Source organism: Strix aluco, chromosome 9 (assembly GCF_031877795.1).
Source record: "Strix aluco isolate bStrAlu1 chromosome 9, bStrAlu1.hap1, whole genome shotgun sequence".
Lineage (NCBI taxonomy): Eukaryota > Metazoa > Chordata > Aves > Strigiformes > Strigidae > Strix > Strix aluco.
The window spans coordinates 31,019,954-31,161,898 of record NC_133939.1 but is presented as its reverse complement, the minus strand read 5'-3'; the positions used below and the strand labels follow the sequence as shown (position 1 = coordinate 31,161,898).

The 141,945-nt window shown below is 48.7% G+C and overlaps 1 protein-coding gene across 17 annotated transcripts; it reads left to right on the top strand.

Annotated features, from left to right (window-relative positions):
* The first annotated feature begins 22,994 nt into the window (after positions 1-22,994).
* MBNL1 (muscleblind like splicing regulator 1) lies at positions 22,995-126,883 on the top strand. 17 transcript variants are annotated; one of them, XM_074834423.1, is made up of 11 exons: positions 22,995-23,208; positions 49,210-50,180; positions 96,965-97,135; positions 102,878-103,078; positions 109,828-110,085; positions 111,052-111,105; positions 111,970-112,123; positions 117,566-117,601; positions 118,300-118,394; positions 121,693-121,767; positions 123,520-126,883. In XM_074834423.1, exons 2-10 carry the CDS (start codon positions 50,007-50,009, stop codon positions 121,747-121,749), a joined length of 1,200 nt encoding a protein of 399 aa, XP_074690524.1. In that variant the 5' UTR covers positions 22,995-23,208; positions 49,210-50,006; the 3' UTR covers positions 121,750-121,767; positions 123,520-126,883. The 17 variants fall into 17 exon arrangements, with proteins under 17 accessions (XP_074690524.1, XP_074690537.1, XP_074690532.1 ...); XM_074834420.1 differs by lacking the exon at positions 22,995-23,208 and adding an exon at positions 30,332-30,497; XM_074834424.1 differs by lacking the exon at positions 22,995-23,208 and adding an exon at positions 30,592-30,714.
* Positions 126,884-141,945: the final 15,062 nt, after the last annotated feature.

Genomic DNA, 141,945 nt, shown 5'->3' with positions numbered 1-141,945 from the left:
ATAAAGCCCTACGAAACATCATCTTCAAGCCATTTGGGAAAAAGATGTGCTGCAGTGTTTGTGCTGCAGACAGTGTCTGGTTTTGGCAGCTGCCTGGACGAGCGTCCTGCTCTGTCGGAAATAAATCCTGCGGAGATCTGGAGCTGCCTGCCCAGCCCGGAGCACACAGCAGTGCCCCAGGCAGCGGGGCTGGGGGGATGGCAGGCACCTTTCTGGGTTTTCTAATTGAAATTCTGTGTACTCAAGGCAAGACTTCAGTGGGTGTAACTTAAATAATGCAGATACATGGCTCTTTGAGCGGGCAGCATCGCTCAGGCCTGCGGCGCTGGCATGGCAAAGCTGTGGGCACAGCTGGGAGGGACGCGCGGGGACGTCCCAGGGTGACCCTGCTCCGGGCGCTGGACTGCCAGCGTGGTGCTTCTCGCTGCTCGGTTTGCTTCACTGAGAGAAGAGTCATGTGACATTTTAGATGGCTTGATTTCTATAAAATCACTTTGAATTCCAGTTTTGTTTGTTTTTTAGGGTGAGCGTTGTGACCCCTGAATGCCTGTCCCAGCCCTTGTCCTTGCCTTTGACTAGGACCGGTTGTGCATCTTCCATCTTCCTCTTCATTTTGTGCACGGAGCTGGAGTTTGGTGGGCACATGCTCTCTTCCTTGTTTTGATTTTTATTATTTCCTAGAGTGATTTCAGTAGCATTCTCAAAGAAGCCAGAAGCGAATTTTCCAGTTACCATCAAAGGTTAATACAGCCTTTGTTTTCTCCTGGCTGCAATACCTTTGGGCATAGTATTTGGTACAGCTTGGCAAGGGAAGAAATAACATCAGAATTGACCTTGGTACCAGAATAAATAGAGAGGAATTAAAGTTTAGTTATAATTATCCTGTTCTCATTAACAGTGCCTCTGCTTGCTGTAAAACATATGAGGTTCCAAGGAGTTTTGTGACTTTTGTTGTGTTTATGAAAGTAGCTTTTCAAGACCTGTCCTGTGTGCAAAGAAGAATACGCTTGCATACTTCTTAAAACGGTTTTCAGACTGTGCTATATAACACTCAGTATTGCTTTACACAAGACAAAGATCAAAATAAACAGACTTAAATGCTTCCTCTTAGCTACTTTATTCCTATGTTGAAATATATCAGAGAAATCAGAGTTTTTATGAAAGCTGCTGCATATCATTACAATGATTCAACCTGTTGTATAATGTACTAGTATAATTGAACATCATTTTCTCAGACAGTATTTCTTAGCATGAAGTACTTCAGTCTGATTCCTTGTGCTGAACTTAAATCTTAAAGAAGGTTTCCGCTTTATGCGTTTAACAGGCAACCTGTAAATCTGTTTTAATGGACTTGTTGTCTAGATGTGTACTTTTTATTTATCTTTGTGTCTTTCTGTAATTTGATCTTTCATATTTTTTTTCTTCATGTCCATTTCTCAAACGTAAGGCACAAGTAATGATGCCCCATGATTCGGGACTCTCCTTCTGCAGAGTACTGTGCGCTGTTGCTCTGCTACAGGGGTACCATCTGCCACGGCCGAGGACAACCAGCCTGGCACAGCGAAAAGACAACTTGGCTGAAAATGTGGTTTTCAGAAGCCTGACTTCACGCACAGGCAAGAAATGTTCCGTGTTTGTGACTTCCCCCTATTCTTCATCCATATTCATTACTTGGCTTCAGCCAGCTGAAGGCAATTAATTAAGCAGCAGTGTGTTACAAATATTTTGGAATTTGGAGTGTGACATCTGGTGACCCGTGAAAGGAGCATCTCTCCACAGCTGGCTCTTCACTCCTGACATGCTACTTTGTCAGGACATGAGACAATGCAGTAATGGGAAGGTTTGGAGCGTTTTTCTTCAGTGGGATTTTTCAATACCCTTATGATCAGAAGTTAATGAAATGACATATTTTATTTTATAGGGAGAAAGTTGAAAAGGTGTCATAAAAATCAGAAAAATATAAATTTATTTAAGTAAAGTAACAGAAAATGTGTACATTCTGCAAATCCTGAATTTTTTACTGTCAAGAAACTGCCTGCTGTTAACGTGAATAATGTCCCACACGGTCAGTAGTGGAGGAAGCACAAGGCAGGGCAGGTCGTCGGTGTAGGCACAAGGACCACAGCGGGGATCTTGTCGTGTTCAGTGCCTGCCTCACCCCTCGGGGCAACTCAGACTTAACCTCAGACAAGAAAATGAGACGTGATTAATAACGAAATACGTTTACTGTGTCTTCGCATTGGAGCTGTGACAGCACCGTAGCCAAGGCTGCGCCCCAGGAGAGGCGTTCCCCACCGAGATCCTCCACTTAGCACCGAGACGGGTGACCCCAGAGCGACTTTGGGTCCGTTTGCAAAGAGCAAAGTTCTCTGCAGCGGGAGAGGTGGGAAGTGTCCTCTGGCAGTGAGAGGCAAACACCAGGCTGTGGTCTGAATCCTCAGTTTGTTCTTACTCATATGTTTAAATTGTGACAGCTCAGTAATATTAAACATGAAATATTGAGTTATGTGTCAAATAGTAAAAAAAAGGATAAATGTATTGGGGTATAATAGAAAAGCAATTAATTATACTTTAAAGAGTTTAAATAAGGTAAATTTCCATTAACATCATAACTGCAGATTCAATTACAGAAAGTGTATCTTCAGGAATAAAAAACTCTAGCCAAGTAGTTTCTACACTCATGCTACAAGTATTTTGAGGTTTTTGTTTTGTTTGTAAAACAAATAGCAAAAAACCCCAGATACTTGCAAATTTATCTCACTGAGCAACATACACTGCCAGAGCTCCTGCAATTCAGCCTGCAATCATTAATAGTTAGTGGGAAGCTAAATGTTTAAAAATGTTGCTGAGAAAATTATCAAATAGTAACTGATGAGCTGAACAATAACAAAGCAGCTTGACTAGCATTTTTATCTCTAGTAGGAATATCGGGAAATAAGTCAGTGCTTATTAAATTGCTCTGCTCATAATGGAAGAATAAAAAATCTGTACATCCCTTCATTACCTAGTGCTCTCCTGAATTCTCGTTATGAGGCTGCTTTCCACAGCCGATGTCCGTGTTTCCTGCAGGCTGGCAGAAGATGCTGCCGGTGCCACCACTGTCCAAGAGACAACGGCTGGGTGAAACCATAACCACCAAACTCCCAGCAACCCGCCCCAGCCCTTGCCTGCTATGACACGGCTTTATTGCTTCCCCTCGGGATCCCCCGCATTGCCTTCAGCGTGCTCACCACGACTCGCCCCCCAGCTTCTTGTGCGTGGCGCTGGAGTTGCTGCAGAAACACAGGAGCCAGGAGATTAAACGAAGAGATTAAATCTTTCTGCCACCGATGGGTGTTGAATACAAGATGTAAAGTTCAGCAGTTTCATGTGCTTAGGAGCGAAGGGTTTGCTTTTCTGTAACCCTGCTATGAGTTTTGTTGTTTCTTGCAGGATTGGATAAAATCCCAACATAAATAATATTTAAAACTACTTACATATGAGCAAGACATTAGCATCCAAAGCCTGTAATTTTTTAATGTAGTTGTCAGAGTGGGAGAGTGAAAATGTGGAAACATAAATCTCAGCATATACCTTTGCTCTTTACACGCTGCCTGTTGGTATTCTGCCATACAATGACAGGACCATTTGGCTGCAGTTTGGTATTTATTGTTCATACCACTCAAATTTTCATCTTTCAGGTAGTTCTGACTTCATGTGGTCATTAATACTAAATGTCTAACGAGGACTGACCAGTTCAATGCTCCCCTGTGTTGACATGCAGCCATAGCTCATCTGCTTTGAGTTTTCTAAGGTATATTTTTTCATTGTACCTTTTCTTTTCTTCTACTGAGCGATCATTCCGAACTGGGAATCCCTCCTGCTCAGCTGATGGCGTGCAAGTGATGGAGAAGCCAGGTGCCAGCACCGTCCCCCTGCCACTCCAGCACCACAACTCCCGCCAAGGGCTGGCTGTGCTCTCGTGCAACCAATTTTCAAATAATGTAGATGGCACCATTTCGTGCCACGGGTGCACCCACAGCTCAAAAGCTGGACGTTACTTTTCAAAATGTTGCCTTTCACCCTGCTCTTTACATGCCCCGGCCATATCCAGGCCCCCGCGGCATCGCGCCCACCTGCCCCCACCCTCCACTCAGCTCCTGAAGCTGGCTGTGGCATCGCCGCCTCCTCAAGGGACTTTCTGTGGCACTTAGAGTTCTCTAAAGCAAAAGCAAGATATTCACCTTCAAAAAGATGAACTTTACGTTATTACTAAGGCTCCAAGTTTTGATTCTGATGAGGAAATTTTCTGTCTTGTCCCCTAGTAGCCCCTGGCAACACGTAATTGTTTCAGTCTGGTTTCCCCAGTTGTGTCCTCTGCTGACTTAGCGCAGATGGTGGTTTTTTCAGCCCAGCACAGAGAAAGGGGTGCATAACATTTCCCATTGACTGACTCGTGTTGGAATTGTGCTTCACGCATTCTTTCTGCCAGTGGTTAGTGGCAGGACACTAGTACTTAACTTTCTTTCACTTTATGCTGTGCCTGCCCCAAGAGAATTCTTCTCAACGACTGGTGTACGGGTCCTGCTGTCCCTCACCTCATGGGTGGTGCCACCCCATCCCTCTGCCCTGCGACCCCAGCTGCCAACAGAGTAGCCTGGCACTTGCATATCCCTGGGTCTAGACCTGGCCTAAGTGCAAGGACTGTCCTATGAGACCCTGCTGGGATAGGAGTAGCATACTGACAGGCTAGTAGTAGATTCATTAGAAGCTTTTTTTTCCTGAAAGGTCAAAATCTTTCAATTCTGAGAGGACAACTTTGCAGCCCTGCTCTGCTCTCCCCCTTCACACCCTGCTGACGGCTCAGTTACTTCTCCGGGTGACTGCCAGCGTCGCTGCAGCTTCTGGGGCAGGGCCAGACCAAGGCACAAGTACGCTTCGGAGTCATACGCAAGATGAGAATTTATTTTCAGCTTGGAAAAGAGTTTTTGAGCCTGGCAAGAAAGCTGATCAATCCAGTGGTCAGATCATTTTCCGGCATATATCAGCTTTGGATGCACCTCTCCAGGGCAGGAGGAGAGTCTGGCAAATCATCGGTAACGTCACTCCCTCTGCAGTGGAGAACCCCAACACTTCTGAAATGGGAAATCACCGTTGGACCAAAAAGCTCTGCTTTTAATGTGATCTAATAATGTGAGGTTGCTGTGAGAATGAGGAAGTCGGAAAGGATACTTTTAATTTCATTAAGTCAGAGTTTCCACCTTTGTGTCATTTCTGACCTTGGAAAGAGACTGGTAAATCCACCCCAAATCCATAATGGCCACTGCCAGAGGAAGCAGTTCAGCAACAGCTCATGGATTAGGGACAGTAAGATCTGTGCTGGCACGTGGGTCTGGAGTGTGAGCGTGCTGTGGTGCCGAGAGCCCTGGACTGCAGTGCCGTCCACCCGGGGAGCAGGTCAGGGCTGGAGAGATCTGCAGCGATCCCTGCAGAGGTTCGGGATTTTATAACCATTTACGCCATCGTGTGTTCAGTTCATTCTGGAGTGAGGCTACTGGGCTGCAGACAACTAGAAGACACCTGGGAGTAAAAGGACACGGCTGGAGAGGGTTGGAGTGCTCTGCCAAGTGCAACTGTGGATGAGATGCAGAGGGACCAGCTGCAGCAAGACACCTGGGCTGCGTGTCTGCAGGCAACACAGCCCCCAGGGCAGAGCTTCTATGCCAGGAAACGCTGGGGCACAGACCCTGCCCTTTGCAGCTCAAATGAGCTTTTGGCAGAACCCAAAGGCAGCAGCCTTTGTCATCTTGAAGTTGTTTCCACTGTTGGCCATCTCAGTTCTCAATCAATAGCCTGTTCCCCCAAATTACTGATACTCAGTTGATCCCAGATATGGCATCTACCAGGTACGATTCTTTCGTTAAAGTGATCTTTAAAAGCAGCTGTTGAATTTGGCCTTCCTTTTTTTCTTTCATTAGCAGCATCTGAAGCTACCCAGTGCTCCAGCCCTGTGCTCCACAGTACAGCTAGTGAATAGCCAAAGTAAAGTTGTAGCCCCGTCCCTGCCAGTGTTGCGTGGAGCCTTACAGGTCATGTGGGTCTGTGTATCCCCCAGAGGCCTTTTCACTAGAAAAAAATATAAAAAATTGACCTAATATTCATTTACCTAAAATCTGATTTTTATGACACGCATCTATGCTTACTACTTAAATATGAAGAGTACAACTTTAAATATTGAGTTAGAAAATCCAGCTTATGTTTACAGAATAAGCTAATCATTAACCCAAGGCTCTAACAAGATTGCCCTATGCCCTGCTGTGCCTGGGGTTGCACCAGCTGAGCCTGAGTGGGCACCGCTCAGGGTTTATCTCAGGGGGATGGCAGGCTGGGCAGAGGCTGTGCTCCCAAGCAAGGTTTCCAGAAAAACAGACTGTGGAATTTTTTGGGTTGTGTCAAAGTGAAGTGAATGACCTGTTTTCTGTCTGTTTGCTGCCTGTCTGCTGGAGTTTGTGTTTGACACCATGTTTTGGTTAATGGTAGGTACCTCAGCCTGTTTGTAGTTCTCGAGCAATGCATGATTACCAAAAAAATCCCCAAATCTTTTTTTTTTTTTTTGACACGGCCAGACTCAGATCCTATGCGAGAGGAAAACAGAAGTAACACTTCTGTTGCTTTCCGTTTAATTTGGGCACAAAAGGATGGGTCTGGGTGTGGATGGACAAGGGCTATTGGCAGGGAAAGTTGTCGTGACGAAGCAATGTGGTCTCTTGAGACGTTGTGAACCCAATGCCAACCCAAAAATACTTTATCTGTGTTGGTTAGTTCCTCAGACTGGGATAATATGTGCTATAAAAATGGTGGTTTGGAGGGTGTTTCATAGCAGATGATGTGTTTGAAAATAGGTCTCTACTAGACCCGGGAGAATTAGCAGCATCCTCTAAAGAAGTCAAGGACTATAGTTTACTGGAGAGACAGGGCGTTACCGAAGGGGGAGGCAGTAGTGATCTGTGAGCTAGAACACCTTGGAATTCGAATTTGCAATCAGCAGTGACTGAGAAATTTCCTACAGACACCAGATTTTGGTTCAACTTTTGCTGCAGCTGAGCCCTGGCATCTCTGGGACGAGGGATGTAAGTGCCGACACCACACTGCAGCGCTTCCCCTCGAACCCGGAGCAGCCCGTGGGTAACATCTGCAGGTTTGGCTGGAGCCACCGTATCCCATTTTCTGCGGTGAGCTGTAAAGTGTAAGGCTCTACTGTAACGACCGGACCCGCAGAAGCCAAACCAAAGCTCCGCCGGCTGCGCTGCCCCAGCCATAGTCAAAGAGCACGAAGACCTCTTCCTAAATATTAAGGTTTGTAGTAGTTTTAATAAAGATTTGGGGATTGACAAGCCATATATATGGTCAGGACAATGTTCTATCAATCATTTGGTCAAATGCTGGAAGAAAAATGTCACTCAAGCAACATGTTCTTTTATTTAGAGTACTGCCTAAATAAGGTCACTTCTTTCATTTAGAATATTTAAGAGTATCATTCATCTTAACATATTCCCAACAAATATTAATTAAAAAAATATTAAATTATTCAATGATGAGAGAAATGTCTGTTTTCAAGAACTCTCATCATTAAAGTAATTTTCAAAATACAAAACCATACCAGGCCTGAAATCTGGGGATGTAGGAATTCCTCTCCTTTTCGAGCCACTCCTAAAGCCTTGCACCGTGTCGGGGGTCAGTAGCCGGCAGCAGGGTCTCTCCCACCATGGCTGGAGTCATGCTGCTTCGCGTTGCAGCTGGGGTGGGAAGTCCTGTTGAATTCATTGTGTTTTCTACCTTGACTCCACGCGTCAAAGCAGGAAGCCATGAAGAGGGCAGAGACGGGCTGAAGCCAAGCAGGGCTGTCATGCAATGTGTACCTTATCTGCCACAGCTTTACATTTTATTTTTCATGAAAACTGCTGTAATATTGAGTTTATAGAAACACCTGGAGCCGAGGGGTTCTGAGACTCTGTTGTCAGATCTGGTGTCACCCGTGGTCCTTTGCCGGTTTTGCAGCCCGAGGGAGAAGTGCGGGCACACCCTGGCAGGGAGGTTCCACCGCTCACGGTGTGTGCGGAGCGAGGGATGCTCCCGTGCTGACGGTGGGCAGGATGCCAGCACAGCTTCTCTTCCTGGGTGTTGTGCGGCTCCAGGGGCTGCACGAGTGAAATGGTGTGTTCAGGATCCATCCATCCCACTTCTGGCACATCCTTGGCCCCTCGAGGTCCCCAGGAGTGAGGATGAGCCCCAGCACGACTAAAATCCCGACATGCAGGATCCATGGGGCAGACAGAGTCAGGGGGATGGTGTGGCTGCAGACCTTGACTCACATTATTTCCCGCTACTAAATACTTCAAAAATCTGAAAATCCCAAGGACTGATGGTGGTGGTGATGTGTACCTCTGAGGCCCTGTTTCTTGATTTTACTACTCCTACGTTAACAAAATGACAGGATTTCCCCTGATTTCTGTCAGCTCTTCATCTTGGTCATTTAGGGATGGACGAGTGTGCTATTGCATTTCCCCTAGGTACGCAAAATAATCCTTGGGGTTTCTCAACTGGATGTAGATTTGTCTCATTTGTATAGAAAACATTTTTCTCTTTTTACAGTTATGGTCTCATCATATCCTAATGTCCTCTCACTCAGCAAGCCTTTCCATTTTCCTACTGCGACACTGAAGAATGATACTTAAAAAAACCCAACCAAACAAAAAAAACAGCCAAGTGGCTAATGACTAAAATAGACAAACCACCATTAAGTAACTGTCACTTAAAGAAATAAGGGAGGGGAACAATGTCTGAAGCCATAAAGCTGTCCCCTTCCCTTGGTTATCTGAATAACAGATGATGTGACATGACTGTGTTGGGTGGAGGGGGCGGGCGGCTCACCCGGCGTCCCTGGATCCCACGATAGGGGAGCGATGCAGGCACATGGAGCAAGGGAAACGGGATGAGCTGTGGCATTTGCACAGCCCTGAGATGACTCCAACTTCGGCACGGCAGCACTCGCTGTCTGGCTGATGAGAACCAGACCGGAGGAGCCTGCGGGCCAAGGGTGAGCGGGGAGGAAGGGTGAGCCCAGGCTGACCCGCTCAGGTCCCTGCTGTGACTCCCCAGCCTTGTGCAGCCTCGAAGCCCCCGGGCACCCCGAGCCCTGCCAGGTTGCCCAAAGCCCCGTCAAACCTGGCCTTGAACCCTTCCAGGGAGGGGGCAGCCACAGCTTCTCTGGGCAACCTGTGCCAGGGCCTCACCACCCTCACAGGGAAGGTTTTCTTCCTTAATGTACATGAAAGGCTGTGTGTTATTTTACTATACATGAAAGGCTGTGTATTATTTTGGAGCCATTCTGCAACTCACAGTGCTAAAGTGAGCCAGCAATATTAATAGGTCTCAGCATTTCAGTGGTAAATCCAGCCAATACCACTCTGGCGAGCTAATGTTAATCAGCTGATGTTGCTGTAACGAACATCAGAAAGAAGTAATAGTTGTCCTTTAGACTGTGATCCTTTAAAAACATCTCCATTTCTGAAATTGCTGTATTCTGTGTAAAGGGAGAGTTGCCGTGTGCTTCCACTTGTGCAACCTGGCAGTTTTGCAACAAAATACCTTGAAAATGAGATTGCTTTGGATCGCACATATATCAAACCCTCTTGTGAAGCAAAGGAAATACCTTGATAAAATGCCAAAATGCCAGAGCTCTCAGACAGATCAGAGTTTACTGCTTCTGTTAGCACAGCAGCATACATACTTTTTATCAAATATTAAAAGCAAATAATAAGTAGTTGGCTACAGTCTTTCCATGAAGAATTTCTTCATTTCTAAATGTGGCTCATAAACTATTTGATGCTTCTACTCCAAGCGCAGTTCAAAATGTCATTTTCTTGCTGAAGCATGCACCAGCATCTTCCTTGTTTCACAAAATAAGAACAAAGGTTAGTAGACCCATTCCTCAGGTGTGATCCTTTATTTGCTCCAGCTGATTGCTATTCTGCTGCATTGCATTGTTTGCTGCAGGTATGAAATGAAGAGCAAGGCCAGGGGCTCTGCTGTGGATCCAAAGAGGTAAGAGACAGGGAGGTTTGGTTTGGTTTGGTTTGGTTTGGTTTGTTCTTCTTCTGAATTTGTGCCTTGTTGCCTGCTGTGGGTTTTCAGAAGGATGCATGTCCAGGATTTGAATTCCTGCAGGGTTTCTGCTTAATTCGGTCTCCTTTGTTTCAAACTAACAAGCTGGAGTAATTTGAAGTGCAATACTTCAGGCAAATAAGAAGTTGAAGCTGCTGCATTGTTGTGATATTTTGGCATAAATAGTATTTTTCCTGTGGAACAAAAGGTGAAAGAGCTCTGGCAGGGGGGCAGAAAAGTGCCTGTGCCCAGGCTCAGCATGGGTCCCTGAGCACAGGGCAGTCAGCAGAGCACTGGGGTGACCCCCAAATTACCCCCTGATTTCCCAGGCTCATGAGGAAGGCAGGTGGCTGAATGTGCCAGGGAGCATGGCAAACCTCATCTAGCATGTCTGTTCCACAGCGTGCTTAGGGAAGAGATTGTTACCGGTACTACTTCCCAAATCCTCTTTTATTTTATTTTTCACTAAAGTGGCTACATGATGCTTTCTGCTGTTATGATAATGCTGTTGTGTGCTCCTGGTATATGAACTGGGCACTTGAGCTCTTTGGAGAGAGGGAAATAAGGTCTAAGGGAAGGTTTCCACAATAAAATATCAAGTTTTTATCATTGGGTGAAAGGCCACTTGTGCAAATCCTTGTGGGTCTTCAGCTGTGAAACAGCATACAAGTCTAACGCTTTGCATTTAGTTAAAAATGAAGAGTGCTGGGATTTGGCCTGTGAAGGCCAATTTACAATACTGAAGGGACAAGTTTGGCCCAGAGAAATGCCGGTTGGTTATGGGTAAGTGAAGAGATATTTGTGATATTTGCTGGGCTCTTTCCTTTTTTATTAGACATATAAGAGTGGTTTAGTGGCTGTCAAAAGCGTTGTTTATGCTAAGGCTTGGGAAGCTATGTCTTGTCTGGCAATACAGGGTCATAAAATGTAAAGAGATTAATGGACATCTATATTTTAAAAAAATCTACAATTAGCTATTTTCTTTCTTTTTGAAGGTATTTCTTTCTTAGATGAAGGCATCAGAGTTGCCTCTATTTGGTTTCTAATACCAAGTATTTCTAATTCCAGTAAACATTTAAAACTGTTATGTCTTTGATATTAGTTTGAAAACAGTGTTATTTATGATGATCTAATTTACTTTTTGGGGACTGTTATAGATTGTTTTGTTAAGAACTAAGATTTAAAAATTGATAGAATTCAAGTGTTGGTAAGGAGGGTAAACGAAAATGTCTGTTCATGGAGTTTGCCAAAGCCTGTAGCAAGTGGTGGAAATCCTCTAACTTAACGCTGGCGTGACGCTTTACTTGGAAGGGTTCTCCTCGCCTGCAGGGTGTCCTCTATATTGTAGCCACGTTCCCCGTTCTGAGGGACTTCAGCACAGCTTTGGCTAGCTGTGGACGAGTCGAGAGCTTGCACCCTCCCAGGGCGTGTCGAAGGGAACAGCCGGACGTTCGGGGAAGCCGTGGTATCCGCCACCGTAAAGCAAAACACAGGCGGTGCAGACACAGGGAGCGGGTGGTGCCTCTCGTAGATCTTGTAGCTGGGTAGCTAAAATTTGAAATAGTACATCTAGAGATGAGATAAAAGTGTCTAAAATTTGAAATATTGTTTAGAGATGAGATAAAGGTGTCTGAAGCGATGGTTATACAAGGCGCTCGGGTGGGATGCTGGTGTGCTGAGGCTGGCAGGAGACGTGGGTCTGGCCATGCCCTCCTCACCCGTGAGGCTTGCACCCTGTTTGCACAGCTGGATGGGGGGGGGGGGGGGGGGCAAGGTGGCTGCTTGGCCTTCCTTAGAGGCTGCTAATTAACTGACTGCTTTAGATGGGCTGCTTTGTGGCTTCGCGGCGATTAACTGAATTCTTTAGATGGTCTGTGCTGTGGTTTCATAAAATCTGGAGGCTGCAGAGGAGGAGGTTGGTGAAATCAGAGTGGGGCACCCACAGCGTGGCCAGGCTGTGACCAGCACGGTGGCTTCTCTGTGTGCTGCAGCCGTGGAGACGCTGCGAGTCACTGCCTGCACGGGGCTGGCGTACCAGGTGTGGATAAACACATCTATGTGGGATTAGGAGGATAAGAAAAGCTCTTGTACATGTAGCACACTCATGACCCTCTGCTTTACTCTTGTATTTACTTGGAAATCCAGCCTGGCATGAACAGAACACCTCCCAAAATAAGTCACCGGCACTGAAGAAGAAGAAGGGGAGAATCCATGTGAAACTTCTGGCTGGGTGACACGAATCTCAATTTGTTAAGGATTAGTGACTTTTGAAAACATTAGCAGTGGTTTTGGTCACTTTCAGAAGCCTTACTGCAGGGGGGTGTATACACCACCTGGGAGGAGAAAAATAATTCCCTTCTGTATTAAATTCAGTTCTAGTCTCCCTGCTGGAGTGAGGCGAAAAAATAAGAGAAGCAAGAGAGAATGAGCCTCCTGATGGAAGTTATAACCAGTGAGGGTTTATGGTGAAGTTACCTTCATAAACTGAGGGACCATTTGATAATCTGCCTTATAAAGTGGTATCAAAGAGACAGTTCTGCGTGGATTTATAGAAAGGGTGAAGGATTATTGAAGGAGATCAGTAATAAATATTTCTCCACTAGGATGTCAAAGGGGTGAGGTTAAGTCAAACCACCTTTAATATCATTAGGGGTGTGGAAGGGAAAGCTAATTACACGATCAGATGACACAGCTCGGTGGGGATCCCACAAACCCCAGACAAGTTAGTGAGTCGGGCAGGGGAGAAGCGACAGGGAGAGACGGGGCAGCGAGCTGCCAGGCTGCTCCGAAACACCCCAGCTGTGCCCACCGGAGACCTGGTGTGAGCGATGGAGGGGTGAGAGGCATCAATGTGTAGAACAGTGTGGGGATTTCTGGCTGGAGACACCTGCAACCCATGTACTGGCGGTGAAAGCCTTCCTCCGGAAAGCTGCTGCGCAGCGCTGGGATGTGCCGTCGGCACCACAGTACCGGCAAACCTCAGAGCTTACGGGGAGCCTCACCCAGAAGATAAGTGAGAGAGAGAAATGAGGAAGGTTTCCAGGAATTAATATTTAATTTGGCGGAGTTGGTGTGGACAGGAATGTGATATTGCTCTGAAAGAACAGGGAGGTTGTGAAAAGCAGGGAAGGAGAGGAGTTGTGCTGGCTGTTGGCCAGGCAGTGGGATGCTAACAGGTAGAACTGAAAAAGAAAATTAAATAAAGCACTGGGCCTGAAAACCTGCAGAAAAGGTCCGTGGTGGTATGTTGCACTGCAAAAGGATTGCCCGGGGAGAGGAGGGTGACCCCATTGGCTGGAACTTGCTGACATGAGACTGCACAAAGCTCCAGAAAACATGTTGGGAAGTGACAGCACACGCTTCCTTTTAGCAAATGGAGATAAACCTTTTTCATTCCTAAAAACCTATGACTCTGCTATATTAGGCATCTGCATTTGTCTCATGTGAACGAGGCTTAAATCATGGCATTGTCAAGAAGTCTGCCATTTGAGAGGTTGGCACTGGCAGAATTGTTGCAATAACAAACCCGTATTCCTCAGGAAATAATAAATACTTCAGTCTGCTGATCCACTTCTTAAAGTCCTTGGGACTTAGGAGAAATGAAATTAGTCATGAATCTCAGGGGGAAAATGGCATTTTGAAGGGCTGTAGCGTACTCAGACTGAAGATCTTCATTATTCCAATGGTGAAGAATGAGATTTTGAAAGTAATGCCAAACAGCAAAGCTGTTAGTGACAATTAACTGTGTCACAGGTCTTATACCAGTATTTGATACTGAAGAAAAGGTATTTTGGTAAACAGAAGGGCAGGGTGGGGTCTGAACTGGTAACCTCATCAGTCCTGTAAGTTAGCATTAATGGAGCACTGTATACTGCTCCTGATAGGAAACAAGAATGTTTCTGGTTCCAGATTCACAAATCAAGTTAATTAGAAGGTGAAATAAAGATATTATCCTGTATTAAGAAAGAAATGCATGGGAGCACGGCTGGCTTGCCTGTTTTAAATGCCATGCTTTAAATGCCATGCTTATGCTGGCATGTGTCCAAGGAGCAAAGTAGTCTTGAGTATAAACAGACTGTAAGAATCAGCTGTTTGGAGGATTCGTCAGCTTGCTCTCCAGAGCGCTCGCTGGCTCACTTTAAAACTAGCTATTATTTTATGCCTGGATACATTTAGTTTAAAAAAAAAAAAAATACAGCAGAAAGGCCTTTCATAGCTATCAACATTGTTTGGGATTTAACTTCTGAAAGGAAAAAATGTAAAACACAGAAGCCAGAGAAGTATCAGTCATTTTACCTGCTGTACTGAGCATTTATATACTGCCCGTCTTCCATATTCAGGAGTTACATTCCTTGAGCCAACCTCCTCCTCCTCCTTATGGTTGAACGGGATGATCTTTTTAGGTCTTTCCCAACCTAAATGGTTCAAGGATTCTCTATCAGAAACTGAGGAGCTCCGGCTGCTGCCCATCGACACCGGAGCTGATGCACCCACAGCCCCCGCAGGTCTGCGCCCCACTTACACCGTTCCTCATGGGAAGCAGGAGAGTTGCCTAAACAACACAGAAGGTACAAGAGGCTCTTTCTCAGCCTGTTTATTATTACAAATTACACTGGTTTTTAATATAAAAATAGTAGGATCCTGCTACTTGTTCTCATACGAGGGAAGAGACCTTTGTTTCCAGTCTGGATCTGTTCGACATGAGATACAGCAGGAAAGCAAAGCTGTTCTCTCCAAACACTGGGATGAAAACGAAGAGAGAGGATACTTTATCTCTGAACTAGGGAGGGAAGAGATTGTCCATATGTTTCCCACATTTCCTCCAATTCAGATAACCCTTTACAGATTAATCAAAGTGTCCTCATTCTTTTCAAACAAAACACAACGCTCCTGCCCCTGAAAAGTTTTAAAAATCAATATTTTTCAAAATGAAGCCAAAGATCTGACCAAACTTCAGGAAAATAATGAAAAGGACAGTGTCAGGTGTCTGGTCAGACAAACGTCAGCTTTAATAAGTAAGTATTAAAGTTGCTTATATATTCGGAACAGAAAACCATTCAATAAAAGCAAACAGCACTGTAGGGTCAGTTCTGTTCTGATGGAAATGGCCTGGATTTTTCCCTTTTCACTGGAGAAAAAAGTAGAATTCAGGAAGTTGCAAATGGATTCTTTTTTCTCTGTTTTACATGTTACTAGATCATCATTTGAACAGGTAGCTTCAGCTTAATATATTAGCTTCCTTTTTTTTTCCCCCCATTGTCATTCATCATCATTCTTATCTCACAGATGAAAAAAAACATTTAATTGCACGGCTTTTGTATGTGGTGTCAGGGATGATCCTCTCCTTCCCTTGCCATTGCATGCTGCCAGCGCATGTGCTTTCCAGGTGGCTTCAGTTGCTCCTTCTCTGAGAAGATAAAGCCTTTTATCCTCTAGTTAGCCCTCAGTGGGGGCCAGCAATTTTCTCCCATATTTAAGGCCAGCCTCTTCTCTCCCCTGCCCGCAGCGCCGGCAGCCTGGGTCCCCGCTGACAGTTCCAGGTGGCCCCACCGTTGGCTGTGCCGTGAGCAGTTCTGCCCCTCGGTTTGGGGCCCGGGTGCCGGAGGGGGGTTGGCTGCAGGGAGAGGGGAGCTGGGGAGTGTTGGGGCTCCCTGGGAACGTGAGGCCGAGGCTCCCGGGAGCCGCTGGTGCCAGCTCCAGGCTTGAACCGAGCCCGTCCTGTGGGACCACAGAGCAGGGCAGCCCCCCAGTCCCGGGATGCGTGCCCGCCCCCAGGGGCTTTCTGCCCTTTGCTCCCAGCTTGGTAAAAAATTCTAGTGGAGAAATTGAACCCAACAGTCCCTAAAGGGTGCTGGCTTTAAAGACTCCCAGGTGGGGATGAGCAACCTCGACTCCTGCCATCACTAAACTTTGGAGAAAGCACGCCACACAGATTATTGCTCGCATTTCCAGCAGCGTCCAGGTTGTCCCATGTCTTTTGGAAGTGAAATATTTAACGGTCTCCTTAATTTTTAGTGATTGCTGTATGAAAATCATATTAGAAATCTCATTTTTACAGTACAAAGTATTTTAATCATGATCTGATTTTCTTTTTCTAGAAATAGACTAATTTGGGTGTTTTGTGGTTCCCAGGTGCACTCCCAAGTTTGTTCCCTTTGGCAAAAGGTTTATTAAGGCTTCACCATCTCATCAAAAGCACAGACACAAGCGTTGAAAAATGCACAGGGTCTCTGGGGCAGTGGAAACATTAATTTATAAAAGGTTTTAGCATGTCATAGCCCTTTGCTGTGAAATGAGAAAGGAAGAAATGCAAATCAGCCTGCTGCAGCTAACAGACAGGAACGTGCCCAAAACCGGAGTGAAGCTGTTTTCAAAGGGCATCAGCACAAACACAGCTCGTGTCGTGGGGTCGGGATCATGTAGTGAGTAAACATTTTTGTACTGTGCAATCCTGATATTTTTAACTATGGATGATACCAGTGATGGAAATGCCTCTTGGTGAGATGTATGCTAGTGGGGTCGTATTTCAGAATATTGGTAAGAGAGAGAACTTTGTATATTTTGTTTCTGCTCAGCCCCATGTCCGCCACCGTTGAAGCAGAAGTCCAGTGGATGCCCCGTTTGTTTATCAAAGAGCAAACTAGTTTGGAAAGATGTTGACCAGTTTTATAAATTCCCTCATATGAGAGCACTGATATTTTTAGGGGGTTATATATAGCACAATGGTCTGTGTGCCTTTCTGGCTCCTTTTAGTCAAGAAATTTGTAGAGCTTTCACTGAAGTTGGGAGGTTTATAGATGAGGTTTGTGACAGCAGTGGCTGGTGTGGCTTTGTGAGACCCCAGGAACAAAGTGGGGTACTGTCAGGCTGTAGGTGCCTGCGTGGGTTTGCTGCACAAAGTGGCTTTTCCCTGTCAGCATTTCTAATGATTTTTCCATGGGGTTTACAAAGATTTTTATTTTTTTTTCCTGTGTCAGTGGGGCTTCTGCACTGAGCTACCTGTGACTCTTAGGAACTGGCTGCGTCCCTGCTGACTTCAGCACACAATATCGCTGGAGAATTATTTCATTTTGGCTCTTGTTACTTCTTGGCTACACTGTTCTCTTTCAGGTCCCATTCTGTTGAATATTGGATGCCCTAATCGGGAAATACCGTATATGCGAGTGATAGGCAAGTGTATGTGCCAGTTCCATCCTTCATAACACATGAATGCTGTGAAGTACATAAATGGTATTTCTTACATTTCTGCTTCTTGTTCAAACTCTTAAGAGTGTGAACCTTAATGAGAGTTACTTGCCTCAAAAAAGCTGAAATTCTCTGTAAAAAAAAATTACTGATTTTAAACATGGAGCCTTTCAGCATTATGGAGGATATTTGGGTTCAGAACAGCAGTTTGCTTTATGAATTTTTCATCTGTTCTGCAGCCAGTATACTTTGTGTAATTATGAAATTGTGTTATTGACTCAATGAAGTAGAGTTGTTTACAACCCGTGACCAATTGTACACCCTGTTTTTTCCAGCAGTTACCCTGACAGCTGTTGAACTGGACGTTTGTTTGAGTCTTTGCTTTGGCAGTGGGTGATGACGCTGGGATGGGCTCGCCGGGGGCTGGAGAGCAGCATGGAGCTGCCCGGCACCTGCTGCCCAGCGCCAGGAGGCTCAGCAGAGCCAGAGGTTTTTCTTTCAGGCTTTGACCCAAGACCCGCTGGTCTCCCAGCCTCTCCGTATTCAAAATATAAATCTTCAGGTCATGTTTGCCCACCTTTCCAGCACCCGGATTCTCTTTATGAAGTGGCATCCCAAATAATTAAAAATACAATAATGATCTATAACAACAAAAAAATGCCAGAAACACAGCCACACCCCCACCCCCAAAACCATGCCACGTGTTCAGCCCTGTAATGGCAGGGTCAGTTTATGGCCGTCGGGGGTGCCCCCTCACCCCAAAAGGATTGTTGGGGGGGGGAAGGGGCTGAAGCTCACCCGGGGAGCGATACCCCCCCCCCCCCCCCCCCCCCCATCCCTCCCCCAGTCCCACACAGCCCTCAGCACCGCCTGCTCCTCTCGTGAGGCTTCCAAGTAGCTGCCAGGCCACGCAAGGGGCTCTTCAGATCTTTGTCACATGAATTACTAACTGCACGTCTTGACACATTTACATTTTCAAGCGAAAAGCCCAAGCCAGGTCAAACCCCCAGCGTCCCAGGCATGGTGACAGCGGTGGCCTTGCTGCTGCCGTGTGGCATGAGCCCTGGGTGCAGACATCTGCCCTTGGGACGGCACACGTGGCCCTGCACAGCCCCAGACACATTCTCAGCCCTCTTGGAAGATCCTGCCTCCACGGGGTTAGCAACTGCTAATGACATTTGCAGAGAAAGAAAGTATTTTGCTCAGCTCTTCTGCTTTTACGTCCTGCTTTGCTCTCTTGGCATCGCGCTCCCGTGTTTGCGATACAGGCATCTCCACAGCAACAAGTCACAGGCAGGGCTATGACTTCAGCTGGGGAACATGCAGAAGGCGTCGATGAGCTGTCGAGCAGCAAAGATGTTGTTCCAGCACGGATGTAAGAAGCAGACAGTGACACTGTGGCTGCTCTCTGGCTATCGTCCCTCCGCTGAGCTCCCGACAGAGGTAATTTAGGCTTAAGAGAGAGAAAGCCTTTCTGAAGGAACTCGTTATTTTAATATCTGCCACATAAGGCCTAAGAAAGGCTTCAGGCTTTGGACAACTCTTTTCCTTTTTTATTATTATTATTCCTAAAAAGCTAGACAGAAAGAGTTGTCATCTGACCTACCAGCACAAATCTCCCTAAGCAGTCTGGTGTTGATGACACTTGAGCTCGATGCAAAAGAAACACAGCAAAGCAAATGACAGTCTGAACAAAAACGTGCCAACAAGTTCATCTTTAATCAGTAATTAATGAACAGTTTTGCTCATTTATCAGAGCGTGGAGACTTCCCCAGCCGCATATCTGACTCTGCAGGGAAAGCGTACTGGCCCTGCTCTAAATATCTTATAAGCCCATGTATTAATATCACATTAAAGTGAATTACCTGGAGAGCCAGGAAGGGGTGATGTTTGCTAATGTGCTGTGCCCAGCAGTGCAAGAACTGTACAACAAATGAGAAAATCTCTCTGTCATTTTAGCCGTGGTTCTTCAGAGCAGAACGGGCCCCCTCTCTGGGGACGCCTCCACACTGACGGAGACCTTGAGGGTATGTTGGACTTCTGCACAGGTGGCTGACACCCATGGAAAATATTATCTGTTGTATCTCTGTGGCTGAAATTTCTGGGTACCTTTTACCCTCATCAGAGGTTTAACTCTGACCAGGCTGCTGAACCTCTGAAGAGCCCAGAGAAGTGACCAATGTGCCCATGCTTTGTCTGGGAAAAGCCTTCTGGATAGGAAAAGCGGAGCTCCCTCATGCATGGTGTCCATGTCCTTGCAAAAATGCACCAAATTCTACAACAGGAATAGGTATGTCTTAGCAGTCTGTTCCAAAATCTTAGTAAAATCAAATCAGCTTATTTACGTTCTGCAATTTATGTGTATTTTTGTTATTTATTAGCAATTGAAATCAAGACTTGAGATCTGTGTCTTTGCAAAGTCCTGGATCTGGCTTTACGGTTGAATTTGAGAAAGATTGCTGGTTACCAAATGCAGAGAAGTACTTTTTGCTGGAGAAGGTAATTCCATTTTTACTGCTCTATTTACTGTGTTAATTACATCAGTTGATTAATGATGCAAACCCCGGAAGGGAAAGATTTTACTCTTGGAATTGACAAAAATAACTTACCCTGTACCTCACGGGACATGCAGCAACACAGAATATGCTCTTATGCTACATGGTCCTGGTAGATTTTAGGGTGACTGTGCCACTTTTGTAGAGAGAAGAATACCAAGATTTTAAGTGGGATAGATCTTTGATTAAAAAGCCTTACATTGCTGAAAAAATGCATAAAATCATTCAGGCACACCAGGCTGTTTTCAACTCTCTCGGTTGCTTACCTGTGTATAGTGGCTTGGGAACAGTTACGGAGCAATAATATTTATGGGACTTTTATCTCGTGGGAAGCACTTTGCTGAATATACGTCCTGAGATGGCACACGCCACCTTCTCATGCTGGCCTCAAACAGCCCCTGGTCCCGCATCGCATGCCGCTCGGAAGCGTGGAGTAAGAAACCTTGCCCTGCAATAACACACGGTGCAGAACGTTGCTGGGTGACGAGCAGCACCCTGAGGGGCAGGGGAGGCTGGGGTGCTCCAAGTCGCATCTTCCTGCGGTTAGAGGAGCACAGTGGGGCAGAATACAGAAGCTGTTTATCTCCCCAGGCTCCCATGTGCAGGGCAGACGGCGTTTTCCTCCCCCCGCCTCCTCAGCAGCACCTTCTCTTGCCCTGCCTCCTTCTGCTCCAGCAGTTGTGTTCAGCAGTTTGCATCTTTTACACCAGTAATTTTCAGAAATAAAATATAACCTACAGAGTGTGAATTTCCTTAATCTTTTTCACTGTGAAATCTAAGAACACATGTGAAGCTTGTGGGCTTGGACTTCATCCCCCCAGACAAGCGGTAGCTATATAAATACATCATTTAAAAATTCACAGTTTAGTGGACATCTGTGGTATGAATTCCCTTAAATAGTTCATGCATTTTAATGTACTATATATTTAAGTGTTAATTGCTCTTGAAGATTAAATGTGTTGCCCACTGCAGCTGCTGTGGATCAAGGACTTGCATGTGGATGATTCGGGTAGCAGTATCTGATCTCGCTCAATCCTCAGCTTAAACAACCCGATTTTAACAGCGTCCATGAAAGGGGTTTTGCCAACCTAGTTAAACCACTTCTGAACAGCACGAAAGCCCGTTTTTCCGGGTGGGTGTCCCTGCCCCACACTGACCGGCTGGAAAGAGAGTCTGGCAGTGGCTTGAGGGGATGCCACCCCTGTGAGAAACACAACAGAACCACAGCCACCCTGCAAAATACCTCCCTGTGAATAGTTAAAAAACGTTTCCCAGGGTTGTCCAGGTGAAGGTGTGTTTTGTTAATAGCTGTTGTTTGGGCTTTTAATATTGACAAAGCCTGGTTTGTAAATCCTCTCCTAATTTCCAGGTATAAAGGGGAAACGTGGTGTTATAAAAGGTGCATCAAGCTTGGAGCATCCTGCTTCCTGAAAAACAGCTTTTGGTGCTTCATCCTGCAGGAATTAGTAGTTAAGCCCCTCTGCCTGCAAAAGACACATAAGCACAGTACAGTAAATATATCGTGCTAAGCACTCTACCTATTTCTGTTACTTCCCAGCAACAGATCCCTGAGAGCTGCCATCTGCAGTGCTCGATTCTTTGAAAGAGTCAAGCCAGCATAAGAGCTTAAAATCCTTCAGACAAGGGCAATGCTGGGGGCTGCTGCCGAGGGATGTGAGTGCTCCCTGCCTCTCCCTTCGGCAAGGAGCTTTCACGGGGCAGAGCTCTGGCAGAGGTTACAAAGGGAGCCTGGTGCGACGTTTCCTTTCGCAGCGTGCAGGTCTGTGCCGCTGCTACTGGGAGAGTCGTTGCCCAGCACCAGTCCTGCCCGTCCTCACCAGCTTTTGCCTTCCTGCCCCACCTCAGGCTGCAGTGATGCTGGTATAACGCCCAGACCTGGAGAAAATCTGTTTCGTTAAAGGGCAGCAATCGCAGCGACCTCAGCGAGGGAGCTGTGTGGGTGAGGCCACCTTGTCCCCGGTGCTGCAGCTGAGCCATGGGGCTGTGCCAGCGCTGCCAGCACCCCGGCTCTTGGTCAGCTGGGACACTGAGTAACTTGAAAGCTGTTAATTCAGCCTGGAGGATGAGGTGGTGAAGCTTCGTGCCTTGAGACAGGCCTCCTGACGGTGCAGCGGCAGCGGAGGGGGACACTGGTAGAGGAGTGGCAAGAAATCACAAGAAATCCTGCCTGTAATTGCTGCGAGTGCTGCCCGCGGCACCCCTTGGCAGTGATCACTGCTTTCACCTGGAGGTCGCACCTCCAGCGCACCCTGGAAGCACGGGCAGCCGAGGGATGCCTCTCCCCAGAGCCAGGCCGCTTAGCAAGCTCCGCTCTTGTGCACCGTGCCCGGCAAGCGCGCAGCCCTCCCACACCACGCGCGGGAAGAGGCTTAAGCGAGCAGAGATGAAGGCAGAGAGCGTTTCCGCTGCTGCGGGGCCCGCGCTGCCGCCCACACCCTGCTTCTGCCACCGGCAGCCGGCTGCCGAGGTGCTGCCACGGCCCGTGAGCTGCTCTGTGGTTTTACCAAGGCTGGCAGTGCCTGGGGAAGCTGGGGAGGATAGCAGTTCCCTCCCTGGGTTGAGCAAGGGATGTTTCGAGCAAGCTCTAGCTCTGCAGGCCTTCAGGCGGAAGGGCTGTTGCTCGCCCAGGAAGACCGGAGATGGCGGCGGCCGCAGCAGAAGTAACAAAAATGAGCCTAAATGTCTCTGATCGGTGAGGCCAGCCGTGCTGTGGGCGCTGCCGGCGACAGTGCCGGCCTGGCCGCCGTTATCTGCAGCTCGCAGCAGGAAGGGAGCCCCGGGGGCACCGCCCCAACCATCGCCCCGATTCCAGGGATGGTGGGTGATGGCCTGAGCCCGGCTCCCCCACCAGATGCCCACGGGCGGATTAGCGGGTCGCAGCAGCGACGTCTTCAACCGGTGCATTTCAAAACGTGCGTTTGAGAGGCGAGCTTCCCCCTCAGCGAGCCACGCTGCAACTCGAGATGTGGCTGCGATGCAAAAGCACTTCCCCTTGCGTCTCTTTTTTTATTAGCTGAAAGTAAATTTTGCTTCTTTAAGAAAATATATATGCAAACCACAGCCTGTCGCCATGGTTACTGCTGTATGCTACTGCAAATAGCTTAATTTCACATCCTTAGACCTATAGGGTTTGGAAAGCATAATTCTTCTGGCCTTTCACCATTTCCCCCCTCGCTAGGCCACCATCCCGCTGTTGCAAAAAAAGCATGTTGTAATTCAGCCCCGCGCACTGCTGGAGGAGGCGGTGGCTGCGCTGCCAGAGCACTGCAGCACGCTCCGATGCACCCGCGCAGGAGGCCCCCAGGTAAGAATTACGCTTTTTACCCCACTTTGTGGCCCGTGCTGGCCGTGCAAATTTGCAGCAGAGTAGCGTAGAGTTGTTTGGTGGGTTACGGTAAGTTGTTCAGGAAGCTAAACTGTTTTATTATGTCAGTGTTTCATTGTTCCTACTTTGGCGTATAGGTCTTGCTATCTTGAGATAAGTTAGGGAAGATTTAAATAATACATTAAAGAAATGAGCACTAAATGTGAAGTTTTGTTATGCAAAGTGTAAGTCACAAAACTCAGCAATTCTGAACGCAGCAGTCAGATTTCAAAGCAGAGCCTCCATGGCGCGCTTGTGGTGTGAAGCTTCTCCGGGACCCTGAGCGAGCCCCGACCCCCTCCCAGGCACACGTGGCACAAACCCGGCATGGGATTCAGCCCCCCTGGCACTAGTGGGTGCTTTTTTCTTTTTTCTTCTGTTTTTACTATCATTTTGTCAGTTAATCTCCCATGGTACTTTCTCCGCTGGAAAAGTTGAGAGAAAGATTTTCTCGTGCTTACGAGAGCCCCATGAGTCGGTTTAGCAGTTTGTGCTGTTGGTGGAGTGGGGACGGGGCCGCCGCCGGCACCGTGGCACCAGCGCCGTAGCTGTGCTGCAATTTGGGTGTGTTCCTCAACGGGGACCAAGTGTGGGGGTCCTCTCTGGCCCTGGGTGAGGCGGGTGGGTGCCTGTCCCCAGAGCATCGCTCCCTGGCCCCACTCCGGCTTCCCTGGGAGCCGTTGGTAAAGCCCACGGGAAATTAAAATGACATTAATCCCCTGAGAGTGAGCCCTCGGCTTCCTGCTGTGAAATACATGGCTGCCGGCGAACGACCCGCCGGTTTTCGGTGATTAAATACGATGTTGGATCTCCGGCAGGGTCTGCCCAGCCTGAGCAGCCACGCTGCTCCCTGCAGAGGTTTGAGTGGATCCCGGCACTGTCGGCTGGGCTCCAGCCCAAAATGGAGGGCAATAAAGATCAAACCTTTACAGATAAATACAATAAAAACAAATCTTTACAGAAAGTGCAAAAAATGTAGCATATGTAATGATTATTTCCAGTGAAATTAGCAGTGTGGATTTTGCTTGGGGACTAGTAAAGATTTTAAGTATTTTATTGCTTTTAAACAAAAATACTATCACTTAATAGTTGCAGGAGGCTTTAAAATAAAAGGGCAATCCAGTGGAAGGACCAAGTCTGAAATGTGTACTTTCTCTTTACTGAAATGCACGTGCAGATAATATAATTAAAACAGAAAGAAAATATCTTTTAGCACCGTAGTGCGACAGCGATGGCCTCCATGTCGCTGCAAGGCGGGAGCGGAAGTCCGTTACACCTCCTGTGCTAGGAGAGGTGTAATGATCGCTTGCTTTGTCGGCGAGACTGACTTTTCATGTCAGACCTTCCTGGGGAACTTCAGTTTCATGAGCGCTGAACAAATAAGAGCCTAAGGAAGCGAATAGCTTCTCCAGGGTTGTACGCGTGTTGCGCCTGTGTTTGCAGTAACTGTGTATCTGCCTTCAGTAAGACATACCTCAAGCTGGAGGGGTTTGCGCTGTGGTTTTTACTCGCCTGTTCAGCAGGCCGGGGTATGGCAGCGCCCGACACCCCTTGACGGGGGGAGATGGGCAGTGGGTCGGGAACAGACTGCTGAGGAGACCACGGCTCGCTAAGCTACTTCCCTTTACGTGCTGGGTTACTAAGGGGAGAAGCTTTGCTTTCGGGCACACAGCTGAACAAAGCGTTTCATGCCTGTGCCAGCCCCAGGGTACTGCGGGCACTGGTGTGGTGCCAGCGGGGAACATGCTGGGCGTTGGCCCCAGCTGCCCTCACCCAGCACCAGCTACACAGCTGGCTGGAGTCTGGGGACGTTTTCAGCTCATTCTGAATCCAGTTAGGTTCTTAGCTGACTTTTTTTGGTTGTTCTTCTTCAGCAAAAGAAGAACCACCTCACTCGAGCAGGAGTTGGGGTCTGAAGTAGAGTGCTGGTGCAAGCCAAGCTGGAGGCTCTGGTGCTCGGGGCTGTGTGGGTATCAGTTTGCACCCCCCCGCTGCATGCACCTGCCCCTCAATAGGCACCAGGACTCTATAGGGCCCCTGCGGCCACATGGGGAGGCAGCAGGCAGCCAGGGTGGCTGCTTTGATGGAGTTAACGATTGAAAGACGGTTGCCGAGTTGGTTCGTGCATCACAGGTTACCTTCTCCTGCCCATACTGAATGGCTTAAGAAACCCATCTCTGAGGGAGGGCTAGAAATGATTTATAAGGCTTCCATGATACAGGCTTCTTAATCCTGCAGACTTCAGTCATCTTGAAGAGTACTCACCACATTTGTAATGACAAAGAGAAAATTTAAATATATTTTCACCTATGTCCCTAATGCCATGCCTGTTACAGCATGACCTATCGCTCAGAGTTTTCCTTTCAAACTTTTCCCTCCAGATCATTTTGAAGTAGGAACTGAGGTGGAAAGCGCTTTTATTCTGCCTGAGGTGTAGCTGTGAAGAGGATGCCAGCAGCCACCCTGACATCAGGCACTCAGGACATGTCTGTGTGCCACTGCTGTGCTTGTGGGGCTCCTGCCAGCTGGGGCTGGGCCATTGCTGGCCCTGCAGCCTTCCTCGCTGGGTTTCGGAGGGAAGGGCAGGCAACCCTTGCACAATTTTCAGAGGTCAGGCTCTTGCTTCACTTAAGCCAGGGCTCAGCCAAGAGAGTTCCTCTTTTTTGCTCCAATTGTAATAACACACAGCAACTCTAAAACATAAAATGTCTCTCCAGATACTTTCTCTGTACACAACTTGTTTCTCTTTTCCCTCATCTCCTAATTTAAGTCTTTTTGTTTGAATGGCATATGAAGCTAAGTGTACAATGACTTATTTCTTTATCTTGCTCTGCTGGAAGGTAATTAGTCCATTGCCTTGTTTGGTCTCCCAGATGGTGATTGTTCTCATTATCCGATGATAATCTGGGAGACCCTGGATCTGAGATTTCCTTATCATTTCCTCTTTACTGTGCCCTGCCTGGACATCTTATTACTGCAGAGCTTGTGCTTGGCATCCGTGCTCTGGGGTTTATCCCCTGTAACCTCCATAAACCTACGTGAAATAGAACACATTCCCTTTTAGGATGTAGTGAGACATGACATCGCAGGTGAACAGGGCACAAACGCAGCAATAAGGCAAACTGGAACTGTACCTGGTCAAAGAAGGGAAGAGTTTGAGCAGGGCTCCTGGCAGGAGCTGGCACCAGAAGAAAAGCCCGGCAGGGATGGCAGGGGAGGCTGGCAGGGCTGGCAGAAGAGGCAGGGCTGGCAGGGGAGGCTGACAGGGCTGCCAGAGGAGGCAGGGGAGGCTGGCAGGGCTGGCAGAAGAGGCAGGGCTGGTAGGGGAGGCAGGAGAGGCTGGCAGGGCTGCTGCCAGCACAGGCAGCAAGCACCAAGCCCAGCAGGCAGGTCACTGTGTGCTGTCATGTGAAAATGGACTTGCCGGGAAAACGAAACTAAATAAACCTAATTACCAGTGCCACCAAATAACGGCTGTGGAGCAAGGCCTCTAAACCAGGGGTGGGCGGCTGGGGAGGGAGCCGCCACTCTAGCGGTGCAGCCGCGGGCATCTCGGCACTCGCGTACCCGCTCTGCGGCCGCTGCCGAGGCAGGACGAGGAGGCACAGTTCAGATACCAGGTTTTTTTTAAAGCTAGCTCTGTGTGTAAAAAAGATCATCTGTGCAGACACTGGCCTACTGAAGCTATTTAGGAGAAATCTGGGCAGTGAGGAGTTTGTACAGAAAACATTGTGACCGGAACAACTGCCTTGAAAATGCCCAGCGTCCTGATGTAGAGAGGAAACGGCCTCACGTATTTCTTTGTGATAGAACAGAAACAGGAAGAGCAACAAATGATCCATTACAATGCTCGTTCCCAGAGACTATCAAGGCGTGTGCAACCAATGCTGAAGTTATCTGAGCAGTGCATCTGTACCGCTGCTGCTTTATATAATGACAGGCAAAGCCATGTAAGTCAGGCAAATAAAAATACGATGGGATACCAATCGTCATGAATTTTATACTGATCTGAATTAAGCTTCTTGGAAACAGAAGTGTAAATTCATGGCATATTTTCCTGAAAGAAAAATGGATGTTTCTTTATGTTCTTTCAGTCTCTAGTTTCTATAAAAAAGCCAAAAAAGATAAGCAGAAAATATCAGAAAGCTTCCTTGGGCACTTGGCACTCGGGTGCTCCCTGAGGCTGCTCAGTCTGGGCAGCTCCCGAGGGGGGATGCTCAAGGCCTCCCACCTCTCCCTGTGGGTTCAGAAGCACTGCAGGGTCTGTTGCAGGGTGTGATTAGACACAGAAATAAAAGTTAATTATATTCATGCCAGGCTATATAATAGAACAAAACGCCTTAAGAAGGAAACAGCTGGAGTTCAGATCTCTTGAGCAAGTAATATTATTTGTCTCCCAAAGTAAAGTGAGGAATTATTCATTAAAGCTGAAAAGCAGTTATCACCTCATTTCACAAAACATAACTCTGCTTAGTTCAGCCCCAAGTACAGATTAGGGAAAAAGGCAAATTTAAAGGCAAGTTTCTTCTAGTCTCCAAGCCTAATAAATTTCAAAGCAAACAGCGAAGTGGCTTGGCTTATTCTGTTACAGACTGAAGGATGTGGCAGATGTAATGCTGAGCGATCGTTTGAAATTTCAGAAGTCAACAGAAGCTCAGTATCTATAAATGAATAAAAGTAGCATTCAACTGCAGTGGAGATGCCATTTTAGCACTGATTTTTTTTTCATTTGTAAAGTAAAAATAAACGTATTCCGGAACAACTAGGTATGGGTAACAAGTGATGCTCAGAGTTATAAACACAATTACAAGATCTGGGGGGAAAAGAGAGGCACGAGAGGGAGAAGATGGAAGGAGAAAGTTGTAGCAGGCCTATAACCCACAGTGTGTTTGGTAGAAAAAATAAAGTTGGAACAAGGTGTCTGTGTTGGTAGAGATGTTTAACACAAGCAAGTTACACTCCTGATACTGGAGATAATCACTCATTTATTCGATGGCTCTCAATTTTCCCAACCAAAGCGAGGAGGAAGCTCAATGGAGGCGGAGCTGCGAGTGTTTGACATGTTCATTTTATAACGCTCTCCAACCTGAGGAGCGATTAAAGCCTCTGTGGCGGCTCCCTGTGCTATCCGTCATTCCTGTGGAGAGGCGGGACCGCGGCGCTGGCGGCCGGCAGCCATGGCTAGCTGTGCCAGTCATCCGGCAACCTGGTGCCGAGATACCTGCGAGCTGGGGGCCGGGCATCAGCCTGGGCTTCGGCGCCTGCAGGAGCTGCTGGGGCAGAGCCTGCGCCGAGGGGGGAAAAAGGGATTTCCTTGTCTTGAGTAACTGGCCTGCCGTTACACTTGGTAACGGGGACCAGGGCGGAACAGAAACTGTTGGTGCCCTCGCCATAAGGTGACAGTTCTTTGAATTGTTCCCTATGGAAGAAAACAGAAAATAAAACTAAAAGTTTAAGGGAAAAGAGAATAATTGATTTTTTTTGAAAACGTATGTGTATATGCATTGAAATATACATTGAAATATACTCAGCCTTATCGATAAACTGTTGCTTCATATGACATAATACTTGGAAAAAATACTGAGCAAAATGTCTCCTGGAATCGGTGCAAATATTTGTAGGGTTTGGGTGTGAGCTTGGCTAAGACACAACTGCTGCTTTGATACTGAAAGATGAAGCCAGAGAACCCTGCCACTGATTTTTTTAAATTGTAAAATATAGAGAACTGAAAAACATAGTTTTCAAATGCACAGGACTCTTTCACAGCAAATGGCAGAAAAGAAAAGAAAAAAGAATTAACAATGTAAGAGGTATATTGTGAGCCTCAGGGATGGTACAGACTGCACACTATAAAAAAGAAGTATAGATCAAAAAGAGTAAACCTCGGCAGGGTCAGAGGAAGAAAGAGCTAGAAGAGGGACCACAAAAGGTCACTTAATCCATTCCTTTGCCCCAGGCAGGATGGAGTGTACCTAAATCACTCCTCGAGACGAGTATCTAACCTTGATTTAGTACCCTTGTCAGTCCTTTTTTTTCCTTTAAGTCCAGCCTGAATCTCTCTCCCTGCAGTTTAAGCCCATCTTCTTGTCCTCACCACCATAAATACAGAGACAAGATTGTTCCCTGCTCTTTACAGTGTCCTTAAATCTTGGAAGATCGTTGCTGTGCTTCCTCCAGTCTTGGCATTGGCAGGGGCTTTCCAGTTCTTTCCATCCTTTCGTCCCCCACACCGTTCCTGGAGCTCCCATCCTGCTTCCTGCGTCCTGGCGGGACTGGACCCCACGTGTCCCCCAGCAACCCCCGGCCTATTTAGGTGTATTTAGGCGTATTTAGGCGTATGTCCTTCTCCTTTTCTGTCCCGTAGGTTAGTGCCGTGTTGTCAAGATCCCTTCGCGTGGCCCCAAGATGCAAGCGTCCCGCATGGGAACACGTTGACGTGGTGCCTGACCCATCCGTGCCATTGCAGCTCTTTTTTCCGCACGGCTCCCGTCGGTGTCACCGCCGCGGCTGGACCGACGCCTCGGGGATGGGCACTGTCTCTTTGGCTTGGGGCCATGCCCGGCCACCGCAGTGGTGGGTGGGTGCCGGCCATGCACCCTGGTGCAGGTGCCCCGTGGCGCCCCACGCCGGACAGCGCAGCTCCCCGGGGACCCCGCGGGCCTCCAGGCTGGCCTCGTTGGGACCACACGGGTTAAAACCACCCGTTTGTGAGACGCTCGAGTCGCTCGAGTCACCACATAAAGAGCGAGTGGGAAATGGGAAGAAAGTGCGGTCTTTGTGCCCGCTCTGGAAAGAAGATCAGAACTATTGCCTCGTTAGAGGAAAAGCATTTTTTTGGGGGGGAGGGTCTGGAAAATCACATTATGATGGATAACACAGTTTGAGGACGCCCGCGCTGAGGGCCTCGTGGCGCAGGCCTCAGCAGAGCTGTTTCGCCAGAGACATTTTCCACTCGCTTCCCTCCCCCCCACCCCGCGCTTGGCTTTTTTTTTTTTTTTTTTTCCTTTTTTTTTTTTTTCCTCCTTTCCTCCGAAACCGGAGGCGGCGGCGGCGGGGCCGGGCACGTGTGCTGGGGCTCGGGCACCGTGACTCATGAGGCGCCGGGCCGCGCCGCCGCGGGGAGGATGAGGGAGGCGAGTCCCCGGGGGAGGGCAGCCCGCGACGCCTCCGCTCGTCACCTTTCCCTCGGTTTTGTGTCGCCCGGATCGCGGAGGCTGCGCCTGGCTTAGGTAAGCGGGGCCTGGGGCCTGGGCCCGGGGCTGCCCGTGGGGCCGCGCTTCCGGGCGGGGCGGGAGGCGGCGGCGGAAGCCGGGGCCGGCGCGGGGAGCCCGGGCCGCTGCCGCCGCCTCCCGCCCGCCGCGCTGTCAGCATGAGCCGCTGACCGGGCCGGGCCGCCACCGCCGTGCCCGGGCAGGGCCGCCCGCCCGCCCCGCGGGCCGGCCAGAGGTGAGTCCCGGGGGGGCGGCTGCAGGTGCCCGGGGGCCGCTACCCGGCCCCGCGGCCTCCCCCGGCCCGGCCCGGCCCGGCCCCGCGGCCTTCCCCGGGCGGCGGCCTAAGGGGGAACGGGGCCGGGGGGGGGGCCCGGCCCGGGGCCGCGGGGCTGAGGCCGCTCCTGGGCCGGGCGGGGCTCGGGCCGCTGTGCCGGGGCTTCCCGCCCCGGGGGCCGGGAGATGGGGGTGCGCCGAAAAAAAAAAAAAAAGAAAAAAGCGCAGTGGTTGAGGTGAGATTTTTTTTATTTTTTTTTTATTTTTTTTTTTTTAAATTTTTGTTTGGAGAAGACGGTAACTTCAGAGGGACTCGCCAGCCGGGTGCGCGCCCATCGCGGTGTCGAGCAGAAATCCTGCCGTGATGCGCACTCGCCGTGCTGCCCGGCCCCGCGGGAGTTTCTACATTAACTGGGTGGAAATGGAGCTTTCCCTGTTTGTTTGTTTTTTTTTTTAGAGGAAGTTCTTCGATTCAGAACTTTGTTTTGCACCTTGTTACTGCAAGCAAGTCAGTTTGTTAAGATCTTAGTATAGCGGAAGAGAAAAATGCAGGGATGTCATCTGCATAAAATGGTTATTTTAGAAAAATGCATGATTCGTTTAGAAAGAAATTCTCTATTTTGCTCATTTTGTTTGGGGGGGGGAATACATGCTGCAAAACATGGCACTAGCAGAAAGACACAGGTGATGAAGTAGAGATGGTGAAAGTGTGAGAGCAGGTTTAATGAAGGGATGTAATGGGCAGGAGAGAGGGATGTGAGTAATGAATAACAAAACTGAATAAATAACTGGACTCTGTCTTCTGTAACTACGGAGAAAAGGTTCTGATGGAATGACAACGAGTTCCAAAGTGACAGCAAGGAAATAATTTGCATCGTGACTAATTAGCTGATGGTACTTGCTGCTGCAGGGGGAGTTGGAGGGCGAGAGCCTGAGGTCGGGCACTGGGAGGCTGCGGTGGATCGCTGGCTGCCGCCGGGCTGTCTGCTCCCGCGTGGTGCCGACCCTGACGTGAAACAATATTATGACAACTTAAAGTAGATAAAAAAGAAATTAAAGGCTTGGCGTCCTCGGTTTCACTGAAACGGGTGACTAAACTGCTGTATGTGGAAGGCTGAGACATACTAGTGCCGAAAGCTGGGTGTCAGGGGTCTGTGTGCTCGCGGGGCGGTGCGGGCTGAGCTGGGAGCTGCCCGCGGGGTGTTTTGGGGAGCGGGGCACCCCGACAGCCCGTCTTTGGGGACGGGGACGCTGGGTGCACGCCGAGCTGAGCTCTGCGGTCGCAGCATGTGCTTTTGCAATTTAGATTTTGTGAGGCCTGCATCACCGCTGTCCTCAGCTCGTGTCGGATCGGGTGTAGACTAGAACACTGTAAAATGGAATTGGACTTTCCTGGATTTAAAGGCTGGGCTTCCGAGCTACAAAACCTCTTTAGGCGTAGTTAAAACAAAAGATGTTTAAATAGAAAAGCGATGGCGATGACCGACCGTTCTAAGTTTTATAACTAGTTAGCCTCCAGACTTGAGAAAATTTTGAAAACTTACTACTCTGTATGTTGTACGTATGATTTAACGGAAATTGTGGAGTCTGCCTAGTTTACATGACACCTAAAAGTACAGGATTGTGCAGTTATTTACTCGGGCTACTGAGCAAAGATACACGGGCAACAGATTCCTTAATCTGATACATGAGAAAGTGACAGGGCATATTTGTTGTCGCATTTCCTTAAAGCCGTCATTGGATTAAATTTAGTTTGAATGGCAGGAAAGGGTCTGAGTCCAAGGATGCTTTGTTGTATTACAAGGCAGTTGAATCAACAGGCAAAATTGGGGCATTATGTGAGCAATTTGTAATTCACTTGAGTGAGGAAGCGGTGTCAAAGCTGCCCTGTGAGAACTCCCCTCAGCTGCGGTGGAGGGTATGGTTTCCATACATCCCCTGCGCAGCGCCGGCGTTCCCTGCGGTGGGAACAGCCCGCCTTTGTCGTTTCTTTTCATTTACTCACAAAATCCTCCTTTATGCTCGTCGTCTCAGAAGTGGTGTGAAGCACAGCTGTGCCACGTGCCGGCTAGGCACGAGCTTCGTGTTTTTCTGGGCTGAAAGCCGTACTGCAAACACGGGAAAGCGCCTGTTCAGCGGATCCGACGCCTGCCTGCGGCTCGGACCCTCCTGGGCAGACGCCTGCCCCTTGTTCTTCACCCCGTGGCAGATGACGTAGAGTTTTAGATTAGTGGATTAACAAGGCAATGAATGGTATCCGTCTTCAGGAGTATCAACAAAACAGTTTAATTAGTGGAAGCAGAGGATTTTAGTTTAAAATTTCTCTGGGATGTTATTATCTAATTGTGGAAGTAATCATAATTCAGAATAGCCTTTTTTCTGGAGGCGGTCCGGGCCAAGAAGCTGTTCTTTCACTGACCCACTGCGGTCAGTGTACAGTGCTGCGAGGGCCTTCAGCCCAGTTCCTCCCGGTGAGATTTAGGAGATGGCAAAAGCATAATCCTAAGCGAGATACTGGCATGGGGGATGAGTAGGGTGCTGTGCAGGTTCCTGGGGTGCCTCGGCATCGCAGCAGCCGCAGCATGGGCGCCTCGGAAAGGCTGCGGCTCCGCGCTGGGCACACAGCCCTCCGCTGCAGCTGGTGGTGGCACGTAAAAATTTCAGGGGTTTTTGCTGATTTTACTTTAGACTGGTTCTTGGTTCATTCTGATTTTACTTTAGACTAGCTCTTGGCTCATTCTGCTTTGGGAAGTTCAACAGTATAATCAGAAATAAGTAAGTGTGAACCAAGCTGCTTCAGGCCTTACATGTAGACGTTCATTTCCAGTTTTGGAGACTTGTAGGGGCCTGGGCTGCATCAGAAGGAAGCTAATGCAGACAGGACTGTGCAAGGACAAGATAAAGTCAGCAAACAAAGGGATAGTTATGGTCAGCAAAAGAAGGAATGACTATGGTCAGCAAAAGCACACAAGTCTGAATAAAATAAGATACAACATAGAGAAGTTTGTAAGTTTCAGGTTGTATGTAGGCAAATACAACTAACCAATGCAAGTGCTTGTAGAGGCGCCTGAACAGCGCGTGTGGATAGTATGCAGCCTGTCGGAGTACAGATGTGCGCGTGTACGGGACTTGGTGTGCTATAGAGAAAGGTCAGTTTTGTTTTGCATTAGTCCACCTTTGAATTCTACTACTTTGTTGCTTCACTAAGTCTCAGATGCTGCTCATCATTTTCTAGTATTACCAAGTAATAATTACTGAGTTTATCTATATTCCGCTTCCTATAGCGAGGCCAAGCATTGAGTGAAGTAACATTTTTAGACACCTCCATGACAAACACCACACACTGACAAGCATTTGAAAGTAGCAGGTGCTACTGTTGCTTTCTTTTAAAACCTGTTTAGCATGGAGGTTTCTGGTGCTTGTCCAGTTTGCATGTCTCAGGAGCACTGAAAATGCTACTTTCCAAAATTCCATAAGCAGGGAAGATACTACTGGGAAGGATCTGTAATGTCATTCACTGCAGTCTGTCCTCCAAGGGATTTTTAGAGGTGAATGTACTGTTCTGTGGCCTTTGTGCAGTGTCCGAGCTGCATCGCTTTGCATCCCTGCGTCGGGGCCAAACCTGACTTCCCTGAATTTAGAGCCCATGTACAGTGGAAACTGGAAAATAAACGTGAAGTCCTGGAGATGGTGATGCATCGCACCAAACATCAAACAGTCAAAAGGATCTTAATTTTGGTTGCCCAGGGGAGACAGACCATTAAAGCTGTGTGGTTTTTACTGTGCTGTCCAGGATGGGTTAAGTGGCCACAGTAAACGTCCTTATACGTGTGGTGTGGATGATCCCGTGGCCAGTTCAGATTAAAACATACACTTTCCTCTCTGGTTTTATTTCCTTTAAGTACTTGTTTTATTCTGCTGCTTCAGATTTAATGTGGAGGTGGTAATGACAGAGGAATGCCTGTAATTAGAAGGATGAGCCTTAGCACCTCTTGATGTCCAGAATAGAGGATGATTGCTACTTAGGAACCGCGTGTATAAACTGTGAGCATCATTTTTCCAACAGCGCTAACACCGAGGAAGTCACACGTGTTGGATTATAAAAGATGCCTTGCAGTAACTGTTCATTACTTTCAAAGGCTTAATATGTGTTTTCCTTTGCCTCATGCACATCTTAAACGCAAATGCTATGAAGAGGCGATTTTGCTGTTAACAAAGATCAGCTCATTAAGATAAAACTGCAAAAAAAAGTTCTCTTCCCTTTTGTTGTCATATTTTTATGATGTTTGTCCATGCAGAGGATTACTTCTATATCTGAATATTTATCAAAAAAATCCCTGCAACTACTCCTGTCCAGAAGGAGTTTTACTGTGGTTGTGGTTTATATATTTTTATGACGGTTTTCCAGTATGAACAAGGAAGGGCACTAATGTCAGCAATTGGGCGTTGCCTGAAATAATCCGGTTTTGTACTGTCGTTCGTTTGTAAGCGGTGGCAGAATAACCCTGCACCCAAACGTGCGGGTGCTGCCAGAGAGCTTGGAGATGTGTCGGAGCGCGAGCAAAGCTCGGGTGGGTAGATCCGGGACTTTGGTGAATGTGCTTTGCAACCTGGCAGCTGTGAGGCGCGGAGCCTGGCTGGGTTTGATTGAAGGCTTCCTGAGGGACTCCTGCCTTCAGATCTGCGCGGGCAGAGCCTCCAGGCTTTCCCTTGCCTGCACGCGTGGTGGTCTCTGCTATTGGTGTTCCTTAGGGATTAGAGCAGTTGCCTATGATGATTATTTTTTATTTTATTTTATTAACAATTCTATATTGTAAACTTAGTTTCCCAAGTAATGCAGCAAAGTAAACAACATTTCCTTCCTACTACCCCCTAATTATTTACTGAAAGGATAAACACGTGCATGTTTTTTTATTGCTATCCTTGGTGACATTTGGAGTCTGTTCTGCCGTGAATATGTGCAGTTGTAATTCCCGTTAGCGTCAATGAGAGTTCACAGCAAGGAAGGAGAAGGGACCATTTAAACTGTGTCACAGTTGTGATGGAACTTGAATACGTCCCAAGGTAACAAAATACACATTTAACATAGAGTCGAGAGGTGGAGGTTTTGCATATGGCATTTTATAATGAAGCGTGGCTCCTGGTGAGGGCAGTCACACAAGCAGTCGGTGTCATCCCTTCCCATTCCACCTTCAGCAGTTTGTGCAGGGCGAATGTCTCGGTCCTTGCTTTGCTTGGAGACTGAAGCCAGTGACAAATGTTGTTCACCGCTGTTATGTGCATTGAGAACCAGCAGTAAATTTTCCTGCTCTGAGGCTGATCTGAAATTTCTTCCGTAGCCTCAGTGGAAGCAACAGGAGAGCAACAGCAGCAGCGCTGAGCTGGGGCGGGTCGATGCACACGAGGCTGTTTGAGGGTTCTGGGAGGGTTTGATGCCGGCTGACCTCGGGATGAAATCCAGCAATGTTTCAGGAGAATTGCTTTTCTTCTGGGATCCATTATTTTTTTTAAATGTCTACTTGCTGTCAGCTACTACCCTGTGAAATAGTCCCTGTTTCAAATTATGTGCATATGCTGCGTTGTTATAAAAGAATATTTTTATTCAAAATATTTTAGATAGCTGGGAAAACTCTGTTTTCATGTACTGTAAAGAAAAGAAGTCAGAGTTTGCAATCGATAAAATCCGTCCTCACTAAAGTCTAACTTACGTTCTCACTAAATGCAGCTTGAATTTTCAATGGGTTAATTGCTATTTGGTATTAATTAGAAATAGCAGCAGAGGTTTGTAAGGTAAAAAGATTGCACAGGAAAACCGAGGAAGCCAGGACTGACTAAACCACAATTGGCTGTGAGTTTTGTGCAGCCAGATTATCATTTCCATAAGCCAAGCATCTAATCAGCGTTAACCCAGCGCAGGGGTGCGGGCAGTGCTCCCCAGCCCATGTGCCAGCTCAGCCCCCCACGTCTGTCTGTCCTTCTGCAGCCCTGCTACCACCAGGAGCTGCTGGCAAGACGTCTCGGGGAGAAACAACGTCCAGTCCTCATTTGAGTGCTGTCAGAAAGTGTGCAACTGTCTGTGTTGCTCTTAGGACCTTATGCTTTTGGCAAATATGCCAAATATTTGTTTTCAGAGAAAAATATTTTGGGACATAAATATGCAGGCTGTATGTTGGTGGCTGAATTGGAATGAATTTCCGTACAATAAAAAGAAATAAGTACTAGCCAGGTTAAAATATGTCTAGTCATTTGACATTTTGAAAAGTGAGCTTTCACATAGCCCTCCATTGCTAGCCCAGCTGTATTTGGCTCATTTTATCCCTTCTTTCCTTGAATTTACAGGTGGCAGTTTAAACTTCTGCATACAGTCCAGGTTTTCCTCTTGGAAGCGTACCTTACTGTCTGCCCCTGGGGGAGGCTGTTGTTGTAAAAGGGATTTTTTTTCACTTACGTACTTGTTGGTAATGTTACATTCAGGGTTGGTTCTTACAAAAGTGCGTCAGTCTTCCTTGCAGTGCCACAGAAAAAAATTAACAGAGCGCGCACTGAATTTCCCCCTTATCTCGCTATACCACATTTTATGTATCTTGTAGTGAGATGTTTTGTTTCTACGGTTTCAGACTCCGTGTTTCAGAAGATTAATAGACTTAGCAGCCCTGTTTGCTAAGCTTAGTGATGATAACAATGTAATAAGTCATGAGACGGTCGCAGATCATCTGGCATGGCAAAACATGCCTTGGGCTTGAACTCGGAGCAGGTATTATTTGGGAGAGAAAAGCAAAATGTTGAAAGCGTTACAAATAACGTCTCCTGGCTTGGGTGGCTGTAGGTTGAGGTTGGCCTGGAGAGCCTGCCCGGGGAGCTGAGCTGCTGGGACCCGCCGGTCCCCGTTATCTGTACCCGCCGGCAGAGATGGCCGGTGTTCGCAGGGCCCAGGCGCCGTGTTCCGTGCAGCCAGCACCACGCACCCAGTTGTTGCCCAGCTGTGGCGGGGTGCTGGCGGCACCGGCCGGAGCAGCAGGGAGCAGCACGGGACCGGACCCCGGGCACATTCCTGCCGCGCTGCTGGCTGCGAGTCCGACTGTGAGTGGTGAGTAAGGGCTCGGGAACCCGGAGCATGTGTGGGCGCTGGGCCCAATCCTGCTTCCAGAGAAGTTAATGGGAATTTTTCCTTCTAAAAAAGGGAGAGCAGGGCCCTCCACGCTCCTCTCGGCAGCCCCTTGCTCCCTGCGTTGTGGTGACGTTCTCGCGGTGCAGGGACACCTACGCAGCGTTCGAGGAGATAAGCTTTTCTGTTAAACCTAAGTAAATTGCTGTAGGAGAAAGTGAAGTTTGCTGCGTTAATTGGGTCTAGATGTACTGGAGGTCTCGAGCCTTTAAACTCTGTGCTCCCCGGGGGCACTGTGGAGGAGCGTGCGGGCTCCGGGAGCTCGCTGAACCAGGCAGATGTGTCAGGTTTTCCGAGCAGGTTGCCAAGCTGGAGGCAGCAGTAATTAGGCCTGGATTCACCGTAGAAAAGACGCGTCTCTGTGCATGCAGGTGCTGGGAGCTGGTGCTCCCACATCTGCCGAGTTTGCTGGCAGAGGCATGGGCGGGATGGCAACTGCTCCTCGGGGGCTGACTGTGCCAAACTGCCGTCCTTCCTCCTCCTCCTCCTCGCCGATGCCGGGGGTCAGGGCTCGCCGACCCAGCTAACACCGGCTATTTCAGTGTGGCTTGTGCCATCTGGTTTCCATGGGAGAAGGGTCCTGTCAGCTGCACGTACCGATAAACACAGCATGATTTATGTGTGAGAAATAAACACTGGTGTTTTTTTCTGTGATTCTCTGAAGCTTGGAGGGAAAAAAAAAAATCCAAACAAAAAATGTTTCTTCTAGTGTTTGGAAGACTTTATTAGAGCCTGGGCAGCATTCTTGGCCCTGTATGATCGCTCTTGGTTTTCAGTGAAATCCTTTCCATATGTAATTTTACACAGGAATCCTTCAGTGCTCGATACGTAGGCAAAACTTAAACTGACTTTGAGACTTCTTTCACAAGCAGTGAAAAATCAAAGGTAGGGAGTCTGTGATACTGATAATGTAATTATGTGCTTTTCAGCTTTTTGATGTGTAACAGTTAAAAATGTTCTTCTGGGAGCGCAGGCACTTGCTGCTATGACTTAGCTTCACAGACTGCTTAGAAGAAAGTCCCTGGGAAAATATCTTGCTTGCTGCTTATCAGCATTTTATTGAGCTCCTGTATTTATGTGCAAATATATTCCACAAATAAATCTTTAATGATGAGATTTTTTGTGAAAAGTAGATGCAGCTCCGTTCAATTCTTCTAATTAAATACAGCTAATGGTGGCAACTAAAATACAAGAATTTGAACTTCTTTCACTCATTTTTCTGCTTGACTGACAAAATTATTGCTTTGGGTTTGTTTGGTTAGTTTTCTGCAACTTCTAAGCATTCTGTCTTTAATCACCGTTTTTATAAAAAATGCTTTTTCTTTAATCTTTTCAAAAGCTATTTTCCAAATATTCCATGGTTTTTTGTGTAAGACTAGAATTTTAAACTTCCATATTCAGTATTTTTAATTGGCTTTTAGATGCAGGAGTGAGAATACAAGGAAAACTGTAATCTTCCAAGCTTTTCCCACAATTCCTTCTTTGTGTTGTTCAGTTTGGGTAGCTTGCACAGGTGCATTAATGAAAAAGAGGACTTATCGAGAAACAGGGGGGCCTCTGCCGCAGCTCTTCTCTAGAAAGAAAATAGACAAGGAGCTGCAGAATTAGCGCTCGGTGCGTGAGCGGCACCATTAAATGGACCTGTTTTGTGTTGGGTTTTCATATAGCGCCATTCTTCAAGTTGTTATTTTGGATTGTTTAAAAAATAAGAATGTTCAAAGTAACTCTGATTACAGGAGTGTAACCTGAGTGCTTGAGAGACTTTTAAAAAACTCTCAAATTTTTGGTCCACACCTGTGGTCCTTTGACACGTTAACATTTTTATTCAGTTGTAGCAGGCGTTTTGGAGAAAGTGATCCATTTTTACGTTGCATGAATATATAGAGGCCATTTCTTCTGCAGGAAGAATTAATGGGAGTTTGAAGGTTATGTGTTCTGTGATTTGGCATTGGTTGAGCCTAGAAAAGGTTGCTTGCAGAGTGAGCAGAAAGGACACGGTTCACTTCTTGCTGGGGAAGGAGACTGCACTGGAGACCGGGGCGGGCTGGGGGTGCGAGTTGCAGGTGTGTTTTGGTGGAACAAGAGCGATCTGGCACCTATTGCAACGTGAGACCACGAGGAATACAAGGATGCGAGAGGGTAACGAAGGGTCCACCTTCATTCTGCCTCAGAGATGTTCCTTGATTGTTCTGTGGAAGGTGGGAGCTCAGAAATAGTTCAGATAGGTCAGCCGTACAACAGCTGTAAATAAAAACTTCGCAAGGTAGTGGGTTATGACCCGATCCATAACCAAGAAACAAAAATTATTAAAGGTCTGACTGGGCAAGCTGGAAACCCCCTGTAGTTACCATTTGTGGTGATGCAGAAGGTGCCACCACTCTCACTGCACCTTCCACACCAGGCTGCTGCTTGCTTTTTTTCTAAAAGTACAAGTTTATCAAGCTCAGATGATAACAGCCTGTGGGTGATCTTGTGTGCCTTTGTGTGCTATACCATGGGTGTCCCTGACGCCGTTCTCGCTTGGTGGCCCCGGGAGCGCCCCAGAGCTCTGTTGCAGCGCGTTGCAGCTCCCTCCCGTATGAGCACGGACCTTCTGGAAGGGCCTTCTGGGCGCTGGAGTAACCAGAAACCTCTTTTTCATCCTCCCGGAAATTCATCTTTATTACCCACAGCAAAAGGCTAAAAACGAGAGAGAAGTTGTATGCGAGCATGTACTGAAGCAGCATTACGCCAGCTGGGTCATTCAGACATCGGGGAATCCGTGAACAAAACAAGCGTTAGCGAAATTCATCACCAAACCAGGCTCCTGAGGGAGGAGGGGAGGAAGGCTGGCCTTAAACCCGGGGCGCAGCGCAGCGCACCGGGAGGGCGTCCCCCTCAGCTGCTGCGCTGGGAACAGCCTTGCTCAGAAGCCCCTTTGGAATTCACCTCCGTCAGCCGTGGCGTTGCTTCTGGCTGAGGCTTTGTGCAGAAGAAACTGTTCCAGTCGGGCCATTAGTGGGCTGTTTTTCATGATTATTGTTAGCTACATAAATATCATGATTCAAGATGAACAAGCATAACAATAAATTATAGCAAATACTGTTTAAAAAATGGCCTCAAAGACATTTTTCATTTCTTTCCTAAAATAAAGCACCATCATTCAGTTTTTGTTATTTTTAATACCAGTGACTAATTTGGAGCTTTTCCTTGGTACCTGAAGACACGTGTATTTATTTAGCTTGGGTGAGATTGTTCACGGTGCAGAATTAATGGCATCAATAAGTGTTTCAGTGCTGCTGAGCCCTGTATGTGTAGTGATCTCTGTTAAGGCATCTCCTAAACTTGATTAGTTTTGCTGTATACTGAAGAATCATTTTGCTCTGTATTAGTGCATAGTGATGATCTCGGATACCTCGGATGGTGGCAGAGCATAGAGAGTTAGAAAACGCCGTTCTCTAGGATTTAGGTTCTTAAATAACGAAAATAAATTATTTCAGATTCATTGTATTTTCTGATAAGTTTCAGAAGTTTTTACTATGCTGGAAGGATATGACTGATAAATATAAATTAAATGTAAGGCCAGCATGTATTAAACCATAGAAAATGCTCTATTTTGGATTTGAGATTCTTTGCGAAACAGAAAGGTTTGAACTGGAACGCAGCCGGCTTTATCTCCTGTCTTGCAACAGATGCTGGAGCAGTTTTCCAGCACTGTCTTTGCCTCGTGATTCATGTTAACGTGAGCAGGAGTCGGGCAGTCACATCCTTGCCCTGAGCTGGCGATGCCTCGCGGCTCTGGGGGTCCCCGGTGTGGAGTCGGGGGTGATTTTGGAGGCGGGGTCCCCCAGGCCTTTCTCAGAGGTGCTGTGCTGGGGTGCTGCTCTGCCGTGCTGCGGTGCCAGGGCGATGGCTCGGCACTGCCCATGGCTCTCCTTCAGTCCCTGATGCATCAGTGACCCCATTTTTGCCCATTCCTGCATAATTTTCTCATCCTTGGCGAGAAGCGTGTGATTGTCACGGCATTGCCACAGCCCACCATTACCAAGCTGAAGTGACCAGGCTGTCGAAACCTGAGCTCTAACTTGCTGTTGAAAGCGGAACTCTGTATAACCTGTTCCTCATTATCTGTATTCACGTCCCTTTTTGTTTGCCCTCAAGTCAGATGCAAGATGAAGCAATCCACATAATTATAACTTCTGATTCGCCTCGCTAGGAGCACGCCCGCCGAGGTGGCAGGCGGCTGGTGGGAAGGTGCCCCACACTGAATTTTGCTGAAGACACCATGGTCCTCCCCAGCAGGCCCTGCTGCGGCGGTCCCCTTCCCCGTGTGCAGGGGTGTGGCGGCTGCATCCAGGCTCCTCCTTCATAATTATTCACATAACAAAAGCAATCATCGTGTGAATGGGCAAGGGCTTTGAAATCTAGAGTTTGGTGACAGGGCAAAGGTGGGAGGGGGTGCCCGGCCTGGGGCAGGTTAGCAAAGTGAAGCGGAGGAGCTCGTTGGCTGGAGCAAATAGTATTCCTAATAAATTAATAATAATGTTAGTACTGACCATATATATGCTGTACTCCATCAGATGCTCACCAGAGTGGTCTCTCAAGACTCATTTTACTCACTGCTGGAATCCATTTCTGGGGAGGGAAAAAGCCGCCCTTTGCAACCAGGGCCATGTGGCAGCTGCTTTAGGAAGGGAAGTGAAAAACGGTATAGCTGATTGTAAAAAGTGGGAACCTTTCTAGAGGTAACATGTAGATTTAATTTAGAGCCTTCGCAGTAATAAGGGGCCAGTATTTTTCCCTTGCTGTACAGTGGATGGGTGTTAAGGCACTTGGCCTGCAAGAGGCTAGCCTGGGTGTCTGCTGTATCTCTCACCAGTGAGGGCTCCTCTGGGTCACTTCTCCTCCCTGAAACCATTGGCATCAGCTGAATTTGGTGTCAGAGGGAAGCGGTTGCTTCCCTTGCTGAGTCATGGGTGTGGCTTTTTTTCTGTTGTAGTTGTTACCATGGATGATGCTAATAATCATGATTTATAAACATGAAACATTTTGTATATATACACACATGTAGAAATCACCTGTCAATAGGGGAGTGGTTTTCAGTGATGCGTAGCTGTCCTTTCTGCCACTGTTGCAAGTACCTCCCAGTTTTGAATCTCAGCTGTGGGACTCATCCCGAGTTTGCCACGTGGCTCCATTCTCGAGGAAAACACCCCAAACCTGCTGCGCGTGGGGCGGTTTTTGTTAACTGCATAATTGACATAATTTTGCTGCATAATCGACAGGCACCTCCGGCCTGCTCCTGCTGAAACAAGCAGGAAAAGTGACAAGAATTATAAAGTCACACCAAGGAGAGAGTAGGAACCCTTTACGGGTGAGCTGTGCCTTTCTGGGGGCAGGGGACAGTGTGGTGCAGGCGATTCGGAGTGAGCGGCTGTGCGCGCCCACCCGGTGCTGCCCCGGGGGGGACCCTGGTTTGTGGGAGACCCATCCCGGTGCGATGCCGTTGGTGCAGGTCATCTCGCTCCTCTCCTGCATCACTTGGCTTACATACGTTTGCAGTTAATGAAACAAAACATCTTTAATGTGCGAGAGTCTGATTAAGGAAGAGCTCTGTACGTTCTGGAAGAGTGCATAGTTATTGTGTTACAGCCTCTCAAATGTCTTTGTATAGGAACGCAATGTTTAAAATTAATTAGAACAAACACATAAGACTGATTTTAATAAAAGTGTTTGGTTATTTCAATTCAGTTTGTTTTTTTTTTTTAAAAAGTACTTCTCAGAGTTTTAAGTTAAATCACCAGATTACTGTTATTTTTAAAGATAAACAACTTCTTTTTAGACTTGCGTGGGAAATGTCACTTCTTTTATGGTTGAAATTCCCCTACACCAGGATAATACAGAACTTCCTATTTCTAAAATGTATTATGTAAATGTTATGGTAGAGGAGTTATAGTATGGATATGTTTTTAATACCAGGAACAGTATTTGCAACTTCAGTGGTGTGGAGGGATGTGTGACTGCTTTGTGATACATAAATCAACAGCAAAATGGATTAAATGCAGGGTAGTCCTTCCTGCCATTTTGTGTCTCTGGCTGAAAGAGCAGAATAATAGCTGGTATAGACATTTCCCAGTCTAGAGACAACCACTGACCTTTCCCTGGTTTAGTTTATAAATACACATCCATCTAATGCTGTCAGATAATGTGAATTCTGCATGTCTCTGAAGTCCCAAATTTTGTGAGGGAAATTGATATATACCATAGGTTATTAAAAAAACCCCAAACTTAACAGGCGTATTTCTTGACTTTAAAGGGGTTTTTTTATGAAGTAACCACTATTTTTGTAATTAACCATCTACTCTTTAAAGGAAAGAGGGTGTATGGAATTTGCAGTATAACTTTCTCACTTGAAAACAGCATTACTCTAATTAATCTAAAGTAAGAAAGGATTGAGCTATGGAATTTGTACGTCAGTGCCATTACACTGTTGTTGGGAGTTGGTTCACAGTTCGATTAGGGACGTAAATCTTGGAGAACTGATTTCGAGAAATCCCTTATTTCTGCACACTGCAGTAATGTGTGCGCAACTGGAGGCACTTTATGACATGTTGCCTCTTTTTTTCATCATTTATCCAGTTTTCATGAACCGAGTACACTTGATGCATGAAATTCAGATGTAACGTCGCGGTTAGGTGTTTCTGCTAAAACAGTTTCAGAAACTGTGAAATACACTCAAGATAAAAACAGGTCTGATGAGGATCTGCCTAAGAATCCCACTGAAGTCAGTGGGAGGTTGCAGTGCCTTCCCAAGCAACTCTGTCAGAGCTAAAACAGTACAGAAATAACCTTTAAAACACTACTACTAGTACTACGACTACTAAAACTATGTATATTATGCAAAATATCTGGGTCATAAAAGTAGTGTTGGCAGGTTTTTTTGTAAACCCGGTGTGGGACTTGCTTAGTAGTTCAGTGCTAATATGTGTTGGTGACTTTACCAAGCTCTGCTTAAGTCACAGGTTGCTGGGCAGTGGGGGGGCTGTGAAATCCGTCTCAAAGGGTACAGTATCCCGGCATTCCCACTTCAGAGCTGGATGTTCTCTGCTGCTGCCTTTGCACTCTACTTTGTCCTGATAGATGCAAAAGTACAAAATTGAGAGGGGTCTTTTTGCTTTTGCATGCTGTCATGCAGCTGTAGTGGGTACAGCTCCTGTAGGGCTGGAGTAGGAGACCAATTCAGTTTGTTTGGCAGTAGTTTACTAAAGAATATTTTTCTTTAACCAGTCCTTCACTGTTATGTGGCCAAGATGTTAATTAGCTCATTGTTTCCGCTTAATTTTGCGACAGTGCTATAATTATATCCCTCAATTGTGCCATGAAGTAATTACTGTATTTTTTCCAAATTTTATGTTGAGATATGTTATTGGTAAACTTTGAATTTGGCAGAGGTGTTTTGAAAATACTGTAAGGCAGTCAGTAATTTTTGTATTTCTTTATTTAAAAGACAGCCATTTGGCAATTTCAAGCTTTGAGACTGTACTGTCAATGTAAATAGAATATTGATTTTATTCTATTTCCTATCTCATTAGAGTCATTGTCATGAGGATGGATTCATGTTGTGTAATTATCTGTTCTTGCTGACAGTTCTCATGTCATTGAGATTGGCGTTTCAGCTTCCACTTTCTCTGAGCATAAAAATAGCATTGTTCACTGCCATGTTCTTCTTCAGTGTTGTGCTTTTTGCCTGTCCAGCTTTATACATCTTTCTTTTGAGAGATGCCTGTGAATTGAGATAGAGAAAACAGGAATGTCCCGCAAACCCAGTTACAGGACGAGTGAAAACAGTGGCTCCTCGGGAACAGTTCCCAGGGCCGTGGGATGCTCCTGTCGGATACCCTGGTTTTGGTTTTGTGTCAGACTGCAATGAGAAGAGGGGGGGAAAAACCTGTCATTAACGTGGCCGTACAACATTTATAGCAGTAACGGGAAGTAATAAAAATTGAACATATATAATCAGAACTTGGAAACCATAATCACATGGTCCTTTCTGTGTTAGTTTCAGTCTCCTGGGCATTTCCAGATAACCTTCCCATTGATTTGTCAAGCTGTTTCTTAATCGTTTTCATTGACCCAGCTCAGCAGACAACTAAGCCATCTCTCTTGCCCTCTTAAGGAATGACTTCTCAGTGTTATTTCTTTTGCCTTTTCTGAGAATCGCTTTTTAATTTGCTTGCAATATTTTTAGCTTTGTTTTCCTTGTATTCCCAGTAATCAGTGAAGGCAAGGTTGTGCTTTGTCCAAACCAATGTTGCAGCAGTCCCAAGACAAGTAGCAAATACTTTCAAAAGGTGAACTTCAAAACCAAGCTGTGGGTTAAGAACAGCCTTTAGTACTGAATGGCCTGCTAGGTGGAGTCTGGAAACTGTCAGCCCCCAAACAAATTTTAATTGAATTTAAAAGAAAAACAAACATCAACTCAACCCCTTTCCTGTCCTCTCACTGGATTTGCTGCAGTCTTTCCTAGCTGATCAGAGACAGCCCAGAGAGAGACTCACATGTATCTGCTGGGGGTTTTAGTATCTGAGGCTTATTGGGGACTCATTGACTTGGAATATCACAAGAGAATTTCAAAGTGAGGGGAAAATAGTTTATGCAGATAAAAAAATTATAATTCTATGCTCACATCTTTATTTAGTGGGGATATTGAAGATATACCTCTGGTCTGAAGTCAGTCTTTTTGCTAGAAGGCTATTTTTAAATCTGACGTTTCTGCCTGTGTTTTCAGGTAGATAACAAATTCTGACAAAACAATTCTTCGTCAAGTAACTGTAGAGACAAAATATACATCTAACATTTCTTCATATTCAGAAGATTTACCTCTGAGGCATCACAGCTCCTCAGAGTAATGCTTTTCTTTTTGTAGCTGGCAGCCCGAAGGATGACGAGTGAAACTCAGCCTCGTTTACTGCCATTACAGATGTGTCTCTGACCTCAACAGGAGCAGGATTTTGCTGCAAGTGGCTAGTCTGACTCCAAACAGAAAACTTATTACAAAGCTAGGCATAAAACATAGTTTCATGATTTTTACCAGGAAGATTATTTCTTTCACAGCATGTGAGCGCAAAAGATAGTTTTAATCTGTTTGCATTTTGTATGTTGTCTTCGTGCTATCTATCTTTCCTTGTTAGGGGTGACTACTCATGTAATGAGAGTGAAATCAGATATCTTGTTTTGAAAATGTGGCCTTTAACTTGCTTTGGCTTTAGCATGTAAAATATATCAATTGCTGCTCTAACTCTTCTTGGTGTTCGGAAAAATCAATGCTTGGTATGGATCGTACACCAAACTGACAAACGGGAGAAAATCCCCACTTAGAGCTGTTTCACAGCTTCGTTGTAGGGCTCTTACGCCTGCATCGACATCACCCTCTCCTCAGGGTCTCGCAGGGCATAAACGTTCATAACAAAGTAACACTCAGAAGCTGTCATTTTGTGCTGTGCCAGAGCGATGGTGGGAGGAGGTGGGTATCTCTGTTGCCAGTGTCTGTGGAGGACAAGGATGAGTTGCAGTATACCTTGGCTGGAGGCTGGGTGATGGGTTTTAGGCTTCCGAAAGCTGCTTCCAGGGGCAGCCCCACCCAAGCTGTCCCGCAGGGGCAGCGGGGGGGCCTGCTGGCGGCGTGAGGTCCCGGCGTATTGTTCTGCATTTCCCAGGCTCTCGGTGCAAACCCATCGCGGCTGGGTAGCGTGGCACGGGTGGGAGAACCAGATTTGTCTGTCTGAGCACTTGTTACAGAACAAGTTTTCAAGACCCGAGTCTCTGCTGCATCCCCAGCGACTGCTGGGACGGGGTGACTCTGGAGTTTTAGGCAGTTGAAGCAAACAAGTATCTGTGTTTACCAAGAAGACACCTAGCTGTTAACTCGGGCTTGCAAGTAATTAGGCACAGTTGTTTGTCTCCTGCTAGCAGGGATTAAAAATGCGGGCATGATTAGAAGCGTCCTGGCAAGGAAACCGCGGTGCCCGTTATAATCTTATTAGCTGTATGAGGTGTGCTTTACTCCTCCTGTAGTTCGTTTTTCTAACCGCTTAGTCCCTGGAAAAAGACTTTCAGATTTTCCTCGTCTGTTGGGTCACATCCGCGCTGACTGGCATCACTGCCCAAGATGTTTGTGAGGACGGTGTCAGTGATGCTGCTTTTGGGGGTGATGGGGAATAAGGGGATGATGGAGCAGTGTCTTTAGGAAGGGCGAGATGGAGACAACCTTGCCCCTGAAGGCGGGCGGGGGGCCGTGGCGCTGGCAGGGGAGGCCCCACCGAGGGTGCTGGCGGCGGGCAGTGCCGTGAGGCCGCTCTGCTCCCCGCTGTGGCCTGGGACCGGGGTTGCCGTTATTCCCGAGCTCTGTTTACACGTGACACCAGACTCCTGGGGCAGAGTCTCGGACAAACACCCCTTATTCCCCCGGGCCGTCTGAGGGGGAAGGGTTTACCCCCTCGCCCCTAGATGTTCAATGCCTGGGTGGTGGGTTGTTTGGTTTGTTTCGGCTTTTTTTTTAAGAGGGTGATGTTTATCACGAAGCTTGTAGTTCACTTGCAGCGCGTTCCCAGGAGGCAGCGGAGCGCTGGGTCTCTGCTGGCGGAGGTGGGCGCGGGGCCGCGGTCCTTGTCGCCGGTTTATGTCCGAGTGCGCGGTCGTTGCCGGGGGGGTGTCGGCCGCGGCGCCGGGCCTGTGGGGAGGCGGCGTTTCGGGTCTGTCCTTGGCCGAGTACCGGCGGCGGGGCGGGAGGGCCCGGCCGGGGCCGGGCGGGGGGGTGTCGGCCCCCCCCGGCACCTGAGGCCGCGGCCCTGCCGGGAGCCCCCACCTGGGGGCGGGGGGGGGGAACCCGTCGGGGCGGGGCGGCACGCAGGCGGGAGGAAGCGGGCGGGCGGGTCAGCGGACGGTACCATTCGCCGCCCCCCCCCCCCCCCCCCCACGCGCTGCATGTCGGGTAGCGCCCGGGCCCACACGCTCCGTCCTCCGGCGGCCGGGCGAGCCCCGGCGGGCGCGCTCGGGGCAGCGCGGCCAAGCGTCTGACAGGCGCGACCTTTCATAAGACGGCCCCCGCCATTGGCTCCCTGCCCGGAGTATCGCTGCAACGCTCTCCGCCATTGGCTCGCTCCCGATCATGCCTGGCTCCGCACGGGGAAGCGGCCCCTCTCCCCGCAGCCCGGCGGCGGCTGGCGTGAGTTGCCCGGCGCGGGGCGGCGGCGGCTCCGCGGGACACCCCGAAATGCCGCCCGGTGAATTGTAACGTGTCTCTTCTCTCTACAGGTTGGTACTAAGAAGTGCCTTTCCTGACGTCTCTGCTGCTTGGGACCGCTTCTAGAGCAGCCGCTGCTTTTTGCCTTGCTTGCTGCCAGCTAGACTGCGACGACAGCGCATCCGCCCGCCACCTCTAGCCAGACACCCCCACTGCCACCCAAAACCGAGGGAAAGGCGCGATCGGGCCTTGCCATTGGCTGCTTTACTGCAAAAATAATAATAAAAAAAAAAAAGTTTGCTGAGAAGGTCAGAGATCTTCTGCCTGAAAATCAAGGAGAGGAGGAAAAAAAAAAAATTCCGATCTCAATCGTTGCTCTAAACTGCTGCATCTGTCTATGCCAAACTAATCGATACCGATTGCACCACAAAACCCCGTTGCAAATCCAGCTGCGTGGAGATTACCTTGCAGACAACTTTACCAAGAGCAGCTTGGAAATCCCGTTGTCAGAGGGTCTGCCACGTTTTCACGCTTGCAGTGTGGGCTCCGGTTGGCACTCAGGATGGGGTACTGAGCGCACGAGGCTACTCCCGGGCCCCACTTTTTAACGTCCACCTTGCTGGTAATCCTAGCGTTTCTCTAAGTACGAAACCTCTGTTGATTAACAGTGTCACGCTGTGAACTCCTGGTGGCACGTCTCTTCCTTGAGATTGTGGCCACCCAATTTTACATGTACTTTTAAAACAGGGAGCAGGGGAAACAAAAAAAGAGTATTCTGGAGGTGGTGCTTTCATCATTTCCAGTTTATCAGTTCAGCTATTCGTTTGTCCGTTTTATTGGAAATCTTAACTACCTGTAAAATCTAAAGATGGCTGTTAGTGTCACGCCGATTCGGGACACAAAATGGCTAACGCTGGAAGTGTGTAGGGAGTTCCAAAGGGGGACTTGCTCACGACCAGACACGGAATGTAAATTTGCACACCCATCGAAAAGCTGCCAAGTTGAAAACGGACGTGTAATCGCCTGCTTTGATTCATTGAAAGTGAGTAAATATTACATTATTTTCAAGGATATACAGTTAATGAAAGAAGCAGTTATAGCCAGAGAAAAACCCTGCAGCCCGAAAGGGAGCCTTTGCTGGCTGCCAGCAGTGGGATGTTTTGCTGCTTTTATTTTATTGATGCTTGTTGATTTGTTTTGCTGTTTTCCTCAGGGGAAGGGAAGGGGGAATGAAGGGAAAATACACCTGGCAGGGCTCAAATCCTCGGGTATGGCTACAGTGACTGGTTCTTTGCCTCCAAGTTGTTCTCTGCCTGTAGCTGGAATAAAGGGCACTTCACGTAGAAACAGCAAAGTCACTGTAAGGATTCTTTGTTTTTAATAGCACAAACCACGTAAGCAATATGAGGATTTGTTTCCATCTCGTAACTTACCAGTGGGTTGTTGGTGTCTCTGGACAGCTGATGGTGAATCTTAGAAGAGTGTTTTCCTCCCTAGGTTATTTGGGTGTCTATGAGCACCCTGCTTGTATTTCTGTGTTTGGGACTGCTGTGGTTGGCCTGTGTTTTTCACAAATGCACTTGCTTAAAGGAAGCACGACACTTAGCAGAAGGCAAGGTGCCTCTAGATGTGCAGGCAGGGCTGTAGCAGAGAGGGTGCAGCCTCACCGTGGTTTTTAGGAGATGTATCCGAGTTAGGTGCTGTAAATGTGTGGCTGCTATTTTGCTGTAGCTGTAGTTTCAGTAATAGGTGTTAAATGTGTGAATCCCAGCCCATTCCCTTCATTTTTTATGAGTTAAATAAGCTTAACGGTTAAAATACTCATCCCACAAATGGTACAGAATTAATTCAGTAGAGTCATAAAAAAATCAAAAGTTGGAAAACAGAAAATATGCCTGTCAGATTTTCTACAGTATAATTTTCTCTTCTTGGGACCAAATCCCGGGAAGCGGAGCAGAGCCCGAGTGCGTGGAGTTGGCTCGCGGCAGGGATGTGCTCTGGGGAGGGAGTTGTAGCTGTAACCAGCTACTGCAGGTTGCTTGTGCAGCCAGGCCCCCATCGCAGCGGGAGCTGGGCAAGAAGAGGGTTTATAGCAGTTTTGCATAAATCCTGCAACGTTCCTGAGTTTAAAAATGTGTCTTGTCTTAGATCAGGGTAGGGGGTGAACCTTTAAAATGTTCTTGGAGCTGAAATACCCAGCCCCACCACCCCCAGCCATGTTCTCACTTATGGATATTGGGATGTTTTTGTTTCTGTGTTGTTCAAATTTATTTTAAAATTACAATAATTATAACGCGCGTGGGGGGGAAGAAAAACTCATTTTAAAATGTGGAAATAAAATGTTTCTGTGCCTTAAAAAAGTGTTGGAGTTAGGAGCAGTGCTGGGGGGCTGCCAGCACGGATGGGGGAGTCCCAGCCCCGAGGCATCACCCTCAGCAGAGGAGCGGCCCGGCGCCTCTGCCCACCGTGGCCACTGTGGCCACCGCCCTGGGTGGCGGCGAGCCCGCCTGGTGCTTCCTCTTTGCGGCGAGGCGTGGCGTCACCGTCTGCGAGGACGGCCGTGCTGCTCCCGCCGTGGTGTACCTGCCAGAAAGACAGGCCTGGGCTCAAGACTCCAATCTCCCTCCGCGGGAGAGTGTGAGAGGGAAGGTACAGCAGTGCCTGTGGTGGCCCAGCGCTCGCCAGAGCCAGGATCCAACCGGAAAGGTTGAAAAAAGGCACTGGAGTTAACTGGACGTGAATCTCCTTCATTAGGGGAGGCATCACCTGAGTGCTCTGTGCATCAGTGTCCTCCACTCACATTTCTGACCTCCACGGTCATTGGAAGCGCCTTGAAATCTTGGCGCTGGACAAGGCGGCCAGTGGCGCTGGAGCCGGAGCAGCAGCGTGGGCTTGTGTCTGGATGAGAGACGGAGCAGGGACTGACCGTGCTCCCCCAGCCCCGGCGGCACGGCTGGCTCTTCTGTTGCCATCAGCAGGGCCCTTCCATTTCCTTTTTTAATGAAGGGGATAATTACCACCTTCGTAGAGAGCAGTGAGGTCCGTGGACAATAACATCACAGCATTGCTTCAGAACCCTCTGTGGAAAAGAGTCTTCTGCTGCCCACGTCAAGTCAGCGCAGTAGCCGAGTTGTAAGCTGGGAAGGAATTGCTATTTAAAAACGCGCTGCTTCCCAGCTGTGTTTACTCGTGTTCATGCTAAAAGGTTTACTTGTGGCCGAGGTGCTGTGTGCTGGAGAGGGTCCCGGGGGGCCCGACTTAGCCCGGATAGCCGCTCGCTGCAGAGCATGGTGCCGCAGCGGGCCCAGCACGTGTGTGTGTGTGTCAGCAGGCTCTGGAGCTTTTTCTGTCTATTTTTTATTTATTTATTTTTAAGCTAAGGAGCTTGTATGATGCATGAGAATACCTTTGGTAAACAGAAAATGAAATAGATCCCTTCAGTGAATTCCCTGTCAAATCCAGAAAGCAGAAAAGCAGTTGCTCAGTTTTCGTTTTGGTTCAGCTCTGGCAATTTTTGTGTGTGCTGAGCTAAACAAGCACTGGTTATTTTGTTATGTTTTCTGCAATATCACATACTTTAGATGTAATACAAAAACTATTTAGGGGTGTGTTATACCAGATTTGTCTAGACCCTCAGTTAATCATTTACCAAAGAAAAAAAAAAAGATTTTTGATTAGGCCATTCAAAAGTAATTTTTAATATTTCAGTAATTCAGTGTGGATGTAATGCCCCTGCTCTTTACTAAAATAGCAGTACACCTAAAAATTGACCTTAATGTTAAAATACTTGATTTCTTATAAATGTATGTAATATTAGCGTTAACTAAACAGCTGTTCTTGCACTGTCTCTTGGACATAAGACAGATACTTAGTCACTGAATTTTTCTTTAGAAACTACAAATGCCTCTTGCACCCGTAGCGCTCCCAAGAATTAGTGTGGCTTAGAAAAAATGCTTGATATTAGCTGACATCAGTCAGGTGTGTGTCAACGCTGCAGAGAGCCGCGGCCCCGCCAGCAATACTGCCTGATGAGCTGGAGATGGCTGGTGTGCTCTGCTATATTTAGAACATAAACAGGCAAAGCAAATACTTTCAGAGGGGACCTGGTGAAATGGCAGTACCCTTCATCTCTGCCCGGCCAGACTTTGGCCTCCGTCCCAGGTGTCCTCCGCGGGTGTTGTGCAGGGAGAGCATGGACGGAGCATGCAGCCGGCTGCAAGCAAGTGCGACTCATCGGGTCTGCTCGTAGGAGGTAAAAATAGATTTCAGAAGTGGAACTTTCAGCTTGGGTAAAATAATCTTTTTTTTTTTTTTTTAAATTTCCCTGCCTGTGAGATGAAAGCAAGAACTTTATATGTAGGTCTAGAGCAAAAAGCAAGGGGCATCTGCTCCCAAGAGTGTCCCCTCGATGCTGCACTGGCACCCGCGGGCACGGTGTCGGCCAGGGCTGCTGGCGGAGCCGTGGCACGGCAGCCTTGATCCCCGGGCGCGTGTCGTCTGCTGGGAAACGCATCCTGTGTGCGCACCTTGCGGCTTCTTCCTGAATTCTGAATTGGTAACAAGCAGCGGCTCTTGCATGTTAATGAGGAGCGTGGGGGAGAAAAAGGAGGACACACACTTGTCTGTGACCTCGGCAGGGTAGTGCAAGGAAGAGGTCAGGGCCATGTCAATCAGAGCAAGATTTTATCATCCTGCTGTTGAATACCCTGCTTCATAATTAGTCCTCATGAAATCTGCAAGGCTGTCCTTAGGGTAGTGCATTAATCAAGATAAACGCGGATGGGATAATCTAGCCCTTAGATATTAGGAGGATAATTTTAAAACAAGAATGATTATGTAGTATATTCAAATTGTGCGCTTGAGCGGCTGAGTCAGCTCCAGCTCTGGCTCTGCGTTTTTTAAATGCTGTAGGATTTTTTTTCCTAAATTTGGATGCCTAAAAGCCTGTTAAACTGTCTACAGCAAAAATAAGCTCTCGAGTTCCTAAATCAGGAAACCGGTTTGCAACAGAAATCAGATTTTTAGCATAATTTTAAAACATTTTTCTTCTTTTTTTTTTCTTGGAAAAATATGCCTAAGTAGATTTCAATTTTGAAATTACGTTAGTTTCATCAGATGTTCCGATAGATGAGTCATCTGACGTTTCCTGCAAACGGATAGAAAGATGTCTTAACAATGGGGAGATGGATGTCAAATGCAAATCTTGTGGGAGGCTGCAGATGCGCTGAGGACACCCCGTCAGCCAGCCTGCAGCTCGTCTGTGCGCGCCACATCCTTTGGCTGCCGCACGGGCTTTCCTAGCCGTGGATTTTTGAAAGTATAAAAACAATGAGGAAGAAAGTGGGGAAAGGGTGGTGAGCACTCAGACTGCCTTTGCTGTAGCGCTGCCTGGTTGTGGTCGGCACTGCTGTTAGGGGCTTTCTACGGGGGTGAACTCTTGGGATCCAAAACATGCCGGTTCTAACCGATCCAAACTTCACATGATTTCAGTGGGCAGGATTTGGGCTGAATCACAGTTTATCCCTTCGGAGCTGGTGTTCACTACAGGCACTGCAACTTTCAAATAAGTTTTAGCTCTCTTAAATTATGCTTCTGTTAAGGTGGCTACCTGATGCTCGAGTTGGGTTTCCCCAATGAAGTGTAAAAGCTTCTTCCTTTAACAGCTGAAAAGTCTTGAACTTCCACATTTCTTTGCTTTTTTGAAATTCTAAGAAAAAGCTAGAGACTAGAAGTTCAAGTCTTTTCACTGATGATGTCTGAGTTTGAAGCTCTGGTGTCTTGAGTCTAAGATCCACCAATACATAGTGTGTTAGTATTTTGTCTTCTGTTGTAGAAGTACTTATTTTTTTAAAAAAATGAAACTCCTGAACTCTGTAAAAGTGATGTGCTACTTTTTATTGAGAAGCTTTAAAAAATATAAATGCATTATTATTATTATAGATGAACTTGGTGAGCACCTTATTTCTACCACCTCAGAGATGTAATTGTTAATTGTTCAAATCTCTCTACTTGGTCACTGCTTCAAAAAATAATGGTTTTTTGGCTTGTCATTCCCCTTCGTGTTATACTTACTTAAGGGTGTAGAATAAGGACCTTATTTATTCAAAATCATGGTAAGCGTATTTCACTAATAGTGTGAGAATGGCAGATTATTGGCTCTGTCTCTCCCTTAATTAAGGCAGAAGAAAAATTCCAGAAGCGGAGTTACAGAACACTTCAGCAGGTGACTCTTTGGTAATTTTAACTTGGTGGTATATGGCATCCCTCGAGCGCGAGGCAGGAATAGCGTTCAGGGCGCAGAGGTTCAGCTCGGCTCAGGGCTGGGAGGCAGATGTACACTTGTCTGATTCCAAGGAAACGCGTAAAGCAGTAACCCTTGGAAAAAAATGAAAATATAAACACTGTTTAAATTCCTAAGATCTGATTTGCCATTTTTCTCCTCTGCAGCCTGTGTGTCTGCCAGTAGGCTGAGCTCCAGAAGAGGAAGCAAAGGGAAAGTGGCAAATAGATTGGGAAAATAGTGCAATTGTTAGGCTGAGTGGCAAATAGTCCATTAAAAAAACAAACAGTCGAAACCATGCGTGTTCCTCTGTGGGAATATAAATGGCATTTTGAATTGTTATCAGATATTCAGACAAAAGAGTCACGGCTCACTACGGTGTTCAGAGTTCATATTACAGTTTCAGCTCTACATCTGCAGGAAGAAATTAAAAAAAAATTAAAACATTTCATTGCAGCATTTGCACTGTCATTTGTTCAGAGGCTGTACATAATAGAAACCAGCATGGGTTTGTGTTATGTACAGTCAGGAGCTCTGCTGGGTACAGTCAGAATCAGTAAAATTCTGAACTAATTTGCAGGGAAAATTTAAAGAGGCATAAAATAAGAAATCCTCACGTCAGGAATATTCAGTTGTTTGTCCCAAGTCTTCCCATGAGTGGTCAGAAGCAGCCTGTGAGGCCTCTCTCCTTCCCGGGATGACCCCAAGTCTCTGTTTTTCTAAATACAGATGCCTTGTTGCCAAGGTTCACTCTTAAACTTGTTGGAAGCAACAGATTACATTCAAGAATGATCACATCTGGTTTTTGACTTTGGAGAAGCATTAGTATTTCTTCGTTGGGACCGCAGAGCCCTGCTAGCCCAACTGGATGCCATTTAGGACGTACTGCCCTGGGTGCTGTTTAGGAGCCTGTGCTTCAGGTCAGGAATAGCTCCCGTGTCAGAGCCATGTCTGATGTCTGAGCATGAACCCCCTTCTGCAGGAGACCCGCCAAAGCCAAGGCAGGTCTGCAGCCCTCCTACCAATTGGGTCAGGTTCAGAAAACCCCACTGAGAGAAAAAAAACAGCATTGTTTTGGGGTCAGTTAGTAATGGGCGCCTCCTTAATCCTCTCACTGTTTTCTTGTGCTTCCTTCTGCGCCGCCTTGTTTTTCCCCGTGGGTGGGTGATGGCTGCGTGGGGCCCGGGCTCGGTGGGGAGCCGAGTGCTGGCTCTCCCTACTCCGCAGCGGCGGTTCTCGCCCAGGGAACCAGCTCCCAGCACTGTCCCGCCGCTGGCCGGGGCCTGGACTCGGGGAGGGCAGCAGTGCCCTGCGCTCGAGCACAGGCTTGGGTAAAGCAGGCTTTGGTGAAGAGCAATTAAAATGTATTCCTGCGTCTGCTGTGGCTTTCGCCTGCTCTGTGTCGCCTTCAAAGGGAACAGAAGGGAGAAAGCGGAGTCCGGTGCTGACGGGAGCGCTGCCTGCGGCGTCGGGTCAGCTCTCCTGTTTCGAGGACCAGGATCCCAGACACCGCGCCCTTCCAGTGATGCTCATTGCTTGATGTTGTCCACCGATTGCCTCGCTGGGTGTTTCCTCCCACTGGGCTTGCATTACAACGCTTGGGGGAAGTAAGAGGGTGATCTTTCTGCTCTGTGAAGGAGCTGAAGGCAGCTCACTGCGTCCCTGCCTGGCTGGTGGTGCTAACTGGCGTGCTTGCTGGCAGCCTTCATCGCGAGGGGCCCAGCTTGTGCAGGTGAATCTGCCCACTCGCCGGTCTTTGCAAGCCCCACGCCGTGGTGGGGCGATCAAGGCGTTTAGTTGCTTCATCCAGGGCTGCACCGCAGCGCTTAAATGGGCCCCTGTATAAAATACCAAGAGAGACACTTTTATTCTGATCCAAAGTTCTGACTTTTTCCTTCATTTGCACAGTGCCGCTAGAAGGATTACTGCTATTGGAATAAGATTTAACACTGAACTGTCAGGTACCGAAGCACAGGATTATGCAAATAAGAAAACCTTTGTGGGGTTTGCATTTGAATTTATTGAAATACTTAGGACTTATGCCCTTCGTTAGGGAACATCTGATTCTTTGGCTGAATCAGAACAGCTGTTGGATAGCCAGGCAGCACCAGGGCAGAACTGCTGAGAGCCGTGGGGGCATTGCCCCGTGTGTCCATGTGCCCAGCCTGGAGCCGAGAGCTGCTCTGTTACAGAGAAACAGGGCTGGCATTGCGTGGGCACTGCCTGGAGAGGTGGTGTCCCCGCTTCAGAGGGACGACAGGCATTCCTGAAAGTACCAGATATATTGGTGTGATAAACAGGATCTGTTTCCTCAGATTGCATTTTTCTTCATCACAGTCACTGCATAAACTTCCTGGCTGATAAAAGCGCTGAACTCAGCAGCCTTATGTACCCCAGCACACTCTGACAGCCGGCTCTCAGCCCTGGAGATCCTGAAAAGTTCTCTCACTTTTCAGAGACAGGATGATGGGGCACTAGTGCTGCTCGGGTGGGAAAACGCTGATACTTCAGAAGTTTGCTCAAAGGCTGCCGAGGAGTGGCGGTGCTTTAGCAGGAGGGTTTGAAGGGGCCGGCTGGGGGAGCGGATTTGGATCGGGCTTGCATCTCGAGAGCACTTCAAGTCCTGTCAAGTTCCTGGAAAGGCTCCCTTCGGCTCCAGATTCCTCTGGACCATTCCTAACTTGGCGAAATAGTAGAGAGTTAGCAAAAAAGGAAGAGAGTACTATTTGAAGAAAGGAGCAGTTTTTTGAAGAAACAAAGCCCTTTACTTTTTATCGGCATTTAAATGGGATAGCTTCCAGGCTTAAATATAAATAGTTGGGAGATTGAGGTTTAAATTTGAAAAAGAGGATGGCAGAGTATGGAAACTGTCCTTCATGTGCGCGCACACTGTCCATCGTGCCGTGCCAGCTGCACGGGAGCGCATGTGACCATACGTGCCCAAGGGGCCAGGAAGCGGCCGATGCAGAGAGGGGCCCGTGGGTACGCGGGAGGTCGGTGGCTCGGAGCCCCCCTCCGTTGGGGGAGATGCCTGTGGGACCGTTTGGAGCAACCGCTCTGTTGAACCCGAGATGGAGCACAGCAGCTCGAGGCTGGGGCAGCTTGTGGGCGAGAGTCGGCTGAGGCACAGGGAGGGCTGCGGTGTACCTGGAGAGCTGGGTCGTTTGTTGACATGCTAAAAAAACCCCACAGTCCAGGAGCACCACACAAACCCAGGGTAGCTCCTGGTGTAGTAGGTGACCACCACTTTGCAGCAGTAAAGGTCGTTGTTTTCTGCTCTTCAGCCTTTCCTGTCTCCTGGTCCTGGACTGAGGTACTGTCCATGGGAAGTACCCACCTGCTGAACTTCAGAAACATCAGAAGCTCTGTGGCATTTTAGCCCCTAGCAGTATTAATGCTGCTTCCATCTCCAGCGTTTCCAGTGTTGTTTTGCCTTTTCCTGGCCTTTCTCTAGATATGCATCCTTTTAAAAACATCCTGTCTTGAAAATATAAATACAAGCTGATCAGAAAGGTTACTAGGTTGAGGTTGCAAGAAGATTGCAAGAGGGAATTTTAACAAATTTGGCTAGTCCAGGCTTTACACATGCTGGAGAGAAATCAAAGGAATAACCATGTGTAAAAGCGTGCAAGTGAGCAAGCAGAGTTCCGTGGTGAACTTGTAACAGTGGTCACACTCTGCAAGCACAGACTGATAATCCATTGCAGAAGTGAATTTCTTTATCCTGAGGGGATTCAGCCTAAACTCCTGTGCGATTTCGGTGCTAGTCTTCTGTACTGGGTGAGGGAGAGGCTGCATGGGTTTTTTGAGGGAACTCTTTCCAGCCTTGACTGGCCCACAGGGAGGTTTTCACTTCACAGGAGCCTGGCAGATTTTTAGCTGTGTGTAGTAGCTAGCATAGCAGTGTCAAGAACAGTGCATATTTTTTCTTTGTTTGTTAATATAGGAACAAGAGTACGCATGTTTAACTGAAGTCTTTTGAAAACACCAGACAGAATGAAATGTTTTCTGGGGCCTTGGGACTCACTATAAACTAACGTTGGTGAAGCAAATACTTGGAGAAAAACAAATTCTGCGCTTGGTCCTGCTCTTTGGGCAGAATTCAGCTGTCAGCGTGCAGCAGCTCTCAGCTCGGAGCGTGTTGTACAGATAGAATTGGGGTTTAGAGCCAGCTTTTGATGGTAAATTGTGCCTGTAATTCAGCTTCCTGGTGGTAGGGCATGCTCAAAAGGTCATTGGCATTAACATATAGTTGCTCCTCAGAGGAACTGAGGAGTCAGTTTCACACTCAAACTAGATGCTCCTCGGAGGAGTCAGTTCTCTGTATTTAGTATGTTGTTATTTATTCCTGTTGTTTATTGAATGCTGAGACTGCACCTGGTGTTTTACGGAGCAGAGTAAGATGCTGCCCTTGCATAGGGCATGTGGGTGATGGGTGGGTGGATGCACGTGGATATACATGGCAGCTTTATTTCAAAGTAAAGTACCTTGGAACGCAAAGTTCTTTTTGATAGTGGAATGCGGGGAACTGTTTCATAGCCAGAAAAGTCATTTGCGGTTTAAATATTTCCAGTTGATGCTGGGGGGGCTTGTGGTGGGGTTTGTCGGGCAGGGGAACGTCTCACTTGGCTAAGTGTCTGTTGCACAGAGGTGAATGCATGGAGCTGCAGCCTGGCAAAATATATCTGCAGCAAAAGGGTAAGCACACTGTAACCAGAACTCTGAGTATTTGAATCTTTTTCTGTGGTTGGACTGAACAGGAGGAAAGAAGGGATTTTTAGAACAGTAGTACCATGCAGCTTCAGTTAAAACTGGCTTTTTTGGAAATGATTATAAACTCTGGAGAGCACGAGTTAAAAGAGTCTGCAGACTGTAAAGTCAACTCAGCTTTTCATTGTGCTGAAAGTAAAACTCTCTGCACTTCCCTGACCGTACTGGTGAAGGTGGTATCAATGTAGGATTGGACAATAGTTTAAAATATTGCTGGGAAAAGTATTTAGAAGTATTGAAATGTTTTTTTTACCCCAGTGACTTCATTGTAACAACCTCTTTGCAAGTTGTATTTTGTATTCAGAAAACATTCCTGGTATTAATTTCATTACTGTGCAAACAGAGCAGTGAGCACATGGGTGCCAGTTCCGCGCTCTCACCTGTGGGAGTGTGGGATGTATGGAGCAGTGTTTGTGCTGAGGAGATCAATTTGCAAGGAACCTTATTGAACTCTTCAGGAAGAATAAACCTAAAGGCGTATAAAAATGTGATCATGTTGGTGAGAAATGAACTTTTCTGCATGCAATTGTTAAATAAGCCTAATGGCAACAAATTGGCTAAAATATGTGTTCAATATAAGGAAACTGATGCACTAAGCAAGGACTTTTTCCAAAACGTAGAAGAAGGTATTCCTGGAGGCCTGAAACAAAACGGGAGGGGGAGAGTAGGACAGATCCCAGTGCCTGAGTGAGCCGGCAGCCCAGGCGGTGGGATCTGTCACCTGGCCTGGGTGACACAAACCCTCTGTGTTCCACAAACCCTCTTTGTTCTGGCCCCTGGCCTTGGACTCGTCCCCTGCTGCGGCCGCGAGCTCGAGCCCTGCTTCCAGAGGTGGCCAGGGCTTGCCATGCTCTCGGGAGCAGTTGTGGCAGACCTCAGTCAGCCCAGGTAAACGGACTTCAAAAATATTTCAGTGGCAACCCAGTAAGATGCTGCACCCTGAACTGGCCCTTTGCTGACACGGTGAGAGGACCCAGTCTGAAGCATCGTCAGTAAAACTGAAGGGAGACAAGTATTATTCTTTTTTTAAATCAGTGGTTTTCTTATTGACTTGAATGAGAGAAGAATGGGTGCTATCACATAAACTGGAAAATAAGACCAGCCATATAAATAGCTTGCATAATTTTTCAGAAATATCTAGACATGTATGTGAGGGAGAAGGGCACAGTGATTATACATAAACCAAAATGTAAATGCCTGCACAGTGAGATGCAGCTGACTTTTGTTTGTGGTACAGCTACTTGCATCATTAAAATAAATGAATTGGCAAAGGTAGGAATGCCATTGTGAGAAGGCAGAAATACCAGCTTTTTGGCAACTGTATTCAGTTTATTAGATCATGGATTACTGTGTTTAAAGCTTTCCTGGAACATTTCTTTCCTAAAGCCTGGAAATCGACTGAAATAAGCTCAAATTGTACACAAAGTTGGTTTATGTACTCTGCCTTCTTCAGGGGTGTTACAGTGAGTCCCGGTATGGTGCAACCATTTCGCTGCCCTCCTGAGTTCCGTGTCGGTGGAGCAGGACCTGGCAGCCCTCTGCTCAGGGGCAAGCGTGGGGTTGGAGAGGCTAGTAGCTGCTGGGGCTGGGGAGAGCCGTCCCTAATCCCTCTGTCCTCAGAGCCCACAACTGCCTGCTCCTGTAGTCAGGACCGCTAAAAGGCATTAATTAAAGTAGCTGTAAATGATTAAGGTTTTTTATGTGCCTGATTCCTCTGAATAGAGATGAGTGTTCCAAAGTGCAAGTGGTATGCAGTGTTGCTCATTTTACTTTTCAAAGTTTTGAATCATGCAGATAATTAATTCAAATGCTGATGTAGAAAATGCAGAGAAAACTGACTTGGGAATTATTTCTCATTTGGTTTTAAAACCTCCTTGAAGTGCTAGTTGTTGGGTTTGTTTTGGGGGGTTTTTTTGATTATCCACTGCAGGTATAAATTGATATGGCTTCTTTATGTCAAAGTAAACAGCTCTTGCTAAGGAGATGTGCCAGTTGTGCTGGTTAAGGTTCAAAATACCAGAATTTCTGGCTGCTTTTTTATATCATATCTCCTGTTTGAACTATGGATGGCTTGATGTTATACTTAGGAAAAAAGAAGGGTGGGGAGAAATAGAAACAAACTTTATTGAGTATAAACTCAAATATCTCATAATCAGATGATCTGGAACAGACATATCATGAAGTGGTTAATTATAATTCATGTTACTGACCCTACGTGGGACCTGGTCAAAGCATGGGTGGTAGGGTGGTTCGTTTACCCCCATCACACGGGTTTGTCAGGGCGATGCCCACACTCCGGTCGCGGGCTCTGGGTGCAGCTGGCACGGCACTGCCGTCTGCAGGTGCTGGGCGAGCAGGGTCTGTGCCCGGGGGAGCGCCCTTAACTCCCAGGGTAACCCACCGGGAAGTGTTTGTCAAGTACCTGACAGTTGACAGGACAGGAGCCATGAATATTGAGATGAACAGAATGTGTTACAAGTAGTTTCTTTAAAAATGTGTACAACTGTGTTTAGAAGGAAGAATACCATTTCGTTGCTGTATGCAAGATTTTGAATGCAGCTACTGCACTTACTCCTTCCTTTTTAAAGTATTTGTTGAAATCAGAAGGGTTTTTTAAATCTCTTTCTATTTGGAATATAAGAAATTCAACCATTTTTTTTTGGTCTATTTTCATTGCTTTAGTACATTAGAGATGTTTTTGCAGGAAGTTCTGTAAGGAGGGGGTTGGTTCATTTGTTTTAATTCAAGGCTGGAAGAACAAAGACACTTCGGTGCTAAAATTTTTATGTAAATGGCCTTATCATAGCCAGCTAAGGAGCTGGTACGTTGTTAATGCCATTTTGCCTTGGTTTTTACAATGCTTTTAGCTGTAAGTGGAAGCAGACAGCGTATCCGTGTTTCGGGTTTTGGAGGAGAGCTGGGGGACAGGAGGAGGAGCCGCGGCGGGGCTGCCTGGGTCAGCTCACCCTTTCTTGTCGTGCGTGTATTTTCCCTTCACACCTTGGCGGGGGGCACCCCATTGAGGCAGAAAGCTGCGGCCATCCAAAGGGCAGCTGGTCTGGCGGGGAGCAGCGGGTTTGTTCTCCACCGGGCAGGGGGCTGGTCAGTGCTGGGCAGCCCCTCGTCATGGTGGGATGGGTCGTGCCCCCCAGGGCGCCTTCACCTCCCCATTTTGTCTTTGACAGGGCTCCTGCCATGACGGTTGGCCCTGGGCGCGGGAGCCCAGCTGCAGCTGCGAGCAGGAACCGCAGGAAGCGCGGCCGCCTTGCCGAAACCGCAGAAGGCACTGGCATGGCCGGGGGAGCGTCACCACCACCCCCTCCCTACGTGGGGCTCGGCACTGGCCTACCCTGCACCGGGGTGAATCGGTGCTGGGGCTGCCCAGCTTCACCCCATCCCACAAGCACGGCCCTGGGGGTCCGTGGTCTGCCGGGGAAGTGGCCCCCACGCTGCCAGGCTCCTCGTGACCATGGCATCGTGGTTGAGGCCCTGGTCAGAGAACGGCCGGTGGGGTGGCTGGGCTTGGCCACCTGTCCTCACCCTGGGGCTGGGCCGAGGGGAGATGGTGCAGGCCCTCGGTGAGAGGGCACATTCGGCACGCACAGAAATGGAGATCTTCGGAGGGAATTGAGAAAAGAAAGTAGTCAGAGGGGAAGAGGAGGTGACAGCCACGGGCGTTCTCCAGTTTACAGAAATAATATGTGCAAGGAAGTGATTAAATCTCTAACCAGGAAAGAAGGCAAAGCACAAGGAAGAAAGAAATTAAAGGGAGAGACAGCAGAGAGAAAAAGGCATGAGCTTGAGGAGGTCAGATGCTGTTACACCACCTGAACAAACACCAAAGGAGAAGGGAGTCGGGTTTTGAAAGTGTGAGCAGACAGAAGGGGAGGAGAAAGAAACCATAAAACATAAGAGACGTCGAGAACTAGACTGTTCAGGGCAATGTGTTGGTTGGATGTAGCATACAGAAAGGCTCTTAAATTCCCGGAGGAAATGCATTTGTTCTCAGTTTCTGCCAGCTCTTTGCGAGACAGTTTTTTGTACCTAGTTGCAAGCATGGTTACCGGTGTGATTTTAAATACATCAGAAGTGAAAGCTAATACTCGTTGATGGATCTTTTTGAATATGGAGGAAAGTGCACCTAATTTTGCCTCGTTGTAACTTCTAACATTTGGCTTAATGAAGTAAGGCGCTGGAAATACGAAGGGGAGCAGAGGCCGCCTCTTGATGTTTCAGGCCATTAGCTGAAGATATTTTTAATGTCTGTAACAACGTAAAATGTTTTTACATGGTGTTCGTCACCCGTTTATTGCTTAGATGTTTCTGGTGATTTTAGATGTGTAAATAAGTGGTTAGACAATGAAAAAATGGCTACAGTGGAAGTTTAGAGTTACTCATTATAAAGCTTTCAACTAAGTGTTTACTCTGTGCTGTAAGTATATGTGTATATACACACTGTATACTATTTATATATGCTTGGTATATACTATATATATTATATATATGTCTGTATATGAACATCAGAGGTTGATGACAGAAAACAACCGAAGCAAGGTTCACTGAAGTCAGGCGAGGGACAGGAGGTGCAAACTTTCCGAGCTGTGTTGCTTTTGGGGGCTTGTTAGGGCTGCTCGCTGCCAGCCCAGTGGCGTGAGGTGCGGGCAGGCCCTGGGCGAGAGCGGGAGCAGCTTTGGGAGATGCTCGGTTTTCCTTTCCCCCGGGCGGCTGCACGTGCCCCAGTGCTCCCAGTGCCGCCTGCGAGGAGGATGGAGCTGCGAGGTGCCTCCCGGCCCTGCTTACACAATGCGGCTCTCGCAGTTCGCATGCCAGCTGCCTGGCTTCGCATCCAGGCTGCTTCGAATGTGCTTGAAAGGATCACGAAGTTTAAGTAGATCCGTTATCAAAATCGCTCTGAGGTTCCAGCGATGGGTTTGGATTCTGATGAAAGCGTTTGGCACCCAGGCACGGAGAGGTGTTGTCGTTCATTAATTACCGGCGAGCAGACAGGCTTGCGGTACGTGGGAGCAGGCGCACGCGTGTGTGTGCACACGCGTGTCAGCAGTAGGTGTCTGTAATATCTATGCTGCCCGTTGGCATAATGCAGGCAGCAGCAAGAGGTATTCCGACTGTTACATGCTTTACTAATCATAGTGCCTTGCTTTCTTCTGACTTTACAGAAATATCTACATCATGTATGGTTTTTTATGTCAGGCTGTTTTGCAGAATTCTTTTGTACTTGTTTGCTTTTTGGCGTTGGTTGACCAGCGTGCAGGAAACCGAAAGGGAGCTCCCCCCGAACACGTGGGTGAAAGGCAGGGGAGGTTCCCTCCTTATGTTGAACAGAAGCAGGGCTTTGGGGTAAGGATAGTGTTTTGTTCCCTCCAAAGACACGAGGGAAACACCAAGTGACCTGAGTAGGATTAGACACCCGCTGACTATTTTTTTCTCAGTGGTAAAGCTTAAAGACTTAGTATAGTGGAGGAAACGCAGTAGATGAACTGTTTAATTATTTTTTTAAGATACCCATCTTTAGATTGGCAAAGTCTGTAAATAAAACTTTTACAGGGAAGTATCTGAAACATAAAAAAAATTTTAGGAAAAGGAACACATTCACAAAAGCTAAGGCTTAGTCTTTTCCTTTCACACCCCACCGCAAGACATCCCCTTCTTCCTGAAGGCTGATAGGGAGAAGAGTTTGCACCCACTCAGCCGTGCGTGGCTGGGGCAGACGCCGCGCATCGCCGTGCTCCCCCTCCGGAGCTGTGGCCACCGTGTGTGGTAAGCAGGACAGGCTCTGGTGGCCGCGGTGGCCCAGCCCACACGGGGCTGTGAGTCGTGCCCCACAGCGATGCAGGGTCACGCCAGTCTCACCTCCCAGCCCGTTGCATGCACCTACTGTTACTCGAGGCGGGAGAAAACCCTGAAAGTAATTTGATTTTGATTTCTGTTTATGGTCTTCTCCCTTTTTAACTGCACTGGTTTGAAAAATAGCTGAGCTTGGCATTAATCTATTTTATTTCACATGACAGTTTTTAAAAATTAAACTTTACACTGTCAGAATGACTTTTTTGGTTTTACACCTTCTCTACCGCTGATTCCAGAAGGCTTCTGGAACTGAAATGACCCTTTCCTGTCTGACTTTCTTCTGTCTCTGTATGTCTTCTGATACAGTTATGGATGGTTGTGCTGGGTTTCCTTGGGTTTTATGTATAACAGGTATTCCTGCTGCTCGGTGTGGCGCTGGGCAGGCGGGCGCAGGCTGGCACTCGCCGGGGACCCGAGTGGGGATTTCCCTCGGGGTGAGAGCTCGGTAGTTTGGGACGGCAGAGTTGTGATCATTGTGATACACCCCGTCACCCTGCCTGCAGCAGGGAGATAAAGTGGCCATGGGTTGCCGGGGCGGCATCCTTGGACACCAGCAATTTTGCCCCATGTCTCTGGAATTCTTGGCCTTGCTATGGATTATTCCAGCGATTGCAGCAACTGGTGCCAGGTGGCTTCTCTAGTTTTTTTTTCAGGCTGCTGTGTTTTGTGCATTCACTTTAGTTTTGTGTGTAAAAAGGAGCCTTCGGCAGCTGGAAAGGCCTTTTGTGAATTAAGAAACTCTGCTTTGAGCTTAAACAAATCGAAAATAGCAGTTGCTAAAAATACGCCCATATTTAATTTTTAAAATTTGGGAAGCATTGCTGAATTTTATTGTCTAGAGTACAGCAAAAGGTCGGTTGACCAGTACCATCCATAGTTACTTCATTCTTTTCTCTCAGTTCTATTTAAATGACAATTTAAATGTTATTAAGTGACTGCTTATGTTCTGTTTTGATCACCTGACAAATCACTCAGTTTCTGCTCCTTAACTTTGTTTAAAAGATGTGTTTGCCCTGGGGAGCTGAGGGACACAGGGGTTTCCAGTGGCGGTGGCATTGCTGCGTCCCTTCGGGTGCTCTGAGGGCTGGGCCCGGTGTTCCCCGGCGGTGTCCTTGGCCACCGCCCTCGGAGGTCAGCACTGGGGCAGTGCAGGGGACAGCAGCACGTCTCCGGGGCAGTGAAATGCCTTGCTGGGGCTTTGAGGGCTTGGCAGTAGCAGTGGGCAAAGCTTTCAGCTTGAACTTGTTTTAATTGTGGGGAGGTTATAGTCTAGAAAGTTCTCTTCTGCTATTTCACTTCTTTTGTGGTTTACTACTTTTAGAGTCAATCTGGTCTCACTGTAAAAAAAAAAAAAATTCAGGGAAAAGAGGGGAATTTAATGGTGTTTTTATTTCCTTTTAATACTCAGAAACAAGTTGCTCCCTGTCTTGTAGATCTGTGTGAAATATATTAAAGGAGAATTCAGGTTTTTAAGAGCAGACACCTGTAACTCAGCCCTCCAGCCCAGCCCCGAGGCTGATGCTCTCATCTCTGTGGCTTTGATTCCGCCTCACACATGCTGAACTTAGGGAAAAAGTGCTTCTCAAGTGAGATCATGATACGCTGGTCTTCCTTCTGAATGTTACTTTTTGTTTCATTGGTTCAGTTGGCTCCCACACATGGAAAATTTTTAATTTCCCACCAGCTATGCAGCTTCAAGCGAGAGCGCTCAAGTCTTCAGGTCAGAGGCATGGTTTTGAGCTCATATGCACCACAGATAATATCTGCAGACGTTTTATTTTCTTTTTCTTGGTGTGTACAGGAAAGGTAGTGGAACTCTTGAAATGTCTTACTTAAAAGTGCCATTAGTACAAATGCCACTTCCTACAGAAAGATTGCTTCTGTAAAACAAATACTCTCTCCCCCCTTTTCACCACTGTGTTTGGGTTTTTGTACCCTCCTCCTGGCGTGGGGACCCCGGTCTGCGGCTGCAGCCTGGGCACGGACAGGACCTGGGGACTGAGCTGCCATCCAGGGCAAAGCTGCTGCCTCTCTCTGCACACTTTGGTTTTGTGACAGGACATTTCAATTGTCAGTGCCCCTGTTAAAATAAACAATTAAAGGGACTGCTGACCACAAAGTGGTATTTTGGCATATTTCATGATTATTTCACTTTGGAAAAATAACTCCTGCCATCTGTGTTTCCCACCAGTTCACATCCAGTGACCTCCTCTGTTTGACAACTCCAGTAAAATAGCGAGGGCAGATTAGTCTTCACCTCTTTATTCCTTCAGTGCCCAGATGCTCTGTAAGACCTTACAAATGCTGAAAAAACACTTCTGCTGTGTATATGTGCTTTTGGTTCCTCTGATGTCATTGTCACATATTTCATAAGCTTTTCTGAGCTATCACTGCCTGTTTTTCCCCCAATGTGTGACTTCGACAGAGCTCGGCTTTTCAAGGCTTTGATACCGAATATTCATCCTGCAGCCCTGTTTCTGAGCACGCGCGGCCTTTCACCTGGGTCCTTTCCAACGAGAAATGCATGTATCGGGGCTGCCGGCTGGTGCCCTGGCCAGCGAGCAGCCTGCCCCCGGGGCTGACGGGAGGTGTGGGGATGTGCTGGCAGCCGCGGGGGACAGACAGGCACCGTCCCTGCCTGCGCCAAGAGCCCCCAGCCCACTCCACGGTGCATGGTCCCAGCTCTGTCTGGGGCCCTACGGAGTGCCAGCTCCTTGAGTGTGAGAACTCTCAGGCTTGTCCTGACAGCACAGATCTGTGCTGTGTATTTGCTCTAACAAAGAGTTGCATTTTTAAAAGTAAAACCTACACAGGGGCTTTAACAGAGAAGATAGCCTCTGAGAGCAAGTGATGTTTTCTCATAACCTTAATTATATTTGCACTGCACTGGTACGGACAACGTAGATACTATCTTTATTTGCACACTGTGACTTACAGTGGATCTTTTGTTCTGTCGTTTTATTGTCATTTTGTTTTATGTAGAAAGTGAGCAAGGCCAAACCTCTGGTGTAAAAGCTAAAAGGGATCCAGAGTGTGCAATTACGGCAGCGCTGCTTGTTAGATAGGGTTTAATTAGTGCATACATCCGTCATGCAGCTTTGTCTTTGTAAAATATTGATCTACAATATCAGTGTTATGAGGCCTGGAAAGCACTTAGTGCAGGAAATTATTTCTGAGCTGTATGAAAAAAAAAAAAAATCTGTGTCCAATACAGGGCCTGTCGAGTCCAGCTTTGCTGCTGGGTCCTGCCATTCCCGCCTGCTTCAGGCGGTGCAGTACAGAGCTCTGAGCAGGAAATTCTTCATCCATAGGGGTTGAAACTTTCAATTTTCATTAACATTTCCGTGTTCCCGTGTTAACAATTATTGGATCATATCATGGCGTGTCAGTGGTGGAGCTGGACGCTGACTTGAGGGCGCAGTGGCTGGACACTGGACCGAGCCATGCCTTGGGTGTTGTTTCTTTATTGCGTGGTGAAGGCAAGCCGCAGCTGGCTGCCACAAATTAAAAATTAAGCACAACTTTACTTGTGGCATTGGGTGACCCCCTCCGGAGCTGGGCAGAAGCGGGCTGGGCTGGTGGCTGCGGCCTGCCTCAGCTGTCCCGCTCTGTCCCCTCTGTGGCTCTGCCGCCGGCCGCGGACCCCCTTCCAGAGTGTCCTGGCGCTGCTGGCCGACCCCGAGACCCGAAGGGGCCTGCGCCTGCAGCACCCCCTGATGCTTTGGTCTGTGGAGGGCCGCTGGTGCCTGTCGTGCCATGGGCGTGGACTGTGCGCTGTGTCCAGCAGGTGAGGGTTGGGAAGGCTCTGCGGGGCTCGTCCCACGCGCTGGCTGCTGGGACCTCCTCACGTGTGGTGTGTCCCTGACATGCTTGTCCGAACACTTCCCTTCCCACCAGCTACGATTGGTGTCCTCCTCTCATTCCTTTTGTTTTCCCACCTCGCTGTTAGATCACTTCAGGCTTGTGTTGGTTTGGGGTTTTTTAAAATAAACACGTCACGTGTGTCCCCAGATGCACGGTTTAGCAGTGCTTTGTGTCAGGTCTCCATGTTGCTCCGCCGCTGGGATTCACTGGCCCAGGCTCCAGCGTACGCCCCGTTGCTTGATCTTGCCACAGCCGCGGTTGGCCTGCAGGGACTGGCAGGTTGTTTATTTGGTTAGGAAGCTTTTATTGTGCCTTAGCACACACTTGCTAGGTAAAACAAACCCGATGTATCAGCCCTTATTTGCCCACAACACTTTTCCTTTGCTCCCTTTGCTTGCTTAAACTTGTTCTTTTTTAAAGACTTTTAACTCTCCCTTTTCCTCCTGATAGCAAATGTATCAGCTGGTTCTCTTTTTTTGCCACTGAAATCTGAATTACTTACAGACAGGTCTTTATGGTGGTAGTTCTTAAACCGTAAACTTGGTTAAGTTTTTTAATTTTTCTGCTGCTGAACCATTTGTTCATTCCATCCTTTTCTTCCCTCATTTGCCTAAGTGGTAAAAAAACTTCATTAATTACACTTGACTCATTTTGGCATGGCTTGGTTGCTTTCTTTATCTAGCCTCTTAATTATTTTAAATTTGTCTTTCTCCCTTGTTGTGTATGCCCCTCCAGATGATGTAGGAAAATGTTGGATTTGTGTTTTTCTAAAATAGTCCCTTTATATACATCCACATACTTTACATATACTTTACATCCAGTGCTGTTACCCCTCCGTCGGTGAGCAGCACAGACCGCATTTTAAGGGTGACGAGTACTTTTCAACGCGGAAGATTGCTATCAGGGAAATCTCATCTTCTTTTCGACTTTTCTCCTCGCTTCTGAGGCTTCTGTAAAATACTCTTACACTCTGAACACTGTATTACTCGAGAGCCACCAGAAATGTGCTGATACTGCAGAGCAGCCAAACCTTCTGCAGGGTTACGCTGCGGCGTGACAGTCCATGGTCTGCCCGCCTGGGGCCTTCCCTTGGCCGCAGTTCACACCTCCCGGTGCGGGCGCTGGGCACCTCCAGCGCCATTTCTATGGCCCTTCCTCGTGGGAGCAAGCGACCGCTGGCTGTGGAAGGCGGCGGGAGTCCTGTGCGGCGTCGGTCAAGCTTGGCTCACCTCCTGAAGCTGTTCTGCGGTAGGTTTGAACGATAATGGTAATTGTTCAGCGTTAAACGTGTCCTTAAATTCTAACTGCTGTACTTCAGCCCTCCTTGGCCTCCCCTAGTATTTTCTTACCTGCCCCCAAGCTGAGCAGTTGGTGCTGTCTGTGCTTAGCAAGGCAGAGGAGAAGCTGGGGACATGGCTTAACTAGGTCACAGTTTAACTTCAGTCCTTAGCAGGAGTCATTAGCTGGAGTCGCCTGGGGATGAGAGGAGCTTGTGCTGCCGAAGGGTTTGCCTGCCTGTCCACGAGCTGAGCTCCGCTCACTGCACCCTCCCAGCCCAGCCGCTCCGGCCTGCTGCTCAGCCCCCTCCCACCCCTCTCTCATACGCTTTGCTTTTTTTGTCCAGAAGTGACTAAGCTTCCTGTTATTCCACTCTGTCAGTTTTTCCCCAATACTGGTGTCATGTTGAGCAATATTTACTTGCCAGCGGCTTCCTCTGCCGCTGTCCCGCTCTGGCTCCGCTGTGTTCCCACGTCCCTCTCACCAGCCACGCTTTGTTAGGAGCAGCCCTTGCAGATGCTCACATTCACTCAGCTGGGCTTATATCCACCAAAAACAGTATTTGTGGAGAAGCAAGCCCCAGAAGACCTTTAACTAGCTGCTCCAGGAACGCAGGGTGAACCAACATCCAGTCAGGAGAAGGGAGAGTTGCACTTTGGTTCTTCCTTTAAGCAACAGTACGGGTGCAGCCAGGGTGGGCGTTGTTAAGTGGTCCTCAGCTATTCGGAGCTGATAAATGCTGCTTGTGTGTACGAAGGGATTGTTTCTGCCTCGCTGGAAACTGCGGGCACATTTTGATTTAGAAGGACTTTCCTCCAGACGATTGGAAATCAAACTCACTGCCCGGCCCCTGCCCCGTGCCTTTGCTGGGACCAGCGGCAGCAAACTGCCACAGATACCCGGAGCTGCAGTGTAAAAATAACACATCAGGAGGAATAAACAAGTTATTTTTGTGTATTAGGGGTGGCCGTACGTAAGTGACTCAGGGCCTCGCCTTGCTCTGCCACCGAGGGCTTACTCAGACATCCTGAGTGTTTAGAAACAACTTGAGGCATTTCCCCTGTTTTTCGGAAGGCAGGTGTGGGGGGTGTCAGTGTCCTGGGAGGGGCTGCTGGCTGCCGGGCGATGCTGCTGTTGCTTGGAGCAGCGGGAACCAAGTCCCAGAGCCACTGCCAGTTCTGGTGGTGTTTGTGCCCAGGGTACCATTAATTACGCTGGCGTTTCAACAACCTGCGAGGGATCCAAAGCACTCAGCCTTTTTGAAATCAGCCGATTTATGAAAAACCTGAAATTTATACCTAAGTTCTTAAACTAATAATACTTGAAATGCTGCTGACACCGTTAAATGGAAGGAAAAGAACTTGGTTTGCAAAGTTGGTAGGGCTGACTGCAGCCTCCCTGCCCGCTCCTCTGGCTGCGCCGCAGGACGCTGCGGTGATATGTTCTCTTCAGACAAGTTTAAAGTTTTGTTTTCCTTCAGAGAAACTTTTTCTGAAAGTGAATAGGGATAAAGCTTATAGAAAACAAAGAGTACCCAGCAGAAATTGGGCATGAAATATAACAGGACGGAAAATAGTTTCTCTTATGTAGAATTAAAACACTCATCACCCACAGACCACAGCAGGCCTGGCTGCGTGGGGAAGAGCATCTCTTTTTTTTTTTTTCTATGACACTGTACCACTGTAAAAAATATTGTTTTAATTTGCATGTGCTGAATTCTGTCAATTACTGAATTATATGGAACAGCACCCATTCCCAGTTAGGCTCTACGGGTTTTACAGTGATGAGCAATGACCATGTAACAGGGCACTCCTCATTTCTGTCGTTTTCCCCTATTCACTTCTAGAGGTTTTTTCCAAGAGCAGGCAAGGCTCTGAGCGTGCCACCAGTGCTTGTGTCAGAGCCTGTATTTTAGATTTGATGTTTTACTTGCACAGATGCACCTCTGCAGTGGGCACGCTCTCCCGTGGCCAGGGAAGAGCTCTGTCGAGTGCCACACTGGTTACCAGGCTGGCTGGATTGGCCAAGGGGCCGCCTGAGCAGCCGTCAGGTGTCTGTGGAAGGAAGCCCCTCATTGTGACTCTAAAAGGCATCAGTGCAAGTCCTCGTCGTTTATTTGCAGCCGTATAAATAGCTGCCTGCCTGTGCCCGGTGGCGAGCATTTGGCTTGGGCTCCCTCCGAGGCGCTGGCGGCCGCAGGTGCTGACGCGGCGTTCTCCGCAGCTCCCAGTATCACAGGCGCCGGGACGCGCGTTATGGGTGACTTCTGGATCTTCACCAGAGCCAGAGGAAGCCTTCTGCTCTCTGTTGAAGGTCAGGAGCAGGGGTAATGAGTGGAGAGGATTCTCCAGAGCGCTGGTCCGGGGAAGGTTTAAAGGAAGATGGGGCAGCACGGGGACAGCGGCTGGGCCGTGGCCATGGCTGCGGTCAGGGCACGTGGTACCACGTACACCGTGAACTGTTAGCGAGGCTTCTGCCCACAGTCCCCGCCCGGTGCCTCAGGACCAGAGGTGTGACCTTCCCACCGCAGCCCTGCCAGTGCTGCTCTGGTGGGGTGGGCAGAGCCTGACCTCTGGGCTTTCCCAGCCTCCGCTTCCTCTTGCCAAGCCTTTTGTTCTCCTCCTCTCCAGTTCTCCTCCGCCCCTCTCCTCTCCTTTCCGCTCGCTTGCCCTGTGGTGTGTTCTCTGCAGTGCTTTTTCCTCACACTTTTTTGTCTTACTTACCAAAATCAATTGGTTCTATTTTCTTTTTTATTCCCTGCCCTTTTTTTCTCTAATGGCACCAATTTTGATGCTTCTCCAGAACTTTGCTTACCTGTCCTGAGGGCATCTCTTTCTGTCAGCAGCTATTCCTGGCACATTTCATAGAGCTGGCCTCCAGGTCTCTTAAAAACCCAGCTTACTGCATCTCCCTTACCTTTGGGTACCTGCTGTCTGACAGATTTCAGGTGCGATGTCTCTTTTCCACTAAATCCTCTGCTCTTCAAACACCTCCTTTCCTTCCACACCAAGTAGCCAGCAAGGAGAGCGAGAAGAAGCTATGAAAAGCAACAGAAAGTATCCCCTGCCTTACCCTGTGGCAGATGGGCAATTTTAAAATGGTTTTTTTTAATTTGTGAGGTGTCCACAAGAGTTATGTGCCAGGTAGCCAGCCCTTCCTGTTTCATTTTGAAGTTTCTTTAACAGAAAACTCACTCTTACCTATGATTTCTAGTAATCAGTCTGTAACTCTAGGAGAAAGATTTCACTGTTTGTTGGAGTATAAAGTTCAGGTAGTGTGTTTACGTGCATCTCCACGTGAAAAAAAAAACGGCCAAAGCTAACAATTTTACTTCCATTGTAATTGTGATGCAGTAGGGAGGAAAAAGAGCAGTGTTTGTTCTGTCCTGCACATCTAAGGAAAAATGCAAGTCTAATTTTCTGTCAGCCTAATCTTCCTCTTTTAATGATTGTTCTTTGATTTTCACTTCAAAAAAGGCAGAATTAAGCTTTAAAAGAACAATTTCAAAGGGATGGGCTGACAGAAATGGAGGGGTGTGGGAGGCGGCAGTGCCCTGGGGGGGTGGCACTCCAGGCTTCAGGGGCTGTTCCTGGCCTGGGGGTGCTTCCAGGCTTAGGTCCCTGTGTCGTCCTTGCTTGTAGGTGGATGCTGCTGCCTTCTCTAATTTCCTGTTGAACTGCTCATTAATCCTTGCAAAATTTCATCGCGATTGATAACTTGTTAAGCATAGTGATGTCAAGCTACGGGAAGCTCTGCAGTTGTCTAATTGCAGCCCAGGCAGCGTGGTGAGATGTGAGGAGCCGTGTTTCCCGCTGACCCTTGCACAGCTGGCCTTGTCCTGCGCTGGTGCCTGATTGCACATTAATTACCGCTTTGTTTAGTGCCTTTCTGCTTGCAGCAGCGTCTGTCAGCTCCAGCTCCATCAGTGCGATAAATAATAATCAGATGCTGACACTTCTTGGCTTGGTTGGCTACGCAGGCCGACTGTCGGCTCTGGATTCCTCTTGCGCCCATCCCAGGGGTACAGCTGAGTTACAGAGTGCAGTTCTGTCAGGGTGCATGTACCTGGCTGCGTTTCCGTGGGCTCCAGCCGCCCGTGCCTGGCTGTGGGGCACGGGGGGGTGCCAGGACCGCGGTCACACGAGTGGCCGTGCCGCAGGGTGGCAGGACCGTGTGCCATGGGGGCTGCTGCGGTGCCAGCGCAGGGGGCTGTCACAGGGCCTGGCCACGCCGTGAGCCACTGCTCACCGGGCTCGTTCCCGCCCTCGGTGTCGGGAGGGCTGTGTTGGCTGCAGGGGGGCTGCTGGTCGTTGTTTTTAAAGGTGTGTTTTGTTGGAAATCCCTGTTGTCAAGAGCTGAAGCCATTGGCTTCACTGAGTTCCCTGTTGTGGAAAACAGATGGAATTTTTTCTTAAAAATTGTTAAATATTTCCTCATTATTTTTTGTATTTTTTCAGAACATAAACTGTTCAGCTTTTGTGAGTTTCTAAAATTCTTGTTGGACAGGGAAAGAAAGTATTTTCTGCTTTGCTCAAGTACGTCTGTGGTTTTGTCCTCTGGGTCGCAGCAGTGATGCTGGCTGGAGGAGGGATGTCCATGGGCCTGATGTGTCCCGTTACTAGAAGCTCTAGGCGTTTTTCCTTCCTTTTCTATGCATTGTGAACTTTTCCTTTTCTCTTTTGTGTCTCTTTTTAAACAACCCCACAAGATCAGTCTCCGTCGTGCCGTTTCATTGTCCTGCGCTGACTTGCTGATCTCACACCTGGCGCTGGGATTAGCTGGGCCTGTGGCAGCCGGGCACAGACGAAGGGCGCATCCTTCACCCCACGGCAGAGGATGCCCCGAGCAGCGTGGTACGGGCCTGCCCCGGCACCGCTGCCGCAGCTGGGCCTGGCACTGCCCGGCCGCGGGGAGCAGCAAGCCGGAGTGGCACCGCTGGGGTTTGCGAGGCCGGGCGGCACCCGGACGGTTCTCCCTGCACCTCCCGTCAGCAGTACCGCGGTGGTGGCAACTGCGAGTTAAAAGCAAATGGTCACTGTGGACATGTGAGCCACGTGGGGTGGTCGTGTCACGGGCCAGCTCGGGTTGGCTTGTGGGGCCTCACGCAATTACTCGAAGGGTCACAACGTCCAGTTTTTGCCCGCTGTGGTGGATGTGAGTGGTCCGTCAGCCCCGGAATCCTCACGTACCTCAGAGCTGAAGCCCCCGTGGAAATTACACTTCCAGGTTTCGTGTTTTGTGGTGTAGTGACATTAGACTAAACTGGTCTTGAAATCCAGTGCAAATATGGTAAATGTGAACCACCCCTCCTGCGCAGGGCTTTCTTCTGTGCCTGCGTGTGTTCTTTCAGTCCCTCACTTTTTTATTACTGAGTAGACTGAATGGCCCTAATTTGATTACAGAATAAGCAAACTGTACAAAAAGGGCCAAAAGTGTTTTCAGTTCCCAAGGGCAGAACTCAGTGTCATCTGCCAAAGGCAGCCTGTCCTCTGCTGTCACACACCTCTGCCCGAGCGGCACCCGCAGAGCTGTCCCCGCAGCTGTAAAAGTGCTGTTATTTGCTGTAATTCCTGAGAGCACCTCTGTCGCGGTCTCCTGACACCTCTCCCCTTCCGTGGCCGCTGCTCTCGGTTTATTTTGGCAGTACTGGGTACGGGCAGTAATTAAGTAGAAAGGTTTGGATGTTATTGAAGCAATATGTTTCCATCTAAGAAAGTTAACTGTGCTGTAAAATGTCTCACACGTGTGGAGGTTAGGGACCGGAGAGCTGTTTGCATTCCTGAAAATCAGGTCACTGCTGGGTGCCTCCTTTCAGCGACTTGCAGTGGACAGCCACGCCATGCAGCTAGTGGGTTTTCCTAGCAAGGGAAATGTGCTGGGTTTGTTTTCTCTAGTTTGACTAAAAATGCCAGCCAGCTCTTACAGAACTGCACAGAGAAGCAGAGCGTGTTGCTCAGCGGAGATTTCAGTGTGGCATTACTGAAAGGGATTCAAGATTATTTCTCATGCTGGTGGTTCAAAATTGTTATCCTTTGCAAACTTTTGGAAGAAAGGTTTTAGCAGTGAGAAAGTAACTGTTCACTTTTCCAGGTAAAAGTTGCAGTTGCTCCCCATAGTGCTGCTAACCTGCTTTTTGTTACTTGTGTAAAGATTTGTTAGAGCCGGTGCTTAGTGTTCGCTGGATGAAGATTCAGTGTCTTCTTTCCATGTTCAGACGGAGCAGAGCTCAGTGGATGCATTTTAAATCATTTCCCCAGGCTTTGGTATTGATTTGCAGAACAGTTCCCATTTGACTGATTGACTTTGGTTTCAGGGAAATGTTTTATTTATCTGAAAATAATTTTTGCATTTTAATGAGTACCTTAATACCTGGCAGATTTCGTGTTCTCTCTTTTCCCCTTCCCCAGAAACTGCTCCTCTCCCCCAAAACCAAGCCATGGGCAGGGAGAAGGTGTCATTTAGCTCTTTGCTGGTGGTACGTGCTCAGGCGTCTCCTTCATCCTGCGCGAGTGCCTGCTCACGGGGGAACCCCCGCTCCTCCCACTGGATCTCGCCCACCTTTTAGTGGTGGCAATGACCACTTAGATGTTTAAAAGTTGGAGTACAAGTTTTCAGCATTTGACTGTCACGTGAGATAATTTCTCAGCACAGCTTTGAGATGCCAAAATCAGCTGAAACTAGCCTTCAGAGGAGGGAGACCAGCAGGAGTGACGCAGGGGAGTCCTGCCAAATATTGGCTATCTCCTGCAAGGCACTGAAAGCCTGCGGCTTCCCATGGGTTGGGTGAACATTCGGGGCTGGTAACATCCCCGGAGGGGAGCTGGCCTTGCCCAGGCTCCTCTCATTAATCCCAAATCAGTGTGTCTGTCCTGTCACGAAAGAGATGTTGGAGCAGGTCCTGGAGCTGCCTGCATTTTGGGTCAGAATCACAGTTCTGGTATTTCCAGCCTCTAATTCACCCTTTGTTGGATCCGTTCACCTCTGACTTCACAAGCTGGAAACAGAGGGTACGCGGTGGTGAGGCAGCCTGGGCCGTGTTAGGGTAGTGCTGCTGCAGAATTGGACCTGAACAGGCACATCGCATGGTTGGATTTGCTTGGGGACAGAATTGTGTCGAGAGACAGACTTTGCCAGGAGAAGAAATCAAAAGCGGAGAAGGGCGGCACGGCTTGGACACCCGGATGGGGCAGGGTGCATGGAGGTGCCCGGCCCAGGGACAGGACCGGGGTGGGGTGGGTGGGAGAGCAGCAGCACCGTCTGCTGCACTGGAGAGGGTGTGAGGGGGTTTCACCCCCAGAAAGCAGATAGTGGGGTGCTCTGTGCAGATGCTGTGACCGCCCAGAATACAGACTGGGAAAGCTTTGTTTCACTTGTGCACAGTTACATTGCAAGGTCAAATGCTATTTTGAAATTAATAATTTTCCACATTTCAATCGGAATGTGTCATTTAACTTTACTTGAATAAAATAGTACTTTACCGGTTATTTTTCCCACAGATGTTAGGTTATTCTCAGTAAAATTTAGAAACAGCTTCAGTCAATCCACAGTCATTTTTCAATCAATTAACTATTTACCTGACAAATTCATTCCAATTGTACTTAAAATAAGGTGTTGAGATACTGTATTTGCTAAGAACAAGGAAGAGTGCTACAAAAGGTCTAAAAACTCCATCTGCAAGGTGAGAAAATAGAGAAATGTGTGATTGTTATGTAAACCACATCAGTAAAAAGCCCCAAATGCGTCAACATGTTGGCATTTTCAGGTTGCGATTCCAGCAGTGATTTCCAGTGTTCGGTTTTCACCAATGCTTTTAAATCAACCTCTCTTCAGTAAAAATCCAGACAAAAAATAATGACGGCAATTGACCTTCAGATTGCTAAAGCAGGGCCGCTGGTGTACTGTTGGAAAGTAGAGAACAATTTATTGATATGACGTTAATTTTTTTGTTATTCAGCAATGACCTTAACGATAAATGTGGAAGAGGCTGCACGGCGCTGGCAGGCTGCGCGGCCGCTGACGTCTGGCCCGGCGCGGCAGAGCATTGCAGTCCGTGTCCTCGCTTCACCTGGGCCTTCATCCCTCAACAGTCAAGTTGTTAATTAGGATGGAGGCTGATGAGACACCCCTCCCCGCCCCCCCCCCCCCCCCCCCAGGTTCACTACCTCTCTAATACAATATGCCAACTTGTTTAAAGCCCAACCCTACAAGGGAGCCAGCACCAGGCAACTTTAGGAGGGATTAAACACCAGCACTGCAAAAATATACTAGCAAAAATAACGTGTATCGTAGCGGGTAATACTGTGGGAAAGTTTGTAGGAATCGCTTCTCTTAAGGGAGTAAATGCAGGATGAGCTTTCAGACTAAGTCTGATGGTTGTAGGATGCTACAGAAGAGATTTACAGCAATGAGGATTTCAGACATCCAAACAAACCCAGTGAGATTACTTCAGTACAGGAGAGCAAGGCTGGGGAAGGTCCTTTTTGTCACCGTTTGACTGTCTCAGACCGACTCCCCTGTGCAGCATGGTGAAGGTTACAGCCCGAGCGCCTGCCTGCAGGCTTTCCTTCTCCGAATGCGCCTGTTTGAGTGTTGTGGCAGCCTGTTACCAGCTCTTGGTTTTAGCTTTGGTCTTAAATTAGTCCCACAGGTCTACAGTGCGCAGCCCGTCTTGTGCTGTGAAAAACAGGGCTGCATTTCAGCAGTGGGGGGGAGTGGTGCGGGCAGCTCCAGGTGCCACAGTATTACCGAGGATTCCCCAGCTTCTGCTGCTTCCCTCATTATGTATGGGACTGCCTTCGAATTACTATTATTTTAAAAAAGCAGGCGCTTTGCAGAAGCGGTGGAATTGCAGGCAGGCACAGCTGCGAGTGCAGCTACAGCGTTGTCGAAAGCTGTTGGAGCAACGCGCTGGAAATGAGATGCAGAGCTTAAAGAGGGGAATTAATCACATGTATAATTAAAGTGAGATGTTCTGAAAATATTTTCTATCTTTTTTTAAAGGGTGTTTTTGGTTTTGCAGGGGGTATCTTGTGAATCGGTTGTCAAGTCACTTCCGTTCAGCAAGAGCCGTCCGTGGCTGTTTGCAGCTGTAATCTGTTAACGTAGCTCACGTCGCGGCCACCATAATTGCAGCACGAGGGCGTATCCTTGCCAAGCCTCCTCAGAGCTTAAAGGAGGGAGAAGCACGCTTCCCCTTGGGAAAGTAAGGGATTTAGTATGAAGAGGAGACACTTTCCCCCTCTCCCCTCCTGCTCCTTGTTCTGGAGCAGCGGCACGGCCGGAGCCACCGCGGCACCGTGTCTCGCTCGCTGCATGCTCGAGCTCGCTGTCTTTGGCCTCAGCTTACTCTCTGTTTGCAGGTGAGAGCAACAGGGAATGGCAATGTCTCTCTCTTGAAATCACAAAAGCAAGATTTTATTTTTAAACTGCAGCAATTCAGTTTTAAGTATAGCACCTATAATGGAGAATTCTCCTGCATATTTACACTTGGGCGAGGACACTAATTATCCAATTTAGATCACGCCAACCACCTCCCCTTTCTCACCAGGTAGAAGAGACTTAAAATGCCAATGCGCTGCAGAAACAAGTGAAAATAGTTACATGGGGGTTTTTTTTAGTATTTTACATGTATCTACCTTAAACATTACGTTTGATATCTAATAAGAAGACTATGCTCGAGTCAAGGGGACAGCGTGTGGGCAGGCACAGAGCAGTCGCCCTGGGCGACAGCCATGGAGCTGTGGCTGGGACGCTGGGAAACACCCCTGCAGACAGCCAGGGCAGGTTTCTGCACAGTTTTAGAATACATCATCTGCATAAAAAATCCATGATAACATACGTGGTGTCATCCGCCTTGTGGTATTCCCTTTTTAAATTTGCTGTAAGTAACACTGACCTGTTTCAGCAGCTCTGCTGAGCAGGGGCCGTGTCCTTTTTGTTTGTTCCACCAGTTTGGATGCAGCGTTTTGACAACTTGCCTGTTTTCTGTCATACCACACCAAAACCAATCAGAAGCCTGAAAATATTATTAAATATTAATTACGCTGCAGTACATGCATTAAACAGTTGCAGTGGAACCTGATGGAACTTCAGCTTACTGCTCATTTTAATCGTTTCCTTGGAAGTGCTGAGTTCCGAAGTGCAGAGGCTGGGCGGCAAAGGGACTGTTTTTCAGACCGAATCATGTTCAGGGCGATTATAGCCTGTGAGCAGAAATGTTGATAAAAGTAATCCTGGGTACCTGCAGCTGGTGCGGCTTTGGACAGAGTGGCTTTGGTCACAGCCGCTTGCTAGTTGGCGCTGCATAAAGCTGTAATGATAAATAGATTAAATCTTGCATGTGTTTTACTTGATCTTGACATCAAGTCATTCATTTTACTCTTAAAATGTTAGTTGTTATATGCTTGAGTAAGGGTCATACGGGTTACTAGAGGTTGCTCTAATGGGTTTTTATGGCTTTAGGAGTTTAGGGAGAGCAGTTTCTGAAGTCCTTGCTGGAAATGTTTTGTAGTTTCTAATACTGTTGTTACCCACGTGCAACCCCTGGGAGATAAGCCACTCGGGGGGGGGGGCGTTTGGTTTTTCTGTATAGGCCTGGAAAAAAGCGATTCCCTCTCATCCTGCAGTCCCGCACTGGCTGGGGGGCAGGTGGAGGGTCACTTGGGAAGAAATCCAGTGTTTATCTCAGTCTGCAGAGTTTGTGTGACTTGGGAGTGGCTGAGGTGTAAATATAAATATTGATAAATTGCTACATATAATGTGTATATACAGACACATGTGGATATACAAGTATTTGTAATAATGTGAATATCAATCCCAAATTGTATAAAGGATCAGAAACATATTTATATTTCCTTAAGCTACTGATGCATTTGCCAGTGGCTGTTGTGAAACAAGGATTCGGGGTGGTTTGGTGGTGTCCAGCCACCACCTCACACCAGTTACATCCTGGCTTGGGCTGGGCAGGCGCTGTGGTGTGGGTGCTGCGCAGGAGGAGGGTGCAGAGGAGAGTGCTGCAGGCGTGAGCGGCCCCAGCCCCGTGCCGCTGATCCTGGGGCTGGGGATCATTCTGCGCTTCCCCTTGTTTCTCCCTCAGCTCCAGGCCGGGGTTGTGCAGTTTGAGCTGTGGGTGACGGCAGGGCGAGGGCTTGCCCAGGCCAGAGCAGAAGGTGCCCCGGTCCCCAGGCAGTGGCGGGGGGAGAGGCCGGGGCACCGCATCCCCGGGCTGGGGCTGGCGGGTGTGCTGAGCCCTCCCAGCACAGCCTGGGCAGCTCCCGCAGCCTTCAGGAACAGCGGGGCGGGTTTCGCTGCTGCACGTTTTTCTTTCCTTCTGGTTTCATGCTGGGAGTCTGATTACTCTTGTTTTCTTTTTTCTTTTTATTTTTTTTAAGCCTGTTGAATTTCATGGCAATACGACGGCTCCTCTGTGTTTCTTCCCGTACAAGCGCCATTAGCAGTGTAAGCCAAAGTGATAAATTAGGGGGTTTGAGACTTTTATCTACAAGATACACACACAAAGACGTCATTAAGTGGTCACTTCGGTGTGTTTTATGGCTACGCTGGCTATGAAAAGTTGCACAAAGATAATTAAAAAATATAAAACTTGTAGCTGAATCAATTTAATTATTATAACCAAGATCACATCATGCCAAAAAAGTGAGACAAAGCGTCTTAGCAAATTCAAATGAGTCAGATTTCTGCTTTTGTCAAGGCACAGTAGGTGCCTGCCAGGGGCAGGGATCGCCTGCACTGTCGGGGTGCTGCAGCCCCGGGGGGGGGGGGGGGGGGGGGGGGGGCGCTGCTGCCGCAGTGCCACCAGCTCCTCTTGGGCCCTGTCGCTGTCTGTGGGGTTGAGTTGGGAAATACTTGTTCTATGTTGGCAAAGAGCTCCCAAAGTGACCAGGAGTAACTGAAAAAAGGCCTCTTATTATTATTATTTTTCCTCCTTTCTGTGATAACAGCCATAAAAATCATAGAAAGAAATACATGATAAAGCAACCAGTGAAAGGTGTTTGGAAATAATTCTGCTCAGCCACTGATGACTTCATTTAGCTGAATAAATCAAACCACTGTGTTGCGATAGCTGCCGCACAGCATATACATTCCAGCTGGGCTTATCAGAGCTGGGGTGAGGTGGTCCCGTGGCCCAGTGGCCGGGGTGAAGCCTGACGCTGGAGGGAACGTGCCTGCGGGCAGCATGTCCTGCAGCCCCGGCTCGGCCCGGCCGTCCTGAGCCAGGGGGGTGAGGAGGCAGAGGCAGGTAGGCAGGCATGCTGCCCTGGCCCCCTCCTCCTCCTCAGCCCCGAGGAAGGCAGCATTGGGCCAGGAGGGGCTCCACTTTGGCCAGGTACCTGCACCCCAGGAGGAACACCAGGAGGATGGTGGGGATGTGGGGGGATGCAGGACGGCCCAGGATTGAGGTCTTGGAGAACCAGCAGGCTTAAACCAAGCTTGAAACAGCTCCCAACCAAAGCTGAATTCTGTTCCAGAGCGTGGCCAAGCTTTGATTGGTATTCCTGGAAACAGGACTTACCCACATGTACTCAGTGTATCTGCTCAATGTTTACACTCCTTTAAAAGCAGAAATTATTCACTTGCTTTCTATTACAGGCCGTTTAATAAGTTTAATAAATAAGTTTATAGTCAGAAATGAAATAGCTGCACTTCCTTGCACCAGGTTTGCTGAGGCACTGTGCAGAGCTGGGTGAGGACTGGGATGGGGATGGGGATGGGGACAGGATGAGGATGGGGGGGTCCCCAGAGTGGTCCCTGGGGTGCCGGGAGCCTGCCTGGGGCTGCCAGGGAAGCTCCTGCTCCGCAGGGACATTAACGCTAAAGCCCACTGGCAAATGGAGGAAGGCAAAGACCAGTAAAAGCAAAATTATGTCGAGTCTTGTTCACACTGTGAGCTGGCTGGTTTGGGGCTTTGCAGAGGGGATTGGTCGGAACATGAGCAAGGGAAGGTGTTGGTGCCGACGGTGTGGAGAGCGTGCTGTCCTGTGCTGGCGTCACCGCCCGCTGTGAGGTCACTCTGCTCTCGTGGCGTTGTCACGCTCCCCGCTACAAATCCACTCCCCAAGGCTCGTATTTAAGGGCTGAATAAATGCATATTTCAGCTACCTAATAAAACCCAGGGCGGTTTTTTGTTGTTGTTAAAAATACTTCCTGCTTTTCTTTGCTAACATTTGGCAGCTGTTGCAGTCCAGGAGAAAACCTTATGGGGAGACAAATTCAAGCTGAACTGAAGGCTCTGGAAAGTTATTCCAATGATTTTTATCCTTTTATTGTTGCTGTTCATTAAAAATGTGTTGTCTGTGAGAACTTCGTTAATGTCAGTGCTGACAGAAATCTCTGCTGGGCAGCGTGGGGCCGTGGCTGCTGGGTGCTGCTCACGATTTATTTCATCATCCGTGCTGCAAAACGTGTGTGTGTGTCCGGCACCTCCCGGTGGGCTGGGGGCAGCTGGAGGCTCTTCCCAAAAATCAGCAGGCAGAGGGCCGGGCACTGGTTTCTAAGTGTTGTGAAATGGCAAGGGAGAGATGAGGTACAGATTTTTTATTGCTTATTTTTCTGTTCCTGCCCGCCTGAACTCCAGCAGTGACACCACCCTGGCTCCCACCGGTGCCAGTGACACCTCCTGGGGTGCTGGTACAGGGCAGTGACATGAGAGAGAGATGTGTGGTCTGGAATGTGCCGGTAGTTTGAAGAGGTTGGTTTCTGTAAGTGCTAAGGCAGTCATCCTGTTGTTTATTACTATTATTATTATTACTGCTGTTACTATTACTATTATTAAATGGTGAAATGTAATCTAACTGGATACATAACACAGATGTAAAAACAAATGGAAGTTTGTAGGAATATAAATGAAGCAAAACTGCTGCAGTTATTAGGAAGGGGAGCAGGAGTGTGAGTGGCACCTTCCCATGGTTCCCCGCAGTTGTTTCTTTTTTCTGCTTGTGATTACCTTAAGCAATACAAAATTCATAATTTACTAATGTCAGTTATTTTGGCCGATGGGTTGCTGGGATGAGGAGGTAGCAGGGGGACGTTGTTTGCCCTGGCCAGCAGCCGTGGTGCCCGGGGCTGGGGGTGTGGGTGGCTGCACCCCGCAAGCCTGGCTCGGTGTGGACGTGGCCCCTCTCCCGGTGTCACTCGGTGCTATGGCCATGCCGCGCTCCTCAGCTTCGATGTTTGATAACGGGGATATCCTGCTCAGCACGTTTATTGTTGTTTAATAGAAATTCAGCAGTTGTTGATATTTATTCTCGTCGGCTGATGTTTAATCAACACCTTACCACATTTTCTGCTGCATTCCCTCTGCAAGCAGGGATTCTGCCGCGGGTGTCCGGTCTCTGCGTGGCCGTACCAACCCCGGAGGCTGCAGGAGGGGTTTACCTCGACAACTGCAACTCTGTGCTTGGTTGGGTTCTACCTTACTCATAACTTTCTTTAATTCTTTTGAGGGCTAGTATATAAATCTGGGGCTGGTGGCAGCCCGCTCAGCTCCACAGCCACTGGAAGCAGGAGGTGGGACCAGTGGGGAGGTGGAATTGGGCTGTCACTCAGCGGGACGTTTAGGGAGGATTTTCCAGACCAGAGAACTGTGCTTGGGCACATCGAAGCTTGACAGTGATAACTGGGGAAACAGGTAAGGGCTGAAGGGCAGCTCGAGCTGCTAATGAGGGGAGACATAAACCCTCACATCCATCACTGCTGGCCTCTGCGCCCGCACTCCTCTGGCACTCCGCCTGTCGCCGGGTCGCTCGCTGCACTCGAGGGGGAAATGGGTATTTCAAGGGGGAGCATTTGTGTCTCTCAATTCTCCATGGGTTCATCGTAGGCAGCCGGGCCAGCATGCTTGCTCGTGGGGAAGCCCAGTCACGATGGTGCTAGGAATGTGGTTATTCCATGTAGAAACAAGAGCCTGCTGCATTTTGCCGTGCTGTCATGTATTCTCATCTTATGCCTGAAAACCACTTACAAAAACAGAAATACACAGATGATTTTCCTCTTTTTTACTCCGGCACGAAGCGTTGATTATCCTGTCTCAGTAGTTGCCCTTCTGTGGGTGCTCTGGAGCTGGTCGGCTCTCCTCCATTGTGCCAGTGCAGTGAGGAGCAGCAAAGGAGCATGCTGCTCGAGTGGCTCCGCAGCCAGCAAAACACAGCAACATCCCTCGTTATCCCCTCGGAGCGACGTCGCCGCGGGGCAGGAGGTGCAGACCAACGAGGCTGCGGGCAGCTCCTGTTTTGATGAACTGGATCGGACTTTGGGCTGGAGCCCTGAGTGCCCCCATCCCTCTGCTTTCGGGATTGTCACTGGTTTGAAGTCAAGAGCCGGGTGTGCCAAGGGCCAGCCCTGCCAGGGCCTGCACAGGGATCAGGGGCTCTGGTGATGGGGCCAACGGCCTGGATTTTAACAAGTTTTGGAACAGCCTAATTGAAAAAAATAGAAATTTGGTTTTAAGGATGGATCCTCAGGATGGTTTGTGCAAAGTATTAAATCGGATTTTTCCATCCTGGGATGGATAAGTGCATACTTTTCACATAAAAGCCCGTGTGCTCGCTGGGACAGAGCACTGCTCACAGGTGTGATCTCCACCTCCCGCGGTAATCTGGTCCCTGCGTGACGCGGTTGTGTGCTCGCATGGCTCGTGAGCGGCTCACGACGAAGCTCACCTCATTCCCGTTCAGCGAGCGGCGGGTTTGGCTGGCTCAGCCTCCGGAGGAACCTCCGGGCTGCATCAGGGTGAAGGATGCCCACACCCTCTTGGACGGCCCTTGGGGAGTGAAAACCGAGCTCCTCACGCGTCTGGAGTGTGCAGTTTTGGACAAAAGAAATCAATCACAGCTGTTTCCCCCTGGAAAAAAACTGAGTTCATTTTCAGCTTTCACCTTAAGGAGAAAAAGCGTGTCTGCAGAGGGTGCGAGCACCAGCTCATGTGCCGCCATCGGCATCCCGTGCCACAGCCCAGGCCTGGTGAGGTCTGAGGGGTCTTCACGGGGCCAGTGTCCTCACCTCCTGCCTCGGAAGATGTGCATTTGCCAACAGCAGGCATCTGGTCGCACGTGAAAATTATTTGGGAGGTTCCGAGCCCGCGCCAACTCCTTGGCAGGCTGTCGGGGCCTGGCCATGGTGCAGGGACAGTCTGCCTGAGGGTTTGTTAGCAAGCATCGCTCCCGGCCGGTGGGTTTGGCGGTGAACCAGGTTACAGTGTTGGAGCAGCTCTGGGGAGAGGCACCTGCGGTCCCACAGCAACGGGGGGCAGTTGGCCCTGCGCCGGGGCAGCGTTGGAACTGGCAGAGGAGCCGAGGGGCAGCGACTCCTCCTCTGGTGTGTGCTGGGCTGGGTCTCCAAACGGGCCGTGCAGGGACGTCGGGCAGTGCCTCAGCGATGTGGTCCTGCCTCTGGATTGCTGCCCGGCGTCGGAGCCGTAAGCGTAGCTCTTGACTCACCAGGACTGCAGTTGGTATGCTTTGGGTCAGTAAAGTAGATCCAGTAACTCTTTTTGTTTAACATTTATAAAGTTTATCTGAATGTGTGCTTGGCAGGCCAGCTACTACAACAAAGTGTGTGCAAACAGTTTATTTTTAAAAAGCAAACCGTAGCTTACGTGTAGTTAAATGTTTTCCTGCAAAACACATGGGCATCAGTATAAATAGTTTTACCATTTACAGGCAATATTCAGATTTTACATAACAGCCATCTTCCTGCTTGGGTTTTAACACACCGCGCTCTCCGCTGTCGGAAGGAATTTATGCTCCCTCAAAGAGGGAGGTGTTTGCATGTTTGTTTTGGATCAAAAACATTTAATCTGTTACAGCTGTGCTGTTCAGCGTGGCTGCCGGTTTGCCAGCGCTGGCTCACGTGGGTGCCGGTGGGTCGGGGACCTGCAGCACAGGGGGACCAGCCGCACCGGGGCAGAGCCCCCCCGGCCAAGAGGAGACATTGGCGGAGCATCCTCAGCGGCGGCTGCGGCCCTTCCGTGTTGTGGCACCTTTGGAATACCCAAAAGTGGTTGGCTTAATTACATCAGTCATTAATAATTGTTAAATAGTAGCAGGGCAGTAAATGTTTGTGCGCAGGTGGGATGTGCAGCACTCAGAGCAGTGTCTGTTGGCCACAGGAAGCTTTTTCTTTTGGTTTTAGGAGGAGGACAGTTAAATATTAGAGGGTTATAGGTCTGATCTTGAGAAGCAGAGCTTGGTAACTCTGACAGCACAGAAATGCTGTGGTGAGTCCATCGTGATGTTGCAGGTGGTTCAGGACCGCGGTAGCTGCCGAGGGCCATCAGCAGCGATTGCAGCCTGCTTCTGCTTGACGCTTTTATGCGTAAAAGCCGGGTTCGTTGCATCCTCTGGTGTGTCTCGTTGGTATAACGGTAGCGATGACGACAGCAGTGCTGCATGCCGGATCACGTGTTTAACCATAATTTCACAAAACCACCTGAGGAAAAACTGTTTGCTCAAAACCCAGAGCAACTCCACTGGTATTTCTCTCACTTCAGTTTTATTTTGGAATAAGCAAGAGCAGAGTTTGGAGCAGAGTTTGGGCCGCAGTTTGCGTTTCCCTGTGGCACTGGAGGGTTGTTTTTACCTGTTGCTCACGAGGTGCCCCCGTACCCCCTCTGGTGAGGCGGGGGTCCGGCGCCAGCTGCGGCTCCTCACGCCCGTCCTGCCCACCCGCGGCCAGCCGGCACGAGCACCCCGCTTTCCTCTCCTGCATCTCAAGCCCTGTTGCTAAGCAACAGTTTTAAATTGGAGAATTAATTTGCCTCCAGGACATCCCGAGCAGCAACGTATGCTAAAAATTTCAGTCGAAAGGTGGTTGCATCAGTCCTGTACTTAGGTTGTGTCGATAGGTGACAGTCCCTTCTTGTAAAGACTCTGTTAGCAAAGGGGGGCAGGGGGGAGGTGGCCGCTCTCCCGGCAGGGCAGTGCTGCGGGGATGCAGGTGAGTGTCTCGGCTCTCGGGCCGGGGCAAGCAAGCCCCCCAGGCTCCGTGGCCAGTGCTGTTCCCCCCCTTCCTGGGATGCAGAACCCTGCACTGCCCCTCGCGCTGTGCCAGCAGGACGCTGCGGCTCTGCCCACTGCGACAGGCGGCCGCAGGAAAGGGCAAGGGGGCTTATTCCAGGGACATTGGGGGAAGAGCCGGGGTTTATTCCAGTAATGTCTCCGCGCACAGCGAGTGGCACGTTGGTGTTCTTGGTTCTCCTCTGCCCCTGGACTTCTACAGTGATATTTTAACGGTTGTTGGGGGCTTGATGAAAAACAAGTAGCTTTCCCGTTTGCTTTCACGAGCAGTAGTTCTTGTATAAACACGCGCAGAGCGGTGTAGCAAGTGCTCAGTAACTGGGGTTGTGCTACTGCAGTGGTATAAAAATAGCATAAATAAACAGACCCAGCAGGCTGGCGCAGCTTAGTTTTAAGACTTTCCCAGACCAGCTGCATTTATGAAACTTGTCCGTACAGACGTATTTACTTCAGATCTGCGGAGGGTGGTCAGCGTTGCCTAATGCCAGCAGCATAAGAAAAGCTGGGTGTGGAGGCAGGCAGCCAGCCCTGCCTGAAGGAAGGGCTCAGTGCCGTAGCAGGGGCAAGCGGACACAGTGGCACACACCGGCTCACTGGGTCTGTTTGTTTTTTCTGGGCTTTTACCGCTGCAGAAGGATAACCTTAAACAACGACGGCAGGATGGCTGTGCTCAGTGTGCGCTCTCCAGTATTTATCAAACAACAGCAGTAGTGTGATCTTCATTCGGTCCATGTCCATTCAAAATTCTGCGTTTCTACCTCGGCTGTGCCCAGTCTGATGTTTGCTGATGCTCCTACAGCAACTCTTCTGCCAAGGGGGCCCCTCTCCAAGACTGCAGGCACCCCAGCACTACCAGTCTGCTCACTGGTGACACTGCAGATGGAAATGCAGACGCGGTGTCACCTCTCTGCCCTCTCCCGCTGTGCAAGCAGGGTCCCCCCATGGCTGCGCGCCCCGTTGCAGCCCAGGACCCGTCTGGATGCCTGAGGGGGTACGGACGGCAGTTATATGTTCCGTTACTGGGAATGGTGTCCCTGTGGAAATGGTCCAGCTTTGGGAGCCTCAGCCTGAGACTCAGGGGTACTGGAGGTGGACGTGGTGGGCTCCCCACGGCTCCTCCTGGGACAGGGGGGTTCATGTCGGGCATCACAGTGGGTCAGGCCACAGAGGGGTGGTCGGGACCCTCCCTGCCTTCCTGCACCCCGTGAGGGGCTGACATGGAACGCCTCCCCTTGCCTGCTCGCAGAGTTTCTGAGGACGGGGCGTCTCGGCTCTGGCAGTGCCCATGCGCGGAGGCCGCTCCGAGATCCCGCAGGGCCCTCGCCTAGGTGGGCTCCTGGCAGGTTGTGCCTGGAGGAGTAATGACCTTGCGAGAACAGTTTGCTAATTAGACCTTATTTATTGCATCACCAGGCTGTGCTTTCCAGGAAGGTTTTAGGCTGGAGCCAAGTCTACCAGGGTGATGATTTTGCTGCTCTTCCTTTGTGGGACAGATTAGAGAAGTGTTGGAAAGGGATTATTTGGAATTTGAATTGGTTTAAAGTTTATGCAGATACTGAAAGCCGTGGATGTTTGCAAGTTCTTAAAACAGCTTTGAAGGCCTCATAGCAACTACTTCAAGTCAGGGACCATCTTTTTAGACCTTGGACCCAAGTGCGGTGGGGCTGAGGGTTTGCACCTGGAGATGCCGGCGTGACGGGTGCAGGAGCTGGACCCGATGCCACCCTGAGCTCATCACCGCAGATCGTGTTCTTGGGTGAAGGCAACTTGGGTGCTGTTAATCTGGCCTTTGGAAGAGCGTTTGCAGGGCACGGAGGGTTTTGGCTGGGGCAGTGGTGAGCGTGGGGGCTGTTGCAGCACCCCAGGGCTGCCGGTGGATCACGCTTCTCTGCTGGGCAGCGGCACGGCTGCACGGAGGGCTCTGCAGCACACTAAGCTCAAATTATCTTCTTGTTAATTAGTTATCGACATCTGCTGGTATTTCCATTAAATATTCCCTCAAGGAAAACGTAAAAATTGTTAGTACCCGTATTACCTAAGCTGTAACTGCAGCGGATGAAGGAGTTTGCAATCTCAAAAGTGAATCCCAAGAACACTTTTTCATTATCAAACATACAATCAGGGTATTTTCTGGAAGGCAATTATTTTCAGAGAGCAAGAATTGCTGTTGTATTTCTAACATTTAGTGTGGGCTATGAAAAACAGGGTGTGCTTCACAGAAAAATGGTGGTGTAGAGAAGATGATGGTAGTGACCTCACAGAAATGGATTCATTTCTTGCTCATCTGTGTGAAGTTTTAAATATCTAGGTGTAACATTGAAATCCAACATGTTTGTCAGATGATCCCAGTTTTGTCGAATACTTACGGCTGTATTTTCAGAATGCAGAATTTTTTGGGTTTTTTTTTCCAAGACAGGATTGACTGGGGTTTCTTTTTTGCCTGAGTTTTGCGTGTTTCCTCTTCCACAATCCTGCACATATTCATGTGGTGTGTGGGTCATAACAAAAACTCGAGATTAGCAATAACCAATTTTTTAAGGTATGTTTTGGCATCTATTTTTTATTTCTTAGAAGCTGTGCACGGGTCCAAAAGACATGTTTGATGGCCTCCACGTAGCATCCCGGTGTCCCTGGCCCTCCGGGGTCGCCCACCCCGCGCCAGCTCCTCACGCAGCGTGGCAGCTCCTGCTCTTCAGCAGTTGCCATCTTTACAGCTGCTCCCGGTTTGACTTTTTTTTTTTTTCACTTCCCTGGCTGCCACGGTTTTGGCCAGGATGCCAGCCCAGCCTTCCCGGAGCATTGCTGGGTGCCGGTGCTGCTTGGCAGTGCCAGCACAGCCAGCAACGAGTCTGCCCGTGCCCTGGGAGCGCAGGACCCGGCCCTGAGCAGTGGGGAGCGAGTGGCAGACGGGGACCCCGGGGTGTTTTTGGGTGGAAGTGCAGCATGTGCCAGCCCTGGGGTGCTGAAGCTGCAGCAGCTCAGCATGGCACACAGGCGTGGGAAGGGCTCTCGGAGACGCTGCTGGGAAGGAAGAACAGTGCAGAAGGCAAGGCACAGGTAGATTAGCTTGCAAACAAATGTCTTTTGGCGCTGCCCTTGCCAGCCCTCGCCGTTCCGTGATGTTTGCACGGCGTTTAGATCAGGCAGGTACTCAGAGGTGGGCCTGACCCAGCAGGCAGTGGGGATGGACAGATGGACAGAGCCCCCAGGGTGATGCTGGGCCTGAGGCCCCCCCAGTTTGGCATGTGCTTGCCATGCACTCAGATCAGTGACCTGTAGATATTTCACAGGGGCACGGGAAGTGCTGGGGGGCGAGCAGGAGGTGTTATGGGCAGGGATGGCACCCTCACTGCCCCTGCCCTGACAGGGGCCAGACCCACACCTTGCACTGGGGGGGTGTGGGGGCACCTCCTGGGACCCCACACAGGTCCCTGGGTGGGCGAGTGCCACCGGCTCCTCTGTCCCAGTCCCCACTGCCCACTTTTGCCAGGGCTAGACAGCTTAAAATACTGCAGACGTCATGCTGCCCTGATTGAATGATGGTCAGGCTGGCTGCTCCCTTCAGCCTGGGCGCTCTGCCTGAGCGTTGTTGATACGATGGCTGGAGAAAAACATCATGTGAGAGCGGCCCGCGCCTCCTCCCGCTCCAGCATTCCTGCTGGGAGGAGGCCGAGGCACCCGCCTGCCCCTGGCTCTGCAGGCGCGTTCGCGAGCCGGGCACGCGTGAGGCTCACGGCAGCGCGTCCTCGGCGACACTGCTCCAGGGCTGTGGTACCCCGAGGGTGCTGGTTAGTGACAGCGGGGACACGGGTGGGGAGCGTGTCCATGCCTGGCTGAAGAGCGCACCTGAGGAGCCTCAGGAGCATTTTTAATAAGTTTTAGCAGGATTCTGGTAAAACCCTACCAGCATGCTGGTACAACATTTTGGGATGCTGCCAGTGTGCTCAGTTTCCACTTCTCTGAATTTACTTCCCTATAGTATTCATTCTTTTATGATTGCAAAACCAGCAAAGGGTTCAGAAGAGGTTCAGAGAGATGAAAATCTGCCTTAAACTTTGTTGGCTGAAGTTACCAGATTCTAGCGAAAAGGTAATTAAGCAGCTCGTTGCTCGCAGTGTAAAGAAGATGAATGCAGTCCATGTTCTTGGTTGAGACTTTTGACAGGGTTCTCAGCCTTCGGTTTCCAACTCCTGGATGCTCTGTGGACCATTTCTGAAAGTCCATGGAATATTAGAAAGACAAGAAACCCTGTTCCCAAGCAGAGAAGTCTGCATTTCTTTTGGAAAATTTGCTAGATTCTGAAAATTCAAAAAGGTTGGAAGTTAAATGCTGCACTAGACTCCAAAACAACATACAAACATGATGTAGACTTTTTGATAGCAGGTGATGATAACTAAGCATAAGCACAGTTTACCTGGGGATGTGGTATATTCTTGCAGTCTTTAACTCAGAGTAAATTGTCTGTCTTAAAGATCAGCTGCTAAGCAAATGGAAATGATGGCCTTGATGGGGAAGCAGTGGAGGGGGCTCCTTGTTTCCCAGGAGCCCCAGGACATCGCCGTAGATCACTGGAGTGGTTTCTTCTGGCCTTGAAGCATTTGCGTATGTGAAGTACGTTAAGTGCTCGGGACGTGCAACATGTACTGCCAGACTTTGGATCCGGTCTGGAGCAGCCTAAGCCCCACCACTGAAATAAGGACATAGAGTTTAATCTGCCTTTTGGAATCAGGTTTGTTAATTGCTCCTCTCTGATTCCAGCAACACATGTTGTAGTTTCACGTTACTCATTTAGCAGTAATTAAGTCTGATTTTTACACTCTGCTAATGTAAGATATCATCTTCCAGGCAGCTAGTAAATGTGTAATTTTGCCCTGTGTTACTTAGTGGTAGCAACAATTAACATGAGTTTTAGTATCAAGAGAAAAATTGCCATAAATAAAGCTGTTGGGAAGCACTTGCCTTTTACCTGCCAGGTCATGTAACTGTGAAATGCTTTGGGGGGGTGGGGGGTGCTGAAATGAGCTTCGTTTATTTGTGCAAAACAGCTTAAACGCTGAACTGTGTTGTCAGTACGGCATTACCGGAGAGAGCTGCGGGTCGGTTAGTGCCTGCCCCGAGCGGAGGCCGGCTGGGAGAGCTCCCACCTGGATCCGGCCAGCCCAGCCCCTGCTGCTGGGTGCTGGCGTGGGTCCCCCTGGACACAGCCGGGTGCAGCCGCCCCCGGCGGTGCTGGAGGTGGAGCAGCAACCAGCACATGCATAGGTAAATGTATAGATACAGATGTATATGCTCACATGTCTATGTGTATATACACACACATACAAAAACACTGTCTCAGTAGCACAGTGACTAAAATTCACGTGCCATAAACACCTATTCCTGTTGCCACCACCAATTTGTCTTTTTTATGAATCGTTAATGTTTGTTACTGAGGTATCCTAATCCTTATTTGCAGTAGGAAACTCCATTCCCCTGTGAAAATATTTTCTCAAGCTGCATGTGTTTTTTCCCCCCATCTTATCTGTAGTATAGTTGTGCTTTTGGCTTTTGTGCATTCTCTGGCCCTGTCTTGATTGCTTTCCAACATTCGGAGCTGTGTTACTGGGGAGATTCACTCACAAGCGGCTTCAGCGTTCCCTTCCACGTGTCCGCTCTCCCGAGGACAGCCCGTAGCACCCCCCAGTCCACGGGGCTGCAGAGGGGGAAGGCAGAAGGCTGACGGGAGCCCCCCAGCTCCTGCCACGGCTGAGAAGGCCAACAGCTGCAGCCCCAGGGCCAGCAAGGCGGCAGCGAGCACGGCTCGGCCGGGGGGTCCGTTCCTCTGTGCCTTCCCGCTGGGGCTGGCAGTGGTCGCTGGGCTCGGCTGCATTGTCTGCGTCGTGGTGGATCGTGTGACGGAAGATGCGATCCAGTCAAGGAAGCGTGCTCGGGGATTATGAACGGGGGCTCGGGAAGTTGAACTTTCTTTGCTGTTCGTCGCAGTAGCCGTCTTCATACCCATAGGGCTTTCTGTGGTCTTGGTGTGTAGCCTAAAGAGACCCACAAAACTTGGCGTGTTTTTCTGTGTGTCAGGTCTATCTCCTGCACAAGGATCGCTCGGATGTCAGTTGAATAACAATGAAAATGAGTTTTAAGAACTTCGGACTGCCAGCAGGAGAGATGGGTTGGGAGGGAGACACCAGCAAACCGATTATCCCAGCCTTAAGGGGAGACCAAAGTCATCACACAAATTAGACTTCTGGCAGATCTTATAACAAGAATACATTTTAAACTTCTGAGCAAAATTGCAGTATAAGGTCAAACTATATTGAATTAACGTTTCCTGATAAAAAGGGTTTCTTACATAAATTAAGGCTGTCTTTTGCCTTGTCACTGTTCCTGTTTGGATTTATTTCAAAGATGAATGAGTAAAGGAAAAAAAATGTAATTTAAGGAATCTGTTTTTTCCCAGACAAGGATTCAATTATTCTTTTTAGTTGTTTTTTTTGGGTTTTTTTGGTTTTTTTATTGTTACCATCACTTTAGTGAAAGTATGGGCTCCAGTGTTACAATTTTAAAGAGCAATTAGTGTGACAAGCTTCCACATTAATGAATTTGCATTTTCTGAAGCCTCCTGGCATGCGAATCGCAGCTCATGAGAAGAGGGGGCTCTCCTTCTCAACCTCCCTCTGCCGCACAACGTGTCTGGGCGGCCGCACAGGCAGCACCCGTTGCTCTGGCTGGGCCTCGTGTTCTAGAGGTTTTTACAGTGGGGGCACAGCTGGGGGGACCTGGGGCTAGTTTTCAGAAGTGACCACCGTGCCCAGCTGCCTGTGGTCCTGGGACCCCGCTCCCATCTGGGACCCCGCGGGTAGGGGCACCCAGAGCAAGAGGCCGTGCTGAGGGGATGCACCAAGAGGGTTGTCGTACGTGCGAAGCTGATTCACTTGGTCACAGGGGGGTGCAGTGGGGGTTGGATCTAGAATTGTTATACGTAGAATTACTTTTTATTCTTTCTTGCTGTGGATGGTTGTCAAATTGATGAATGTCCTTTCATCCAAATAAAATTAGTGCATGAAATTTGTTGTTTACCACATCTGAAGTCAATAAAAAATTCAGTAACAAGTCAATCCTGATTTTCTTGTTTGCTTTGTGCAACTACAACAAAAATGTATCATACGTGAGAGGTTTTCTTCAAAGAGGCTGTACTCCAGGTCTAGTGAAAGCGCAGAATTGCTGGTGCTGTTTTCCTGGTGTTAACAGTACTTGGGCCACATGTCTTGCTGTGCACTCAGCGCTGCGTGTGCCACTGAGCCTTCAGCATTTTCCAGGTAGCCCTTGAGCCTTTGTAGGCTCACCCTGGAGCCAGACCACGTTCCTTTCGCCAGCTTTTGGGCTCTGCAGCTTCCCGGAGGCAGGTCTGGGCCATGCCGAGTCCCTGTGGGCGCAGCTTCCCCTGAGCAAAAACGTGTGTCCAGAGAGGATGGGCACGCTGGGCTTTGGAAACAACTGGTGTAAGCTCGCCTCCAGCAAACTTTTAAAAGAAAGAGTGGGTTTTAGAGTTGTACTGCAGAAATACATAGTTTAGAAAAGCAAAGCAAGCAGCTGATACAGCTTGCCAGGTTGCCCTGGTCAGTATGATGGCCTGGAGGAGCAGCTGGGGGGGTTCCTCCTAGGTCTGTTTGTTTTAGCCAGTGATGCGAGGAACGAGGAGACGCCTGTAGCTTCTAACCCAGTTGTGCTGATTCTCTTCTTCAGGGTCGATGTTCAAGGGAAAACTGCAAATACCTTCACCCGCCACCGCACTTAAAAACGCAGCTGGAGATAAATGGACGCAATAACCTGATTCAGCAGAAGAATATGGCCATGCTGGCCCAGCAGATGCAGCTCGCCAACGCCATGATGCCCGGTGCCCCCTTACAGCCTGTGGTACGTGCGCTTCTGGGCTTCGCTCAGTGAGTACAGGGAGTTGGGCTTGGAGGAGGTTAGCAGGCGTGCTTACACGCTGGAAAAGCCCCTAAACGTCGCTAACTGCTGGAGAAATCAAACACGATCAATGCTGGTCTGTATGTCTTCGTACTGCTTCATGCTCCCTTGCCTGCAGTAATACTGCTAATTTAATTAATTTGGTTAATCTTTTGTTAATGTAATTCATTTTTTGCAACTTATTTCTTAAAATTAAGAAAGGGAATGACCTCTTTTACCATCTGATTTTCATAAATAGACATTTCCTTTACAATTTCTTGCGCTCTAGGAAGTTCCTGGGTTTGAGAAGATTCCCACTGGATGTTTCCCGTTCACTCGGGGGAAGCTTCCCAGGGATTTACTTGCGGGAATTGGACTTTGGTTTTCATAGCACATCATCAGGCAGAGCAGAAAGCTTGCCCTGGGTGATGTATGGCTCCTGTCAGCCAGACCTGCACGATCCACAGCTCGGGCTTGGCAGGAAGCAGTACAGATAATCACACTTTCTGCAGAAAGCCAAGGGGTGGGGGAAGGAGAATCTGTCAGAACCTCTCATCTGGTCGCAGTGAAGTGTCATCATATGTTACATCATACCAGTTTCTCTTGTACCGTAGTAAGTAAGCGCAGTGCCGCATTCCACGAAGTCGAATGCCATGGCTGAGTTTCTTGCTCCACAGGAATCCCTCGTTTCAGCAAACGTAACGGGGATTGGCATCAACCCACCATGCACATACGCATTTGGGAGCTGAACACCCTGTGCCAGATCCAGAGAGGTCAGCTGAGCTGACCTATGGATAAATTTGGCCCAGAACCCTTTTGATATAAATTTCTAGCTCAGACATTAGAGGGTACTGATTAATGTATGAGCGAGACTGGCGCTGATTAATGTATGAGCACGGCTGATACATTCTGCATAAAAAGGCAAACAATGCTCTCTGGCTGAAGCTCTCTCTTTCAATGGGTAAAATGGCAGAAAAGGAGAACATAAGTTGAAAAATATATATAAAATAAATATATCTGCATTAGCACTTCTCTGACAGTTCTTTTACTCCTTTCTTGCTGGCACGGGTAGAATTTAGGGAGTTTAATTTACCTCTAGATGTCTTCCATTAGGAATCCTATATTCACTGTTAGATGAGTTCTTCAGCTTTTATTTCAGAAAACATAGTGACAATTAATAGTCCTGAAAATATAGCTGAATCCTTAGGAAAAGTCATCTCAGCAGAAAGGACTCTCATGCTTGGGCCGAGTGGTTGTTTGGCTCCACCTTTTGTGGGTCTACAGAATACCAGTAAATATTTTGTAGCTTATTTGATTCAGTTAATACAACTGTTTCTCTCCCACAGAGCTTTATGCCTCGGCTGTTTCAAGAAAAAGTATGTGGGGGAGAAAAGCAGAAAACGTTGTGGTCGGATTGTCACAGTAAATTGACTTTAGTGCCTGTTAGCACAGCAAGATACCGCACTTTGTTTTCTCCCTTTTGATTGGCTTTTCTTTAAATAAAATCCCCCGTGGCACTGAGGCAAGGCGAAGAGCTGAGGCAGCGGCAGTGCCAGCCTCGGGGGGCCCGGAGCTGCACCCCACAGCCTGCTCCCTGCTCCCTCCCGCGGCCGCAGCTCTCGGATGGCTCTTAGATCCCAAACAAAACTAAGGGTCTGTACAGCCAGGCGGCTCAAAAGCAGGCAGGATTTTACGTGCTGTAACTCCAGAGCAACCTTGGAAGGATTTTTCAGTTTTAGCAGCTCAAAACAGACGTGTGCACAGGCCACAATTTTGTTTTTATTTCCTGATTTGAGTACAGTGGTACAGCATTAGTGCCAGCAAATTCATATTTGGGACTATGAGAAAGCTGAAATCAAAATGCAGCCAACAGCAAGAACCATTGCTTAAAATATTCTTCCCTGTTAACCTGTGTGTCTGTTTCATGAATTGTAGCCAAATATGCGCTCTCGGGTTTATACAAGGCAGTGTGTAGGCACACACCAACATTTGGGTAAACATGACAAAAAACACTAATGCAGTCCTTTGGATTAACGTTCCTTTTTAATATAAAGAGAAGCTAGTGTGAGGGTAACATTTAAATCAAATTTAAGTTCTCCTTTATGCTACACTCCCACTGTCCCTAACGAGCAAAATTTAAGTCATTGTATTCTGAAGTGCAGCACAAACCTCCTGCCCGTGCCTGGGTAATTTCTGCGTACATCGCTTGAGTTCAAACATCACAGACAGTGTATTTTCAGGATTCAGTTCCATTCAATACGAGGATTCATAGCAGGGCCCAGTGGCTGTCCCAGCAATAGTGTTTCCAAATGGATGTCATCCTACTAATTTGGCCTTAAAATTACTTTATTTTTTAGCCCAGTTGAAATGGATGTTATCTCAGGGTGTTCTAGCAAGTGATTTTTATCATCTCATCTAGCGAGGCTTCAGTCATTTTGTTTTGTTTTACAAAAATCAATACCCTATGCTTTAATAAAAGTAAGTGAACTAACTTAATGAGAGACTCTAATTTAGTAAGCAAAGCAGTAGGATCCTTTCGCTCATATTTCTGTTTGATAAATATTTTAATTATCTTAGTTGCAAGTAATGGACTTTTCCCATCTTCCCTTTTTAGTCCACTCTTCTATCTGTCTTTAGCTGGCACTTGATTTCAGATGGTGAGCAGGGACTGCGTGTCCTGCTGCCTGCAAGCGCTGAGATCCTGAGGAAGAGCTCAGCCTGCTTGGGTCAGCTCTGCCCTCCTCACTTCTAAACCGGTTGGGGGGGAGTTGGGCTCAGCTAGACTACAGCTTGTTTGGCATCAGCTGGTACTAGGGCATCAGTGAGTGATGCTGTGCTGCTTCGCAATAGCAATGTCAGACCCTGGATTTGCCTTTTCCAGGTCACATTTTGTGTGAAAAGCACTAATTAGAAGCAGGAAGCTGTAGATGCAAGACCAGAAGAGCAGAGATGGATGGTGAAGGTGACTGGAGACTGGGAGGCCGTTCCTCGGAAGCACGGGGAGCCCCGAGGCTGCTGCGCTGCGCAGGCCTGAACCGTGGGGCCATTAGTGGGGTGTGCCGTGCCACAGAGGGGATCTGCTGGGCGCTGCGGGTACAAACCTGCAGCAGAACGAGGCCCCAGACCTTCCTGCGGGGTGTTTGTCATTCAGGAGCAGCTGCGGGTCCCCCGTGGATGCGGTACCCGCCTGCGCTTTCCTCAGTGTCCAGGTGCTGGGTTGATGACTGGGAAAAGATGTGTTCAATGAGTCCAGCTCCTGCCCTGTGGGCAGCTGATATTTCAGGGCTGGAGCGCTGGCAGAGAGCCCATCTGTCTGTCTGTCCCGAGAGGAGCTGTGGCTCCGCTGCGTTGCAGAGGCCAGTTTCCGAAGGTGCCCCTGTGCCTCCTTGCCAGTCGACGGAGCCCGTTAGGGAGCAGTGCCCCGGAGAGGCAGACCCACAGAGATCAGACCTGCGGCTCAGGGTCACGTTGCTGGTGCACAGGCATTGTTAGAGCAGAATTATTCAGTGGAGGAGACAACGTAGATTAGGGGACATCTGGCAGCATGGAGCTGCATCCAGGGCTGTGTCCTCCTTCACCGCTGTTCTCTCTGCTGATCTACAGGAGCTGTGTTTTTCTTTTTTTAGCTGTTCTGCATGAGGCACAGCATGGTAGGGCCCGAACTGCAAGGCCAGTCAGTAGTTGTATGGTTTGTTTGTGGCAATAGAGAAATATTTCCTCTGCTTCTAGAGACGGGAAGTGAAAGCTCGCTGGAAAACAAGTGAGCAGTGAACAGCAGAGAGGAGCCCAGCAGCTTGGGCTGACCTGTCCCTCGTCCTGTGTGTCATCGAGGTCCCAGTTCTGACCAGTTTGCAGTTACAGGGGAGCCCAGGCTGAGCCTGGGCTGATGCTCACAGGTGGCAGGGCTGTGCTTGGGGTGACCCTTGGGGCAGAGCCCGCTCCTGCCCAAGCCTTGGAGCAGTGCTGAGATGGCTGGAGACAGTCCCTGTGAGCCCCAGGCTCTGCTGCGTGTCCTCCGAGGCCTCTGCGCTGCCAGGAATCTTTTTGGGGTGCAGGAGTGTTGGGGTTTGTGCCCTGGCAGCCTCCTGCTCCTGCTGTGTGCTGCCCAGGAGCACAGCTCAGAGCCCGGGCTAATACCACTGCAGGGCAGGTTTTTATCTCCTCATTTACATGTGTACAGCACATCGGCTTTCAGAATAGTATGAAGTGGCTTTGACAAAATGTGCTATTATTTTGCAGGGATCTAAAGGCCTCAGGATATTTATATTAGTACAAAATGATCTCAGTAGAAAATAAATGGGGTAGTCTTTTATTTACTGTACAGTGAGTATATTGGGCTGAAATCAAACATTGCTATCTCTTAAGTTACACACTAACAGACTGGTTTGTAGTTTCATTTTTAATGTTCTTTATTACATAGCTGATAACACAGTAATGAAAAGTGCAGTTAATTAATACTGTATTTAAGAGTAATATTTTATTTCCTGTAAAATTTTCTTGGTCTTCATTCACATGGATGAAGAACCAGAGATGTTAAAGAAATTACTCCCATTTACACAACTTTCAGTCTTTTTTTCTTCAGTAATCTCTGCGTGTGTTTTTGTCCAGTGTTTCAAATGGACTTGTTCCTCACTTCCAAACGGTTCAGTCATTTCCTCAGGAATACAAAAACATGTGGTGTTATATGCTGTCTGGCTTAAATAGATATGAAACAGAGAAAAAGAGTTGTGTTAACTCTGTAGTTGTTTTTCCCTCTAAAAAATAGTTTGGAAGAAAAATCTGAATGCCTTGAGCAGCTACTTTATTTAGATACTAAAGATAAACACTCCAGACTAAATTTTATTTGGCAATTACACTGGTAGCGCAGTGCCTTTGCATTCAGTGGGGCAAAAGAGTTATTTAATCTTTACTGCAGTGTAACAGCTCCACATTTGGTCTTACAACATTATTTGGTCTTCTACATCCAATTATCTTCACACCATGTGATAGCCCACAAGGGCATCTGACTCTTTCTTTTTTTAAAACAAGCAAACAAACAAAGTAGTATTTGCATGCTCACTCTCTCTCTTTCTCTGGCTCAATGTTTTAGTCTAAACAAAGCATATCCTTGATGCAGTGTATTTCTTTCTGAATATCTGCACGGACAGCCTGTTTAATTTTGTAAAAATAAATGATTATGGTTGTCTGGTTTTGTTCCTGTGTTAATCCCCTGTAATTTCTGAACCCATGCTGGCTGTCATCAGGGTCAGAAAGGTGTTTATCTGTGTCTGAAGTTGAGTGTGGTTTGACGGTCTGCTGGGGCTCTCGTCCAGGTGCCTTTTTCCCCGAGAGTGGGCGTTCAGACACATTTTGGACATGCCCCCCGCCTCAAGACCTCAGATTTTCTCCTGTGGCCGTGAGGTTATGATGGCATTGCTCAGGGGCGGATCAGATGAGAGTTTGCTCCAAGAGCTGCGGTGGCACAGGGAAAGCTGGAGCAGGAGGACCAGGGGGGCTGGCGGGCGATGCCTGCCCTCGTGGACTCGCTCGTGTGTGACATTTGCGCGGGTGTTCTTCGTGTTCCACAGACACGACAAATACTTCTTTCCTGCTAGTAACAGAAACTCACTGCTGTCGTGATTCAAGACAACAGCCAAAAAGTTATTATGCTGACGACATAGCAAGTATAAATATTTAAAGTGTCGTTCTTCTTTTCTGTGATTGCAGCCGATGTTTTCTGTTGCACCGAGCTTAGCCACCAATGCATCAGCTGCCTTCAACCCCTACCTGGGGCCCGTCTCCCCAGGCCTGGTCCCAGCAGAGATCCTGCCCACCGCCCCGATGCTGGTGACAGGGAACCCCGGTGTCCCAGTTCCTGCTGCTGCCGCCGCCGCTGCCCAGAAGCTGATGAGGACAGACAGGCTGGAGGTAGGAGCCGATATGTGTAACTTAGTCTCGTGAGTTGTATTATTTATTATGTCTCCTAGATATAAAATATTTTTCTTGAGAAAGAAAATCAGGTTTCACTTCAGCTGATAGAGTCGTATCTTGGTGACCGGTAAGGACGAGTGATCATACAGTAAGTTAATGCTTGGGGTTCTGCTGCTGACAATCCGTTGCAGAAAGAAACAGAAATATGGAGCCCTTTTAGGAACAACTGTGGCAGCAGCAAGAGCGCCTCGAAACTGTGTCGGTGTGTGCCCAGAGGCTGTTGGCTGAGGGGTGCGTGGGCAGCGGGAGCGGGCGCAGGGGCAGGGGTTGGGCTGCCTGGGTGGGAGCTGGCGCTCAGCCTCTCTTACTGTTGCTGTGCACAGATGGTGCCGGCGCTCCCGCGCCTGGCTTATCAGCCTCGCTACAACCCTGACAAGTGTTGGTGCTCTCGAGCTGGTAACTCTCCCTTGCCCTGAATCTTTCTTATCTGAAAGGCCTGACAGTGTTTTCGGCACCTTATCGGCGCTGCGGCAACGTGGGCGGTGAGCCACTGACGTGACGTGCTGCAGGCTGCTGCGCGCTTGGAGCGCGGCTTGTGAGCTCGGCCTGCGAGCGGGTGTTCGCAGCCCCGGTCAGATCTGGTGGTTAAAAGGTGGTGATGGGAGAGGCTGAGCAGGCGGGGTGATCCGCCGTCACCCCGTTTGCCTGTTGGACACGGCGGTGTGTTGGCTCTCCCTGCGGTGCGGTGCTGCTCTCCCCATCCGGCGCCACGCAGCAGCTTTGCTGGGCGGTGGAGGGAGCTGAGCTGTGCCGTGGCCCGGGCTGGCGGCCTCAGCCCTCCTGCTCGGCCCTCAGCCCCCAGCCCCGCGGCCGGCGCTCAGCGGGAGCATCCCTGTGGCGTTGGGGATCCCAGTGCTGCGACATCTCTGCGTGGGGACAGCGTGCGAGGGGTGGATGGGTGGTTCTGCTCTCGGGTATGGTCCCCAGCCTCAGGGAGCGCAGCGGGAGGAGCAAGAAGGATCCCTCGTTTTAAAACGCAGCCAGTTGTAATTGTAATGCTTTTCTTTCTGCCCACACATCTGGGGATTAATTCACCTTACAAGGAAAATTAATTCCGTTTTCCCAGTTGTATCTCTGGCTGACGAGCTGCTGCTCGCAAGGCTGCGGGCTGGGAGGAGTGTGGAGGGTCATCTGGCAGCGAGCATTTCCCGCTGCCACTGTCACTATTCTCAGAGCTCACGTCACCACAGGTTCCCCTTCTGCGGGATCGCATCATTTCCCTTTTTAGACATGTTTTCTCTGAGGAGAGCGTTCCCCAAAGCACGGTCAGGTTACAGGAGAGGCAGCCACACTGAGCTGAGAGCTGGCGCACGGGTGGCTGCTTGGAATCACCAAGGGATGTTTTTCCTCTGAGGACTCTTATTTTATGATGGATACCTGCCAGAGGTGGATTAAAACCAAAATTCAATCAGATAAATTCATAAACAAGTCACACTAGATTCGGAAGCAGTACTGAGAGGAGGATGCTGGTGGCAGGGAGCAGCGCCGAGGTCGTCTGCTGTGTTTGTGCTTCCACCTGCGTAGTGGCCGTGGCGGAGGGGACGCAGGGGCTCAGAACCTTTCTCTTGCTAAGGGGGAGCGGGGCACACCCGAAGGCCCCGAGCACCCGCTCTGCCCATGGCCAGGGAAACACGGGAGCCCCAGGGGGGCCGCGTGGGGGCACCTCTTGACGTGCTGCCTCCAGGGCAGAGCTTGTGTTGGCCAAAGCACACGGGGAGCTCATGAAATCTGGGACTTAAGTGCGCAGGGTTTGGTCCTCCAGACGCCTGCGTTCTCTTTACATAGCTATTTAGAGAAGTGATACGCTGCTGAGCCACCCTCCTCTGCGTGAGAGGGAGTTGTGAGAGTGTTACTCGCACAAAACACCCAGGGGCACAGTCTGCAGTAAAAAACATTTTTATCAATTAGGAAAAGCCATCAAAAAACATCTGAAATCAGTAAAATTTTGAAAAAAGGCCGAGTGGTTTTGCTTTGAACTTGTATGGAAAGGAAGATGATGGCCAAGTTGGAAACCCCTGAAAACAAGCGCTGAGACTCCGAGGAGTGCCTCTCCCGTCCCCTTTCCCGGTGAACTGGCTCGGCATGGGATCCCCCCGGAGCAGGGAATGCTGGCGGTGCCGGGCCCCCCTCCCAGCTGAGGCAGGACACGTGCTTCTCAGCTGTGCGCTCGCCCCAGCTCGTCAGCACCCAGCACCTTTCTGCTGTAACTGCTTTTATCCGGGTGGGCTCTGCTCCCGGGAGGTGTCCTGGTCCTCCTTGTCCCTTCTCATCCTTGTCCCAGCCCTGCCTCCCTGCAGAGCCCTTCCCTTGGCTCTGCTCTGACCGTCGTGACACGTAGATCCACCTTCTTCTACCCTTTAAGCTGTTTAAGTTTTGGTTTTTATTTTGACAGGGATCAGGAGCACATCCAGGTTGACCCACCGACTGCAATTCCACACTGCGCTGCTGTCTTACAAAATTACTATCTGTTGGGGGAAGGGGGTGGCTTTTCCTCCTCCTTTTTTCCTTTCAGCAAATGCGGTTTAAATAGTGAAATATGTAGGTGAGAAGATAATTTGCTATTTGCTACTTTCCAGCATATTGGTCGTTTAATTTGGAGTATCCAAATTTACTACACAAGTACCAAATAAGCACATAATTTTTATGAACACCAAACCATCTGAATGTACTTTATAGATTACAGAAATGCAGAACTGATTTGAAAGATTTTACATGATCTGGTTGTTGCCTCTCAGAGAAGGCAGCGTGTGTCTACCTGCTCTTTAAGTGAGCTTGTTGCTGTTGGTATTGTCATTTGTTATGACATGATTAGAGAGCTTTATAAGGCTTAGCTCGCTCTCCCTTGGAATGAACTGTCCTTGAGAAAAATAACCACTGTGATGTTAGCGTCTAATCTTGGAATATGATTTGTTCTGCTTAGAATTTTAAATACTTACTTTCAAGAATGATGTACTCTGGCATTAATTAAGTTAGCACACATGTTCTGGGGTACTGTTCCACAACTAAAAGCTCTTGATACATACACCTGGGATTTTAAGGAAAGCGGTTAAACAACACAGGTCTGTCAGGCAGTGTGCCTGGCCTTCTGAATTAATATGAATATTTGTAAGATCAGGTCGGTAGCAGTAAGATTGATTTTGTATGTATTTGGACCGCGGCGCCTGTACAGACAGCACACAGGTGTTTGGGTGTCCAGCGTGTTCAGCCACTTCTGGAAGGAACCTAGATCTGAGGGTGGAAACTTCAGGGGTTGGGGCTTTTCTTAGAGCTTTCCTCCCGCTCCTCTCCTGCCAGAAATGTCTTGAACAAAAGTGTGGCTCTTCCAGTGAACTAGAAGAGAAGCAAGGACAACAGGGAAGTGAGAGAGAGAGGAGTTGCCTAACTGTTTTATTTAAAACTCATGTGTTTCGGTTTGAATGCCATCAGTTTCTGTTAGAAGCATTCAAGAGTCAAGAATGACCACAACCAAGCGGCTGTTTCCTGCCTGTTTCATATATACCATTTTTTTCCAGAAAGAAGCAGTTTAGAAGTTCTTGGAGATTTTCAGATCTTGGTAATCAGGAAATCTGACCAATTGGTTCCATTTCTTTAAACTTTCAGAAGTTACTGGATAACAATATGCCCATTTTGATAAATTCTCTTCGATGCAGAGAAGGAGACCAGAGGAGTGACCTGCTTGTGGCAGGGCAGGGATCTCGGCTCTACTCTCCGTGTCCCTCCAGCCACACCTCAACAGGTTTGGGGTGAGCAGCGTGGCACCACTGCCGTAGCCAAGGTGATGCGGCAGTTGTCTCCCCCCTGGGTGGGCAGCTGGAATCCCAGCAGGGCGATCAGAATGAACTCAGCCCAAAGTTAGAACAAGTTAAGGGAACTGCAGGGAATCAGTAATATTGCAGCACTAACTCAGTGTTTTTGCAGACAGGCTAGGGGCGTACAGGTGCCTCTCTTGTTTATGTTTCTTAACATGCTGAGTTGAAAATTATGATACTAATTACAGGGCTATTAATAAATAACTAAACAACAGCTCTCCAGATCTGAAAGACCAGACAGCATACCATGCTTCTGTGCCTCTCTTCACTCAAGCAGAGGAATGATATATTGCTGTGTGCCCGTGGCAAAAAATAACACCATTTTCAATGCTTGCTTTTAAATAAACAAGAATTGGAAACGTTCTTGACTGCCGTCACAGTGGTTGAAAAGCCATTGCTGGTCACACTGATTAAAAGGACTAGCAGCACTATGGTTTGTGTCTGACTGCTGTGAAGCATCGGTCAGAGATCTCCTGAGGAGCACTGAGAGCCATTCATTGCCTTATCTCAGCTACTGCGTGACAGCGTGGGGAAAATTTGCTCTGGACATGCCAAAGATTATCTCTATCTGCCTAAGTATTTCAGTTTTCTGGTCATTCTTCTTTGGTTTTTAACTATGATAAAATCAGCTTATCTGTGGATGCGTCTTCTCTCTCTCTGTACATAGATACTTTATATATACACTTATATATGAATTGGTATATATCATCTTTGTGTTATTAATGCAGTAGTTCTTGCCTATGTGTGGAGTGGATCACCAACACAAGACAAAGAGCAAAGACAGTCAACTGACATTAGTTGCATCCTTTTCTTTATCTTCAGAGGAAGAGACTTCAGTTTACATCTAGACTGCAAACAAATAATCTAAGGAAATTATCTGGTTTTGTCTCTTTGGGAGGCCTGTGTTTGGGTAGAAGACACTGGTTGGTGACCCAGAAAGTATTCCTGGACGATGCAGGAGGGCAAGTGGTGATGCAGGTGGTGGGGCTGTGCAGCCCAGCAGTGCTTCGGAGCAGCAGTGATGTGCCAGCTCTGTTTGGGGTACGCTTAGAGTGAGGGCAGAGAGAGCGGGGTCTCATGTGAGCAGGGATGGAGCTAGCACACAGTGCACACCAGAAGAAGACTTGGCATTTTTGATGGCTTAAACAGGTGCCACCTCCTTCCCCAGTCACTGCCTGCGTCACGCTAGCTGGCAGAGTGGTCTGTGTAGTGATAGGACAAGGGGTCATGGTTTTAAACTGAAAAAGGGCAGATTTGGCTTAGCTATAAGGAAGAAATTCTCCCCTGTGAGGGTGGTGAGGCCCTGGCACAGGTTGCCCAGAGAAGCTGTGGCTGCCCCCTCCCTGGAAGGGTTCAAGGCCGGGTTGGATGGGGCTTTGGGCAACCTGGGCTAGTGGAAGGTGGCCCTGCCTGGGACAGGGGGGTGGGACTGGATGTGCTTTGAGGTCCCTTCCCACCCAAACCATCCTGTAATTCTGTGTCACTGCATGGGGTTGAGACCAGGGAAGGGATCTGGCTGCAGAATTACCTGGAAGGGAAGTGGTTATTTTCCAGCTGAGGAATTTGCCCAATCTGTGCCATGTGTGCCCCAGAAACAGTTCTGGAGGCACCGAGCTGTGAGCGGTGGGGCCGCGGGGATGAGCGAGGGCAGTGGAGGTGCCTGAACTGCCTCATTTGGCTCTGCTGCAAATACATACCCAGAGCCCTTGTCACCGCATGGAAAAAGACTATAAATAGGGTCATGCTGGAACGACCCTGGACAAATGGGTGTTTCCTGTGAACGGGTTCACAAATGGCATTGCTCTTGTCCTTCGGGGATGTGATTTGAGAAGCCGTAGATGATGGGCAGCTGGTACTTGAAGCAGCACAGGGGTTAAAAAGCAGCTAGAGCTCTAGCATGGATGGAAACCAAATAACAACCAAATTTGGTTTGTTGCAGGCATCGGAGCCAAGGTCCTTGAGGAAATACTGGTGATCCAAGCTCATGGGCACCCACCTTTAAAAGGAAATTCCATCTACTAAAGTGGTTTTATTTTTATACAAACTTGGTTGCTTTTGTCCCGTTCTGTTTCCTATAGCCTTTAGAAGACAAAAATGACAAACACCGCTTTTGTTTGCGGTTTGTGAAGAGCTGACCCTGAAAAAAACACACGTTTTTTTTTAAATAGAGGCTTTGAAAGGAGGGAGCCGGTGTTTGCTGCACCGGTGATGAAGTGCCCCCCAGCCCAGCAGCTGCTTTGTGCCATTTCTGATTCCCTCAGCTTCCTCTGGCTGCTTTGTGACGGTGGGACGGTGACCAACCGCTCTGGCTGTCAGGGGCCACCGTCTGCTGCTGCGCAGGGCCATCCGCGGGTTTTGGGTTGCCCTCTCGTGGCAGGTGCCTGGATCGTGGGGGCCAGCACAGCACCACACACCCTGTGGGTGCAGCTCACTGCCCGGGGTGCCTGGCCAGGGGGTGGCCATGCACCCCTCCTCCCCGCACCTCCGGCTGCTCCCCGGAGTTAATGCGTCGAGCGTCAGGGCACGGCCAGAGCACGGTGGAGCGACCGCGTCCCAGCGCCGTGGTGCTTGCAGTGATCTCGGAGACTTTCTTCACAAAACGGAAAAAGCCCTGTGGGTGGCTAGGCCAAAATAAAACCGGCTGTGTGCTTGGCTCTTGATCCTGGTGGGGTTTGGATGCTCTTTGACATCAGAAGTGGCTTTTGAGAAGCCAGGTCCCTGCTGCCAGGTTTCTGAGCCCACTGTCCCCCCATGCCTGGGGCCGGGCACCCTCCTCCCGGCGCTCTCACGGGCTTCCAGAAATGCCGACTCGCTCTGAGCCATGCCTGCCACACCCATCACCCAAACTAAGCACCTTTCTTTGTCCCGGTGTCGCAGGTGTGTCGAGAGTACCAGCGTGGCAACTGCAACCGGGGAGAGAACGACTGCCGGTTCGCCCACCCCGCCGACAGCGCCATGATTGACACCAATGACAACACGGTCACTGTCTGCATGGATTACATCAAAGGGAGATGCTCACGGGAAAAGTGCAAATATTTTCACCCTCCCGCACACCTGCAAGCCAAGATCAAGGCTGCCCAGTACCAGGTTAACCAAGCTGCAGCTGCCCAGGCAGCAGCGACTGCAGCTGCCATGGTGAGTTTGGGAAACGCCTCTGGAATAGATGTTGGTTAGAGGCAGTAATTGATGCGGGAGCTGTTCTCGCTGGAGGGGGGTGTGTGTGCTCGGGGAGCCCAGTCACTACACGGTGCAATGAGCTTTCTCAGCATGTGGTGCCAGATTTGCTCTTAAGTAGTCTCAGACCGTTAAGGTGTTTGACTAATTTTGCCTGCTGATGTACAGAGTAGCTATATGTACATATATGTGTGCCTATGTGTGTGCGTGTCGGTACGTGTGTGTGCATATATGTATATATAGTTTATTGTGTGTTCGTGTGTGGGTAGATGTGTATCTATCTAGTTGCACAGATAGATAAACCCGTATTTCAGTTCCCATTAAGTCCATGTTTGTAGAGACTTAGTCTGAAGTCGATCTTACTGTGTTCATGCTACTCGTAGCCCAGCTCCCCGTCCCCGCCCGAGGGCAGGCGCTCGAGCAAACCTCGCAGCGGTTTTGATCTGGAACTCCTCAGGGCCTGGTTTCCGAGCCAGGAGGGGGCTGTGGTGGCAGATCGTCCTCCCGCCGCAGAGCCCCGCGGGGGTGCAGGGAGCGGAGCACGGCGGGGACGCGGCGGTGCGAGGCGGGAGCTGCGGGCTCCCGGAGGCCGGCGCGGGGCATCAAGCCGGCGGCCGGTGACGGGAAGCCCCGCGTCCGCTCCTGCCAGGCCGCCAGCGCCCCACGCCTCCTGCGGGAAAGGGGGGGCCGAGGCAGGAGGGGGCCGCCCTGCCCTGCCCTGCCCTCCCTGGGGCCGCCCGCCGGCCCCCCGTGCATGCCTAGTCTTGTTACCGTTGTACACGGCATCCGGTGATTTGTTTTTATTTGTTTTTTCTCACCTACCCAAATGCACTGCTGCCCCCATGATGCACCTCTGCTTGCTGTTTATGTTAATGCGCTTGACCCCACTGGCCATTGCCATCATGTGCTCGCTGCCTGCTAATTAAGACTCAGTCGGCTGTCAAATCACTGAAGCGACCCCTCGAGGCAACCTTTGACCTGGTACTATGACCTTTCACCTTTTAGCTTGGCATGTAGCTGTATCGTAGAGTCGAGTTTGGGGTTAACGTGTAGAAATGGAACATCCCCGGTTCCCCCCCCCCGCCCCCAACCCCATCCGCGGGGCGCGGGGGCGGCCGGGCCAGGCTGTGCTGGGCCAGGCCCCCCAAAGCCAGGGCTCCAGAGCGGGACCCCGCCGCCCCCGCGCCCCACCGGCCCCCTCCCTTCCCGTTCCCCCGCCCTTCCCGTCCCCTCCCCAAGGGTCCCGCGCAGCCGGCGGCGGGCGCAGGGTGCGTTGGCATGGCTTCATGGCGCGGAGGCGGCCCGGGGGTGCCGGCATGCGGCGCGCGCTCTGCATGCCCGGGCAGGCGCTGGGGCCCAGGGAGTGGGTTGGCGCCCGCGGCCCTGCCATCCGCTCCGGACGGTGACTATTAACATCGCTTCTACGTGTTGATCCTCATGGAGCTAGCAGTGCTGCTTCCCCCTACCCCATAGCCTCGCTCCTGATCGAAACCCTGAAGCTTTACAGTAGCGTAATGTTTATGCCGGTTCCTAGAAGGGACGGCTCCGACACGTTACCTGTGCCGCTGTAATGGTAGGCTAAAGTAGTGCTCCCTCGTAAAGCTTTGACCTCGCCTTTTATTTGGTAGTTAAGTCTGCTATGCTGCTTGCTTGCTCATGGATAAACATGGTGCTGCCTGGTTTTTTTGCCTTCTACTGATTTTTCTTTTTTCCTTTCTCTCTTTCCTTTTCTTCTCCATCCCTCCCATCCTCCTCCACACCCCACACCCTCCTTTTTTTCTTTTTTTTTTTTTTCTCTTTTCTTTTTTTTACTGGACTTTATTTTTATACCCATCCACCATTCAGGGAATTCCTCAAGCTGTACTTCCCCCATTACCAAAGAGGCCTGCGCTTGAAAAAACCAATGGTGCCACTGCGGTCTTTAACACTGGTATTTTCCAGTACCAGCAAGCTCTTGCCAACATGCAGTTACAGCAGCATACAGCCTTTCTCCCACCAGGTAAGTGCCTCTCATTTGCCTTTTTCTGGGGAGGGAGAAGGGGGAATTCTGGAAAACCACTAGGAAATAACGGTTTGTTGCTGGCGGCAAAGGTGCAGAGGCCTTGGCGCGGCGGCCGCGGGTGCTGGCTGCGGGCAGGCTCTCTGCAGCCTGCGGCACCGCGGTGCCGGGCGAGGACGGGCAAGGAGGTGCTGCCCGCGGGAAGGCTGGCTTCTCTCTCCTGCTCTCGGAAGCTGGGTGGGTGTTTTTCCGGTCTAACATACAAATCAGCGTCACGCTCTGTCATCCCAAATCAGAATTTGAAATCTTCTCTCTCCTTGCTCTTTCCCTCGATTAACTTCTCTTCTTTATGCATCTCTTAAGCTGTTGTATTTGTTTCTCTTTGCTGTAAGACCCCTTTGCCTTCATGTGCTTAGCAACAGTTGTTCAGTCACACACTGAAGGTTTTGATTTTAATTATGGTGCAGTGATCATAAAAGGCACAGGCAGGCAGTCTCGCAGATAGGCTAATCAGGAACCTACACAAGAAATCAAGGTCCAGGCCTCTACCACTAAAGCGTCAGGGCTGATTTTGAACTAAGCAGAGCCACGGTGCACTTGTTCTTAGTCAGGAGTGATCAAATCTACACTCATCCTAGTGTAATTGCTGAAGAGTTGGTGCCTGCACTATTAACTTAAGCGAAAATCCCTTCAGAGGACAAGCGATGGGACTTCAAGTCGGAATATCTGTTTTGGTTCTGCAAACAGCACTTTGTGAAAAATTATCTACCTAGTGTGTCATGGGAGTTTATGCCTATATGAACACAACTGAGTTAGTTTTTTACATATGAACCCAATTTAAAACAGCGCTATCGTTCTAGGAGGTATGTAGAGGGCATCTGATAGATCTGTACTCAGAAAATTGGAAGGAGCCTGTGCGGACAGCCCTTCGTAATGCAGACTAGTTGAGGGGAGGAAAGAAGATACAGCTATTCAGTCTTTATCCTAAACGTTTTTGGCAAGTGTGTTCCCAGGAATTCGGTATAATGCCTTTACCACTCTTTCTTGATCTGGCATACAACCAACAGGTATAATTTAAATGGCACAAAAATCAGTTGCTTGGTGTAATACATTGTAGTAACTTACTTAGGTTCCAAAAAGGCATTGCAGCCGCTGAAATATCTTGGTAAAAGCTTGTTGCTAAGCTTGTTGGAGTCAATAGGAGGATGATAGAATAAGCTTTAGATCAGATCCCTGGTCCACATACTAAAATCCATATAAAAATGCTTATGGAATCACAGTCCTTCCTGTAGATATTAAACAATTTCACAGATTTGTTTTGGCAAAGCGTAACTGATGTAGTTAGTAAACCACTCAATCTTCCAGCTGCCATTAAATCAGTGAGGGGCTGGATGGTTTCTGGAGGTACTCGAGCTCCTTTGGATCACGCCCTTTGAACTTAGAAACGGGGGTTATGGTTCATGTGTGCCAGACCCCGTTTTTGCCCTCTGTCACCGACCGGGAGCTTTCACATCAGCACTTGTACACAACCTACCTCGGCTCTTCCTCTGGCAGATCTGTCCTGGGACCTACAGGAGTTTGTGCAGAGGTTCTCAATGCTTCATTTGACCTTTCTTGACCACCGAAGTTTAGCATATGTTAAACAAGGAAAGCAAAGGATTTTTTAGCATGAGCTACTATAGATTCTCTTTTTTATATTTTTCAGATAGCAGCAGTTTGAGGTTTTCAGTAATCCAGTACTTTTCCAAAAGTTTGAGAATTTTATTTGCCACTTTGCCCTTTTTAGTTTTCCCCACTTAAAATTAACTAGTGTCAGCCCCGTTGGTGCACAGTCATCTGGGACTAGAGTTTCTCCGTCAGTCCCTAAGAACCAGCGGGAGAGCACAGAGCGTGGTGCCCTCAGCTGCACTGCCATGGAGCAGAGGCAGGTTAACTCAGTGGCGTCCGAACGAAGTGACATTTTTCAGGTTCAGACACCCCAGGTGTAATTACTGAGATGTGTTCTCAGCTGCTTCAGCTGCGGAGTGGGAAAACGCAGCAAGTCTGGCGGGCAGGACACTCACAGAGCCGCCACGGGGTCGGCATGTGCCCCCATGGAGGATCTCGGCAGCACCCTCCTCTCTGCAGGGTGCTTCACTCTTGACGTTTCACCCTGGAGAGTTTTCCACTCATGTCCCAGACAATCCTGGACACCTCTTCTAAATTGTAAGGTGTAATTCTGGCTGCCTGTAGGCCAGGGCATGTGAAAGCAAATGAAGGGATCGTCAGTGCCAGGGGTGGACACTGGCACTCCAGCACACTTTAACTGATGAAATGCTCTGAGAAACTCATCTTGCCGCTCTCAGATAAAGCTCCCTCTTTGCACTGCTCCCCTCTTGAGGTCTCCCAGGAGGCCTGGCTGCTGGGAGCTGTCCCCAGACTGAGAGGGGAGTCTAAAAGGTGTTGCAAGAAAGAACTGGGAACACTTGTGGTGTTGGCTAGCTGAAGTAAGTGTAGTCAGTCTGCTGAGTGAGGAGACTCTGCGCGACTTACAAGATGTTCACGGCTTGTTTTGGTACGTTGGTCCTGGCTGCTGGCTCCTGACGCCACGGCAGGCGTGCGGGCGAACGTTCCGCTGTGGGGCTGTGCACTCGCAGAGCACCGGTTACTGGGTGCTCACCGCTGCTGCACACGCTCTTTGTCCTGCAGTAACCGTGAGCTGGTGGGGGGTGTTTGTACGTGCGGACAGAGAGCTCCTACGTGCAGCTACATGAAATTCCTGCCCTGGTGCTTGTTACCATCGTGTGCCACGGCTCACTGTCTCCTCAGCTGTTCCTGGCCTGTGCCTGTCAGCCGGGTGACCAGCCAGTCTTTGGGCAGCGTAATCCTCCCGAAGAAAGGGCTCAGGGTGTAGGATACCCCCAGGAGCTGTTGTCCTGATGCCCCTGCAAGGGGCAGAGCTGCAGCAGGGCAGCTGAGCCACGTCACCAGCCGTGGAGAGGCTTCAGCCACCTCTGCCCTTAACGTGTCGCGGATTTATTTAGTTACTGCGGCTTCGACACCAGGGAGCTCCCGCACTCATCGTGGGGATGCGGTCAGTGCGCAGATGCTTTCCTAAAGCGGTGTCTCTGTAAGCACCTTCCTCCCCGGGGCTTCTGGGTCTGTGTGAAAACACTGCTCTCCTCCAGAATGTTAGGGAGGGAAGGATCAGGCACGACTGTTCACCTCGGCAGGAGTGCTTGTGCTGTCTGTGGTGATACTTTTAATTAAGATTTAGTAGATTGAACAGAATAAATAGACTGAGGGGAATCATACAAGGGAGAGAAGAGAAAAAAAATATGCTTAAAACACCAGTAAACCTAGAATATTTATAAAAAATACCTTTATTCCACTGCAGAAATAATCTGGTTGTGAAGTTATGATCAGTTAAGTGAGCATATCCTTGAATTAAAATTCTGCCTTGTACTGAAAAGCTAGGGAACATCTGAAACTGCACATTTATTATTCATGCATTCTCATTAATCAGTCAAAGCTTCTGAAGTCCGGAGGAATATTAAGGTCATAGCAAAAATTATTTTTACTACTGGTAAGAGGGTCATACAGCATTATATCTTCATATTTGCAAGTTATTGCACCCTAGCTAGTATTTTCATTTCTGCCTTATGTTCATTTGCTTCAATTCCCTTTCAAAACTGTGTGCACTGGTTATAATGGTAATGATGAGAACTCAGACTAAAATTCTGAGCTGAAAAGCTTTACAGTGGTATTTTAGAGTCATTATGAATATTTAACTCGTCTTTAGCATGTAGACATAATTATGCATGGAGTGACATAATATTCCTGATCTAATGAAGTATGTGCAACCTTATAAATAGTGCACTTCTGCACAGAGACAGAGCTCAAAGGTTCTTCTCTGTAACCTCATTAGCACCATAGCAATGTCATGAGAGGGACCAAGAAAGCAGTTTTACTTACTGCATGTACTTTATAGCCAAATTTTGCTCCATTTTTTAATCTTGCAAGTGATCCCATTGGCTTCAGCCATGATGTGTACGTGGGGAAGTCAGAAAAGCTGCCCTTCTTTTAACCTTTCTTCGTGAATATTTTCAGTCTCTTCCATGACACAGAAATAGAAGAGTAATTAGGAAACATGATTATGCCCTTTTCTTTGTAGTGTTACAGATACAGTGATGACAGAGAATAACCTTGTCCCCAGCAGTAATTACACCGACTGACTTTGTCCCTGCTTAGTTAAATGCTCTTGAGATTGTGCAAGCCACCAGAGTGCTTGGCACCGGCTAAAACGATTTCCTGTCCCCCGTTACGGTCACGTAATGTCAAGGGAGCAGCATTGCTGTGGCTCCCACCACCAGCCTTCTAGAATGTGTTTCCATCTCCACTGCAACCTCTGTTCCCAGGTTTCACAGCTTATTTCAGTTTCTGCTGTGTCAAGCATAATTAGCAGTGTTCATAAATGTTACTCATTAAATAAAAAAGTAAATCGTTTATTAAAAATGGATATTCTGAAATATCAGTATGTATTTATCTGTCATATTGGAAGCAAACCCAGAAGATTCCGAGTTCAGTCTGGTGGAAGGCATTTTGCTCTGTAAAGTTAACAGAATTACCAACTTAGTGGTATTTTAAAGATGATACCATAATGTTCCTAAAAACACCGCACTGCTGTTGGCTCTCTAGTTGCAGGGCAAAATTCCCAGGTGCTGTCACTGTAATTATTTTTGTGTAGCTGAAAGAGATTTGCAGGTTGTGAGCCCAGACACCAGCAGCTTAAAATACGTCCCCTAACATAGAAGCAAATGCTGAACAAGTATTCTGAGGTGCTGCCATGAGCTGTGTGGGAGGCTGTAGCTGCTCGGTCACGCCGCTGGGTTGCGTGTGGAGCAGACAGACCGGAGGGCAGCCAGGGTCACTTCCACGCCACCGGCAGCTCACTGGGGTCGTGCAGATACGACAAAAGTCCTGCATGCCAGATTGGCCCGGGTTTGCCTAGATGTTACCTAAATATTGGAGCAGTCCAGGTGTGGCTGATGAAACAGCATAGGTCAAGTCATCGCTCCACCCCAGCCTGCCTGAGAAGGGCCCGGCTGACAAGGCTGGGAGAGGAGAGGTGTCAAAAGGCAAAAAGATTTAAGACTGAAAGAGTTTTAAAATAAAGCTAAGGAAGCTTTTCCTAGCCGTGCTAATATTCCACGGTGCCAGAAAGGCAAACAGGATGCACCAGCACACAGTTCGGTCAGCTCCTTCCCCTTCACTGAGGACTAGTTCTAATGGATCACTGTGCTATTGTATCGTTTGATTGTGCTGACAGTTACATGCCACTGTTCCCATAATAACAATTTTTCTTCTTTGTTCAAATGAAATTTCTAATGACACGTGTGATGGGTTGTTTTAATTCTTTTCCCTTTCCAAATCCACCTTCCTGTTGCAATGCATGATGGGCAGGCTCAATATTGTGCATGACACCCGCTACAAGTGTTGGTAGGTGCCAGCTTTGTTTCTTGATTATCTTAAACCTGTGGTGCAGCTCACAGACCCTCAAAATCCACTGCTAGATTTTAACGTATAGCTCTTGTGCCAATCCATCTCCCTTAGCCTCCTGCACTAACACCTGTCAATTAAATGCAATTGTTTTATTTAATTGACATGGACACATAGACGTTGTTAATTTTGTATAGCAGTTTGTTGAATTGCACATTGTTTCTTGGTGGATTTTGATTGGACTATGAGTTCCAGTGTTTAGAAACTATCTTGTGTTAAATAAAGACTGTATCTTACCATAGCCACGTAGATGTATACTGTCCTTCAACAAGATTAATTTCTGTTTGCAGTAAATATTTGGGTTGAATTTTTAAAAGACAAAAATTTGTAAATATAAGGGCATTTAAAAATTCTTCTGTTGATTTTTGTATTGAAATGGTTAAGCTTGTTTGTGTCGATTTTCTTGATTTGATGGTAACAAGCATTTTCCCCTTTTTTTCTCTTTCATTTCCCTCCCCTCTTTCTCCCTGGAATGTTGTCCTGCTTTGCACTGTGATTGCATGTCACGCGCTGGCAATGATGTCTCGGGCTTTTTGCTGTGATAAATACCATGCTCAACTCTCCTACCACATGTCGCTCTGGTTCCCATACTGCTACACTCTTCTGTATGTTTGCTTATATGATTTTCCTTCCGAAAGTTCCCATGGTGCACGGTGCTACGCCAGCCACTGTGTCTGCAGCAACAACATCTGCCACAAGTGTTCCCTTCGCTGCAACAGCCACAGCCAACCAGGTTTGCTAATTTACAGCTTTGTTCCTTACAGACAACTTGAAATTGGTGCTTTTAATGAGCATGGGGGTTTTGATTCTACCTCTTGTTGGCCTACACATTCTCTCTGAGACCTGCAGCACAGTTTAATAAGCCTTTATCCATGCTCAGAAGGTGCTGCAGTTCCATTTCTGATGCTAAAAATAATTGATAATAGAGTTTCTGACTCAGTCTTAACATTTATGGGCCACGCTGCTTATTTCTGCTCTCAGAGATGTATAGAGGAAGGGATAATACACGGAACCCATTATTTATTTCTATTTCCTTGAAGCCGACAGTTCCTTTTAGTGCAGAACTCCAGTGAAAGCCAGTAAAACCTTTGTGCAGAGGGGTTGCAGGATCACAGTTTTAAGTCTGAATTTAGCAGTCTGAACATGTTCTGACTCTCCTCTTCCAAGAGCAAAACAAAAATGTTGGAGCATGGGCCACACAGAAGCTTCTTTTAAACCTTTGTTTCAGCTTGTGATTCTGCTTGGAAATGGCCAATTACTTGTTGCCGTAGACAGACTTCAGTTAAGAAAATGTCCATTAGAGTCTGGTTTTAGTTCTAAATAGCTGCCCCAGTTGTTGCCACGTTTGGATGTGTTTCAGGAATAGAAGAATAATGTTTTGCTAAGTAAGTAATTAAAAGTCCTCCCAGAAAAGGCAGAAATGGTGCTCTAAAGATGAGTACCAGGGGCCAGAGGAGCTGCATTCCCCACACGTACCAGCTGGAGCTGCCCCTGACAACGGAGCGTGGCCTGTTGTCTTTACCTAGCTGGGTTGTCAAAAATGCAGATTTCTGCAGTACATCTGGCTGTAAGTGCAACAGTAAACACTTTTTAAAGAGCGTCTTGTTCCTCTTACAAAAAAATATTTTTTGAGATTTACTAGGAAGTTAGAATTGCCTGTGCCATGAAGCCTTCAGCTCTGGTCGAATATGCAGGCATTGCTCTCCACTCCCTGGGAGTCACACGTGTGCCTTTTAGAAAAGGGAACTAAACATTTTCTTCAGCATTTTGCAGGTGTGGTTCTGTACGTGTAATTAATTCTGGAGGTAAATGTCAGTTTTTAAGGCAGGCTCACCTGACATACTCAGCTCCCTGAGTGGTTAGAGCTAACTCCCTGAACAGTTCCCAGGTCCCGTTGTGAAGCTGTCGGGTCTGCAGCTGGGGCTGGGCGTTGGGCAGTGGTGCCTGTGCCCGGCTGCACGTCCCGCTCTGAGCGCGGCGCGGATGGCGCTGCCCTTCAAGCCTTCCCACCTTTGCCTCTTGAGCGCTGCCGTTTTGTACTGCGCCCAGCTGTACGTTCTTTGTTAACCCATATCTCTCAAAAGTGTTATTCCAAAAATTACACTATTGCAGTGATACACAGGCATGCACCATCCCGAGTCTCAAAAGGGACCTCGGTATTTTACAATTCCAAAAAATTACTCAGGTTAGTCTGCTTAGCAGGTAGCTCTTTCTGCTCTTGAGAAATGTTTGCTGAATGACCATGTCACTCATGGGTTTAAACTAGCATAAGAATTACTTCGTGTTTTGAAAAGCTAGTTTATCGGTAGGACTGCCTCTGCATACGTGTCACTTAAGCAAGCAACCCCTGTATGCCCAAAGCATCTTAATATTGTCATTTATTGCACAGTACAGTTACTTTTAAGTGTGTCTTTATATCCTCCGTAAGTCCAGACAGTTGTGAGGGCAAGCCAAGCCACAGAAAAGCATTATTATTTTTTAAAATCATCCTCTCTAAATAACCATGCACTTTCCCAAATAGATAATAGGGAAACTTTCTGTTGTAGAATCTGATCATTTCATGCGTATCCTCCCTGGAGCCTCATAACACACTTAGTACAGTACTGCAGCCAAACCTCAATATATACATATATGACCAATATATGTATATACTATGTGAGCAATGCTGGAATTATTTAATGCCACACGATGCAATGTGCATGCATGCCAAAAGTCTTAAGATCTGGCCCTTCATCTTCATTGACTGGTGTTGAAGGTCCTTGGTATGTTCCGACAGCACTATCCCTGATGCTTCTACACACTTGGGTGCAACAGCCTGTCCTGCAGCAGTAGAAAAAAATGGTATGAGAAGCTTCATTATGCTTGAAGCACATTTCTGTACAAGTTGGCAATGTTGTAGAGTTGTGTGGAGTTGCTAGGGGAGGAGAGGGCACAAGGGGTGGAAGAAGCGACACCAAGACCTGTAAATTATTTAGTTAAGAATCCTCCCCATTCCCTTTCTTGTGCGGGTTAACAGGTCGGCCTTAGATCAGGAAAAAGAGTCTTTTCAAGTGCAACAGCCGTTTGTGGTCATACAAATCAGTTTTGTGTCGTATGCCCCAGCATGTTTCCCTGCACGTGGGCGCATCTGCCGGCTCCCTTCAGCCGCACACAGGGTGCTGTCTGTAATTCGGGGCCACTCGCGGTTCCTCCGCGCCGGCCCGCCCCGGCACTGGCCCTCCTCGGGGTGCTGGCCCTCCTCAGGGTACTGGCCCTCCTCAGGGTGCTGACCTGCGAGGCCTCTTAGGGCTCGCTCTCGCACGCCGAGGGCTTCACCCACGGGTGGGACGCAGAATATGAGTTTGTCATTTGTACTGCTGGTAATCTACTCTGATTTTAATACTCTTTTTTTTTAATGGGAAACTGAGTTGATGGGCCACTTCAAGAGAGCCACGTACTAAATTCTGTTTACGAAGACAAACATTTTGAGAATTGTTTCACTGCTTTGGGGAGTCTTCGCTTTTCAGCCGGTTGGCCGTGATGCCCGCAGCGGCCATGGGAAGAGCAGGCAGCTCTTCCGACAGCGGATTTTCATCAGCCGTGAAAATCAAGCTCAGGGCATCTTAGGTTTGGCTTTCAGAAACCAAGACGGTGGAAGCAGTGAACACTTCGCAAAATCAGACTGAAACAAGGCCGCTGTAGAATTTATCATTTTAAATGATACACTGAAAGCACAGAACTTTGTGTAGGCCAACAAAAAGGGCTATTTTCAATTACTGCACTGCATGACTTTGGTAGATTTTAACTTCTCTTATTTCCTAAACAACCAATAATACTTATTTATATTTGCCAAGTAGTACTTAACACAATGTTTTCCCGTTCTAAGTTGCTATTGTAGCACTTCAGTTGACTTTAACTTATAGTTACAATATAAAATCCACCAACTCACAGCTGATCCTCACTTTTCCAAACTTATGTTCTATAGCAAAATGCTGTGTCTCTGGGTTGGCTCCTTGCACGTGTTACTCATTGTTTAAATTTTTTACCTATAGATACCCATAATATCTGCCGAACATCTGACTAGCCACAAGTATGTTACACAGATGTAGACATTTTGTCATCAAACAGTAAGTTCCCAATGTGTTGTTCTTGTGTTTTTCTTACCTTTGTGTGTGCATAATTTGTCTTTTTCAGGGGCAGAATGTTTTTATTTTCTTACTAAGAAAACTAATATGGGGGAAGAGACTCTGACCCCACTGATGTGCCATCCTTGTCTGAGTGGAGATACCGTAGTTAGTGACCACCTTAGCTAGTGTGTCAGACCAGATGTCGGTATTAGTTTGTACATCTCCACACAGCAAAACCAGAGAGCCTAAAACCAGTTTCACCTTTTGTTTGTAAAGGGTGAAGGCTCCAGCACTGACGTGAGCCGAGGGGCAGGTCTAGGGGGGAATTGGTTATGTTAAGCTGCCTTTAGGAAACGAATTTTAGATCTCCAGATTTGGAAAGCCAGCATCTCTGAAAATACAGGTTTAGTCGCCGGCCTAGCTGAAGCCTGATCCCCCTTGCCCGCGGGTTGCCAGGCTGTGGTGCGTTATGCCCAGTACTTTCCTGGCGTGGGTGCTGTGGCGAGGAGCGGTCCCCCAGCGCAGGTGCCGTTTGTGCCCGCATTGTGTCGGTGGTGATGGCAGACAGCCTACGTCAGCTTTTTGACTGTAACCTCTATCCCGCGTAGCTCGAAACCTGGGTTTGTGTGTCTAAACTTGATTTTTTTTCCCTGTACCCTCCTATGAGTAAACTGCAGTTTCCAGCCAGTCACTACATTGCCTGTTGCCATTAAAACCGCGCACAGCGCGTCACCTTCCCTAGGATAGCTGGCGTTTGTGTTACCTTCCTCTCCCTTGCACTCCATTTCTGCTGTGGTTCTTACTGAATGGCCCAGCCAAAATGGAATTATTCCTTATGGGGAGGATTAACTGATTTGCCACGCTGGGTTTATAATAGTAGTTAGTCCTTTCAGCTGAGCATAAACGTTGTTAAAGTGCTCGAGTGACTCAGGTGGGACAGCTCTTCTGTGCAGCCTAAACTCGCTACCAGGCTTCCCTCTGCCATCAGCAGGGACTGGGGTGTCCCCGGTTCAGAGATCACCCTGAGGTAGGGGAGGACTCGCTCTCTAGAGGCGTCTCTCGAGTGACAGGCAACAGAGACCAGAGAAGTAGCTACACTGGGTGGGCAGTTGAGGAAGAAAAATTACTTGGGAACAGAGGGCCCATATTTCTAAGGATGTTGAGGTGCCTCTCCAATAGCAGTTGGGCTCCCAGGTTTTACAGGGGCAGCAGGGCCTGGGAAGAGAGCAGGGAGCAGGGGGCAGGGGACTGCTGGGCAGCGCTTGGAGGGGAGCTGCCTCCCCAGGCCTGGGCTTTGGGGTCAGGGAGGCTGCCCCCCAGATTTGATCCCACGGTGGGGGGCTCAGGAGGAGCGGGAGGCTGGTGTGTTGTGCGCTTGTGTCACGGCAGAATTCGGGTGTGAAGTGAATCACAGAATCACAGACTGGTTTGGGCTGGAAGAGATCTTAAAGTCCATCCAGTCCCAACCCCCTGCCCCGGGCAGGGCCACCTTCCACTAGCCCAGGTTGCCCAAAGCCCCGTCCAAGCTGGCCTTGAACCCTTCCAGGGAGGGGGCAGCCACAGCTTCTCTGGGCAGCCTAAGTGAATGTGTGTGGCGGGGACATCACCGAGGGGGGATCCCACTGGGGCTCGGGCACAGGCTTCCCCCGCACTCGGTGGCAGATTTCTCCATTGCAAGTGTAAAGTTTGGGCTGCTGCAGTGCTAAGAAAACTTTACAGCTGTGTTGAAAAGGCTTGATCTTTCCTTTCTAGATCATAACTAAAGAGAAACGGACAGTGTGTTTGGGTTGAGAAGAGGACAAGCTCATTAGCCATAATGTATATACCGTCAAGCAACACTCGGAAACTCCCTCAGCAGTAAGACATCACACATTGCATGTTAACGAGATGAAACGAGAACTTGGAAATCCACTGCACACTGTTGCCTATATACTTTGTACATTTAATTGATATTTGTGCTGAGGTGATCTTATTGTCTAAAAACTACAGCATTGTCTATCTTTTCTAGCACAGAAGTATGCATATGGATTTGAATATGCATATGTAGTCTATTTCCTACATAATCATGTACGTCACCTTGAAAAGACAGACGATGGTGTAACCATAAATCTATTATGTATTGGTACGTCTGTAGACCAAGATATAATTTTTTAAAGTAAGTTTATTTCTTTCAAGGTTTACAAATAACAAAGGTGCACCTTGTATTTAAAATTGCCATTATAGATGAGAGCGTGCATGCACAGTAATTTTTGTTTAAGAGTAATATTTTTAATGTAATAGATTGTAAGAAGTGGTAAGAGAGGTATCTGACAGATGAATGTGCCAAGCAAAACCACAACTGTGTATATTTTAAAGCACATCAATGGCTTTAAGTACCATGTTGTTAAGGATTCTCATGAAGTGCCATAGACTGTACATCCAATTAGAGTATTATTTCTGCAGTGTTATTTTCAGAACCACGTTTTCACTTACTTTATTAGTACTGATCAGTCAAAGGGCACCATTCTGTTTCAAACCAAAGCTGTCTCAGAAATGGCCAACTATTCCTTACAGTAACAGTAGACAGCACAAGAAAGATACTCTAGCCGTACAAATTAACCCTTACTGGACATATATATAAACTATTTTAAGGCATTGTAGTGTAATATTTATGCATATTTTACTGTATAACATGATATACGAAAGGGAAGAGCCATTTCTGAGACACAGTAACAAATGTTTGAGGAACTTCTTTTGCTTCTATTTATAGCCTCTGTCGAAAGTCAAAAGGACTATAAATGTTTTGCAGAGATGGGTTTCACTTCATCAAAGTCACGCTTTACATGGTGACTCTAAACAAAGACGAAAGAAGCACTGACATCAGATGCATGACAAACCAAAATATGAAAAAGCGGACATGTTAATTAGTGTAGAAATTGGGTGGGTTAAATACTTGGGTGAGTTTTATATGTGATTTTTTTGTTCAGATTAACTGCTTATAGCCTTAGAAAGCCTTTACAAAATAAAAACAAAAAAAATAGATGTGCATTCAAGTTTTAAGAATGGATTCATCCAAAGGAATTCCTTTTTGTGGTTTGGATGTTGCAGCTAGTAAAGGATATTTTTGCTCTGTTCAGCAAAGTGCTGAAGTGGGGGCCAGGTCACTGGTAGCGTAGCGTGGAGTGGAAGAAGCGCGAGTTCGGTTGTAGAACTCTCCATACTTCCAAGTTTACTGCGAGTTTTTATGCTTGAGAGAGATGCTTTATAGTATAAGAATGATGTGTTGATTTTACTGATTGTACTGTACATCTATTAAAGCCTTAGATTATTACATTACGGGTTAAAACCCATACCAATGTAATTTCAATCGTGTTAAGAAAGCATAGGTGACTTCACATGTTATTGTAGTTACTTAACATTATAGAATATTACTTATTTTTTTCTTGTTAAAAGTGTAGTTTTTGTTTCTTACATTTATTAGATTGTTTTCATTTTCTATTACCAGTTGAATACCATTTCAGTTTATAGAATTTTGTTTTATTAGAGTTTACTGATGACTTTTTCAAAATACAAAAAAAAAGTAGTTTTCTTCATAACATACTCAGTTTTAAATTTACATGTAGTGTCATATGAGTATTCGTATTATTGTTAACTAAATGATTTATATTTTACTGATTTAATATTACAATGTAAGAATGTCAGTCATTGTTAGTTCTTGTCTAGTTTTCATTAAAAGAACAAAGATCTTTTATATGGATATCTTATAATTATATAATCATTGCTAAGTAAGAAGTTAAGTTGTTGCTATCGCAACAATCCTGGCAGACAATTGAGTAATATTTTGATGATTTATTTTGTTTGTAATTAGTTATTATGAGAAAATCTAGTTCCTAGATATTAGAAGAAAATTTATTTTCTACTGTATCCATTTCAAATGTTAAAATATTGTTTAAATATTTTTTGAAATCCCTGAATATCAGGCCTTGTTATAAATAAGCTGCATAATCAATAGATCAAGGGACTTTTTGTTGATAATCCAAATACTCAAAGTTTACGTAACAAGAATTATAGTGTGTGTGTGCAAACTCTTGAGGGTTGATTATGCTGCAGTTTAGCATGTGGGAACGTATAGAGAGAAGGTTGACTTTTTGCACTTCTGTATATAGTCAAAAAAGAGAGAAACCTGTATAATAGTAAGATCTTATTTTGAATAAAAATGTCTATAATTACAAGGAGTTTTGTTAAGGCTAATAAAATGACAGGCTGAACAAAATTGCTTGCAAAAGTGGCACAGAGTTAGCACTCCATACCCCTTCAAAAAAGTTGCTTTGCTTTTTGTGGACAGCTTGTAGTTTGCCAGGATTTTTTCAGCTGGAAAGATATGCCATCCTTCCAAGATCTCATGACTGACAAAAGCTCCACTGGTTCAAATCTGCCTGAAAATCATTAATAAAAAAAAAAAAAACAGAAAAAAAAAAGAAAAAAAAGCAGGTACTTCAAACCATCAAGGTGAAATCATGGATCAAATATTCCGTACATTATTCAAAAACTACTGCATGTTTAAAGTATCAAAAAATATATTAAAGATATATGCTATTCAAACCAGTTTCTGACAATTTCAGTGGTTTATTGTTCACAAAAAGGATTCTTCAAAACAAATACTGACTTTCACAAAAGAGTTAAATCATGAACAGGCAAACCAAACAGCACACCGTAGCTGTAGTTGTTATGTGATTATTTTTTATTGCTGTAGTGGTCCTGTTCTTTTAGCAGGTGAAAAAAAAAGCCCTGGGAAATTTTACTGTTTTAATGGAAAGCGTTCAAGAAACCTTGTCATGATGTATGCCAAAGCTGGAAGAAAAAGTGATTAGGCCATTACTGTATCTGATCTCTCCAGTACTCACACTGAATAATTAATGAAGTTGCACTTATTTGCAACCCCGCAACTTTCATCTGCTGAAAGGACAGATGTGCTTGGTTTTACTATTATGTAATCACAGACTTACTTTTTGCTTGTAGTTGCTCCAAATTATGTACTCTGTCCTGGGCTGCAATTTGTTTTTCTGCTTATTTTATTATTACTGCTATAGTTGACCTTGCTGTATGGAAAAAATAAAGTGAAATTGCCCTAATAAAAGTTCTCAAGTTCTCTTTCTTAATTATGTTTTTCTATATCAGGTTAAAAACCACACCGCCTGCTTTTGTACACATTTTTAATTTTATCTGCACGTTTGACTGAAGGGATATAATTTATTTGTGGAAAAAAGGGGCTGGTATTGGGCTTTTTTCTTCCACAGCGCATAGTGTGTTAAATACACGGGATATATATTAAGAATGCCAAGTGTACGTGATATTTGAGTTAAATCCAGAGGATAAAAGGCATCAGGATGCCACGGATCCAGCCCCAGCTGTTGTTACCCTCTTTGCAGGTGAGGGAAAGGGACCCTCAACATCTGCCCCGGGGCCCGCGGCAGGCAAACGGGGTGCGGCGAGGCGGCGGCTGACGTTAGAGGGAGCCCCGTTTCCACGCGTTAGTCTCCCTCCAGTAGCCTCCCACAAATCGCTCCGATAGTCAGACTTCCCGGCCAAAAAAATTACGGGCTTCATCGGAAAAGGAAATGAATCCCAACACTTGTTTTTCACAAGGATTTCAGGTGTCTCCTGTGCCCTTAGCGCAGCCCGGGAGACCTCACCGAAGCGCTCACCTGTCAGAGGGTTTATTTACTCGTTTCTCGGCTCGGCACACCAGGACGCCTCATTCCTGTCACTGCACACCCGGCTCGTTTGCACTGCATTCACGTTGATGCTTGTGATGACACCAGTCTTTTAATCTGTCATTGCAGTCAGCTGCTGAGCGAAAAAATAATGTGTCGAGCAGCACGAATGCTCTGTATTGTCAAAAATAACATGAGTTTATTTTCCCCTCTAACCGATGAGGGTGGCCACGGAGGTTCCCGTGGTTAATGAGGTTGCTCTCGGTCACGGCCAGATTTGAGCAGGAGTCTGCTCCAGGCCGGGTCTGTCCGGGGGGAGTGTTGCAGGGGCTGAGCAGCTGCTCTGCCCGTGGCGGGGCTCTCGCCTGAGAGTTGAGAGAAATAAAACCACTCAGATGCTGAGGGGAGCCACGAGAAGGAGCTCCTGCCAAAGCGGCGTCGGCGCCTGCGGCCCGCAAAGCCCAGAGCCGTGGCACCTCGCCTGGGTCACAACTGCGGGAGCAGGAGCCACCGCGACCAAAATAAAAGCGTTTTGTTCAAAGGGATCCACGTGTGTCTGCAGCTGAGATGCTTTCTGAAATGAGGGAAGGGTTCTCAGCCTTTAGGGGAGGAGGAGCAGAAACCTGAAAAGGAGTTTGAATTGCCTTTGTGCCATTTGTGATGAGAGTATTCCCCACTTAGGAAGTACTTCTTTACAGAAATATTTATATATTTTAAATACTTATAGATATTTAAATATGTATAGATATATATTTGTATATTATAAATATTTATATATTTAAATATTTCCAGAAATATTTATATTTATTACTTACTTAGGAAGTATTTCTTTCCAGAAGAGGTTGTTGGGCGTTGGAATGGGCTGCCCAGGGCAGGGGAGGAGTCCCCATCCCTGGAGGGGTTGAAGAGTCGGGTTGACCCAGCGCTGAGGGATCTGGTGGAGTTGAGAAGGGTCAGTGTGAGGTTCATGGTTGGACTGGAGGAGCTTCAAGGGCTTTTCCAACCGAGATGATTCTGTGAGAGCAGGGAATTGTCAGGAGGAGGGAAATAGAGTCATTCTGAGGGTCTTTTTGCATATGTATGTTAGTTTTAATTAAAAAAGCCTATTTCCTGCCTGAACAGAGCTGATTGCACCACTTGCCTCGGTGCTTCGCGCTGGGCTGTGGGCCTGAGGGACCCATCGTGGGCATCAGCCCCTGCAGCCCCTGAGCTGGCAGAGAAGCAGGTTTGGAGAATCACACAGGTGCTGGCAGTGGTGCTGAGTGGCCTCGGGGTGGGGAGGGCAGGTGGGGACAGGCTTAAGGGGGCTCAGCTGGGGCTCAGAGGGTTGGAGGCAGTGGCATGGGGCTGCAGGAGGGAGCTGGGGATCTCTGGGCATGCAGGTAGGAGCTGGTGGCTGCTGGTGGCTGGGGCAGGCACAGCTGGGGGTCCCTGGGGGAGATGCTTTGGGAAGCGGCTCATCCACAGCCTCAGAAACAGCCCAGCGCTGGGGCAGGCCTTGCCCTGGTGCTTGCAGAGCCTGGCCAAGGTCCAGCCTGACTTGCCTCATTTCTGGGTGATGGTGTGGAGCAGTGGTGGGATGCCGTGGGGTTCCCCTTGGGTTTATGCCTCTGTTGTGACCGTGAGAGCGGGTGATTAAAGTGCGGGATGGTAACGGGTCTGTGATGCTGCTTTTAAGGTGTTAAGAGGGGGATGGACCTCCTGCAGCTGCCCTGCCCGAGGTGGGGGGGGCTTTTCCATGGAGGGGACCTGCCTGCAGCACGGGTGCACCCCTCTCCAAATGCTTTCCAGCCTGTGGCTGTGCAGAGCGTTGGCAAGGCATGGCTGAAAGGCCCTGCAGCAGCTGATGTGCAGCTGCTTTAGCCACTATTTCTCATTGTACATTGCTGGCTGGAAGCCCCCGGGAGGGGTGGGATGGCTGGTGAGAGCAATGGGACCCGATGGTGCTTTGTGGTGCTTCTGCGAAAGCTCTGCCTGGTGCAGGAGCTGTGCCATGTGCTGTGGGAGAGCCCAGCGCTGCAGCACTTGCGGGGTGCCCACTGCCCGCAGCCCCCTGGGCCAGGGCGTCAGAAGTCTCTCCTGTTTATACAGGCTTAAGGAACAAACTGAAAGCAGGTCAGAAAGTCTGTGTGCTGTGTTTTTCATGGGAGTTGGTGAAGACGTCAGAAGGTGCATTATCCCTGTGCTAATAAACCACAGGAGGAAATGAATCACAGTGATATTTCAGGAATGCGCTGGAAATAAAAGTGCAGTTACTCCTGAGCACCCCGAAGCACAGCGGGGGTACGGCCGAACGGCTTTCCTCGCACACGCCTCCTCGGTACCTAGGAATAGCCAATTTGGAGTCTCTTACCCATTGCAGGAGTTTAGCACGCTGCTTGTGGCAAAGATTGGCAGTTACCCAGCCCCAGCAGGGAAACATTCGGTTAAATAGTGGCAAGGGAAGAGTGACAATTACGGGATGGGAAAAGACAGGTCTGAGGTGAGGTGGGGCCCCTCCCTGGCAGCCACTCTGTGAGGGCTGGGCTGGGGGTGCTGCAGGCACGGTGCAGACCCTTGGCTTTGGGGGTGGAAAGAGCAAATGTGGGTTCTCACGTGTCCTCAGGCACAAGGTGGGAGGCACTTGCGGCACTTCCCGAGGACGGGGGATGTATCCGAGGGTGGGGGGATGAGAACAAAACCGCTGAGCCATGGGGTGCTGGTGAGATGCCCAGATGGGCTTGGCCAGGGAGGAGGTGGGATGCTCGTGCTGGAGAGCAGCAGCGGCACCAGAGAAAACACCCAGTTACAAGGGAACTGTTTTTTCTCTGCTCTTCCTTCGGCACTGGGGTGAATCCCAAGCCATCCTCGCCTGGATGTGCTGGTTACCCAGCCCCAGCCGTGCACAGAGCACGTGGTGCTGGGGCTGTCCTCGCTGCGGGAAGCACAGTGTGGGCCACAGGGCCGGGCACACAGCCCGGGAGCAGCTTCGCAGCCAGGCTGGCGCAGCCGGGGCTGCCTCCTGGCCGTGGCACTCTGCAGGGACATTGCAAAATGCTGCTTAAGGAAAACAAACCAAACCCTTCTGCAAAGCAGTGTTGCTAATTGGCTTTTCCACCCACGTCTCATTTTTCCCCTCTAAATGCATAACCTCTGGTCCAGGAAAAGGTCAGTAGTGGAAGTTGCTGCTTTCTAACCTTCCTCTCAAGTACGGCTGGTTTTTAAGAGCCTTAAACCACACTTTATACAAAACAAACTGTGTATCTTACTGTTGGCGTGAGCGGGGTGCAGTGTCACAGAGGAAACTCCTGTGGCGACAAGCTGACCTCTGCTGAGCGGGCAAGTCTCAGCCGAGCTGCTTGTCTTGGTAAGGCTAAAAACGGAGTCCTGTGTCGGGCTGATAGCACGCTTTCCATGGGTCTGGCACTGTGTCTTGCCATTAGTGACAGACAAAAAGCTGCTCTGGGCGCTTGCTTGAGCGTGGAGTCTATCTCGGTGGTTGTGTGTGTGTTTGGCAAATCGAGGTGGACCTGCCCGGGTCACAACTTCATGCCGTGTCTGGGCACAGAGCCCAGGTTTTGGAGGGGCTTTGCTCGTCCCTTCCCTCCTCTTCCTGCACCCGCCTCTTGCCAAGCAGCCGGGAGCAGTGATGGCTTTGCTGTCCCACGGCAGAGCTGCTCCAGTGCTCGCTGGCTGTTTCAGCACATTTAACACGGGGTGAGTTTGGGGGCTGGCTCGGCATGGGGCGGTGTCTGCCGGGCCTGGGTGCTCCCTGGGCACACGTGCATGGGACACGCCGTGGTGGAAGCCTGGGGTGCACTGAAATCCTGAACGAGAAGCCTGAGGAAGGGCCTGGCTCAGCATCGGGCTCTCTCGGTTAGTGTGTGCTCGTTAGTGGATAAAAACCAGCATGAGGCACTGGGAGCTGCTGCGCTTCGGGTCTGTGGGATGCGCTGCGTCTCATTTCAGGGGGTATTTCTGCCACCAAAGTGTGGCAACAGCCCGCGCGGGGTGTGTGTCCCACTGGGGGCTGCAGGTTTGTGTTGTCAACCCAAGCACCCAGCGGCACGGTGGCCCCCATGCTGTCCCCCCACACACCACCATCACCATGGCGGGCAGGAGCAGGGGCCGAGTGCTGGGTTTGGATGATTCCAAAGATGGTCCAGGGAACTTGGGCAAGGGGGGTCCCAGCCCCGGGGTGACCTGGTCCATCTGTGCCCCATCCTTGCCATTTGCTGCGCACTCAGCACCGCGGGCTTTGCACGGGGCTGTTGCAACCGTACCACACATCCCACAGCAAAGCTCATCTGGTGGTGAAATAATGCCTGTGTTTCAAATGCTGTTTTCATGATTAGTACACGTGCGTGTGCTAAATGGATCCATCTCTCTGGTGCACACACCAGAGAGATGGGCTGCTCCCGGGCCAGCTACCGCAGTGCGTTACCCAGCGCGGGGTTTGGGATGGGAGGGAGGTGGGACACTCCAGTGCCTGATGGTGAAGGGGCCTGTGACTGCAGTCACAGGGCCTGTGGCATCAGCAGCCGTAAGCAAAGGGGGGGAAAAGCATCCAGGGGACTGTTTTACCCAGCCTCCAACAGCTGCTGCTGGCTCCAGCTCCTTCCTCTGTTAGTAATTTCTACTGCAAAAACGAAAACGATGTGAAAAGATTGTTACTGCATGAAACCCAGTTCTGAACATCTGTGCTGAATTGAAAATCTCATCCTAAAATAGACGCACAGATACAGAGTGAAAAGGAGCAACTTATGGAAGAGAGCTTGAGGGAATTAACAAGAATCTAACTTGCTCTGGGGGTAGCTGAGCATCTATCAGCATTCCTTCCTCACTTCACTCACTGCTGTAGGAATTTCTCCCAATACCAGATATTAGTCGCTTTAACTGTTGGTTCTCTCCAACAGCTCCACGCTGTTTGGAGGATGTGCGTCTCTGAAGCGCGGTGAAACCATTGGATCTGTGTTCCCCTCTTTTATCTGTAACACCAAACCAGTTAGCTGGGAGATCCCCGTGTCTGCTGAAGCCAGCAGCACCTTGGGCACAAACCGCCTTGCAGCCAAATCTGCTCAGGGAACTGAGCTTTTCCCATTTCCATCGCTGTAACACTGCGGCCCTGGTAAGCCGCAATTTGTTGCAAAATCCCCCTCGGTTCAGAAACCCCTTTGCATTTGGTTGACCGGGCTCTGCTGGAGCTGCCGACACCGCGGCTGAGTTAAAGCAGAGAGCGTGTGCATGCGGGAGCCCCAGTCCTCCCCGGGGGGCTGCGGAGGGGGTTACACAAATACAAACGCACCCCAGAGGTGTTTTCCCTGCTGGTGCCCTCGCTGCCGCAGCCAGGATGGCCACTGCCCTTCTAGGGGGGCTGGCACACTGGAAATCCTGGGGGGGGGGGGTATTGGTTACACTGGAATTACCGTGTGCAGCGTGGAAAACCAGGATGGTAACGTACACCTGAGCACGACCTACCGCTTCCACTGTGCTTGGGGTTATGGGTTGCTATAATGGAGCTTGAATTGAGTCTGCAGTTAAATTCTGTCTGTTCATCTTTTTGTGCAGCTTGGAGCAGCCCGTTCCAGGGGCCCAGTGCTCCCGGCACAGCTGTGGTCCAGCTCACCTTTAGTCTTGAGCCTGGGCACATAATAAAGCAGCCAAAGGCACTGGGGAGGCTGTGCGCTGGCGGTGGGGCAGGTGCCGATGCCTGTGTCAGCACTGTGTGGTTGAGGCTTTTTAACGTTTTTTTAATCGCGTGCTGTCCATAACACAAAGCTTTATCTTGTCCTCTTGCTCCATACGCAGTGCTGGTGGACGCTGGGGAACTCTGCAGTCCTCCCGCCCAGCCGCCACCTGGAAACCCCCCGGTGTCACAGCCTACACCCGCTGTATTTTGTAGGGCATCGCTTTGATCTTTACTATTTTTACAGAAAATTCTGGAGCTTGGCTTGATCATGCCAGCTTAATCCTGGCCCTTCTCCAAGCAGTTTAGGAGGTAATTTATCCCTTGAGCAGGTCAGGGAGAGTCAGTGCATACATTAGGGACTTCACCAAAACCGGTTGAAAAGATGTTTGTCATCTTGGACCTACTACACGCTGAGAAGGGTGGGCAGTTCTTAGTGGTTCTGAACAGAGAAAATCTAAACCCAAAGGGTTTTTAACTGCATCTACAGCTCTGTCCTTGAGTTAAATCACCAAGCTGAGGACTTGCAAAGACAAAACAAAGCAGCTCCATCATTTCAGCTGCAGTAAGTCCAACCCAGGCGTGGTTTCTCTGGCTCCTGTGCTGTGGGGATCACGTGCTTCCCAGCGCGGGGAGCACGAGCCTGTCTGTAGCCACACAGGCCGAGCCCAGGGTTGCAGCTGGCCCATATTTAGGCACACGCAAATTGCTGCCTAAGCAGGGGCCCTGCCTGTGAGTAGCCTTAAACATTGTGAAAAAATGAGGGTGAGCACCGAGCTGCGTGTTGCCTTCTCCTGCAATGCTCGAGCGATGCTGCTGGGGCTCCTATTCCTGTTTCAGGCTCAATGAGCTTCTGTGTCCAATGCTGCCTCAGTAACTGAACTTTAATACATGATGCCCTCGAGTTTGCTTAGATTATTTTCCTTTGGAGGAACCTCATATAACTAGGTGTTGGCAGACACGGCCATGGGCCTGTTGTCAGAGGCTGGCTTCTGCACACCCGCACTCGGTAACAGACGTATTAATGGCAATGATTAAACGACCCCTGTAAGCTTAAGGAGGTTGTTTACCACCATTGCAGGAACTGGTCAGGAAAACATTGGGGTATTTCAATTCTCATCAGCCCCACAGAGGGGGCAGTGGCCATGTCACCAGGGCAGGCTGTGTCTCAGGGACCGCGGGGCGAGGATGCTGCTGGCCAGGGCAGCCCCACGGCTCTCCGGCCCCAGGTCCCTGGGAAGACCTGCCCAGTGCTGCCACAGCACTGGGTGCCAAACCAAGCTCAGCCCCCTCAGAACTCTCTGCGTTTGGCAGCGGCACAGCTCAGTCCGGCACGGAGCCTGGCGTGCAGGTACTCTGCCAGCAAAGCGAGGGGTTTTGTCCCCCCCCAGGTCGTTACTGGCTGCCTTCGGGTACTCCCCTCAAACACAGCACTCGCTGCCGCAGAGCAAACGTGCCAGGTTTGCCGCTTTCTGACTCACCGGTAGGTAAATTGGGCAATCTTCTGTTTCCCAATCTGTTTTCTTTCTCAGGAATCCAGTCTTTGCTTTGCTTTCAGGACAGCTAAAACCTAATCCAGCTGCTAGTTCACACATGCATCTCTCTCCCTGCTCAACAGATGCCGGCAAAAGCCTTGATTTTTCACAAGAAGGAAGGCGAGGCTGTGCCCGGCGCCTCGGCAGCCACGTGCCTGCCTGCCCGCCCAACCTCGCAGGGCTGTGACCTACTCCCCTGCACTCCCTTCTTGCAGCCCAAGCCATCTCCTGGGGTCCTGCCAACCCCGAATCTCTCCTGGGGTGAACGCTGCAGCTGGAGGCCATGAGCCCCCTGTGAGCTGGGGCCACTCCGGGGCCAAGCACTGTTCCACAGGGACGGGGCAGGATGGGACGGGACAGGACGGGGCTGGCCCTATGCCCTGCGATGCCCTGCGATGCCCCAATGTGCTGGTACAGGGTGACTCCCACGTGCAGCACCCAGCGTCAGAAACTGCCAGAACTGAACTCTTGTTTTTCACGTGTCTCTTCTGTGTCATTTCATATTCAGCGCTAAAATGTTGGCCTCGCCGCTTCCCGATGGATTTTTCTGGTATTTTAGATTTCACCCTGTTTCGGTAACTCTCGGCGCTCCCCTTCCCCAGTGCCTTGCAGCCCCGTTCCCAGAGGGCAGCGCTGCACCTTGAAGGTACCCACTTGTGACGGATGGGCAACATCTTCTTGTACTTTATTTGTAAAGTAGAGCGGATATTAATAATTATATAAACTAAACTGCTACTTAAGTCTTTTGCTTTCCAAGTGGCATCAGTTCAGGCTACTACAGGGCAGAAATCAGTGAAGAATTTGGCACCCTATTTCGAGCATGCTGTGACAGTCCTCTCAGGCAAACAGAATTTTGTATTAATTTTTTAATCCCTCATGTCCTACCCTTCTGAGCTGAAGACTCATTCTGGGAAGAAATCTGTTAAATCCGGCACGTGACTTTCTCGCAGCACCGCTTGCGATGTAGTTTTGAATGGGAACAGGAAGAAATGTGTCAACAACTTCGTGTCTCTTCTTGTCTGGAAAGCAGCAGCCCTTGCCAAGTCGGCAATGCCTTTCGGCAAGGCGCGCTGCCTGCCAAGCGCATCCCCGCGCCGCGGGCACCAGCACCCCTGGGACGCTGCTTGGAGCCCCGTGGCCCTCGCCCGCGGCCAGGGACCCGGGGTGGGTGACGGGGACATTGCCCGCCTGCCGCCGGCAGGCAGGACCCCCATGGTTTCTCCCTCCCCGCGCTGCTTCGAGGGGGAGGCTGAGTCATCCCCTTGGTTTTTAATAGTCCGGAGGAGGCCCAGCTGTCTCCCCGCCAGGCGTGCGGCGTCTGTGCCGCACGGCTTCAGCCCCCGTGCGAGTGTGGTGGCTTCCCACTTCATCCTGAATGTCATTGTTCCTGGAGAACAGCGTGTGCCGGCGCCGTACCGCCCTGTCTCACAGGTCACTCATTGTCACCGCATATGTTGGGATTGGCTTAATTAGGGCTAAAATATGGCTGTGTTCACACCTTCTCTCTAGAAAGAAGGAGATGAGCGTTAAAACCATACTGGAGCTTGTATTTTGTCCTGCATCTTTGTCGCAGTGTTGGCTTCATGCACCTCTTTCCTTCCCAGACTTGCTCCAATGGTCGAATCAAGGTGGTTTTGGTAAGGGGAGCACATCCTCCTACCAAGCCCAACCCAGCACCGCCAGCAGCCCCCCAGCTCTGCTTCGGGCAAAGCTCACCCGCTGAAATGCAAAATGTTGATCCCGTGGCCCCAGGGGAGCTGCTGGTTTTTGTCCTCTGTGTGTAACCTGCAGGAATCTGGATGCAACCCTGGCACCAGGATGGAGCCAGTGGGGTGCTCACCCCCAGACCCCCCCAGGAATGGTGCCGAGCCTCTGGTCCCCCCAGCCACAGCGGGGACAAGTGGTACTGGACGGGGTCCCACGGGCACTGTGGTCTTGTAATGCCCGAGCCCTTCCATGGGCATCTCCAGATGGGTTCTGGTCTTTGAATATTTGTGCAGGGTAAAAAAAAAAATACAAGAAAATGAACGAATACTCCTGAACTTCAGGAGTGGATGGGGGGTGGCCATGGTATTATACAATTCATTAAAAACATTATTCTGATGGGTAATGTGCTGTAATTAAAAAAAAGATTGTTTGCAAATCGTGTGGGGATTTGTTTTAATTAAGTGTTGCCTTGTCAGACACACGCTGGTTACGGAGGCTGTGAGAGCTGAGTTTATCTCTTAATTAGCCGATTAGCTTCCCTGGCCGGAGGAGGCCGGCCGGCGCGGGCCGCAGGACGTGGGTGCGGGGGACGTACGCTGGCCATCGTTTGGATTTTTGTGGGGGGAGGAGTACAACGGCTTGATTTATTGTGACTGCAGACAAATGAGGATGTTAACATCAAAAAAACCCCACCAAACCAACCGACCAACACAAAGGGCAGCCCAGCCGCTCGCCCCAGGCAGCCAAAACTGCAAAACTGCACAGATCTTTTTTTTTAAAAAGGAAAAAAATCATGAACACTTTCAAAGGTCTTTTAAAAACAGGGTTAACCAAGGAAAACTTTGGAGATCAGAATTACAGTGCAGAATTAAGCTTTGGTGAGAAGTTTCATTTCCTGTTAGTTTTGTTCATGAGTTTATGTTAGTTTTATGAAGTTGTATGGTGTAATTTATCTAGTCTTCCCTATTTATGGGAACATTTCAGAGTAAAATGTTGTTAACAGCTTGAAACGCTGCCATGCTCTAGCACTTTTTGTTTTAACACTATTCAATGTGAAAAAATTAATATTTTGACTCAAAATACTGAATAGCAAATATGAATGTTAAAAAATTCGCAGCTCATTTCAAAATGTGGCAAAATTTCCCAGGGAACAGAAATACTGATTTTTTTTGATTTTGATTTTTTTTTTTTTTTTTTTTTTTGACCAGCTCTGATCTTGCCAATGAACTGTGGTGGGTCTCTGCAGCAGAGACGGGCTAAAGGCCGTTGGGGTTTTCCAGGGCAGAGCCTGACGTTGATGTCCCATGTCAAAGCCCTTTCCGATAGGAAACGCGCCCTCAGTTTTCTGTGTGGGGAGGCACTTCCAGGCCTCGCTTTCGATATTTGGCTTTTCAATAGATGTGTGATGGTCTTCAGAGGTGCCAGACACCAGCCAGCACCACCAAAGCTGCCGCTGGAAAATCACAGCGTTTGGTGTCTCGGAGAGCTGGTGACTTACTTAAGTAGCCTGATGGTTTTCCATGGCTGAAAACAGTCCCCAGAACTGTGGGAAGGGGCGAACTTTAGAAACTTCCAGTGCGTGACCTTGCAGGGGGTGTTGGCCCAGCGAGAGAGGAGAGCATCCCGGGGAGCCGGCTCTGCCCCCGCGCTCAGCTGCTTCGCCTCTGCCGACTCCGAGCGCGGGTCTGGTTTCCCTCTTCAGTGTGCCAGAGGAATCTGTGCAGTATTCCAGTAATTAAAGAAAAGTCATTAATTATTAAGCAGGCATGTATCTGGGGTCAGTTAGCCTAAGAGATGTAACTCTGCAAAGCTGTTTGTGCAGAACATCTGTTTCTGCAGAACAGCCTATTGTGGAGGGAAGAACGTTTATAAATAAAAAAGTTATAAAATGTCAACAAAGGCCCTGGTATGAATAGCCAAAAGTTCAGATAAAATAGGAGCCATTAGGGGCCACTTTTCTCAGCCTTTGAAAACCAGCTGGCATTTTGCAACAGTAAAAATGGTTTGACCTTCCTGTGAAACCCCAGGGTGATCCCAACCCCACAGTCCTGCTGCAGTCAGGGGCTGGAGCCCCCCCAGCCCCTGGGCTCTGCCCTCCAGGGTCACCACATCCCACTGCCCCATATCCAGGAGCAGGAGCTGCGCTGGAGCAGGGTGGCTGATCCCATCCCATCCTGTCCTGTCCCCATCCCATCCCTCCCATCTGGTCCCGTCCCATCCATCTCTCCCATCCCATCCTGTCCCACCCCATTCCATCCATCCCATCCTGTTCCATCCCAAACACCCCTCCTATCCCATCACATCCCGTCCTGTCCCACCCCATCCCATCCATCCTTCCCATCTTGTCCTATCCCATCCATCCCTCCTGTCCCGCAAGGCAGGACCTGAGCCTGGCCAGCCACCCCACATACCCTCTCTGCGAGGCATCTGGCGTCCTGGGCGAGGAGAGCAGCGGCTGCTCCCTCCATCTTCTGGTCTTGTTGTCATCTGCCAGCACTTACATCCCTAATAGCTTGTGCAAAATCAGCTTTCCTGGGAAAGCGTGTGTACTTTAGCTCTCGGCTCCTAATGCATCCATTAAGCTCCGCGTTACCTGGGAAAGGCGCGGGGCGGCTGACAGGAGGCGAGGGCAGCACCGACGGAAGCTGGGCTGCGGGCAGGGAGGGTAAAGCTGCCTTCCACTGCCCAGGGCTGTGGGAAACCCTCGCTCAGTCCACCCGGGGCTCAGGGGGCCTGGCCCACTGCTCAACAGCAGCTTCCAGAGGAAAAGAGAAAGGGCATGGGAGCGATTAGCTTAGAAACGTGCTTCCAGACTGTGGGAACCACAAATTAGACCACTCAAGTGACCTTTCTCACGTCACTGGGAGGATGGGCATTTGCAGGTGTGGTTGCCAGTTGTGTGAAGAGTGCAATCTCTTTTTTTTATTGTTTAAATAACAAAAACTCTGCACTTAAAAAACCAAACCCAAACCAACCACAACCCTAAACGGATGCCATTAAAATCCTTCACCTGGGATTAGAAGGAGAACACAAAGGCTCTGGTTTTGCTTTACCTCTTTGCTCGGCTCACCCCTCTGACTTCAGACTGATGGGAGGGAGCTGTCTCTTCTGCAGCAGGAACTGGTGGTTTTTCCACTGGCTGTAATTACAGGTCAGATTGAGCTCATATGCATAACGCAATGCAGTTTCCTGTATTAATTATGCATCATCAGAACTGCTGCGTTTAGCAGAGAAGTGGTCGGGATCCTGGAGGTGCTGAGGAGAGGGGTGTGAGGGCAGACGCAGAAGGGCCTCTCGGGTGGCCTGAGCAGTGAGTCGAGTCTGTTTGTCACTGTTTGAACACTGTGTATCTGAAAATCAACTTGTTAACCAGGTTTAAAATCCCCTGTTGTTCCTGCCAGGCTGAGAGCAGGGCACTCGGGCAGTGGATGGCCCGGGAGGAGGCTAGTGTTGGGCTGCTCTGCTCCCCTTCCCGGGCACAAACTGGGGGGAAAGCATTGCCCTGTGGATGCTGTCTTGAGCGAAGGGGGTGGTTGGGGTCTAATTACAACCGGGCTCAGGGAAAACTCGTTTGCAGTGGGCTGTGGTGCTCCTGTGCCTGGATTGTGCTCTGCTGTGCTTTAGCAAGAGGTAAATCAGTGATCAGGGTCTCCTGCTGCCAGATGCACAATTAACTGCACACTGGTGTATGTGCTGCTTCCCAGTGTAGTGCACTGCTGAGGGTTTATTCTGATCCTGTGTCGAAGGCCTCCACTAATTTCAGGGAAGATTTTCCCGAGGGGGTTTTGTTTGGTGCCAGCTTGAACAGAAAACAGAGATGCTGTTGTGAGGCTTGGCTTGCCGGAGGAGATCTCCCCCCGCGCCTGCCCTCCTTCGGTGCTCCTCCATTTCAAAGAGGAGAAAATAACCGTAAAGCGGTTGTGGTCGGGCTGGGGCAGCAGCAGAAGACACCAGATAGAGTCAAATCTGTTTCCTGCCTGGCGCGAGCCGTGGCAGCCCGGCTGGCTCCGGATGCTCCTGCGGCTGGAGGAGCGGTGGGGGTTCCTCAGGGGCTCAGAGGACTCGGCAGAGCTGTGACTGCAGCCCTCGCCCCTCCCAGCCCCCAGCGCCAGCAGCAAGGGCACTGACACCCGAGCACGGGGAGAAAAACCAGAGAATTTGGCTGCATGCATGCTGAGGGATGGCCAAGGAGGATTTGAATGAGCTGATAACGCTGTTTCCTTGTTTTCAAACCGGACTTCTGAGGGTTTTTTTCCACCTCTGCTACTTTTTGGCTTTTATTGCTCCCATTGGAGGATCGGCGAGTGTTGCCCATGGCCAGAGAGCCCACGTCCCCCCACACCGCGTGGGCAGTGGGTGCAAACCCCACCACCGAACCAGCTCTTAACGCTTGGGTCATAAATAGTAACTATTGCATGTTAAAGTTCTATTAGCCCTCCACGATAGATTTAGCTCTTCTACAGCCCTTTGCATTTCTAGATTTCCAAGTGTTTTACCAGGGTGGTTATTTCTGATTATCCTCATTTACTTACTAGGAAGCTGAAGCAGGGGCAAGTGAAGGGTCAGAGCTAGAGGAAAACACCAGGCTGCCCTTCGGCAGCTTCCTGCCCTCCCACTAGTGATCCTGCCTCCACTTTTCTATTAGAAAAGCCCTGCATGGCCAACCACACTGGAATTAATTCTTCTTTTAAATGAATCATGCTAAAAAATTCATGACGCGGGAGTGGAAGGATTATTTTCCGGAAGAAGCCTTGCCTGCAGGAGGCAGGCATCCTGGCTAAGTAAACCTTGATCCTCCCCGCTCCCTGCAGCAGGCAGAATCCATGAATAATGAAACACCACCCTCCTCCAGAAAAGCCCCCTCAGCTCCCAGCCTGGGAGAGGCTCTGTGAGGACTGCAGCCCGGTGCCCACGGGGAGCGTGGCCTTGCTTCCACGTTGATGTGATCCCGATGGGAAGGGGCAGCTCAGCAAAACTCATCTTGGTTTTATTGCCCATCAGAGTAAAAGTGGTCCCGAAAGGGAGATTTGCCCTCCCACCAGCCCCAGCTGCCCCCTCCACCCACACCCCTCCCTGTCTCCGGGCCCTGCCCATCCCTGGGCTGCTTTCCCATGGTGAAATTGCTGCTGGTGACCTGCTGCTTCACGGGCAGTGGCCTCCCCGCGGGGCACCCAGCGAGCCAGCAGCACCCAGGATGGGGGGATGTGGTGTTACCCACAGACCTGCAGCCACAGCCCCCTCCTCACCTGCGCCAAGGGGCTTCTCTTCCACTTTTCCCTCCCACCGCTGCAGGGCTGCAGGCACACACGCAGCCATGGAAAGGCCTTTGAGTTTTATTTCAATGGGAATGAGGGTGGTGAGACACTGGTTGCCCAGAGAAGCTGTGGCTGCCCCCTCCCTGGAAGGGTTTAAGGCCAGGCTGGACAGGGCTTTGGGCAACCTGGGCTAGTGGAAGGTGGCCCTGCCCATGGCGAGGGGGTGGGACTGGATGGGCTTTGAGGTCCCTTCCCACCCAAACCCATCTGTGATTCTGTGATTCTATGACAAAGGGCTGAATAAACCCAAACTCGGGTTTGTG

What these genes read in the sequence shown, in the direction of transcription:
- MBNL1 (XM_074834423.1), top strand. Translation starts at nt 50,007, where the DNA reads ATGGCTGTTAGTGTCACGCCGATTCGGGACACAAAATGGCTAACGCTG. An exon ending in CAGCGACTGCAGCTGCCATG is followed by an intron (nt 110,086 to 111,051) that starts GTGAGTTTGGGA and finishes CTGCTAATTAAG; the next exon opens with ACTCAGTCGGCTGTCAAATC. An exon ending in GACACCCGCTACAAGTGTTG is followed by an intron (nt 117,602 to 118,299) that starts GTAGGTGCCAGC and finishes TCCTTCCGAAAG; the next exon opens with TTCCCATGGTGCACGGTGCT.